This window comes from Ictidomys tridecemlineatus, chromosome 3 (genome assembly GCF_052094955.1).
Source record: "Ictidomys tridecemlineatus isolate mIctTri1 chromosome 3, mIctTri1.hap1, whole genome shotgun sequence".
Lineage (NCBI taxonomy): Eukaryota > Metazoa > Chordata > Mammalia > Rodentia > Sciuridae > Ictidomys > Ictidomys tridecemlineatus.
Genome location: NC_135479.1, coordinates 110,766,165 through 110,910,343, shown reverse-complemented (window position 1 = coordinate 110,910,343; position 144,179 = coordinate 110,766,165). Strand labels below are relative to the sequence as shown.

General features: G+C 32.0%; 1 protein-coding gene across 1 annotated transcript; it reads left to right on the top strand.

Annotated features, from left to right (window-relative positions):
* Positions 1–45,019: 45,019 nt before the first annotated feature.
* On the top strand, positions 45,020–113,750 carry Bche (butyrylcholinesterase). The gene is made up of 4 exons (XM_078043601.1): positions 45,020–45,172; positions 50,526–52,050; positions 103,827–103,993; positions 113,237–113,750. Exons 1-4 carry the CDS (start codon positions 45,055–45,057, stop codon positions 113,359–113,361), a joined length of 1,935 nt encoding a protein of 644 aa, XP_077899727.1. The 5' UTR covers positions 45,020–45,054; the 3' UTR covers positions 113,362–113,750.
* Positions 113,751–144,179: the final 30,429 nt, after the last annotated feature.

Genomic DNA, 144,179 nt, shown 5'->3' with positions numbered 1-144,179 from the left:
ATATTACATACAATCAATGGAAAGATATTATATAAAAAGATGGGGAGACATTCAGAGAATAATTTTCTCTGTGGCAGGTATGTTGTATCATTTAATTCTCATAAAACTACATTCTAATGTGAGAACACTAAAAGTTAGAGATAGTTAATGTCTCAGCCACAGAACTAAAATTTGCTGGTAGGGGCAGTAAGGTTCAAACACAGTATTTTTATACTTGCTACCCTGTTGCTTTAACTCTCTCTATTTTTTTTAAAGAGAGAGTGAGAGAGGAGAGAGAGAGAGAAAAAATTTTTAATATTTATTTTTTTAGTTCTCGGCGGACACAACATCTTTGTTGGTATATGGTGCTGAGGATCGAACCCAGGCCGCACGCATACCAGGCGAGCGCGCTACCACTTGAGCCACATCCCCAGCCCAACTCTCTATATTTGATAGTGTTGACTCTTTGAAAATTAGATATGCTTTCCAAGAAAATGTACTTTCTAGTATTCACATTCTATAAACATTAGTTTATCTTGGAAGAGAACATGAATCCTAGTTCTTTTATACTAAACTTTTAATAAAAATAAATTATTGTTTATGATCTAATTCAAAAACTGAGAAGTATGAGCCACAAAGCAAAACATAATTCTTAGTAACTAAATTGTTTGAATAGTTGAATTGGTGCATAGTCATTAAAATTTTTGATCTAAAAGTTATATTTTAAATTTGAATATCCAAAGGAGGAATTGTGGCAATTAAATTTGTTATGAATCTAGCAGGAACTAATGATTCTCTGAACACTTATCAAAGTGAAAAATGTTAAAAAGAAAAAACAAAACAGCAATAAACATAAACTAGTACATATATCAATAGATTGTAGATTTTTGTCAGTGTTTTTCAAACTTCACTCTATATTTGAATCATCTAAGGGACTTTTTAAGAAGACCAATATCTTGACGTCTCCACCATGAAAGTTTGATTTAATTGGTATGTCATGAAATCAATTTATCTATATTTTAAAATATCAATTTTATTTATAAGGTTTTTGTGATAAGAACCTCATTAAAAATACTGAGGGACTATGGTCCTCCAGTCATACCAATGCAACAATATTTATCTCTTTTACAGTGAGTTTTTATAGAACAATAAATTACTAAATAGATGGTAGCTACTCTAGGTATTTCAGAACACTAAAGGTTCTTACTGCATGCCAAAAGAAAACTCTGGAGCCATAAGATGAAAACACAAACATTAATTATTTTTTGAAGGTGATATAAACCAATGCTGTTTAAATAGTATATGTTTTCATTACACATGCATATATATGAATAAATGTATAATATAAAAATGTATATGTACATTTTCTTGTTTTTTTTTTTAGTATTGGCCATGGATGAAGTATTTTCAGAATATAAATTTCAAAATAAACAATGATGAAATATTGTATCTGGTAGGCAATTTGTGGAAAGAAGAGATGCTGAGGGAGAGTCAGGACTATGCTATGTGTCCTAATATGGCCTTATATTTTTATGTTTTCTATAAGTGTCACAGAATGTTGATATTCATCCTGTTAAAATGTCTCAAATAGACAAAGAGAAAATCTAAAAATACACAACTGTTCTTGAGCTGGTTTCTTCTAAAGTGTTTAATGGTACTTGAGGGTTTATTTTAAATATTAACATTACTAATTTTAAGAAATCTCTGTGAAGAGAATGATATAGAAATCCTTAAGGCATAATAGTACAGGTATGGTCCCTCATAGGCCAGTGTTTGCACATCGTTGGTTTGTATTTGGAAATTCGTTGGCTCTCTCACTGTGAACAAGCTGTGAGGGATGGTGCATGACTAAGCCTATTGTTGTTCCAAATTCAGGATTTCAACCTACTATCTCAGAAAATGAAGCAGGATGATTTCCTTAAGTAAAAGTGAAAGTTGAACTGCAAATATTTTTACTGTTAATGCTGGGTAAATAGTATATCTTGTGAGTCACATATGATGGAAATAGGGATCCATCTGTACATGTTTGGTTTTGAATTTTTTTTCAAATAAAATGCTGGCAAAAGAAAAAGAAAGCATGCTCTTCTGCATAATGGAAACTATTCTGAAACATACTTGAGATCAAACATCTTAAGAATGTCATCTTGGGAGGAAAACTCTGGAACAATATCGTAAAGTCCGGAGGTGAGTATGCTTGCCCTTCCTTTATCCATCATAGAAAAAATTAGTATTTAGAAGGAATTATTTTAATGACAAAATAGTCATCTAATCTTCAAAATTCCTCCGAATTTACTCTCTTCTGTGATGACTTATGTGGCAGGCCAAATTGAAAGTTTTTTCCTCATAATAAACTCCTGTGACATGCTCTCTGTAAAACATTTTTTGACTGCTTCCTTGAAGCTTCATTTTGTGAAGTGTAGTGGGCACAATAATGGGCCTGCAAAGGTGACCTCCTCCTAATCCTTGAAGCCTGTGGATATTGTACCTTACCTGGCAAATGGACTCTGAAAATGCAATAGACTTGAGACAGGAGACACTGGGTGATCCATGTGCATCTGATGTAATCACAAGGGTCCTCGTAGAAGGGAAACTGATGGGTCAGTGTCAAAAAAGGATGTGAGGAGTGGAAAAATGGAAACTGGAAAAGGCAAGGAAATGTATTTTCCCCAGTATTTCTTTTAGAAGAAATGCAGCCTGGGCCACACCTTGATTTTAAAACACTAAAAATTGTGTAATGTGTTGAAATTGACAAATATTGATATCAATTTTTTTGCTCATATTTTATACTCTTCTCATGTTCAAAAAGTTCCCATTACATAATACCTTCAATTTCACTTATGAATAAATGATGGTCTCATTTATTAATGATAGTGAAATGTTATCCAGGTCTAGTTTATTTAAATTTTAAAATATAAACTTTAGTAAGCAAAAAGAAACACATTCAAAGATAAAAATTTATACATTCTCATAGTAAATTTTATGAAACATAATAAAAAAAATAGTATGCCATACAATAGACATATTTTGTATGCATGTGAGATAAAACTTAGATTTTGTCTACTGAGTTACATTTTTTTTTCAGAAAAAAAAGACATTAATTCACATAAAATGCCTGAGATTACATTTTTTTATCTAAAGTTTTTCATGATATTGTATTTACATTATTAGTTAACAAGAATGTACCTTTTCTCTTATTGAACTCAAAGAGCTATATAGAAATGCATATTTGATAATGTTACACATATAGCTCAGCTGTTTCTTCCCAGATTGTACCTTAAAGGAGTTGCACTGCATTTCCATGCATATTGCCATGCACTCTTTTCAATCGTTATGATGCATTCATAAATGATTAATTAGAATATAAAGTACAAGATGAGATATTTCATTTTTAAGCACATAGAGATAGTTTCACCAGGTTTAAAATTATCCAGCTGAGAAAATAATTCCTACAGTTTTTCTTTCAAGTTAGCAAGTAGTACAGAAAGTGAAATGTGTCCTTACTATTGTACACACATTGTTTTTTTTTTTAAATTCATCCTTTACCATGAACTGTCTTCTAACTACTGATTAGTAGGGCTTTAGTCAGTTTTTTGCGCTGTGACCAAATGACCTGACAAGTACAATTTTAGAGGAGAAACTTTGGCACTCATGGTTTCAGAGGTCTCAGTCCACAGACCATCACTCAATAAGTCTGGTCCCATGGTGAGGGAGAATATTGTGGAAGAATAGTGGAGGAAAGCAGCTCAGCATATGGCCACCAGGAGGCAGACAGAGCTCCCCTCATGAGGAACAAAATACATACCACAAATGAACATCCTAAGGGACCCACCTCCTTCAGCTGCACCCTACCTGTCCAAAGTCACCGCCCAGTTAATCCCCACCAGGGGATCAATGCACTGATTATGTTGACTCATAACCCAATCACTTCACCTGAATTTTTTGTCTCACATGTGAACTTAGGGGGAACATCTCACATCTAAAGCATAACAAATCTCATCCAAAAATTCACCAAAAAAAAAAGAAAACTAGAAACCAAGAAATTGAAAGAAAAATAGGGAGAGTCCCTTTGGAGCAGGTTATTTTATCTAATCATTTTTTACTGCCTTTTAGATATGGAATAAAGGACCCAAGGGGTAAAAAATGCAAGTATTAAAATAAGATTTGTTGCATTGTCCTGTTGATGATGCTTTTCAGCTTCAGTCTTTGTGGAAGTCAAGAGATTCCTGTCATTGTATACTAATTCCATAAACCCATAATGGTCACATAGTATATCAAATCCTGAGCAAACATAGTCCATTGTCTATCATTTCTTAAAGACTGCTATTTTTGTTGCTTTATAGTCACTTAAAGTCCAAATCTTGAGGCTCAAAAAATATTGTTTATCTATTTTATTGATAATTTATAGCCAAATTAATACAACATTAGTAATATTTTTTAACTTGGTTCTTTGCAAAAGACAGTACAATCTGTAACTACTAATGGGGTTGTATTATTTTATGGTGACAACTAGAAATGGAATAGGAATAGTAAAGTCTACATGAATGGTATGTTTTGTGACTATGGAAAAGCCAGATTTATAATTGGAAATAACATTAATAGCTGACAATGTTTAATCATAAATTATTAGAAATCATAATAGGAAACATAAATGGATATTTTCATTTAATTTTTAAATAATTTCATGGGTTAGATCCAATAAAACAAAGTTTAGAAAATTTGTGTAACCATTGTGGCTTTTTAATGAAACTGTGTGAACAAAGAGAAAGGCCAGTAGATGTGAAGTCAGAGAAGTGGCTTTGAATTAAAAATAGACTGAGGCAGATAAGTGTATAGAGACAGCTGAGAAAGCTGTAGTAATAATGCAAGTGAAAGACAATGGTAGCTAGGATGCATGATAAAGGTGGGCAGGTACTGCAAGTATTTTCTGTATGTCTCCTGCAAGGATCACTGTTAGCTTATATTTACTCTTATATTTACTCTCAAAAAGGAAGAATAGAATTCTCTTTAATTTTATATAGGAAAAACTTGAAAGGAGCAGGTTACTGAAGACAGGCTTTGCCTCTGTGCTCTAAAGTCTAGAGGTGACAAACTGCTGATCTGTGGAGAAAACTGCCTGAAAATGAAACCAACACAGAGGAGAGCAGATGCATGAGATGGGCAGAGAAAAGCTCCCATTTACTTTCACAAAAATCACAAGCTGGCTTTCATTCATCTCATCCTTACTTGCTGGTTTCCAGCCACAGTGACATGCTTTTCATTTCTCATACAGGTAAATCTCTTTCTCATTTCATTTTTTTTCCGCTCACTGTTCTATTTGCCTAAAATATTTCCTTAGTTCCTTGGACTGCCTTTTGCATACCTTTCAGTTATTAACATGAGTATACACTTCCAAGAGCTATATTCTGCGTTCTTTAATTGCCCAAAATAAAGTAGAACAATCTATTGTTACCTGTTACTTTCACCCACTATGTCTTTTATTATATACATGCAGTAATGTATATACTTCAGTGTCTATATGAACATATATACTTCATATATATATATATATATATATGAATATACTTCATGTGTTCATATATATGCTTATTTCATTAATATGCTGGCTCATTATATATCCGTTTAATCAACTTAGTTTATTAATTAAATTTAAAAGCATGAGGCTATTATTTACTGCTCTATTCTCAGAATTTATCACAACCCTTAGAATATACAATATGTGAATGAATTAATAAATTTTCTTTGCTGATTTTCTGTTGTCTTTGTATTATCCACCCTCCTCCTCCTCCTCCTCCTCCTCCTCCTCCTCCTCCTCCTTCTTCTTCTCCTTCATCTCTTTAAGCCAGGGATCTTAATCTGATCAAACAGACTTTGATATCACCTTTCCTTTTACCATAACTCAGCATAACTCTGCTTTGATTTAGTATATTTAGAGTCTCCTATTTTACTGCAGAAAATAATTTTCTTCTCAACATGCAGATTCATGAAAACACCCATATCAATATTTGAACACATTTACCTAAACATAGTCTGATTTCATCATCGGAATTTTAAATCAGCTTTCTTCATTGTAACAAGAAATGTGACACATTTTCATCACCCTGGAATATTGACTATATATTGGTTAAATATTGGAGTTAATGAGTATATCTATTATGTTAAAATTTAGAATAGTCCAAAGCATGACCAAACCTTTATTGGTAGAATTGTCTAATTCACCAGAAGAGTCACAGTGACTTTTTTCTAATGTAACCCTGCTGATTAACCAAAGATTAATATAGAAGGCTGTGTTTATTTCTAAGATTCTATCAATGAATAAGTATAAAATTATACTCAATTTACTTTTATTTTTAGCCATTTTATTCTTAATTATCTGAAACTTGAGGATTCTATCAGATATCAGTAAATTAAATTTACAAACCAGAAGTGGTAACATGAGCTTGTAATCCCACCAAGTTAAAGGTCAGTCTCAGCAATTTGGTGAGACCCTGTATCAAAATTAAAAATTAGCTTAGTAGTAATGTTCCCATGGGTTTAGTCTTCAATCTAAAATAAGTAAGTAAATAAATAAATAAAAGTAAATTCATAAGAGTATAATTTCTTTTACCATTTACTTCTGTGTCCAGGCTTCCAAATATTGAGAATCTTTTCAACTAATTCTATTTAATACCATTTTCAACTAATTCTAATTATGTCATCTCTTATAAATTCAAAACAAGTCATCCGAAAATAGAAGGAGTAGAGCAATCTCTAAATTGGACATCTGGATACTAAAAATATTTAAAGGAAGAGAAACTATTTTAATAAAACTAGAAAATATCAAAGCTTTGAATGAGTTAAATGGAGCATGAGAACGCAAATATATATTTTATTAAAAGACTGTAAATTATTTATTTATTTGTTTGTTTGTTTCTTTAATTATTGGTAATAAGGATTGGATCCAGGGGCACTTATCACTGAGTCACATCCACAAACCTTTTCTCCTCCTCCTCCTCCTCCTCCTCCTCCTTCTTCTTTTTGAGACAGGGTCTAAGTTGCTGAGGCTGACTTTAAAATTGCAATCCTCCTGCCTCAGCCTCTGCAGCCACTGTGATTATAGGCATCCACTACCACATCCAGCTTAAAATTTAAAATTTTAGAAAATTGTACTTAGAAATTCCACAGTATGTATCTACTTTGTATTCACATATAACATTCATGCTAACTATAGAGAAAACTCCTAGTATAAATGTCCTGAGCTCTTGCCCAGAGACTAGCATTAGTAAGCTCTCACTTTTGTTTCTCTAAATGAAATAACCCCTACTCCTTTTTTTCTCTGGAAGTATTTACATTTGCATTTATTTACTATAGTTTTTTTTCAGAACTCAATGAATATATTTCTAAATTATATGAAATCACATTTTCATCTTTATAGTAAAATAGTGTGGATAAAATGTACTTATTTCTTACAATTTAGGTTATATAGGTATCTTATGCTCATTTTTTATGGTTGGTAAGTATCATATTCTGTATGATTTTTAGTAAACTGACAATGTCACATTATTTTATAATATGACATTAAAATAAATTTCATTATATATGAAATTTTGAGAACTCTCTCTTTTTTATGACAAATGTTTAATATTCTTCTGTGTATTAAGTTATATTTCAGTTTAAATACATAAATATAGGAAATTATAAAAGTCTTATAAGAAAATCTCCATAAATATAAATCAAGGTAGAAATGATCTTAGATTATGAAAAGAGAAACATTGATAAATTTTACTACTGCTGAATTTAAAGCACATATCAAAATCAGTGAAAATTGCCAGGCATTGTGGCACACACTTGAAATCCCAGAGGCTGGGTAGGCTGAGGCAGGAAAGTTATGAATTCAAACCTAGCCTCAGCAAAAAACAGGTGCTAAGCAGTTCAGTGAAACACTGTCTCTAAATAAAACCCAAAATAGGGCTGGGGATGTACCTCAGTGAGGAAGTGACCCTCAGTTCAATCTCTGGTAACTCCCCCAGCCAAAAAAAAAAAAAAAAATCCCTGAAGCTAAATTAAAAATGTATCTAGAAAAATGGTTACAACAAAGTGGACAAGCAAAACTAATGTCTATATTCATAAAGATTAAAGATGTATGGGATGGCCATCTTCAATAAAGAAAGCCTGTCAAAGTAAAAATAAAAAAGATTAAAGGAGAGACAATTCCACTAGAATAATATACATAAAATATGAATGAACAGATGAAAAGCAAAAAATGAAATACAAAAAGCCAATTAATATAGAAGGAAATTTATTATCCTGAACTATCAAAATTATCCACACCAGCTCTGTTAGGAGCAGAGGTGAATTAAGATTCACAAATTGTGTTCACAAAGAGAGATGGCATTTAGAGTTGCTCACCAGGGGACTTTAGGGTAGCAAATCCCTAGCTGCCATTTCTAGCACGTTGCCTAAGTCAAAGAAGAACAGTTTTATTTAACTGAAAGACTGAAGCATTGGAGTTTAATAATTCCAAGCACCATTGTTAATGGGAATGTTAGATCATGTAATTTTTTAAATATTTATTTTTTCAGTTATAATTGGATACAATACCTTTATTCAATTTATTTATGTATTTATTCTTTCATGTGGTGCTGAGGATTCAGGGTCTCACATGTGCTGAGGGAGTGCTCTACAGCTGAGCCACCATCCCAGTTCAAGATCATGTAACTTGATTTCTAATTTTTATTCAATATAAGAAGACACAAATTGTTTGCATGTTAAAAACTATTTCCACAGAATGAAGTATAATTTAAGCCCACTAGTATACAAAATTTTAGCGTAATTTGGATTTGGTAAATGAAATAATAAAACTAAGTTACTGATATTTGAAAGTACTTACATAATGTAGTCTATTTGTTGAGGCTATCTTTAAGCTTCCATATCTATTATATTTTAAATAGTTTTAAAGATACGAAATCTTCTCAAGACTTCCAGACTGTGGCCTGATAACCTGATTCTAGACCTTCAGAAGCATCATCAGATATCAAAATGCTTACTACTTTAAGGTCTTCTCACTTCTCATTCCACATACACCACCCCTCTCCAAATCAATGCTTGAAATTTAATTATTATATCTCCACTACAAAATCCTCAAGGAAACAATGAAAGCCATTACGGGTCTGTTTGAAAATGTTTAGGAAGGAGAACTTGTTTCTCATTAAAATGCACTTTCATAAATCTGTGAAAAAAATACTTTCAAAGGATGCACCTAGAAATCTACTTGATAACAGAATCCTAACAGGGTCTAGTGGGGCACATAGAGCGATGGTTAGTATTCTTGCCTGATCTCTGTGTCTGTCCTAAATTACAATTTTCCCTTCCTAAGCGGTAACTTAATGCTGAATCTTGACTCCTTCAGTTCTGGGATGTTGATTGAATAAGGTCTCTGTGTACTGATGGCTCTTGCTGATATTTCCTTCTGTTCCTTCTTTGCCTTGCATGTAGTAAGTGATAAATAAATATATTTAATTCTCAAAATGTGTTAGAATAGACTTGAAAAATCTTAATGCAGTCATATCCACATGAGAATTTTTTCTTTTGTTGAAACAAATGTTTATAATAACTACAAATAGCCTAGTTGTGTGTTAACAGCTTCTAAAAACCACAGGTAGTGGATCTCCCATGGAAATGGAATGCCTTTTATAACTTCTATGCTCAGGTCATCTACAGGAACAGCAAAATTGGAAAAGTACAATTTTTTTTAAAACTGAAAAATCTACCACTGTTAAGTCTGTGTTATAAAAAAAAAGCTGAACACCACGAATCTACCTTCAAAGAGCTTATCATTCAGTAAGGATGATAAAAGATGCACACAGAGAACTGCAAAACAGACAAGATTTTGAGAGGTTGGGTGCTATATAAAAGTTACAAAGAAATTGAAGTTTTCAAACACTCCATTGTGACAATATGCATGCCTGTGGAGAAGTAGAGCCAAGATTTTGGGGGAGATGTGTATAGGTTATCAATTTGCAGAAAGATTTTTTTATTTAAAATAAACTTGACATTTTGAAAAAAATATATTTTTGCTTTTCTTATTTATATTATTGCATTATATAGATCCAGAAAAAGGAAATTCTCAAGCATAGAAAACTCAAATCTTGACATAGTGACTCAGGCTTCACAATTTTGACTTTTTAACATATGGATCATTACTGATTTCATCTTAATTGATATGACAATTCCCTTTACACTCTGTAGCAACATTTGGTGTTGTGGTTTTACTCAGAATGAATAACTCAAATATCTGACATCTTAATTGAAGGACATCTGTCAGTCTCAACTAAACTGATCATTGATTTTTCAGCATCAAAATATTTAGGATGTAAGGTGATAGAATATAAACTAATCTCCAAAATAATTTGATCATTTTCTATAAGTGTGCATTTAAGTCTAAAAGAATATGCTTGTACAATATATATTTTAAATCTTTTTCTTATAAATAGCGACATATCAGCAAAATATATCACCCACAGTTTTGTGTTAAAATAAAGTTTTTCCTACGGAATTGCAAGAAATTATTAAATTTCCTTTTAGTGAGATAGGATAAAATGGATTCTCCTTTTGGATGATTTCTGAAAGATTTTTTTTTTATTTCTGTTACAATGTCTGACTCACAAAAGAAAAAAAATTAAAAATATCACCAGTAGTATATCTTGTGATTTTTTCCCCAAAGTTTTAAAATAGCAATACATTGTTGAAATTGGTAAAATAGTGGCTGACAAAAAATGACATAAAAGATTCTCAACTGAAACAGATTTTAAAAGTCTTTAAGTTAATTACCCCCACTGTGTTCTCTTTCACACAATCCCTTCTCCTTCCCTTTACTGATCACTGCTTTGGTCTGCTGTTGGTACTGACAGTGCTTTCTATTCATTATTTGTGTGGATTAACAGGCAAATGGGAATTACTTCCCAAGTGATTTGAGAGAGGGACGGCTTTTGAGAATCTTTACATTATAATGTTAAAAAGATTTCATACTTAGTAAAAATAAATTTTTTGATACTATAATATTTAGACAATTTTCCTGAACAATGAGGATAAACACAAATTAATTCTATTCCTTTCCCAAAACTGATCATAGAAAGAATCATTCTTTCTGTTCAGTCTTTGCCTTTTTTGATATGCTCCCATGAATGTTAGAAAAATACATATTGGAATTTTGTTTTAAGAATTACCTAGAGCTTTGCCATTTGTAATTATTAGCATTGAACATGGAAGGATGGTATCAGAGCCAAAGCCTGAATTTTCACTGATGCTGATGTAAATGTTTCATGGCTCATGTTTGGAGAAATATGAGTCTGAAACTGTTTGAATTTTAATCCTGGGTCTGCTTTCTTTCTTTTCTTTTCTTTTTTTTTTTAAGTTGAGACATCTCAGGCATTACTTATTTAATGTAACTAATTCTCAGTTAACTCAACTGCATGCCAGAAATAATATGTTTCTATTTTCTAGAGTTGTGGAGAGGATGCAGTGATGTTATGCATCCAAAGTATTTTGCCCAGAGGCTGGTCCTAAGAGAGAGCTATCAAGTTCTAACAACAACAACATCATCATCATCATCATCATCATCATCATCATCATCATCATGAAATAGACATCCTGTAGAACTCCAAACTGAAGATATTTAAAAGAATCTTCCCTTAATGCTTATTGCTTCCTTTGATAATATACTAGTTTATGTTTCATTAAAGTTTGGTAAGATATTATCTAGAATTCAATTTGCTTCTATGTTTTGAGCTTTTTTGATAGGGAGTCCAGGCAGAGATTTTTTTCCCTAAATATAAAAATATTTAGAGCTAGTTTACTAAAGCAATTTTTCATTTTTGTAAATGTTGCAGATTTCTAAGCTATTTTAGGTGAAAAAATAAAATATTAAATTATACCTAGCTGGGAAAAGGGAATAATTTGTTTGTCTTCAGGAATAAATTTGTTTCTTTTCTCATGATAAAAGCAAACATTCCAGGGCTGGTAGCTGCTCTCCTACAGAGAATAACACACAAATAGTTCTTTATTCTCCTGTTATGCCACACAGCCACACATGAGGCAATTAAGAATTGAAGAAAAGATCCTGATCACTTTACTCAAATATATATATATATATATATATATATCTCCTGCAGTTTGGTATACCAGCAAGGCAAAAACAAAACAAAACAAAACAAAATATCTGAAACACAGAATTTCTGCCTTCCAATCAACAGGAGTGAGAGGGTGCTTAAGACTGGTGCTCAACAAGGTTATATTGAATGAGAAAATCTGACAGGACTACCATATTGTTTCTAGTGACTTCACTGTTTCAAGATTTTTACCCAGTTTTTTTACTCAGAGAATTCATTTTCCCAAAAGGTTTTCATAAGCAGTGAGTCAGAGGTGGGGCATACATCCACTTTCCCAAGTGATTTGTGAGAGGGACATATTTTGAACTCTTCCTAAATCTGAATAAATTGATAGTCTTCTAAATGTTTTCCCACTTGGTCCTCTCTCAATTCCCTTGAAAAATCACATTCTTTAAAGCTTCTTGAAACAACCTGAAATAATGAAAATGTTCTTTATCTTCATAGGGTGTTTTTTTATGCTATTTGCACCAAACTCATTTATTTACACAATTAAAATTATATATTAAAGGACCTATACAGAAATTTTTCTCATTTATAAAGGAAAGACTTCTCTATGTTGATCTATATTTGAACTTTGAGGTGGAGTTTTATACTGGTTTTTATTTATATTTTTTTAATTGTTTAAAGAATCATAAATATGTACTTCTTCTTGTTCAGTCACAAGGCATTAAGCTTGAGTGTCAATTATTTGGTACCCTTGTTATCTACTTGAAGCATGTTACCATTGGAAGAATAGGATTTTAATGGAAAATTCCAGCACAAAGATGAAAAATGGAAAATAATGTTTTTAGAATGATATATTCAGCCCTCATAGTTTTACAGTTCTTGTATGAATTTGAAACCAATGTATGATTTAATCTATGAAGAGTATATAAGGAATGAATATCTGATAAACATTTCTCACAACCTCCAATGTTCCTAACAGATTGTAAGTCAAAACAGCACACAATGTCCACTTTACAAGGCTACTTTGATGGATACAGTTTAACTCAGTGTATTACCTCCTGAACTCTTGTGCAAGTCAAGCAGTGCCCACTTGTGGAAGGCTCTGAGTTTGTAGAACAAACATCCTTATTCTTTTCACTTACACTCTTTTGAGATGGAGATAGAAGAAAGGACAAATCCACATTGTTTATGTATTTTGGTGGATAAGCTCTGTTAAATAGAAAATGTATACGAATTGATTTTGTCCAGCATCCAGGTAAATGCTTTCACCTGTGTAAATGAAAAGCAAAGGTAGACACAGAGGAAAAGAGCATTTAGGGAACATTGAATTTAAAAGGCAAAGAATTAAAAGACACATACTGAAAATATGTGAAATCAGGTTATGATATATGTAGTTACCATTGGCTTCAGTTGTGAACCCGATATAGTACAGATCACTATCACTGGGTTTTAGATGTCAAAACAGTCTTTCTGAGACTTAGATTTTCAGCGTTCCTACATTACTAAAACATTGACACCCAAAGTAAATAAAATTATACAGTTCATTCCTCAGGCACTTTTTGGTTAAAAGGAAATTTGTAAATCCCTGTGTATTATTTGCTAGACCATGTTAAAAGAACACAAGTGGTACTGACTCCTAGGATTAAAGGCAAATGCAATGTCAAGAAATGCATGTAAGTTTAATAGAATTATTATAATAAATTTAAGGTAGGAAAGAGGAGGGACAGGAATCAGTCACAGGAGAGGACACTAAAGGCGGCTCAAAGGTTTAGCATATTACTAGTGAAATCTCCAGGCTTTCTGTTACCTGTCTAAATTTTCCAATGGCTTCTCTTTATCTCAGGGCAAAAGCCAAAGCTCTGGCTAATGATCTAATCTACCCTCACTTATCAGTACATACCCCTATATTCAGTCTTTCTCAGACACAACTCCCTCCTTGCTGTTCCTCAGAGGCAAAAAACATGGCTTCCAACACACAACTGTCTGAAGCTGGTACCCTCACTTCCTTCAAGAATTTGTTTAAATGTCACTCTCTCAGTGAAGAGCACCTAATAATAAAGAACATTTAGAAGCCCTTTCCCCTATTTATTGTTTTCCATGAGACTTAGCACCCATCACTATATGATGTACACGTGTATTATGTTAAAGTCCTATTCCCCCAACTGCATCCCGCAAGGAATTTTTGTCTTTTATTCACTGATGAATGAACGAAGAGCTACATGTGGCATGTTTAAAGCAAAAGGTATTCAGGATTTCCTGATGCTACAGGATACATATCATCTATGTGCCTTAGTCCATTATACTCCTGACACATGGAGACATCAAACAGCAAGGGCCATCCTTGAGCACAATCTCCTTGTTAAGGATTTTCCCAGAAAAATACTCCAAAGACCTTGCTGTTTAGCTATCTCTCTGATCCTTGACTCAAATCTCAGGACTATACCTTAGATTCAGGTTTCTTCGTATTGATGATTAGTTTGAGTTATAGTTGAACTTCTTTTCCTTCCCTCAACATCTATATATTATATTCTTGCTAACCATTCATCCAGAATCAACTCTGTCATCCTTTTTCAAGGAGGAGGAACTGACAGAAGCCTGTTTCATAATTGCTCCCTTAAAATATGCAGCCTTCAGGCAAGCAATTTGCCACCTACAAATTTGTACTTATAGCCATGTCTGCAATTTTTTAAAAAAATCCCTGTTATAACATGTAAAACATGAGGAGGAGAGGCTTTTTCCCCCATTACTTCTATTTCATCATCTATTTCCTTTGTTCTTCAATCGATTTTCCTCCGCTTTCTGCTGAGTGGCTTGCCTTGGGGTTTCTCAGTGTCCTCTGGGCCTGCTTCACGTGCTTTGCCTCTCTATAAGTTAAATTTCAGAAGCAGGTGTGGAGTGTAGGCACCTGAAGCACATCATCTGCCAACAAAGTGCAGTGGCAAACACCGAGTAGAGGCCAGGGATGAAGCAGGGAAGAGGACCAGAGCCAGGGCTGAACTGGCTCATGTTTCTGAACTGTGCAATAGGAGTCAAGGAGCCAAGAAAAAGAGCCAGATATAAACTTTTCATCATATTGAGGTTTTAATTCTGGGAACCAGAAAGATTTATTTTTAAGTCTTGGTGTCATCATTTGCTAGGGGTGTTAAGAGTTGAGAAAAACTTTTACTTCTGCTATTTTCATAAGGGCCTGGCAAAGACAGTCTTTGCTGAATACAACTGACAAACCCTGAGGTCCTCCAGTTCCCCTGCCATGATCCCAGTCTCTTTGGGTTGGTGCCTTTGGGTAAGACTTGTGGAAAGGCGCTGTGACTTGCTTCAACTCGATACAATTTGGCAAAGGGGAGTGATGCGATGTCACTCCTGTACTTGTTATGTTATGTAAGACTCCATCTTGCCAGCCGACTTGCTCTAGAGATGCTCTTTGCTGGCTCAATGAAGTAAACAGACATGCTTGGAAAGTTAATGTGACCAAGAATGCATTAGCCCATTGGGTCTGGGAAACCTCTAGCAGCTGAGGGTGACCTCCTGCTTCTACCCAGCCAGCCAGAAGCTGGGATACTCAGTCTAACAGTTGGAAAAAAATAAATAAATAAACTCTGTCAAAAACCTGAGTGAGTTTCAAAATAGAATGCTTTTCAGTCAGATCTCTAGATGGGAGAATAGCTAGCTCTAGCTGACTTTCTCTGAAGCTTTATAAGGCCCTAACCTAAGCAAATCTATTCAAGAAGGTTCCCTTCCACATTTATAAAATTATTAATTCCTTTTACTCCAATAAACTTTTCTTCTTTTCTTTTATTTCAATAGAGAACTAAAATCAAGTTCTTATTTAAATTGTATAACAAACATAAAATACTCCTGACAAACTCATTTTCTAAAATCAATATAACATCCTAAAACTGTTTTTTTAACACAAATAGTCATCTAGTTCATCAGGATATCATGTACTTACTATGTTTTTAGAAATGCACAGCTATCCCTCTATGTTGATAGGTTCTGTATCTGGTAATTTAACCAATCACAAATGGAAAATATTTGGAAAAAAAGCTTTGCAATTTTACCTACATTTTTCTGGTCTTCATTTCCTAAACAATACAAAAACTAGTTACATGACATTCACATTATTATGTTATTTTAAGAATCTAGAGATGATTTAAAGTAAATGGAAGATTGTGTAGGTTATAGATAATTTTGAAACCATTTTATGCAAAGGACTTGAGCACCTTCAGATGTAGGTGTGCACTAGTAGTCTTTAAGCAATCTCTTGAGGATGAGGAAGGGAGACGGTACTTTGTAAAGGCAATGTTATACTGAATGGCTTATAGGGATAATGATATATAAGAAATACTTTAAAAGAAAATATGCAAACAGCCAGAAATACCTAAGCATTGTGAATTGAACATTGAAGGTACAGCATTAATAGAAGTCTGGTGAGTAATTTTTTGCATCAACATGGCTCAGCCACAATGACTAGATATATGGTAGAATACTATAGAGACTTTTAGAACATTGTTCTGGGTGTTTCTGTGAAGACATTTACAACAACAAAAAACCTCTGAAGTAGAAAAGTTTGGATGATTTGCACTCTATTTCTATTTTTCATCATTTGTATAATTATATTTCATTAGTGCTAAAAGACAATAGTTATAATTGCATACAAATTGGAAAAAGAAAAATTTATGTGCCAATTAACCATGTTCTAAGTTATGGTTCTAAGGAAATAAGTTAATATGCATATGATTCCAGCACAAATGGTTGAAGGTAGAAAAAAAAAATCTAGGTAGTACTTTCACCAAAACATTGAACACTGTTATTCTTTTCATGCATTTTGTTTTTATTCATGAACTGACCAGAACAACTGCTACTTGATTATCATTTGGTTAAGAGATATAAATTTGATATTGTTATTATATTTATTTTCAGTGGTTATTCCATCTTTACAATGCTTTTAAAAGCTAATGGTCTATAAAGAATTTTCATGCATACATCATCAAAAGCATCTACATAGAGACACAAAATAATTTATTTTTCTGATAATCTATCCATGTTGGCAACTATGTTTCTTTAAACAGATGGCACTATGATAAATTATCCAATATGTAGGAATCATGGCATGAATCTGGAAACTTTGCGCAGATGCTTATAATGAGATGCTCATGATCACACACCACTTGTACGTTCAGAGAATGACAGAACCTTCTGTTGTGAAAGACGTTTATATGCTGAGGTTTCTTTTAGTAATGTTTAGTTGTGCTGCTTTGGTTCAAGAATGATATATTCCCTGTTAAATATATTTATTATATATACTGATTTCAGTTCTTAAGATGAAATATTACTAAGATAAAATTTTGGTAAATCAGATCAACTGAGACTTTATTCATTTTAGTAAAAGGAGCTGAAAATACTCTAAGCTTAAAGGTGTTTACAAAACTAGCTTTCCAGAGCTCAATGCAATTTTAATTTTCAACACAGACCTCTCCAGGCTATCAGGAAAAAAAACACTTCATTTTCTAATATGGAAAAAAAATGTTTCAAATGAAAAATAAATGTTGATATCAAGATTTATGAATTGTGGTGCTATATCAATTCTCCTTGAAATACAGGTTACAGAAGAACAGATAAAATGAACCATTCAGAACAAAAAGCTTTTATTCAGAGGCACAAGGCTAATCAAACTTGAGTTGTAAAGAACTTTAAGATAATATAACTAGGGAGCTAGTGATTTGGAATGTTGAGTGATGATTCCTGAGGAAGGCAGATAAATCACTGCACATAACATGAATACAAATAATTGGCAGGAGCCCAGTTATTTGTATTCATAACAATATATTTCCTGGTTCTTTAATACTGAACGATTTAAATCTCTAATATTGGAATGTCCAAATCTCAATTCTGTGACAGTTCCGATGTTTTTCTGACTTATGATGTATGGAGAAAAACCTAGATTCTAGTACATTCTAGGCCCTAGCTTATTTATATTTACTCTCTTTTTTCTGTGTGTGTCTCATACATCAACATCCACACATAAACAGAATTTCTAAAAGTTTAATTAAAGCCGATAAGAGATGATTTGAGATATGTACACAATTATTGAATGTTTTAAATTCATTTTAGACTCAACATAAGAAAGGTTATCTATGTATGTTTATTATATTGTCAATTATTATTAATATTTAAGTGTATAAAACAGTGCTGATGAGTTAGATGTCTAATTGTGTACCACTTATTTTCAGTTTTTTATTTCTAAACTATATCACAAACACTTTTTACCTAAGCACATTTGAGAGTTACTTAAAACTAGGTATAAATTGGACTAATATATATTTTATTTCTCTTATAAACATTATATCATCAGGAATTTTATTGAAGTGAAAAAAAATGAAATGGTGGTATAGAAATTGAATCCCTGATCTCTGAAATCTCTAAGTTTCACATTATTTTGATTCTTCTTATATAGCTCATAAATCATCACTTTCTCATTAAGAAAATAGTAATCTGGTACTGGATCAGTATGAAAATGTGAGAGCTATTTTTTTCCTTCAATTTGTACTATAATGTCAATATACCTTATTTAAGAAAAAATTTTAAAAATATACAAAAGCAATTATGAGAAGATGAATTATGTAGAGGTAGAGAGAAGAAACAGTATTTCCCTGTATTTTTCTCACTTTCTATTTCTTCACTATTTAATTTACTTATATTGTGTTATTGTGCTTAGAGGGTCTAACAAAACAAGCAAACTCCCCTTGAATAAATAGGTCAACAGTTTTCCAAAAAGGATCTAGGGATCCCAAATGTTTCTGGGACGGTCAGGAGCTTTAGGATATCAAATTATTTCCAGAATACTGAGATCCTGTTTTTCTTTCCACATTCTCATGGGGTCCAGTGGAATTTCCAGAGGATGCAGAACATGTGACATCCCAACAGCCTAAAGGCTGAAGTAGACATGAGAATTCAGATGATTTCTGTTAAGGCTGACACTGAAATAATTGTCCATGTGTAAAGCATACTACTCTCTGACAGGAATCTCTGACCAGAAAAACAAAATACATAAAAATGTACATTTTTACGTAAAAAATGTGTAACCTCAAAACATGTTTATTACTGTATTTTAAGTGAATTAATAGATAAAAATATTTTAAATTTCTTTAAGTTATGATACTGTAAATGTGAATAGGGCTAGCTCTCATTCAAAAAGAATTTGGAGGGACTGGGATTGTGGCTCAGTGGTAGAGCACTCACCTAGCACTGGGTTCAATCCTCAGCACCACATAAAGAGTTCAAAGTTCTAAAACTTGAAGACTTCTCAATCCAATCCTACCAATGCCTGAAATAATTGCTATTTTTAGAAATGTAAATACTTAAAGTTATTTGGTTTTTCTGGTACACACACACACACACACACACACACACACACACACACATAATGTTAACCTATTTGATAAAAACATATTAAGAATTTTACTACTCAAATCACCATGCTAAATATTGGAGCTAAAAATTATCAGTAAGACCCCATATCTACCTCACAAGTAAACACTTTTCTGGAGATGTTAATAGTCTTCTAACAACTATGAGGCGGTTATCCTTTTACAACATTGTTTCTGATGCAGCATGTTTACTAAATACTTGGAGAATTTTTGTTGTTGTTTTTTGCATTTTTACATTGATTATTATTCTTCTTTAGGTGGAATTATACCAAAAAATCAAGGTGACTGCGTTTCCATACCTAAGGTTCTGGTCCTGCTCAATGCATGCTGCCTCAAGGAATTTTAACTTTAATATGGAAGAAATAGAAAAATAAAATTAATTTATATTTTTTTCTTATAAAACAGACACTTCAAATGTTTATTTTTAAGTCAAATCCCCGAATTTATAAAATTTGAAGTTTGTTATAAGATTTTTTTTTTTGGTACCAAGAATTGAACTCGAGGGATGCTAAGCCACATTCCATAGTGTTTTGTGTTTTATTTTGTGACAGAGTGTTACTAAATTCTTAAGAGCCTTGCAAAATTGTTGAGGTTGGCTTTGAACTTGTGATACTCCTGCCTTAACCTCCCAAGCTGCTGGGATTAAGGCATGGAACACTGTGCCCAATGAGAATAAAATATTCTTGAAAAAAAAAAAAAAGCAAGTCACTAAACAGTAGCACAAACGTTTAAGTCACAACAATAATTGGAGGGTAATAAAGACGTGACTTATTCCAGAAATATATAGCTCACCTGGCCAGAAAGGAGGTTACCAGAAGAGAATGAAATCTAGAATAAGAGATGAGGTTTAGGAAGATTGCATATGCAGAAGCAAATACAGTATCATAGGCCTGGATAGCAAGGGACACAGAATCCTCTCAGAGTTGCATGGGATCCATGACAAGGCTTAAACACATTAATTCTCACATGAGCACTTGCCTTACACATGCTGAGATCTGGAGGCAAGTACATTATGCTTCTCATCATTACCTGGCAAGGGTGTTGTTTAACAATTTTCTCCAGGATGCCCGTGAATCATCCCACAAAAGTGATTCTCACCTATGCTACAAGACATTTTTTTTCTGAGCTTCATTCAAAAGTACCATTGTGGACATTTAATATTTACCTACAGAACTCTTGCAAGCCCTCTATGTAACATCATAGTATCTACCAGGTAGATTGATACATACAGGAAAGATCATAAATACCAAACAATAAACTCCAAACTCAGATCTTTTACATGTAAGGATCTATATCCATAGCACAGAGTTAGTAGTAATCCCTAGTGGAAAACTCTAGGCATTTGAACACAAGGTCATGACTATTTATGAAAACACACACGTGCATGCACTGCACCCCCTGCACCCCCCAGAAAAAAATTCAAACAACAACAATAACAACAGTCACAAAAAAAAAAAACCTGGCAATTCAGGAAACATAAGAAAGGAAGAAATTTTCTTTCTTTTCTTTCTTCCTTTCTCTCTCTCTCTCTCTCTCTCTCTCTCTCTCTCTCTCTCTCTCTTATTTTGGTACAGAATATAGATTTCCACAGTAACAGTTCAGATGCTTCTTTTCAAATACTGAGATAAAATTTAGAGGTTTGAGCATAACTATTTTCTAAAATAAAATTATAGGGAAGATGTCATATATGAAGTGTTATTTGTGACCTAGAGGATCTTTGAAATCCTAGAATTTCTAGAAGATGCTGGACTCAATATCGAGACTAGAAAAAAAAATGCAGCAGAAAACGTGGATAGTGAGTTACCTGAGTTGTGTTTTTGAAATTTAGAGAAACATATCACAATTAGTCTTGCCATTATTTCAAATGTGAGGGCTTTCGTATCACTCTTGAACCAAATGCATTTGTAACTCACAACTGGATAATGATGCACTACTTCTCAAAGAAGTTCAACTGTGCTGGTGACAAAGTTATTAGGCAAAGAAGTGAAAAATTTTTGGACTATGTCAAACCTACTAAATTAGAGACATTGAGGGAAAAAACACAGAAATCTACTTTAATATGCCTTCAGGTGATTCGGATGCATAATTACTTGGAGAATGATGGTTCTCAGGTAAGACATAGTGCCCTCTAGTGTGCATATATACAAATAACAGCCAACTCCCAGATTTTACCTTGCCAAACTTATGAAAAACAGGTGATAGAAAAATCAAGCTTGAGGATATTTGTCTTGAAACATCTAGGATTAAATGACATCCTTGTGTGAGAGACAGTGTGTTTTCCAGGTAAATATGTTTTTACATGGCTAGGAAGACACTAGTAATATCCTGCAAATTACAATTTGAATTATATTCCAAATAATCTCAGTTGTACCATACTATATACATTTTATTAAAAGAAGGCCAAATACAAATCAAATAAATAGTTTATTGCTTAATTTTTAGTTTAATAGTTGAAACATTGTAGACTATAGAAAAATAATAAGCATTGCTATTTTTTTTGCCTACATTTTAGATGCTTCTTTTCAAATATTGAGATAAAATTTAGAGGTCTGAGCATAATTATTTGATAAAATAAAATTATAGGGAAGATGTCATATATAAATGATTTCAGGACTGCTTCGGTGTGATTTAGGAAATACATGTTTTAGCAATGACATAAATATAAATACACAGAATAGAAGTTTGTTAAGATATAGAGGAGGTCTCTGAGAAGGCACCTGTTCTGAAAATAGGGAGAAGATAAAAATTTTAAAAAGGTAGGGTAGGGAACAAACTGGGAAAGAAGAAAGACCTTGCCCCTAGGTGGACAGTAATCACAGAAGACTAGAAGTAGCAGCTTGCCATGCACAGGCAGAAAGAGAGGCAGAAGTGGGCAAAGGAATCACAGCACTTGCTTGAAGCATAAAGGAACTGCAGAGGTTCTTTGTTCTTATCTGAAGTGGTGGCAATGTCAAGAAGGCCTACAAAGTTCCCTTGGGTAGAAAAATGAACCAACAGAATCTGAAAGCTTTTGATCCAACACGATAGGAGGCATAGAATCAACATCATGGAATGCCAACCTGAGGGGTCTAAAACCAAAAGGAATGAGGGGCACACCAGCAGACATCAGTTTAGGATGGACTGTCAGGAAAAAGCCCAATGAGGACAAGACGACGAATGGACAATACCTTTTAAGACAATTAAAAAGACTTACCTTGAACCAAAGTAGGTTAGTCTAGTATCAATGACTATATGCAAAATACCTGAGAAAACTGAAAAGGGAGAAGGAGAAATTTTGGCTTACACTTTTATAAGTTTTAGTCTAGAGTCACTTGGCTCTGTTGCACTTAGGCCTTTAGTAAGGCAGTACATTATGGCAGAAGCCCGTGGCAGAGGAAAGCTGCTCACTTCATGGTAACCAGGAAGTTAAAAAAATAGGGAGAGCTTTCATAACAAAGGCCTTCCCCTAAGAATCAATTAAGCAATGAATTAATGCATTCCTGAGGTCAGAGGCCTCATGATGAATCACCTCACAATTATCCCAACTGAACACTGCTTCATCAAGGACCAAGCCTTTAACACAAAGCTTTTGAGGAACATTTAAGAAAAAAAAAAAAAAACATAATAAAGGGTACTGAAATCTGAAAGTTACGTCAGGAAGAGACCATTTGAAGTAGAGAATAGTCCTGATAGTATGTCTTAACTTTATATTTACAGAATATTCAAGTGAAAGTAACTATACCATATAAAAAATATTATACTTAATAAACAAATTTAAGACCCCCTCCTATGTTCCACCATAAACGGGAATGTGTGCTCCAAGAGACAGTGATGTCAGTTATAGACGATAAAGTTATATTGTCAGGGTTAAAATATGTAACCCAACACAGAAAAGGATTTGGGGTCCATGCACCTATGTTTTTCAGTGATCTCAAGCATTCAAAGTAAAGCCTTTCTTGCAGCAAACGAAGAACTTTGGTAACACCTCAGGTGAGTAGAACAATTTTCTGTCCAAGACGATTTTATATTTGCACTTAAGTAAATGCATACTCCTTATCAGAAACAATAGTTATGGGCAATTCATGTACTGCATAAAGGAAGAAATAAGCTATATTTTGTTAAAATAGAGTTTTAGCTATCATACTGGAATCTCTTCAAATAAACTTGAAAATAAGCTACAACAAACAAGTTTCACAGGAATATTTTTTAAAAAACCTTAGGACTTCTTTACAAAGCTAAGCTGAGTAACATGGCATGTGTGTTTTTCAAATGCTGGCATCCATTCCAAGCCATCAGATATAGCATATAGCCAAAGTTTGAGTGCAAACAATCCAAGATATGCTACCTAAAATGATGCCAAATGTGATAATAAATGCCTTCTATAAAAGCAAGACTTACTCATAAAAGGCATTCTTTGTGGACAAATAACTCATGCTGACAGCTTGTGAATTCCAGTATTCTTCAGGCAGTTTTCTACTGGCTTTCTTTCTGGCCCAAGTTTATAATGTTAACTGATCATCAAAAAAAGGCAGCTAAGAATGCATTTTAAAAGCAGACTTTAGATAGCTTTGGATTTGCAATGGCATGCAACAAAGAATACATTTTATTGTCCTTCTAGCCTTGTAGGCAAGTAAAGGAATCTGATGTTAAAAGATTCTAGCAAAACGTGCATAGTTATATAATTAAATTTGTGGCTTTATCCTGAAGGTTTCTAAATGGTCCACATTTTAAAAATGCAGCTATAAATCTATTTAAAGGGCTTCTTATATTCATGCCTGCAAACCTTGCATTGTCTTTGTCAATTTGTCTGCAGTCCGTCCTGGCAGGTGACATTGTACCTGAGTGGTAATCAATTGATGTCTTGGTGCCATCTGGCATTCTGCTGCAGAGCACAGCTGCAACACTGTAAGGTGAGATGTGAGTGACAAGAAGCAGAGTTCATGTTCATCAATATGTAGCAGTTCAGACTACATGGTCAATAAATCCTTCACATGCCAGGCCAGTGCCATGAGTTGCTTCATCTTAAGAGGTGATGAAATGTCTTGGCAACTCTTTAAAAAAAAATAGAGAGAAAAGTAACCATTCTAATGAGATTTTGAAGACCTTGCCTTGTTTACAGAGTGATCCCTTGAGGAACAATACTCTTCATTGTTAGGATAGAATATGAACAGATCACTAACAGGTGCATCCTCATATTCAAAAGATGTTAATGAAAACTGATTTCATACGTGTTTTTCATCACTTATAAATGTCTCTCTCATGGACTCCTTTTCACCATGTAGTAAGGGCCTATGTAATCTGTCACTACATTTCTAGAAAAAAAGCCAACATTATTTATAATTATGCAGAAAATAAGCATACAAAAGGAGTGTCCTAGACAAATAGAGTTTAAGTCTGTAATCTAGAAACTGAGGCCCATTAAGTATTGTAAATTCTGACTAAAATAGCTCTCAAATATTACTAATTTTGAAAACATCATAAATAATCTGTGGTGGAACTTTAGGCAAACCTTCCTCAAACCAAGTATTATAAGATATTGATTGCAGCTGCAAATACTAATGCCTAAGCAAACCCATCCATTCCTTTAAGTGGCTCTCTGCCATTGCACCTCATGGTTACCACCATCAGGAAAACCCACCTCGGGAATATATGTGACTAATTCAAGAACACCTTCCTGATTTGATATTCCACTTCTTCCATTGTTTCTCTTAGACAAAAGAGAAATGTATTGGCTTCAAATAAATTGCTTCTCTGTGTGTCTCCAGCTGGAATAAAACTGGCTCAGAAAACACCTTGGGGAAAGGTACTGACACATCCCCATAGTAGACAACCATCTCTAACAGATGAATGACTTCAAAAGAAGTCCCGAATGATAATAGACATCTTTTAAAAATATGTGTGTTCTCTTCCTAAGGAGGGAACTTAGAGAAAGAGGAACACTGTACATTTAAACTAGTTCAGAGAAAAATGATCCACACATTTTACACCTTCATTAATATATTCAAGCAACCACCCAAATTTTCTACTCTGTTATCTGCTCTGTGTCAGGGCACTTACAAAGTGCTGTGAATACAAAGTTAAATGAAACGAAGTCCATTCTGTAAACTCAAATATGAGATGGTGGCCCTTACGAAGTGGTATGGTATTGACTCAAAAATGTTCCTCCTCATTTTCTCCTCTTGCCCCACCCTATACAATATTTTACTTGAAGTAAGCACAGAGTACAATTTTCACTTAAGAATGCCTATTATTTTTTGAGCAATACAGATGAAAAGGAGGAAAAATAGAATAAAATCAATCATCCGTATCCTTGCTTTGAAAGCAATGAGCTCTTGTGATATGACCATTCTTTCTCAACTTCACTGTGACTGGCCTTCAGTAGCTGTTGCTCACTCCATCTCCCCCACCCCACACCCTGCTTGAAGGTTGCTGTTTCAGAAGACCTGCTATATGCTTTCACAACAGAAGCAGAGATACTTCTCATTAATGCACTTATCTTAAAACTAGGTGAGAAGGGGAATCTAATCATCATTGACACTAGAATTTGTGTTTTAGGAATAAGAATGTGATTGACAAAAACAGCCTAAATATTTTTCATTTATATTTTTAAACTGTTACTAATAAGTGAGAAATTAACTAATGACACAGAACATGTACATCATCCAAGATACAACTTTAGATATACATAATATTTTATGTTATCTCTTACTAATGTACATTAATAAACAAATGGAAAAAATATCTCATTTACTCATATAAAAACTCATGCTGTGAAAAAGCAAATTTTACTGAATTAATGGAATTATTTGATGGAATTTAAAAAATGGCCATGCTGTGGGCAGACATTAGTTAGACTCAAAGAGAAGAATATCATGTTTATAGAAGGGCACAGGAGAGCATGCCTGTAATCCCAGTGGCTTGGGAAGCTGAGGCAAGAGGATCATAAGCTCAAAACCAGCCTCAGCAAAAGACTGGGGTGTTAAGCAACTCAGTGAGACCCTGTCTCTAAATAAAATACAAAATAGAGCTGGGGATGGGGTACTGAGTTCAATCCCTGGTACTAAAAAAATAAAAATAAAATAAAAATTATGTTTCTTCCATATAGAGAAGCTAAAAGTAAATTAAAAGTGGGTGGAGGTTCATAAAAATAGAAAAGAGTAGTAGGATAGAGAAAGGGGGTTAGGAAAGGAGGAGGGCAGATGAGGTATTGGGACGTGAAATTTATCAAATTATGTTTTATGTATTCATGAAGATGCCACAACAAAAACCATCACTTTGTATAATTAATATGCATCAATAAAAATGGTTTCCTCTTCTAGTGTTTTTCTTACTAAAAATATTCTAATTTTGTTTAGGGTGGCAATATGGCATGTTAAAACACTTTCTCTTCCATGGATGTGTACCTCCATATTTTTTATGTTTATTATGTAAAAAATAATAAAACACATATTGACTTAAGCTATGATTAGGTTTTATGTTGCTCTCAAAAAGCATCAATTCTAGTGGATAGCTAGATCATTCGATTATTTTTTAAACTTGAAAACTAATTTTGAAATTTCACTGCTAATAACAAACAGAAGATCATATTATTTTATTAAAAATGTATCACAAGATACATTTTGAAGATCCAGAGAGTAAAATACTGTGATAGATACAAGAGAAAATATAGAACAATAAAACAGAAAAAGGAATCAATAGGCAAATTTACATTTTGTATGATGAGTGTGCATACTAAAAAAAAGGAAATGATGATTAAATTAAGCTTAGAAAGTTATTTATGACAATTATATTAGCTCTGAACTTCATAACAACAGAAGGAGAAAGTAGTGATATACAAATGTTTAAACACTACATGATAATGGAAGAAAATATAGAGTGTGATTTAATTGGAATGAAATAGGGAAAGCCTATTTAGAATATCTAAAGCATAAATGTGTTTATAGTTAAATAAGTGAAAATTTTAAAAAGAGACATTTTAAGTAATCAAGTACACAATGATTGGACAAATAAAATAAGTGTAGTTAAGGTGGATACAGGCATTTACTCAATTCAATACATATGTAATGAACATTGGCCGCGTGCTGTTAGCTCTGAATGCAAAAAGCCAATTAAACAGACTTAGTCCTGTTCTCAATGCTTAAAGTCTTTGAGAGGAAAATACAGTAAAAAATAAGTAAATAAATAACTCTACAAATATGTTTATAGTTTAAAAATTTAAAAGGGCTATGGTGGAATCAAGAACAAATTCAATATAGATATAATACAATTATATTGTTTTCCTCTCCAGAGAGAGCAATTATCCAAATATTATATTTATATCACAAAAAATGTTAGTAAACCAGATATAAGATTAGTATGTACTTAAAATTTATTAAAATAGTATCATGTATTAAAAATGTCTTTTTTTCACTCAATTTTACAGCACTGAATTATGTGTATAGGGCCAAGCTACATTTTTCTAATCTCAGTAAGAAAAATCTTCTATGTGTACCCTTAATAAAATAAAAAATCTTTATTATACAAATTTCAATATATACCTAATTATTCCCAGATATGTGTTATATATATTTTTTTTCAAAGAAATTCATTCTGTTTTTCTTGTTGCTCTATTTATTCCCACTGACTTCTATTTAATTCATTTAGATTCTAATGTATGCAATTTCTAATGTTCTAGTTAACTTTTTTCCCTTTTATATTTAGTTGTAAAATAAAAATTGTGTATATTAATAGGTTACCATTTGATGATTTGATACATGTATATATTGTTTAAATCAGGACAAATATATCACTTTCCACCAACATTTATCATACTTTTTTGGTCAAAACATTCAAAATTCTTCCCTCTAGCTTTTTGGTATGAATAGTATATTATTGTTATCAAGTGTCTACCCTATGTTATGGTTTGGATCTTAAATATTCCCTGATACTTCATGTGTTCATAAATTAGAAGCCAAATTCTGGTTGGTGTAACCTTTAGGAGATGGGACATAGTGAAAAAAAGTGAGGTCCCTAGAGGCATGCCTTGAAAGGGGATATTTGGTTCTGACACCATGCTCTCTTTCTTTTGCTTCTTGGAAACCATGAGGTGAGCAATTTTCCTCCACCACATGCTTCTGCCATGACATATAGACTCACCATGGGCCCTAAAACAACAACAGGGCTACATGGACTGAAATAATGAGCAAAAATAAATTTTCCTCCTTGTAAGTTGTTTATCTGAGGTAATTTTTCAAGGGGATTGAAATATGACTAACACACCATGCTGAACATAACAAAGCAGAATTTCTTAATCCTATTTAACTGTAACTTAGCACCCATTATCAACTCTTCTCTATCCATTCATCCCTACTACTCTCCTTAGACTCTGGTAGCAGCCATTCTACTTTAAGCTACCACAAGATCCAATTTTTCATAATGCATATATGAATGCGATAATGCCATACTTATTTTTCTTTGCTTGGATTACATCACTTAATATAATGACCTCCAGTTCTTCCATGTTGACATGAAGAGAAGGATTTAATTCTTTTTATGGTTGAATAATGTGTGTGCGTCAGGGAGGCAGTATATAATACCATGTGAGATTTTGAGATTTGTGTGTGTCTGTGTGTATGTATATGTGTGTGTATGTGTGTGTGTGTGTGTGTATTGCACAGATGTGAATCTATGTAAAAATATGGTATATATAATATATACATATATTTGAATATATAGGATATGTTTTTTATCCACTCATTTTTTTATGAACAAGCATTTAAGTTGTTTCTATGTCTTGGCAAAATTGTGACTGCTACTACCATTAATGTAGAAATTCTAATATGTCTTGATGTACTGATTTCATTTCCTTTGGATATATATTCAGAGGTGGGATTGCTGGATCATATGGTAGTTCTATTTTTAATATTTTGAAGTCCTTCCATAATGGCTTTACTAATTTACATTCTCTCCAGCATTTTACAGGGATTCTGCTTTCCTTATATCTTTACCAGTATTTGTGATATTTTTTGATAATTGCCACATTTTCTGTAGTGAAGTAATATCTTATTGTGATTTTGATTTGCATTTCCCTGAATACATTTGGATGCTCCAATTTTAGGTGCATATATATTTCAAATTGTTAAAAGGTCTTGCTGAAATAAGTATCTAATGACCTACCATTTGGTTTCTTTTATCTGATATAATAGGGCTACTCTTATTTTGGGGGGGGGGTTCCATTTGCATTTACTCCATGCCTTCAGTTTTCATTCAATGACTACCCTTTAAGGCACAGTGAAGTTTTGGCAAGAGTCACATATTTGGCTTTTGTTTTGTTTTGTTTTTCAATTATTTATGTCTTTAAATTGAAGAATTTAATCTATCCATATTTAAAGTAATTGTTAATATACTATAGCCATTTGCATCATATTTTCTATTTTCTTTGTAATTCCTTTGTTTCACACTGTCTTACATAGTGATTAAGTGATTCACTCTGCTAGGGTGTTCTGATTTTTTATTATTTTGGGCTGGTCTATTATATATTTTTTCTTTGTGGTTACTGTAAGACTTACAAAAAGCTATTTTGATTACAATAAGCCATTTTTAAATGATAGAAATATAAAATAATTTTAAAACCTTAGTCATCAAGGAAACAAAAAAACAAAAGAGAAAAAACATACTAATAAAAAAGTATATAGCCTATGTACTCCTCACCATATTTGTTCTTCCTCGTATTTTAATTTTTTGATATCCCATGTTACACCTTTCTAAATTACTTAATATACAAATAGTTTATCATAATTTAATTGTTTTGTTTTATAGTCTTCATACTAAAAATGTAAATATTTGCTTGCTATGCTTCACAGAATTAGAATAACTTGAGTTTCTTTGTCATTACTCTTACCCATGAGTTTTATACCTTCCTATGTTTTCCTCTTACTCATTAATGTTTCTTTCATTCTTTTGAAGACTGTCCTTTAACGTTTCTTGTATAACAGTTCTGATGGAGATACATTCTGTACTCTTTTGTTTGCCTTGGAATGTCTTTATATTTCCTCTGCATTTCTAGACATTGCTAGACACAATGTTTGCAGTCACGGGATTTTTCTTTTCGTACTGTGAAAAATGTCATCTCACTCTCTGCTATGCTTCTCTGTTAGCATATTGAAATGTTTCTCTGTTTTCTTCAAGTTAATTGACTTTTCTTAAACAACTGGTTTAATTTTCTTCTTAAGAATTCCCCATGCTAATTATCACCTGGCCATTTTTTTTCTCTCCTTGTTTTGTGTGCTAGAAAAGGTCATGTTTTCCTGAAAGTTCTTGATACTTTTTGGTATGCATATTGTCTAGAAGTTGAAGGATCTTTTACTTATTCCAGTCTTCATAATCTGAATGTTTTGTGTCTATCTTTCTAAAAATTCTAAACAAGTTGTTTATTTTCTCTTAGCCTATAATCGCTTCCACAATTTCAGCATTAGATGGCATCTAAATCCGTATTTGTCAGGATTCCACTATTTGTGACTTGTCAGGTGGTATCAGAGGCAATCCAAGTCCACATTTGTCCCAGTTACTACAGGGGTGTTATTGTAAAAGAACCAGGTGAGTACCCAGAAAAAGTAATCTGCTGTCAGAAATCTCTCCCTTAATCTAGAGTAGCTCACATTCCTTGTTGATAGTTACTAACCTGTGATCAGATACTGCAGGACTTTGTCCATCTCTGAACAGTCACTATGGATGGATTAACTTCAGGCTAATGACATCACACCTATATCCAGTGATGCTACCAGTTGTGTTACACCCTGAACCAACAGCCCACCAAGAATGGTACAACATTTAGGACCAAGGTCTCTGGTGCTATGTCCTGCCTATTGCTGAGATAGAGTCATGACATAAGAGGCTAATTGGAATAGAAGTCTGATAGATTATTGCTGCAGCTTTTCCCCTGGCACTGGAACTGTTTCAGAAGCTCCATCCATAGACAGGCTGGTGAATGGGGTCCAGAGCATCTGACAAAGTATTAATCTTTGCCATCTTAGAACTAAGTTCCAGGACAAAACCTTGTGCTCACAACCTATCTTATCCCCAGAATATTGTTCTTGCACAACACTATGCTACTTAAGTTCTGGGTTATTTTAGTGAAAAAAGTTCCTTGGCCACCTAGGCAGATGCTCATATGGGTAGTGACAGTAGTGACAGTCTCATAGCTGCAAGGATCTGCATAGACTCAGTGGTGTACTCTGACCCAGAATATAGCTGGGGGTGAATTAGGTAAAAACATGATTCCATCCTGTCATGGCACGTCTCTGTCTAGTGCCAGAGCATTTCTCAGGCTCATCTCTGAGATCTGCTCTGATTATAGCTCTACTGCCTGAGATTGTGGGAGGGTGATAGAAGCAATCTCTTAGCCACCAAGTCTTATGCTTTGAACTTCAGTCTCACAACCATAGCAATAATCATGGTCATGCGAGCAGAGCAGGTGTGTCCCAGTACTATTCTAGGGCTGGAAATGACAAAGACCCATTTGTGAGTCTGTCCCCTTGTACAAATGTCTCTGCATGATGTTGAACCAGTCTAGAAGCTCTGTCTGAGAGATTTGACCAGGCTACAGGACCTTCATTTTCTACAGGGCGCTTGATCTCACTATGGCAGGCCTGGTGAGCCTCAAGGTAACACCCTATAATAGCTTTTTTGCCCTATTCCTGAAAAGGTAAAGTCTTGTTCCTCATTGTAATGCCCATGATTAGAAAAGTGGTGGAGTGAGTCAGTCACCTGGCCAAAAGGAATTTCATGAACTCAGTCTATAAGCATTGTCTTGAGAGTAGGGTCCATGAATCTTTGCCCAGCCTTGGATTTCACTGTGGTGGCTCTCGCTCTGTGTTTCAAATCCAAGGTCTGAACTTTATTCTCTCTTCCTCCCCGAAGCAGAATATTTTATCACTCATCTGGGTTGCTTGGAATTGGTAGGGGAGTCATGAGACATATCTTTTCTTTCTGCCTTCTTTATTATGTCTTTGGACTTTTTTCTTTTTTAAATACTAAAAGCAGACATTATGTTCTCTCAGTTGATTTCCTTAGCTCTTGTGAAGGTCATGTGGAGCATTAATAGATGTTTAATTTGATATGTCTACTGAGAGACTATCACAGGAGTCTCTCACTCAGCCCTCATCTTCTGCTACCTCTCTGAATTTCCTTTTAATAACAATTCACTTGCCATGGCTTAATCTGTGGTGTTATTATCACACACTAAATGCTAAATGTTAATTTGACTTTTTTTTTAAATCCAGGAATAGTTTACTCATTGGTTTAAATCCCCATCCTATGAGGTAATAAAGACCAAACTGTTATCTATTTCTAATTATATTGAACTGCCATTAGAAAACTTGGTCTGTAGTAGAAATTATTTGGTATTTGATGTATCATTTTTTGTGATGTAGTAGTAACTGAATTGTGGAAGAGATCCCAGCATTTCACTATTTTGGAAACACAGACTATATGTGTGTGTGTGTGTGTGTATGTGTGTGTGTGTGTGTGTGTGTGTGTGTATTTATATTTATATTAGATTAGCTTTTTTGTTTTTGCTTTTTTTAAACCAGGGATCTAACCCAGAGGCATTTAACACCTGATCCACGTCACCAACCATCATTTATTTTTATTTTTTTATTTTGAGATGGGGGTCTCAAAACTCCCCTGGGATTACAGGCATATTCCATTTCACTTAGCTTAGATCAGCTTTTTTATTATAATGTTTCTAATATTCAAGATTCCTGTATTTTAATCTGATTAATAGAATAATTTCTCAGATAAATGTGTAAAATTATTTGTCTAATATTCCACCTTGTACCAGTATAGCTTTTTATTTTTAGAACATACATTTGTCAAACCTGTGTTTTTCAAATTATTATATATTATGATGAATTTAATGATTCTATTATTATATAACAATTCTCTGAATCTATAGTTTTAATTTTGTTCCTTGTATTTAGTGTTCTATAGCTGTACCATAATTAATATTTGTTTAGTATAAATTTTTCCATTCCATACTTCCAAAAGTTTTTAATATATTTAGGCATGTTCCTTGTAATAGAATACAACTTTCTTCTTAAAAATCCAATTTATAGCCAGGCTCAATGACACATGCCTTGAATCCCAGTTATTAAGGAAGTAGAGGCATGAGGATACCATGTTCAAACCCAACCTAGGCAACTTAGTGGGATTCTTTCTCAAAATTAAAAAATAATAATAATAACAAAAAAGACTGGAGACATAGCTCAGTTGAGAAGTACCTGTATTCAATCTTCAGTAGTGCAAAAATAAATGAATAAATGTAAAATAGAATAAATAAAAATTCAATTTATATATTTTAATTTTAATCTTATTTGATTCAGTTTTTTTAAATATCTAGTTTGATTTTTTTCTTAGGTTTGAATTAGGTTGGATCTATTTTGAAAACAAATTTTGTGTAATTTTTACTATACTTCTCTGCTTTTTGTTCTTTCCAACTTTTAATATGATTTATTGAATGTTATCTGCTTTTTAAAAAGTTTCCTGACTGTATGTTTTCTATCCTATTAATTTATAATTCTGCATTTAAATTTTTCTAGAACCAGTAAATTGATATCTCTACTTTTTACAGAATAATATATAGAATTTGCATTACTTTAGTTTGATAGATCTTTGGAATTTATTAATTTCTGTCTAGACGTTAAACTCTGTATTGTTTTAATCTCATAAAATTAGTCTATGTTAATATTCATGTATGATGTTTTATAGTCAGTTAATCTTCTAATATGCAAGTTGCTTTAGACATCATAGATACTACTTAAAATTTCAAATATAATTAAAAATAAACATACAATAAACTAAAAACAAATCAGTAAGAAATGATTGATGTCTTAATTATTTTTATGAGTAGCAGATCTAATCATATTGTTCTCCAACAATATAAATATTTCACAGAAACTCAGTGTTTACAATGGCTAATTTTCATTTTCAGTCTCTTTGAGCAATTGCTTATAACTTTGAAAAAAATAAAGTTATTTGTACTGAAGATACAATGGGGAATTTTTACCTAACATTAGTCCAAGATCACTTTCTTAAATACAACTTCAGATGGGCATACAAATCTATACTGCCATTCTCAATGATAGGTATATAGGATTGTATTGTCTTTTTTTTCTGGGAAGTACACTAATTATTTTGTAATTGTTAATAATTGCATTTGTATTTTCGTTCTGGACTTACAATCATTTTTCCTCCAAATCAGAGTCATTTCATTTTATTCATCAATTGTGGAAAATTCACTTGGAATTATTATTTTTCTCTTCAGTTGTTTCCTTCTGATATTCGTCTGGGATTTATGTCATAAATTTGATCTACTATTCAATATGTTCAATCATGTTCAAATACCAAAACTTCCCCTTGCTTAATGTGTTTATATCTATCTTTTGTTTTTATTTTTATTGCTTATTTCCATCTTTCTTTTAACCAAGTCTCTCTTGATATTTGATTTGATGTTTTCCTTTCCATTTAGTGTTTTTATTCAACTAATATAAATTTTCTTTTTTTATGGATACCTTCTCATTTTTTCTTTGTTCTAATTAGTTGTACATGACAATAGAATGCATTTTCACACAGCATACATAAATGGAGTACAACTTCTCATTCTTCTGGTGTACATGACGTAAAATTACACTGGTCATGTAAACATATATGCACATAATGAAATAATGTTCAATTTATTCTAATATCCTTCCTACTCCCACACCATCTCCCCTCCCTTTACTCCTCTTTCTCTAATCCAAAGTACCTGTATTCTTCCATTGCACAACCCCCCTTTATTATGAATTAACATCCTCATATCAAGGAAAACATTCAGCTTTGGTCCTTTGGAGTTGGTTTATTTCATTAAGTATGATTCTTCGGCTCCATCCATTTACCTGTGAATGCCATAATTTCATTCTTCATGGCTGAGTAGTAGTGTATACACCACATTTTCTTTATCCATTTATCTGTTAATCGGCACCTAGGGTGGTTCCATAGTTTAGTTATTGTATGTTGAGCTGCTATAAACATTGTTATTGATGCATCACTGTAGTATGCTGATTTTAAGTCCTTTTGGTATAACTGAGGAGTGGTATAACTTGGTCAAATGGTGGTTCCATTCCAAGTTTTTTGAGGAATTTCCATACTGCTTTCCAAGTTTCACCAACTTGCAGTCCCACCAGCAATGTATGAGTGTACCTTTTTCCCCACATCCCTAACAACATTTACGGTTGCTTGCATTCTTCATAATTGCCATTCTGACTTTCTTGAGTCTTAAATATCCACAGCTGTATTTTCTGTTTCTGTAGTGGTGTATTTCCTTACAAATATCTCTCATTCATTTAGGATTATTTATTTTGTATTTCTTCGGAATCTTTTATTATCTCTATTGGTTCCTTAGAATTTTAGTCTTGAACGCCTGGGTTTGCTGAGTCTCCATTATAGTGTTTTTGCAACAAATATGCTTCTGCATTTTTAACAACTCTTATTTCTATTGTTGGTATTTTCCTTCATGTTTAATTCCTTTGTGCTCTGGATGAGGTGATTGTCTCTTCAGAGACATGTTGAGCTTTTCATTTACTTCTTTTGGGACTCTCCAGAATTTCATTGGTTAGGAACTAATTCTATGTTTCTTAGCTTTTAGATTCCACCATCAAATAAAAAAAATATATATAAATTCAAATTTCTTGTGCACTTGTAGCACAAGCTTGCCTTGTGTTTTATGATAAATATATTACTCTATTTGTTATTGTTCAAATACACCTACTCACTGCTTTTTCAGTGTGACTATTTTATGCTGGCGGCAATTCTCTACCGAAGGCAAATTCATTTCACTTTCCAGCTTTACTTTAGAGTCTCACTTTTAGCTTCTGAAGGTATGTGTACCAAAGATAAATATTCTTCTAGAGCATAGTATTTAAAATATCAGGACTCCACTGTAATGATCCCAAATTGACATAATTCAATCTTCCCATGCATATAAAGCATTGCAGGAAAGAACCTTAAGGAGCCCAGTGTATTAATGCATGAATACCAGGGTGGATATGCCTCAAAAGACTAGATTTTTAAGTCCTCATTTTACCATTCGTAAGCAAGTTATAACAGTTTCTTGACAATATAAGAATATTTATAAGAAACAAAGCTAGTATATATATGAATAGTGACACATATTTAACTGAGAAAATATGATAACATCATAATTGATAACAGCTTTTCCTTGCATTACTTCATATAACTTTTCCCAGGATGAAATAAAATTGGCAAGACAGAAATTCATATTATCTCTTTGGGTTTTGTATTAGGGTTCTCCAGAGAAACAGAGTAGAGTATATATAGATATGTAAGAATAAATTAATTATGGAAATTGGCTCATATGGGTATGAAAGCAAAGGACTCCTGCCATATGCCATCTGCAAGCTGAAGAGCAAGGAGAGATGGGGCTGTAATTCACACTGAGTCTGAATGCTCAGATCCAGGTGACCTGAACAATGGTGTAATTTCCAGTCCAAGGTCAAAGGCCTAAGAATCAGATGGAGAATGATGTAAGTCTTCGGATCAAGAATCAGGAGCTTTCGTGCCCCAGGGCAGAGGATGATAAAGTCCTACCTCAAAAAGAAAGTGAATGTGTTCTTCCCCTGGCCTTTTTGTTCTATTTGAACATGTTTTCAAGGTATAGAAAACACTTGCCCACATTAGTGTGGCCAGATCTTCCTTAATCAACCTACTGCTTCATATCCTATTTTTTTTTTCTGGAAACTTCCTCACAGACATACCTAAAATAATATTTTGTCAGCATTTAGGGCATACTTTAGCACAGTCAGGATGATTCAAAAAATTAACCGGTCATGTTTTTTTTCTATGTCCACTAATGTATATTTAAAAATGCTGATACAACCATAATTTTAACAACTTATACATGAAAATCAGTGTGTGTGTGTGTGTATCAGCGTGCGCGTGTGTATATATACATTTCTCTAAAGATTACTATATATATATAGTAATCTTTAGAGAAATGTTTTATATATATATATATACAGTAATTTGTAGAGAAATGCTTTGAAAGGTCTACAAATAGGTTCACTCTTCAAGTTGTGTTTCTTGAGACTTGTAAATCTAATCTCTATTTTATGTCATGTTGATCATTTAAGCATATCCAAAAATAAGACTTTGGAAGAATAACCATGCAGATTAAGTGCTGAAGTGCCATGTGATGTGTTTAAGGAAGAGCTCAGAGTTAAAACCTTTATTAGGAGGAAGCAAGGTGTCATGTCATTTTCTCATGTTTGGGGAAATAAGCTTCTACGAATTTAGGAATATGCTCTAGTTAAATCTGCTTTGAATAATAAAATCGTCCTGTGAATGCAATTACACAATGTGAACAGACTGAAAAACAATGTTAAGTCACAGATTGTGCTAAGATAGAGCAAGATTAATTATTATTTGCCTGATTATATTTAGTAACTGCAGTAATACACTAGCAATCCAGAGCTCAGCTAAATGTCAGACTACTTGGCATTACCTTAGTAATCCAGTTCCAAAACAGAGGTGGATCTCAGCAATTCACTTTTTTTTTTTCATTGTGACTTTTGACTCTTTTACTCTCTATTCCTACAGAAAATATGATTTAAAATTTGGCATTTGCAATGCCATTCTGAGGTGTTAAAATAAATTTTAGAGAAGCAAAAGAATGGCATACATCTGGAAATATTGCAAGAGGATAAAAAGAAATAAGATACAGAAGAGAGAAAGATTGTTAGAGGAAAAGAACAAATCCAAGAAGACAGGGTCACATTACTGTGGTTTTGAAGGTTTAGATCCTGCTGTGGAAGGCTACATTGGTTGCCCTACTTAAAAACTTATCTCAGAAATTACTGCAAATATGCTCTTATGGTGATCAAGTGTACTTAGTGAGAAGCTTATGTTTGATTTGAGAATATTTTATGAAAATTGAGAATATTTTCAAATTAAAAGTGGAGAAATATCACAAAATATTTACAATTTCTCACTTCACAAATATAGTAGCATAACATTCCTTTTAATACTAAGCAAAATTCTGCCATCTCCTCTGTGTTAGGGTCAGTTCTTTGTAGTTTTGCAACCAGTGTTTTTCCAGAATTTTGGCACACAGACTCAGAGATATAAACAGGCACTCACACATGCACCCATGAGCATCTGTCATGACCTAATGAAAAGCAACCTTAGTCGCTACTGACAAATTTGAGTAATATGAAGAGGAATTTACACCTCACCACGAATTTATTCTTAGAAATCTTTATTATGCATCTGTCTCCCTATCAAACCATCTTCTCTTCAACTTTCACCTGCCTCTCACTTTATTTATCTCTCATATCTTAAAAAATTTTTGCACCACTTTCTTCAACTGAAAATGTTTCTTTCTTTCTGTCTTTCTTTCCAAACTGTCCTTAACGTGTTTTCCCATGGAGGTTATATCATTCCAATGACATGAATTGGGCAACTTTGCCTTCTCTCGAGTCTCTGAAGTATTAAAAGTTAATTTATTTTTCATAATTTTAGGTGAAAATCTTAAGCTGGATCATCTCAACATAAAGTTCAGGACAGAAATTTAACTCTTATTTTTTTTTAAATGTGATTTGCTATTTACACATATATTTATATAAACAATATTTATGTAAACAGTTCATTCGAATTATAGAACATTGTTAAATAGAAACAAATACTTAGAAATGGTTATAGTATATACTCACTATACAGCAATAACTACTATTGACATCTGAATGTATATATTTCCAAATATTTCTGTGTGCATATTTACATATATAAAAACGGGGTCATATTTTTCATAATGTTCTATAATATATATGTAGTAATCAAGAATTTTCAACTCAGTTATTCTTTTCAGAGCTAATATTCAGAAATTATTCAAATTTCCAAAATTGGCCCAAAATAATCTTTCTGATAACCAAATGCATTTTCTTTATGAGCCAATGTGCTACTTCTGACATTTTGTTCAACCTACACACGTTTCTTTTTTTTTTAAATTTCATTTCTCTGTATTTTTTTTTCTCTTTCTACATTTTTATTGGTGCATTGCACTTGTACATAATGGTGGACTTTTTGTTAGATATTTGTACATGCACACAATATAACAATATAATTTTTCTTATATCACTCCCCAGCACTTTGTACACAAATTTGTCATTGTTTTGTTGACAAGACCATTTCAGGAAGCCCCACATCCAGAATTTCTCTGTTTGCTTCATTGTGCTTTAGTTTGGTTCTTTCATTATTTTCTTTGTTTCCTATAAAATACAAGTCATATATTTAAAAAATAATAAAAATTCAAATAAAAATAATAAACTAGATGATGTATATGCTTAATATCCTATATATTCTACCATTCGTTATACTAAAATTGAATTTTACTTAAGTTATGAAATTCCAAATGCAATCTGTGTGGTTTCATATGAATTTCACAAATATTGTTCATCATCAGTCATACACATAGTGACTTTAAAAACAATGGTTAGCTCTTCTCTGATATAATAGTTTCATAAATATTTGTGCAATCTTCTTCCTAACATATTGTCTCATCTACAAACATTAGTTTTTGTCTGTTTAACATTAGAAATATTATAAAATATTTACAATTTGTCTCTCAAAGGGAACTATTATATTTATTTATTGTCTCTCAAAGAGAACTATTATATTTATTTATTATTTATAGACAGATGGAATTTCATAGATCTTTTTGAGCATCTAGAGTTAAAGGAGCACAGTATTACAAATAACTGAAATATATCAGAAAAAATAATATGCATATGCATACAAATACACACACACTACACAGACATAGAGACAGATTCCAAGTTCTTCATCTGCTGATTCAGCCAACAGCAGATAAAATACTCCTTTTAAAAAAATTGCATTTTTACTGAATATTTACAGTTTTTCATTGTTATTATCCCTTTAACAATAGTTTAACAATTATTTTCTATAACATATGTAACTTAAGACTGATTAAAAGTATATTGGAGGTTATACCTAAGATATATGTAAATACTTTGGCATTTTACATATAAGACTAGAACATCTGCAGATTTGGGTGTCCAGGGAACCTACCTGGAACCAATCACCTGTTAATACGAAATGACAACAATGTGTGGGTATGTATATGTAAATATATAATGTAGATATATATGTGTATATATATACATATTCTTTGTAAATGTATTCTTCACATATATGTTTGAAGAGAATAATATTGAAAATAGATCAAAATATTAATGGGTAGTAATATGGGTAAAAATTATATGTGAGTTCTTTATACTGATCTGAAATTATATCTGAATAAAGCTTAAATTTCAGAAACCCCAAACACATGAAAATATATTTGATTTTAACAAAAGAATTCATCATAAATTGTCATACCTTTACAAATTTAACTGTAAAAAAATGAAAAAAATGTGTAATGCATTGTCTTTTGAGCAAAAGACATTCATTTTCCTAGACAGCTGATATGCATATAAGTTGCTAATATTTCATGGATGTAGTTGGTCACATAGGTCTTATTTATAATAGTAAAAAAAAACTTTTGAACAATTCTGGTTTAAGTGATTATTCCATGAAAAATAAGACGTGTTCAAAATATTTAATCATATTCATTTTCATATTATTTTTTCCAGGAAAATTCAATCTACCTTTCCAATGAAAATAGACTAGGCAATTTGTTATGCTATATCCATTAAAAGTGTTAATATAGATAATATGACAAAGTTGAAAAAAAATTGATAGCATTATTTTGAAGTAACTTAAAATTGGTTACATGAATATAGCACAAAAAATATATGTGACACATCCCCAAATTACGGAAAATTGCTTAATTATACATGAGCAAAATAAAGAAAAAAGATAAAGAATAAATTTTGTAGGACAATTTCATCAAGGTATAGGGTCAAGGATTTGCCTCTTTCTGGTATAGAACTTCCCCAAACAATCTCAAAAAAATTTCATGTAAATTACATGCATCCTCGTATAAAAAGCATCACAACTTCCTGTTACTCACTCTCCCTTAATTCCAAAAGGACAACTTGCTTTACTGATGCCCTGCCCACAGGCATTTCCATATTAGTTGTTATCTTATTCTCAAAGTGTTTTATTATTTGCGTAATTGGGCCCACTTTGAATGTCTGCTGAGAAATCCATCTTCAAACACCTGTCACATCTGGGAATGAATGTCTAGTTCTTTGGCTCCAGAGACTTGTTGAGATTTATTCTGATTAAGAACATTTCCCTTGCCAAGACTGTTGGATACATTCCTATTAAATAGTCTGTGGAGGATCTCAGAAGATGAAAATCTACTTTGTTGTAGTGATAGTCATTTATTACATTTCTGGATAAATAAAGAAAATAGGAAAAAGATATTCAAATATCCATATATAAAATGCCTGTTATAGTTACTGATCTCACAAATATTAGAAAATAACTTCAATACCTTCATAATTTGAGGAATAATTACTTAAAACTCTTTGTGGCTGAATTTCTTCAACCAAAATTAAGGATAAAAGACTACTTACTTTTAAAGATGATTATAATTTTTAAAAGAATTAATCTATTCAAAGTGTATATAACAGTGTTTATAAATAATATTTATTATCTAAAATTATTATCATAATATAACAAAAGATAAAATAATTATACGTGTATGATAATATACCAATAATACAATGATTTAACAGGTAATTAGTACCATGCAATAAAGGAAAAATTATATCAAAACATGCAACCAATGCTATATATAGCCATGTAACCATAACCACTACAAGATTTTTCAAAAGTAAACAAAATAACCCAAAGTGATCTTTCCTGCTTTGTGACATATAAATTGTAGAAATATATTTTTTATAACTGTTAAATTATTTTTTGTAGTTGTAGATATATAGCATGCCTTTATTTTATTTGTCTCATTTTTATGTGGTGCTAAGGGTCGAACACAAGTTCTCACTCATGCCAGGCAAGCACTTTGATACTGAACTACAGCCCTAGCCCAGAAATGTACTTTAATTTGAAAACCACACTTTTTTTTCAGAAAATGCATTTATCTTGTTAAAGAAAGTATTAATAAAGAAAATATTAGAACACTTTTATGGCATCATCAGACCTAAGAATAGGCACTTTTGTTGAGGCTGGCTTTGAAATCATGATTCTCCTGTCTCAGCCTCCCAAGCTACTAGGATCACAGGCGTGCACTACCGCACCCGGCCTCTCCTAGGAGTAATGTTAGACTCACGGTTTAAAATCTTTCTTGAATCAAGAAAACATCCAGCCCCTGATAACAGAGTCACAATTAAACCTTAAGAACTCAAGGCATCGAGGCTGGGTAACTGGAAGCCACTGTAAAGACAAGACCATAATCCTTGCCAAGACCAAGTTTTAGCATATGTAGCTGCAAAACCTGAGCAGTATTAATGTTATGTCAAGAGTCTGTGGCATTTCATCAGTGTCACTTTTCAGCATACTTAACATTTAACAGCAGGATCGCTAACCATCGAGGATGTGAATAATCCTTGCCTACTAACCCTGAAACACACTCACTATGTGTGACCTACATCCTCCTGCTAGTAGTGTCAGAAAAGAATGACGCCACCAAAGCAGATCAGCTGCTGTATGTTGAGCCACAGAGGAAACCACTCAAGTATGACAGGAAGAAGAAACGCTTTAAGGACGAAGTAAAGTAATGCATCTGACAACAGGGCATAGCTTAGAAACCATGAGAGTGGTGAACTAAACGGGCAAGAGCTAAAGATGACTCACTCGAGTAAAAACAGTGAGCAGGAAAAAAAAAAAAATGTCAGGTTTTGTAATCAGTTTAAACATCTGCTTGTAACTGATTTTGGTTTTAGCATCATTTTTTCATAACAAAAATTAAATTATGTGTAAAAATGTGATATGTTTTGTATAGCATTGAGTGGGTATTAGGAGCATGCAAAATACTCTGCTGAATTCACGGAAATTAAAAATCCTCAATAATTGCAGGGTTTGAAAATAAGATTAACTATATACTAGCTTAGAAAACAATGCAATGGAGTTGTGTGGGAAGAAGAATTTTGACATTTGGATAAGTAAATCACTACATTGAACTAATGGCTTCTCTTGTAAGCCATCAAAATTAATGCATTTTAAAGCAAAATGCCATTACTCTGAAACCCATAGCAAAACTGTCAGCGTACTTCCTCTTAAAAAGACTTTTTCTGCATTTAGATACACCATGAATTCTGTTACTTTTCTTTATCTAGGTTATTAGAAAAACTATATTCTAAATACATTATAAATCATTATTGTGAAGTTTATTAGCTAGTCTATACTGCCTAAGTAGTAATTTTCATTAAAAAAAAAAAGACAAGCTGAAAACAAAATGACTTTCACCTGGGAATTACTTGACTTGAAATGATGTCAGACAAATCCATGTTAAAATTCTGATTCCCACAGCTACTATGGTAGGATATATAGCAAATTTCTGATTTTTTCCAAGCCTTAGCTTCATCATCTGAAAGTTTAGTTAATAGTATTAACTAAATTTTTAAAAATATATTTCATGTAAATTGTTAGTTTAAATGCTTGATACACGATAGAATAACAACAGAAATTGCCAGGTTTTATGTTTGCTTGTTAATATTTAAAATATTGAATACCGAAAATCAGCCTTTCTACAAATACATGCCTTCTGATTAGTCCTCAGTGAGACCAAAGATAAGAGATTTAAAAGTGAAAGATCTCATTTACAAAAGATGAAAAATGAAACAGCACTGAGAATTCAGGTATTAAAGAGTTCATTAGAAGTATTTCTTTTAAAAATTTTACCTAATATGTCTTTCAGGGAAGATGAGCATGAAAGATAAAAATACATCCTCCTCTGCATATGCACTGCCAGCTACCAGCTACAAAAAGCCTTTTTTACAGAGTTTGTTGAAGATCTTTCATGGTATTTCCTTGACTTGGCCAGAAAATTGCAGCTTTTCATTGCGTACACCTGCATGCAGGGCTCCCTGAAAAGTAAATTACTATGAACAGTGAAATTTGTATGACTTAAATAAGTGTTGAGACATGGGGAATGAAAAGGGACACATATCAGAGATGTTCATTTAGTTAATAAAACTAGGCATTTGATTTGAATAGCTTTATATCTACAGAGTGATTGTCTCTCACTTTCTTTTTTATGATGCTTTAAAACTACATAATTTTCACAGATTGAATAGCAAATTTCAATAACATCATTTCTTTACAACAAAGTGTGCATCTTTAAATCTTAAGCATAGGAAAAAGCTATAAAAGAAAAAAAAAGTTCTGATAGTGTTAAGAAATCGTGTATTTTCTGTTTAAAAAAGCTTCCATATCTTTTTTTTTTTTCAGTCTTAGAAGACTGCCTGTGATTATAAAGCATGATCCAGTAATACTTTTGTAAATGAATCACTACTGCATTCATACCATTAGCCTCTGAACAGATGTCAGAAAGTAAAGATTGGCTGCCTCTAGATCAAGTTGCTGCTGCCAATTCTCGCGAGCTTTGTCAGTAACAGTTGATTGTAATGTCAGTGCAGTCCAATTTACAGGCTGGAGCAGCAGCTGCATCCTGCATTTCCCTGAAGTATTGCATGATTTCTACTCCTTGCAAACTTTATCATCTTTATTTTTGCAGAAAGTCGGGTAAGTTGATCTGAATTTACACTTTTTTTTGCAGAGATGTAAGTTACTGTGAGGCTCATTCTGTGGGAGGAGTGTGGTTTCTTCACATGTTTGTTTGCCCTTTGGTGCTCTGTGGGGAATAGTCACTGAAGCTTGCAAATGGGACAGATGAAGCAAGTGAGCCGGCACATGCATCAGATCTCTCTATTTTCCTGGGAATGCAGATCTAGTCCCCATAACTGTTGAGGGAATAGGAGTTTATTCTCCACATAAAGGGCCATATCACTTGTGGAATCAAATATCACTGTGATATTTATTCTTTCTGAGCTCCTTAAGGAAATATATTTTACACTACTTTATTCTTATATGCACTGATTAATGACTCTTGCCTTGAAAGAGTAATAAAAGTGATCTTTGGCCAGGTTTGATCTATTTTCTCCCCTTTTTGAAGTGGCATAACATTAATAGTTCTCTTACTGATTACTTTGCAAAGTAATTTCTCAATCAATATCTTGTCGTCTGAAACTTTCACATTATCAACAGACAGAAGCTCAACTTTTCTTTTATGTAAAACAAAAATCTGTTTCCTAAGTTGATTTACAAATGTTTTCCCTTTGCCTGGTTAAACTTCTTTTTTTTTTTTTTTTTACAGGCATTTTTAAATAGTAGCAAAATATCTTATATTTACTGTTATTTTATTATTTAGAAATATTAAGCAAATATAGACTTTCTGCTGATGTTTTAATCTTCTAAACTTAATGTTATTTTTTTGACATCAATAACTATCAATAATCACAAGGGCATTAAGCTTTAAAAGTATAAAATGTGTTAAATTGAAAAAAGACTGAAATGTGATCACAATTGTTACATTTTTAAAAATTTCTGTTTTTTATATACATTTTTATTTTTGGAGTAGGTCTTCTACCTTTTTATTAATATATGTCAGTTAAGAATGTTATGTGTAATGTATCCCTAATATAAACTATTACTAGTGATAAATGAAACTTTCTCATTTATAAATTCTTTATTTGAGGATAAGATTAAGCATTTGAAGTGTGGCATATTGCTTGGAAGGGTATTCCTTAGAGTTCTCTGTAGGTGTAAAATAACGTGGTCTTTAGATCAAAAAAAAAAAATTCTAACTGGATTTTCAAAGTTATATTTTATTTTCCTAGCTGTGTTATTTTTGTTTATTTGCAATGTCCCACTTTTTTAGTTGTAAAAAGCATCCAAGACCTATTCCACATTATATTTTATAAAATATAAGCAAGTATTAGTTTAACAAGTTATATCTTCTGTACAAATGTAGTACCTTCTTTGATTTATTTATAGGCAATAATAATACATATTTAAAATATACAGCATGTTTGTTTTGATGTTTTTGTTAAAATTTGCTCACTCTTACGAAAACTGGACTGTCAAAGAGAAATAGAATAGATGACAACCTCAGAGAAAATTCAACTTCTGGAGAAGACCTAGAGATCTAAATATTAAGGGTTCAAATTATTTCTACAGTGAAAGTGTGTGAGCACTTTTCTTGATTGAGGACAGACACAGATCTTGTGCTTCTCATACCTAAAATATTGTCTTCTATCTGTATACAGCCTCTCAGTGCCTACCAGATAACTGAAAGAGCCCTAAGAGACAGTGGCATAGTGAAAAATAGTCTTTCTCAATTTCCCACTTTTTAAAATATGATATGAAACAAGGTTTGGGGATTTGATATAAGAATTTATTTGTTTTAAAATGACCAAATCATTTTAGTGGTTCCTGTTCTAGATCATATAAATATTATCTAGATTGCTATTACTTCAACATTTTAATAGAACTTGTTTTCAAATAAAAAGATACATTTTATTGTGACTTTTTAAACATTGGAAAACTAATATGCAGAGAAGACTATTAGGAATATTTTTGACATTTCTTTATGTAGGCACTGGCTGGCCCATTATTTTAAATACTTAGTTGATATCCAATTATGCCGAATAAGTGGTAAATATATAATTCTTTATTTAAGTCACATCCAGTATAGTATAACACAGCATATTTACTCTTATAACTGACTGGAGAATTTTGATAATTTTTAAATTAAAATGCAAAAAGAAGAAAGTTATTGAGTTTCATTTTTTAAATTATATTTTTGAAAGTTCAGAATTTCAAAAAAAATCACCACGTTAATTTGTATGTCCTGGAGCATTTGATAAAATTGGAGTTTATTAATTTACTTTTGCCTCATCTTTCTTTCAAATATTATCTACTACTTCAATAGGTTAATTGATCTAAATTCCTTTTATTGTTGTACTTGTTGTGCAAATTTGCCCCATTTTTTATGATAAACTTGGTATGAATATATGTAATCAGTGGCAGTTGCCAATTATAACAGAATTTATGAAAAAATAAACAACGAATTTTTATTGAATATTTTAATCATTTTTAACAATTTAGACATGTAGACTAGTAACATTTTGTTAGTCTTCTTTTATTTATTTCTATTTTAAAACATAAATTGGAAGACTGTATAACCAATGTGTTAAAATGCAGAATATCATATTATAACAACAAACTGATGTTTATTTAAACAAAACAATGAAGGTGAATATAAAATTCTCAAACTACACGAAGTATGTGATCATTTGCAAATTTTCTTATGAAGATATAGATTTACTTTTATATTATATAACAATCTTCAACAAGTAGCATTTGGGTCAAAACTACATAGTTATCTTTGCAGTAATTGTATGCTTAAAACACTTGATTTAATGATAAAAATCAGATTATTTATGAGGTAAAATCTCATAATTATTGAAAAAATTCTCTAATTTATATGAATAGTATTGCATAAAATTGAGATATACTTGAAATGTAGATAAAAATATTTATGTAAATTAATGTAAGTGACATGAAAATGATATTGCAACCTTTTAGATGAAATAACACCTATTGTAAATGTAATAAAGTTACCATATTTATTAATTATATATGAAATAATGCACTTGTTAGTAATCGTATCTGCGTTGCAATAAAATTAGTAAAATGTTTGTAGAGAAAAAGTTTTTAAACAATCAGTGGCCAGAAAAGAGTTAACATTTTGTTTGATTCTTAAAGATAAACCAATATTTAAGTAAGATCAAGGAAACCATAGAGAATCTTTTCATTGGTCAGGGGGACACTGACTCAGCCAGCCAAGAAGGACAAGTGATAATCAAGATCCTGTAATTAATTTGTTGAAAGGGTGTAAAGACTAAACCTGCTTTGTATCTTATTCCTTTTGCTTTGACAATGTAGGTTTTTAAAGAGGGAACCATCCTGCACAGTACTTAATCTCATCCATTTATTTATGTAAAAGGACTTACTAATTATTAGGAAAAAAGAATAAAAAGGACTATACTATCAGTGCCTCTAAAACTCCTGTTAAAAGTCTGTAACTCCCATAGTAAATGTTAGGCTACCAGAAACTGTACATTATTATTACATATTACTTGCCTGTTGTTATTATAATGCAACAAGTTACATTTACTATAATAATAATAAGTTTTAAATATCATGAGCACAGAAAATGTTAAAATATTTCTGCTTCATTAATATATTTTATTGATGTTAGTACACATTCAGTAGTATTAAAGCAAAGGACATAAAAATAATCTGTGATGATTTAAAGACAGAACTTATTATAACTTATTTTATATAGAGATATTTTTGTACTTACATATGAATAGTGATAGTATTATATTTTGATGTGGATAAGGTTATAACTAGTAAGCTCTAAACTAAGTAAAATAAACCATGGTTTAATTTATTCAGATATATATTTGAATCAAAAGGTTTTTTTTTTTTTTCCCTTAGCTATCCTATGAACAGTGGTGAAATAAGCTGATTTTAAACATGAGTATTCAAGGTCTGGAAGAATTGAGAGTTATTCTACATACCAGGAGAGCTCCTTATTCTTTACCTTCTAAAACAATCTAAATTAACAAAAAAAGTAAAAACTAATACAGATGTTCAAGGCTGACAGGATTAGTTTCTTGGTCATGCAAGTTGGATTTATAATTACAGCATCAGAAAAAAATAAAGATTTTATATATATAAAATATATTTTATATATTTATATAGATGAAAACCACTACTTACAAATGAATATTCTAATTGTATTTCTTGTAGTTATATAAAGATGTTAGTTCTTTTAAAAATATTTGCATTACGTTTTTCAATCCCTCTTTAGGACATAGTCTTTGATGTGTTATTTAATATTTTTATGTAAAAGAAACTTAGATATCCATTAAAAATTTTTGATAAAACTTAGATCTATCCAAATGACATCTTTATATCATCAAAAATAGTATTTAACAAAATTTTAAATATTTATTATTTTGTACTTTGCAAAAATTATTTTGCTTGTTTCAATTATCCCCTTAACCTCTCAGCTATGGTCTTCTGATTTCAGTCATTTTGTCCACCATCAAAACAGAAATAACTCTGACTATGCTAACACATTTAACCAATTACATATTCTTCAAGAAATTAACAATTTAGCAGAAGTGCATTGTGTACAATTACTTCTAAGCCAGTATCTTCTTCCATACAATTATAATATCAGTCATTGTTCTCACCACCAGATTTGTAATTCAGACAGAAGCTCCTCATCCTTATTAAATTTCAGAAAAGTTTCCCTGGGATGCATCCCTGGCCCTCCTCATTTTTTTTTTTTTGCTTTAATAATGGAGCAGATTTGTTATTTTTTATGATTTATAAAATAAGCTGCAACTGTTAGATTTTTGTTACTTAACAATTCTATGAATACATTGTCTAAGTCATTTCTAGACAATAGACTAATATTGTATAGAAAGAGAAATTAGTAAGTAAAAGGACCATAAAAGGGACCATGTTGCAAAAAAGGGCAATAGTAGAAGTCTATGGAACCTAAAAAGTTCTTTATGTACTCACAGTTTTGTCATGAGCCAACAAGCCAATATTTCAAAAAATACATGAGCTTGTATTTTGTCCCCTAAGGCAGAAATTATACCTGACATACCCCTTAATGCCATATTTAATGTGGCTGTACATAGTGCAGAATTGATATTATATATGCTTGGGACAAACTTCCTCTTTAAAATATAAAATCTTTACAGATCATGAATATTTCAAAAGCAAAGTTACTTCTACTTTCCATTCTACTTATTTTTCTTCTAAATTGAAAACTAAAATAGCCTCATTTTCTTGTCCCCCTCCCAAATTTATGCCTTTGTAGTGACAGCAGACTTTGTAGTGTTCATATTTTTTAGGATAAAAAGAAGCAATATGTTTTAGTAAATTATCATCAATAAAGCATAACACTTTATACAAGACTAATCAAAATCTCTGCTTACCTCTCTTTCAGAAATCAACATGCAGAGCAAGCACTCATTCGTAGGTATTCAGTTTCTCTTGTGGTTTCTTCTCCTCTGCATGCTTATGAGGAAGTCACACACTGAAGAAGATATGATAATTACAACCAAGACCGGGAAAGTGAGAGGGATGAGCTTATCAGTACTTGGTGGCACTGTCACTGCCTTTCTTGGAATCCCTTATGCACAGCCACCCCTTGGTACCCTTCGATTCAAAAAGCCACAACCCCTAAATAAGTGGTCTGACATTTGGAATGCCACAAAATATGCAAATTCTTGCTATCAGAACATTGATGAAAGCTTCCCAGGCTTTCCGGGATCAGAGATGTGGAATCCAAACACCGACCTCAGTGAAGACTGCTTATATCTGAATGTGTGGGTTCCGGCACCTAAACCAAAGAATGCTACTGTAATGATCTGGATCTACGGTGGTGGCTTTCAGACTGGGACATCCTCTTTACATGTCTATGATGGCAAGTTCCTGGCTCGGGTTGAAAGAGTTATTGTAGTTTCAATGAACTATAGGGTGGGTGCCCTAGGATTCTTAGCCTTACCAGGAAACCAAGAGGCTCCAGGGAACATGGGCTTATTTGATCAACAACTGGCTCTTCAATGGGTCCATAAAAATATAGCAGCCTTTGGCGGAAATCCTAAAAGTGTTACTCTCTTTGGGGAAAGTGCAGGAGCAGCTTCAGTGAGCCTTCATTTGCTTTCTCCTAGAAGCCACCCTTTGTTCACCAGAGCCATTCTTCAAAGTGGATCCTCCAATGCCCCTTGGGCAGTAATTTCTCCTTATGAAGCCAGGAATAGAACCTTGACCTTAGCTAAATTCATTGGTTGCTCCAGTGAGAATGAGACGGAGATAATAAAATGCTTTCAAAATAAAGATCCCCAGGAAATTCTTCTGAATGAAGTCTTTGTTCTCCCTTATGACACTCCTTTGTCAATAAAATTTGGTCCCACTGTGGATGGTGATTTCCTCGCTGACATGCCAGACACCCTACTCCAACTTGGACAATTCAAAAAGACTCAGATATTGGTGGGTGTTAATAAAGATGAAGGGACAGCTTTTCTAGTATATGGTGTTCCTGGTTTCAGCAAAGATAACAATAGTGTCATAACAAGGAGGGAATTTCAAGAAGGTCTAAAAATGTTTTTCGAAGGAGTAAGTGAATTTGGGAAGGAATCAATTCTTTTCCATTATGCTGATTGGTTAGATGATCAGAGACCTGAAAACTACCGTGAGGCCTTGGATGATGTTGTTGGTGATTATAATATCATATGTCCTGCTTTGGAGTTTACCAAGAAGTTCTCAGATTTGGGAAACAATGCCTTTTTCTACTATTTTGAACACCGATCTTCCAAACTTCCTTGGCCAGAATGGATGGGAGTGATGCATGGCTATGAAATTGAATTTGTCTTTGGTTTACCTCTGGAAAGAAGAGTTAACTACACAAGAGCCGAGGAAATTTTGAGTAGATTCATAATGAAATGTTGGGCAAATTTTGCAAAGTATGGGTAAGTGATGATTTTTGTTGCTTTCTGCTTTAGTTGGTTTTGTTTTGCTTGGTCTCTTGATCTTTTGTGTAGACTTTCTTAAAGGCATAGAAAAGTTTGGATGATTTATTCTCTTTGTATCAAAGATAATAAATATTTTTATCATGTAGTAAATTTCAATTCTTTGTATCAGAGTGCTTTGCAGAAATCATCATAGAATTTTCATGAAAGTATTTCTTGATTTCATTTCCAAACTATTGCAGAGTACTTTAACAATGCTAGTCAAAATTTGTATGGAAATAGCTGCTTGCCTGAACAATTGAATTTTTTGTTATAGTGCTTTCTAAGCCTCAAGTTTACAATGTTCACAGATTTAGGCAAGAGTAGAAAAATATATCTTTTTTATGTTTCTAAGCCTTGTAGAGTGGTTTCTGCTACATGAAGTGATAATCTTTGCTCAGGAAAATGAAGGGACAAGGTGCTGATGGAATTTGCACTCAGATTATCCAAAATACACAGTATTGTTCATTCTATAAATTCATTTTCCCTAACAGATTTGTTAGAGCTCTCAGAGAGTCTGTGTTTGACAGGACCTATGAGAATCTTCATGTTTAGCTAAGCTGTTCTCCAAAGAGGTCTTATGGTTGATGTTAGATAATCAGAGACTTTGCCCTAGAATATATTTTTCTTATGTATTATAAATATTGCAATATTATGTCTTCAAAAGTCAGAAGAAAATACATGTACTTAGTGAGTTATAGATGGTTCCAATTATGCTTTGTCTATTTTTTTTAACCTACAGTTTTGCAAATGTGATACCATTCAATAGAAACGGTACTTTGAATTTTGAATTTTGATGTCTTCTTGGGCCAGCAGAATTAGGCAGGGTACTCTTTAGGATGCTGGACAGCGGCAGCAAGTCTCAGCTCCCAGGAAGAAAAAAAAGAAAGCAAGAGTAAACAGGGGATAAACTATAGGCTACTGTGTTGCTAAACCATAGCTTGCTCAGTAGCTTAGGTGCATTCAATGTGTTCTTTGATTTATGATATTTTCAATTTACAATGGCTTTATCAGGATATAACCCCATCATAAATCAAGGTGCTAAGAGGACATACCCCATTCATAAATCAAGGAGCAACTGTAATCGGTAGGAATATATTTTTGAATTGGGGTGCATTCATGTAAAATTAGAATCTTTTCTTTTTCACTACATGTATATTCTCAAAAGAATTTTAGACATTAAAGTAGTTTATATTATTGTGAATAATAAAAAATAGAAATTTATAGAACCTGTTTTAAAGGGAGTGTATGTCCATGTATCAATCATAAAAGTTGATTGCTTGTTTAATTAATCTGTGACAATTTCTTTAATAATTAAACATAATGTTGATAATGATATAATTGCTTTCTGGTGTTCTTAATTTACCTTCCATTTGGAATTCTTCATTTCCATGTTATTATATGGATCATTCTGCACTATCAGTTACATCATATTATTCTCAAAACTGCATGGTACGTATTCACTGTGTGTAAAGTTATAAATTTTCCATGTAGTTTTTAAGGGCTTCTATAATCTCTCTGCAACACACATTATCTAACAACATCTGGATATGTGGTAGACCAGTTCTCTCAGGAATGCAGACTCCAAGCAGAACTGTGCCCTGCAGCTGTGCTCTTGCTGTGTGTCTCCATTAAAACACCTACACTTTTCACTTTCAATGACTGAATCCTTCTCTTTGTAAGATGCTGATCAACTACACATGTCATTCAGTGTTTCTTTACTACCTAGTACAATTTCTTTTAACATCTTTTTTTTCATGGAGATTAATTATAAATTATCTATATCCTTGCCTTCAATATAAGCCAATTCTTCTAAACTATATTAAATTACAACTTCTTGAAATAGAAAGTATGATTTTGATGAAGACTCATTAAAGAACTGAGATGGGTATATCATATTTAAAGATTTGGTTAATGATTGAATGATAGTGAAAAATAGTTTAAATTTTTAAAAAATTCTTTCAAGATATGTGGGTTATTATATTTTCTGTAACTGTGAAGTAGTTTATGTCTTCTCAACATTCATCTGAATGTCTACTCAAGACAAGAAGCATCATATTATTTTTGAGCTACATTAGAATTACTTATGTCTCATTCTGTTCTCTGCCTAAAACCTATATCCACATGGGATAATTTCAATGTTTTGAATTTTTCTTACAATAGAATTTGCAAATTATTTAAAGAAAAATATTTTTTGAACATGCACGTTCATAATTTGTAAAGGATTTAATATTTTACTTGTTGAAATTATGAAGGAATCTATATTTTGTCATAGTGGAGAACAGTAAGAATGTGATATGTTAAACACATTTTTATATAAACATAACAGCAAATGAATAAGAGAATCTTTGGCATAATAGAAAAAATATAACCCTTCTGAAAGGCAGGTATGATTAATATTTTAAATGGAAATAAAAGGTTTACTTTTGAATTACAATGATAAATTCATAAAACAGGTATTATAAAATACTGAAGTTTAAAATCAACATAGTATATTATTATAACCATAACAAGATGTTACTTTAGAAAAGGAAGTTCCTTTCTGGTTTATATTTGCATGATCGAACAGAGAAAATGATAATTTGTCATATATGTTGAGAGTTGACTTTATGGCAAGCAACATGATAATAATAAATGGACTTCAGTGGAAATAAAGTTTGTAAATGTTAAGTTTGGAAATCTGACCACAGTCATGATGTTCCAACTCTTTAGCTCTCAAGAGGGGAAATTATCATCCATCCATCCCATGTCTGATCTCATTTTGAATGTTTCACTTGGGGGTGAGGTAGTACTAGCAAGGTATAATCTTGTATCTGACATCTTTTGTTAGCATGATATATTTTCAACTCATCTCTGTCCTATGAATCAGAAGTTTATTTCTTACTCTCCTGGTGATTGCTATTCCTCATGGAAGATTATGCCATAGTATGGTCATTCATCTACAATTTGTTTTCTGCTTGGGAATATTATGAATAAAGTGTCCATAAATATTCTGCATAAGATGTTTGTAGATAAATATTCTTTTCTCTTTTTGAGTGGTGAAGAACTAGGAAAGATATTTCTGGGAAGTCAGTAAGTACATACTTATCTATTCTAGAAATTGTCTTTATTTAGTTTTCTTTAGTTGAGAATACCATATTTCCAGAAAAAAAAAATGTGCCAGAGCTCCAATAGGTTCACAACTTTAGCAACATTTGCAATTGTCAGTCTTCCCTGTTAGCTCTTCTGCTGGCTTTGTACTGTGATACCACAGTGGTTTTACTATTAACTGATAACTAATGAAATAGAACCTGTATTCACATGTTTAGTGGTCACTTGTATTTTATATATATATTGAACTCAATGTATTTCCTATTTTTAATTAGGTTTTACTTATCAGTGAATTGTAAGGGTCTTATATATTTAGTATAAAAATTCTATTGATTTTGAACACTTTCTCCTAGTCGGCATCATGACTATGAATTTTTAAATGACTTTCTTAATAATATATAGAGCAGAATTTTTAATTTAATTATTTTTCATAGAAATACTTACATATTTCATTATTATTTATTGGAAAAGATACTTCTTTAGCTATGTAATTATGTTGGAAATTTTTTTCAAAATCAGTTGACCATATGTGTGTGGATATAACTGAGGACAATTTATTTGTTCTACTAGGTAACCAATATCTATTTTTATGCCAGTATGTCTTCAGTAATATGTCTACATAGTATGGTTTTAAATTGAATCATTTAAAAACATAAAATTTAATTTAAAAATAAAATTTTTCTTGAAAAGCATGTCAGTCCTAGGTTTGAATTTCTTTCTTTTTTTTTTTTTTATTGGTTGTTCACAACATTACAAAGCTCTTGACATATCATACTTCGAACAATAGTTTCAAGTGAGTTATGAACTCCCATTTTTACCCCAAATACAGATTGCAGAATCACATAGGTTACACATTCACATTTTTACATAATGCCATACTAGTGACTGATGTATTCTGCTACCTTTCCTATCCTCTACTATCCCCCTCCCCCCCATCTTTTCTTTCTATCCCATCTACTGTAATTCATTTCTCTCCTTATTTTTCTTCCAATTCCCCTCACAACCTCTTTTATGTAGTTTTTTATAACAATGAGGGTCTCTTTCCATTTCCATGTAATTCCACTTTTCTCTCTCTTTCCCTCCCATCTCGTGCCTCTGTTTAATGTCAATCTTTTCTTCCTGCTCTTCCTCCCTACTCTATTCTTAGTTGCTCTCATTATATCAAAGAAGACATTTGGTATTTGTTTTTTAGGGATTGGCTAGCTTCACTGAGCATAATCTGCTCTAATGCCATCCATTTCCCTGCAAATTCCATGATTTTGTCATTTTTTAGTGCTGTGTAATACTCCATAGTGTATAAATGCCACATTTTTTAATCCATTCATCCATTGAAGGGCATCTGGGTTGGTTCCACAGTCTAGCTATTGTGAATTGTGCTGCTATGAACATCGATGTGGCCGTATCCCTGTAGTACGCTCTTTTAAGGTCTTCAGGGAATAGCCCAAGAAGGGCAATAACTGGGTCAAATGGTGGTTCCATTCCTAGCTTTCCCAGGAATCTCCATACTGCTTTCCAAATTGGCCGAACCAATTTGCAGTCCCACCAGCAATGTATAAGAGTACCCTTTTCTCCACATCCTCGCCAGCACTTGTTATTATTTGACTTCATAATGGCTGCCAATCTTACTGGAGTGAGATGGTATCTTAGGGTAGTTTTGATTTGCATTTCTCTGACTGCTAGAGATGGTGAGCATTTTTTCATGTATCTGTTGATTGATTGTATGTCCTCCTCTGAGAAGTGTCTGTTCAGGTCCTTGGCCCATTTGTTGATTGGGTTATTTGTTGTCTTATTGTCCAATTTTTTGAGTTCTTTGTAAACTCTGGATATTAAGGCTCTATCTGAAGTGTGGGGGGTAAAAATTTGTTCCCATGATGTAGGCTCCCGATTTACTTCTCTTATTGTTTCTCTTGCTGTGAAAAAACTTTTTAGTTTAAGTAAGTCCCATTTGTTGATTCTTGCTATTAACTCTTGTGCTATGGGTGTCCTGTTAAGGAATTTGGAGCCTGATCCCACAATATGTAGATCGTAGCCAACTTTTTCTTCTATCATACGCAGAGTCTCTGATTTGATATCAAGGTCCTTGATCCATTTTGAGCTAATTTTTGTGCATGGTGAGAGGAGGGGATTCAGTTTCATTTTGTTACATATGGATTTCCAGTTTTCCCAACACCATTTGTTGAAAATGCTATCCTTCCTCCATTGCATGCTTTTAGCCCCTTTATCGAATATAAGATAGTTGTAACTTTGTGGATTGAATTTCTTAATTAACTTCACATTCTTATTAAAAATTTAGTTAGTATGTTACAGTTATTGATAAAATTGAAGAAAGTGTTGATCTTAACATTATGGCTTTCCAAATCCATGAATATGATGTTTGTAATGTTATTTTGTTTTTTTGCTTCAAATAGAATTTAAAAGATTTCTGTATAAAGGTCTTGTATATGTTTCAATTTATCAACAAAGATTACACATATTTTTAAATTTTATTTTTCAATTTAGGTTTTGCTGATACATGGAAATTATAATTAATTTTTATATTGACATTACAGAATGAACCTCACAATGTCAATACTAATTTTAGTTGTTTTTGCTGCTGCTGCTGTTGTGGTTATTATTGTTATAGTTTTGGAAATGGGATTGAACTGTGGACCTACACTTAACATAAGTGAGGACTGAGCTCTGCCTCCAGTCCTTTTCAATTTATTTTGAGACAGGATCTCACTTAGGGATATCAGCTATCCTAGAACTTGTGATTCTGTTACTTTAGCCCTCTGGTTTATATTTGTATAACTGAATAGAGAAAATGATAATTTGTAATATGTGTTGAGAGTTGGCTTTATGAAAAGCAAAATGATAATAATAAGTGAACTTTAGTGGAAATAAAGTTAACTTAGATTATAGGCATATGCCTCCAAGTCTAGAAATTTCAGTCATTTTATAGAGTTATTAAGGATCACTTCATTGGTGATAAAAAAACCATTTTTAAAAAATTTTGGTAGACATTTTGCCTTTTTCCTATCAATATTTGTGTTTTTATTTTCCTTGTTGCTGATTTGTTATTTCATTATGATTTTAAAGCAATAGTAATAATAGAGGTGCAGTATATAGTATTTCTTTAAATCTTAGAAGATGTGTTTATTGTTTCCCTACAGTAGTACAACTTTATACAGTTTTACTTTCCAAGGTTTCATTTATCTGCAATAACCCATATAATTAAAATATTATTAGAAAGTTCAGAAATAGCAACTCCTAAGCTTTAAATTATCCTTCTGACTAACATGACGACATGCCCAACCTGGAACATGAATCATTCCTTTGTAACCACATGGTATCTTTTCCATCCTTTGGCAGTTGAGAAAATGGGAGACCACATCCACATAACATTTATATAGTACATTGTTATAATTGTTCTATTTTATTATTAGTTATTAATCTCCGTATATAATTAATAAATTATAGTTTATCATATAAATGTGTACATAGAAAAATATTATATATCATATATATTATAACATATCAATATAAATATATTATATTATAATATATTATATTATGTCCCAGGTGGGACAGAGGAGAAAAAAGTGAGATTTCATCATAATGCTCAGAATGAAAATTTAAAATTTAGGAGTTGTCATTCAGACATCCATTGGCATTCTTGGAATGTATCCTCAGTGGATAACAGGGCTGACTCTATTTTCAGTAATAACAAGTTTTTCTTTTCATCAAATTGAAGATATTCCCCCTATAATTCCAGTTTCTTAAAAGACTTTAAGGATGTTAAATGATAATGAATGCTCTGTCTGCTTCTATTTAGAAGGCTACACATTTTTGTTGTTATTTTGTTTTTCTTATTAATTCTGTTAAGGTGGTGAGTTACATTGATCCAACTTTTGAATACTGAAACAGTCTTGCATTCCAAGGATACAAACAACTTGTCATAATATACTGTCTTCTTAATGTATTTCTGGATTGTTTTGACAATAATAAATATAATTTGTTGAGAAGTTTTCCTCTTATTCATGAGGATGATCAATATACATTTTTATTTTCTTTAATTATTAAGAGTGAAGTATCAGAATATTCTTCCTTCTGCTTCAAAGTTTGGACATTGCACATCATAGGCATTATTCCTTTGATATTTAATATGCTTTATTAGTGAAGCCATTTAAATCTAATGCCTTTTTGGTAATTAAATTTTTGTATTATAAATCTAGCACTTTGATTGAGACAGTGCTATCTAGATATTCCAGCTCTTCTAGATTCATTATTGGTAGTTTACATTTTTATGATATTTTTGCAATTAATCAAAGTTATCAAATCTCTTGGCATTAAATTGTGCATAATATTCCCTTATTGGTAATATTTTATTGTATATTGTGTTTTCCTTCTTGAAATTCTTAATTTTCTCATTTCAATCCCTTGATTATTCTTGCTTAAATATTTTTAGTCTTTTCAAAGAATTATTTTAGTCTAATTTTATCCTTTTCAATTTCATTGCCTTTTGTTGAATAATTTTCTTCTTTATGTCTACTAGGGTTAATTTTAATCCTCTTTTTTAGCTTCTTCATAAGTAGGTAAATTTTTAGGCACTTTTTTCTTTTGTAATACAGATGTTTAAATTATGCTTCCTTCTAAGCATTACTTCAGTTTCTTCCAGCAATTATGATACATTATATTTTTCATTATGATTAATATAATTTTGAATGTTCCTTTAGTATTTGTTTTACCTATGGGTTCATCAGTAGTCTGATAATTAATTTCCAATATTTTGGGAATTTTTAGGACCCTTATTCTTATGCTCTTCTGATTTAAATCAATTCTTACAAGATAATATATTCTATAAAATTTCTCCCTTTTGAAAATTATTTATACTTTCATTGTTTCTTAGGATTAATCCTGAAATTTAAATATATTATGATTGTTCAGATCTTCTAATATGTGTACTGATATTTTCTGTGTGTTTCAAGTACTCTGAGAAAAGTGGTAAGATCCCCAGTTATAATTGTGGTTTTATTTATTTGCCTAAAATTTTTCTTTTAGTGTTTTAAATCTAGGTTATCTTGTGTGTGAACATTTTATTATTATGGATTCATGATTAATTGACTGCTTCATCAATGTATAATATCCCCCTTTGTCTAGCTAATTCTAATATAGAGATATGCCACATTTTCCATGTTTATGTTTGCATAACAGATGTTGTTTCATCCTTTTAAGTTAAACTTATCTATATATTCTAAAATAAGTTTTTTTTTATATTATTTGTTTTTAATGTTTTTGATATCTAATGTAATTATTGATATAGTTTGTTAAAGTCTATCACTGTGCTCTTATTAATCTTTTATATTCTTTCTTTGCAGGTTTTTAAAAATTTAGTGAGCATTTTTAATATTGAATTTATTTTATATAGACTTTTTAATTTTACTTTTAACATTTCTTCATGATGAATTTAGAGCCAACAACTGTTAAGAGTTAACTTTGAACACCTTAAAACTTGACCTCAACACATCCCACTTTTTCACTACCTATTTTCTATTTTATAAATCATTTTTTCTTTTTTCTTTTTCTGACTCACCACTTTACATATGTAAAAAATTTTCAAGATCATTTAATGTATTCTCTTCCATGTTTTCCTTATTCTTGCTGTGTTTTATAACAATATGTAAAGTAAGCCTATATTTATAATACTTTTTACTTCATTAATCCGTTATATCTAAGTAAATTGGCAAACACACAAAAAATCTTTTATATTTCTACATATACTTGCTATTTCCAAAGTTCTTTACTTTTTCCTACAGTTTCTAGTGTTGTGGGTTATAGGAATTATACTATGGTGAATTTCACTGTGGCTTATTAATACATACACATACTATAATTTGATCAATTTTATTCCCAGTATCTCCACTTGGCCTCTCCTTCGTCCTCCTCCAACCCCCTTTTTCTACCCTTGGGTCTCTCTTCTACTTCCTGTCTTTCTTTTCTTTTATGCACCTAAATGTTTATGCATATGAGAGAACATCTATGGTACTTTTCTTTCTGTGTCTGGCTTATTCACTTAACAGAATGCTCTCCAGTTCCATCTAATTTTCTGCCAATAACATAATTTTCATTGTTCTTTATTACTGAATAAAATGCCAGTGTGTAAATACACCACATTTTCTTTATAAAATTCACTTGTTCACAGTCACCTAGGCTGGTTCTATAACTTTACTACTGTGAACCATGTCATAATGAACATAGTTATACATCTATTGAGACTTTAACTCTTTTGGCTAAATACCCAGGAGTGGGTTAGCTGCAAAATATAGTAGTTCTACTTTTAGTTTTGAGGAAGCTCCAAAGTAACTTCCTTAGTGTCTTCACTAATTTACATTCCAATTAGCAGTATATAAGGGTTTCTTTTTCCCTACCTCTTCACCAGCATTTATTATAATTTGATAATAGCCATTTTGAATGGAGTGAAATGGAATCTCATTGTAGAATTGATTTGTACTTCCATGATAGCTAAAGATGTTGAAATTTTTTTTCATGTAATTGTTGCCCTTTTGCATGTCTTCTTTTGAGAAGTGTATGGTCAATTCAGTTGAATATATTATTTGGGGTATTTTTTGATATTGAATATTTGAATTTTTTATATTGGGAAAACTAATCCTCAGAAGAGTGACTGGCAAAGAATTTTGTAGGCAGTCTCTTCATGCTGTTGCTTCCTTTGCTGACAAAAAGTTTTTAGTTTGTCCTTATCCCATTTATTGATCCTTGCTAATTATTTCCTGAGCTGTAGATTTTGTATTCAGGAAATTCCTGCTTGTGCCTCTGTGTTAAAAGGGTTGCCTCTGTATTTTCTTCTAAGCAGTTGAAAAGTTTCTGTCTTTTGAGTTTATTTTTGTACAGATTGAAAAATATGGACATACTTTTATTCTCCTATACCTGGATATCCAGTCTTCCCAAAACAATTTGTTAAAGAGATTGTCTTTTCTCTAGCATATCTTTTTGGCAACTTTGTCAAAAATAAGGTAACTATACTGTGTGGGTTTGCCTCTGTGTCTTCAATTCTGTTCCATTGGTCTAATGTGTCTGTACTTATGAAAGGAGCATGCTGGTTTTGATACTAAGGCTCTGCAGTATAGTTTAAAATTAGGTGTGAAGATGCTTCCACCAATGTATGCCTCTTTTGTGGGGGTTGGGGATTGAACTCAGAGGCATTCTACCATTAAGCCACATCCCCAGCCCTATTTTGTATTTTATTTAGAGACAGGGTCTCATTGAGTTGACTATTGCCTCGTCTTTGCTGAGGCTGGATTTGAATTCACAGTCCTCCTACCTCAGCCTCCCAAGCCACTGGGAATACAGGCATGCACCACTGCATCCAGCAGCAATCCTCTTTTACCTCAAGATTAAACTTTTTCAATTCTGCATCTTTTGCCTTTCCATATGGATCTTTTAACTGTTTCTTCTTGTTCTGTGAATAATGTCATGGCTAATTTGATGAGGATTATATTGATCTATATAGATGCCTTTGAGTAATATGGCCATTTGATAATATTTTTAGAATCTTTTTATTAACTTTTTATTTAATTTTATGTATGACAGCAGGATGCATTACAATTCATATTACACATAAAAAGCACAATTTTTCAGATCTCTGGTTGTATACAAAGTATATTCACACCAATTTGTGTCTTTATAGATGTACTTTGGATAATAATGTCCATGACATTCCACCATCATTTCTAACCCCATGCCTCCTCCTTTCCCCTCCCACCCCTCCGCCGTATCTAGAGTGTCTATTTCTCCCATATTCACCTCATTACCCCACTATGAATCAGCCTCCTTATATCAGAGAAAACATTTGGCATTTGTTTTTTGGGGATTGGCTAATTTCACTTAGAATTATCTCCTCAAGGCCATTTGGTAATATTAATTTTGCCAATCCATGAGTTTGTGAGGTGTTTCCTCTCATAGTGTCTTCTAAAATTTCTCTCTTCAGCATTTTATAATTTTACTTTTAGAGATTTTTCACCTCCTTGAATAGATTTATGCCTATGTAGTTAATTTTTTAAACCTATTATGATTGGATTTTATTTTGCTGATTTCTTTCACAGTGGATTAATTGTTGGTGTTTTTATAAAGTAATTGATTTCTGTGTGTGGATTTCTCATCCTGCCATTTTGCTGAATTTATTTATCCTTAGATCTAGAAGTTTTCTGGTGGAACATTTATGGTCCATCAATATAGGATCATATCATCTATGTATATTTTATTTCTTATTTTCTTATTTGTAAACCTCTTACGTATCTTTCTTGCCCAATTTCACTGGCTAACATCTCAAGTACTGCATTTAATAAGAGTGCTGAGAGTGAACATCCTTAAAGTTTTCCTGATTTTAGAGGAAATACTTTTGTTTTTTTCTCCATTCAATATGGTATTGACTTTGGGATTGTCCTCAATAGCTTTATGATGTCTTAAATAGCTTCTCTTCCTATGTCCTTCCAGGTTTTTAACATGAAGCTGTCTTGAATTTTCTTGAATGACATTTCTGCATCCATTGAGATGATCACTTTTGTTGTTGGTTCTCTCTATGACACATTGTGTCTATTGATGTGAACATGTTGAGTCATTTTTGCATCTTTGGAATGAAGCCAATTTGATCATGCTATACTGTCTTTTTCAAGTGTTGTTGAATCTTATTTCCTTATTTTTGAAGGATTTTTACATCTATATTCATCAGTGGTACTAGTCTATACTTTTGTTTTCTTGAAATGTCCTTATCCAGTTGATATCAGGGTGGTAATGGCTACATAAAATGGATTTCGTTTTTTTTTTTTTTTTTAGATATTCTCTCTCTCTCTCTCTCTCTCTCTCTAAATGTGGGTGTTCACAGCAGTAAACTTGTCTCTGTATCCTGTAGCTTGTGCTTGTATTTTGTTTGATTCTAAGAATTTTAAAATTTCCCCTTAACTTCTTTAATGATCCACTCATAATTCAAAAGTACATTGCTCCATTTCCTTATATTTGTATAATTTCTGTAGATTTTCTTGCTGTAGATTTATAAATTTATTTCATTGAATTGTTTTGTTTGCTAAGGCTTACTTTATGGCCTAATATGTGATCAATTTTGGAGAAAGTTTCATGAGTCTCTGAAAAGAAAGTATATTCAGCTATTGTAGATAAACTAGTGTGTAGGTGTCTGTTGAGAGCATTTGTCTATAATATAGTTTAAATCAGGTGTTTCTTTGCTGATTTTCTGTTTGGATATCCTGTCATTGGGAGTATGTATTGAAGTCCCCTGCTTCAATACATACTGGGGTCTTTCAATCCTTGTATATTGAGTAACATTTGTTTAGTGAAGTTTCATGAGTTAATATTCTTGGCATAAATATTTACAATAATAAAGTCAAATGCTACTGCAGTTTTAAAATTCCATATTAATGAAAGCCCAACATCCTATGTCTCCATTTGTAATTTCAGATAATTTTAACCCTTATATATTTCAGTTAGTTTTTGAAAACTCATTTTCTATTACATTAAAAGATTTCATGAGGGTTGGAAGTGAAGCTAAGTGGTAGAGTATATGCTTAGTATACATGAGGACCTTAGTTCAACTTCTAGCACCAAAAACACCCCCAAAAAATATGAAAATGTTTAAATTTGATTTATTGGCAGAAATTATTAAATTATTCTGTGATAATATTAAATAGTATTCAAAGTTTGCATCTTTAGTTACAATGTTTTAGATTTCTTACAAATAGAAGATAGAACATAATTTTGGCCTTTCCTAAATGTGATTGCTACCTATTTGTATTTTGCTTGCTCCTGTTCTTCTTCTAATCCCATCTGTAAAAATGAACTTAAAACCTTATCCAAATAGCACATGTTCCATATGTGTATTACAGAGAATAGCTTATAATAATATATGTTATAATAGCAAGACAACATATTTTTTTCCCACCAACAAATTATCAAAGCAATGACTTGGTGGCCACAAAAATAAAATAAAATTTGTTAGCTTCACTTAGTGATATACTGTGAGCACTATCCAAGTGATAAAAGAAATTGGTAAAATCAAATTTGGTTTGTTACAGAGAACAGAAGGCTAAAGAAGAAATATAAGCCAAAATATAATTTGTACCATAAAATAGAGAAAATTCTTATTCCAGTAGGCCTCTAGTTCCTTCCTACTCTTGCAGAGAATTTTTTTTTTTGTTTCCTATGTCCTCACTGAGTTACATCCAGAGCTTCTTCAATGTATAACCTTTCAGGAAGCCATTTACAATGCCTTTACAGAGTCTTCCAGATTGATGTGTTGACTACCTTGCTGTGCCCAATGTTAATCTTTCTACAGATCCTTTGCATATTCAACCTTTGGCGAGTTACTTAAAATTCCCTGATATTTTTCTTATCTGTTAACTGTGAATATAAATATACCTGCACCATTGACATATTGAAATATACTTTATCATTGGCAGGGAATTGCATTCATCCTCTCTATTTACAAAACAATTTCCACCTTACCAGGCATAAAATGCTTAGTCATATCTAAGATTGAACACAGTTTTCCCCTCAAAATGTACAAATGTTTACTTTTCCAGTTTAGAACTATTTAACTAAACAATTACGTTTTCAAACAAATAACAATAAACATCAAAATTAAGGCCATTATCTCCTTCTATATTTCAGTAATAAAACATTTATTCAGAACCCCTCTATAATTGTTAGTGTTTTCTAATGCTTTTTGTCTGATAAATGTTATGACACATAATCTTTATTTTTTTCTTATTTTCATAACTTGAAACCAAAATTTATTTAGCAAAGGGATTTGGAAGTAACATTCAAGCATCCTACTGCTGTTCCCACAGAAGAGCATTTTCTTATTTATTGTGTATCACTTTGCATTTTAAGGAATTTATCACAGAGGAACAATTTATTAAATATAAATAAAATGAATTATTAAACTTTTTGATGCCATGATTAACTGACCTAGTAAAAAATATAAGAAGTAATATTAACTTTTGCAATGTGGAGTAGGTTAGATTAAATTAAATTCTAAGCCATAATTTGTTAAAGCACTTTTAAAAAATAATTAGGACAATTTAAAAATAGGCATAATTCTATGTACTAAACTGACAAAGTCATAATAAATTACACATTTAACAGATTTCTAAAGCAAAAAGTATTGTCTTTTGTTTATAATTCAGACACACACACACACAAACACACACAAATAAGAAGAATGCTTCACATTGATGATCAAAAATTCATTGTATTTTTAGGAATAACAATGAATTTCCTAATACTTATAATGTAAAAATAGTTTAATAATATTTGTCATTAAAATTGAAATATTTCTATTAAATAAAATACTTCTATTTTATTTACTTGTATGTCACAGGAAGTAAAATAATTAAAATATTTGAATTCCACTTATTTTCTAAATGAATAATTTTCTTGGCATGCCCTTTGGTTTTTCTCTTGGAATCATTTTGTATTTTCAACAAGCAACAGAAAAAAAATGGGAAAGTCAATAAAATTATGAATGGAGAGCCAGTGCTTCTTCATTATAAATCATCATATAGTAATTTAGCATGTATCTATGTTCATAACATAGCATTCATGTAAATTACTTTATCAATAAGTACATTTAAAAATTACACATGAATGTACTTTTTATTATATTTTTCAATTAAAAATAAATATTCTGTTACTTCACTACAGCACACCTTTTAATAGGAGGTATTTTAAATATACTAGAGGAATATCAGTTAAAGTTACTTTTAACATGAATAATACCATCACACTAAAAAGGTATTAAACATATGGATTCTATTATTAAGATAAAAATGATAAAACTATCTCACAACTTTTCAGAAGAGAAAATTATGGGCCATAGAAGAAAAGTGAATTGCAGCCAATCAGTGACAGAACAAAGATCAACTATGACTTATAACTATTAACATCTATTTTCTTATGTTATATATTCACAAGCCTATCTTCATTATGAATTATTATAACCTGTTATTAAGTGTGCTTTGAAAATTCATTTATCTGAAAACTTATAATATTAACATGTTAGCATGCTGATATCTGTCTGGTTAATGCTTCATAGATAAGGGATGAAAGCAGACTAAAAATCAGACAACATGAACTACAGAGACAAGTTTAAGTATTCAAAAAACTGCCATTTGACCATCTACTCAATTATTACCAGACTTATAATTAGATTTTTTGACAGATAATGGTTCATGTGATTTCCAGAGTGAAGAAGAAAAAATTCTTATCTTCGTATTCTATAATTATTTGTGGTACATTACCATAATTAAACCAACTGGAACATTTTGATGATTTTGCAGAATGATCAAGACTTAAATCTTCATGGATTTATTTTATTGCTATCATGACAGCATCAAAGTTCTATCACTTCAAATTCCTTTCCTCCCCTTAGGGATTAGAGAAGTAATTACTCAAAAATGAATAAAACAATAAATGCTAACTGCAGCATTCCTGTAACTTGCTTCAACAGATAGAATATAAATGTAGGTGAAAAAACCTGATGCATTAGTACAACTTATTTGAAAAGGAAGAATTACATTATAAGACAATTTAAAGCATACTTAATAAGATCACTTGAAAAACTACTTTAGAACACAGCAGTATTTTACCATCAATGACAGGGGAATGAGATGGAAAAATCAGATGCCCCCAAAGGGACAAATTTATAAAATAAAGTATGTTCGACCAAATAATTCAGAATACGCTTTCATGGCATAGTAGGGGAAAACTAATGCTTTCTTAGCATAAGAGGGTACATTAAAACATTATATATATATATATATATATATATATATATATATATATATATATATATATATATTGCATCCATTTACTTCCCCAAATGTCTTCTGTATTTGGAAAAATTATAACATTCAAACCACTTGGACATCTTTTCAGCCTAATATTAGAATCAATATTTTTATATAAATCAAAGTAATAATCTTAGAAATATGTTTCCAAATACCTGTCAGACACAAAGTAATATTTTCAAATATTACAAAGTAACAAAATACAGTAATCAAATATGACTTTAAATTTTTGACTGCATATGTTTTTCTGAATTTTACAGTCAGATATAACTAAAATGTGGTCAAATTGATGAGTTCCAATAAATTATTCTTTCTCCAATGCTTCCCTAGTTGATAGCATTCAAGATCATAGACAAAAAGCATAGCATCCCTTTTATGTTAATATTTTGCTTCTACTCCTTTACAACAACAGTAAAGGTACTATTAACCAATTGGTTTATCAATTGGCTTATTACAAATGAATTATTAATATTAACTAGTCTATGGACCTTGATTAGGTGAAAACAAGAGAGTCTTTATACAAATTAAGCTCAATTATTTATATCAGTCTCTAAGAACTGATAAAAGATTTCTATGTTTTATGAATAGAGTTAAAATATTGGAAACTATTTTTTAATCAACCTTTCAAAAATCATGGTAATAATTCATCTTTACCACGAATATTATGTCGCAGTCTGGCTGCAGCAAAATAACCGAGGGGTGACGAGCAACTTGTGTACATTGATACAGCAGGAGTGGGAGCCGTTTATTGTAGGACAGGAGGGGTATATATACATTCCACACAGCTTAGCTCAATTAAATAAACTAGATACAGCAGTCAACCAATAAGGAATCTCCACACTTAATAGCTTGCTGGCGTTACTTTACAAACCACTCCCTCTGCAAAATGCCAGGCGCCATCTTGACTTGTTTACAGACTCTAACATTATTAGAATTTCAGAGTTTGCTTAAAAGCTATAACATCAGTCACAATTTTTGATTTGATAATTTTTTTGAAAGCACAAAAGCTGTGAATTTTATAAAACTCCTTTAAATAAAAGCATGCCTTATTTTAGAGTGCTACTTAATCACAAGTTAAAGTTGTTTACATGATTAGGTCCCATATTACCATAATTTGTATTTCTAACTTTTCATTTATTCCTCCAAAAACTATTTTTGTAAGCCTATATGTATCAAATATTACTAAGATGATAGTGTTATATAAATAAACAAAACATAAACAGGAAAAGAGGAATAAGCAAATGAAAAACAGTAGAAGAGAGGTAATAGAAAATCTTCACCTTGAAGAAACTTAGAATCTAGTAGAAGAAGGAAAAAAAAATCAGATACTGTAGTTCCCCCTCATCTGTGGTTTACACTTTCTGCAATTCAATTACCAAATCACCTGACACCCAAAAATATTAGGTGAAAAATTCCATTAAAAAATGTCTTAGTTTCAAGTTGTGTACCATTCTGCATAGCAAGATGTAATCCTGTGCTATCCAACTCTGTCCCTCGATGATGTCCATCATATCATTGTCCACTGTTTCCATACTCTATATACTACCCCCCTTACTAGTCATTTTGTAACCCTATTGGTTGTTAGATCCACTATCACAATAGCACACTCCTTGTGTTCAAGTCTCCCTTATGTAGTAGCCTAATTCAATATCAAAGTGCTGATGCTACTTATATCCCTTCTTCCTATCTTGTAGGCACTATATCACCTCATTTATCATGAGAGGAAGAGTAAGTAGAGCACAAAAACATTCTTTCAGAGACAGAGAGAGAGAGAGAGAGAGAGAGAGAGAGAGAGAGAGATCATAAACACATTATTTTTCTATAGTATATCATTTTACCAATGCTATTTATTATTAGTTGCTATTACTCTGTAACAGTGATTTACTTGTTTATTGTTTATTTATTGTGGTGTTAGGGAGTGAAGTAAGGGCCTCACAAATTCTAGGTAAGCATTCTAATAAGGAGGTGTATCTCCAGGCCTGCTATGCCTAATTTATAAATTAAACTATATTATAGGGATTCAGTTGTAAGAAAGAGGACAACAAATAGGGTTCAGTGTTATCTTTAATTCCAGACCTCAACTGAGGGTGTTAGAATGTATTCCCTAGGGAAAAAAAAAAGAGGAAGATACTGAAATATGTACTAACACGATGAAATCTGTGAAAAAATATATTAAACATAGGCAGGGTCATAGACTATGATGGTAATTAAATATCTAATATTTTGAAAAGAGTCACAAAGAGCCTATGACAAAGTTATATAGAGTGAAGAGAAAGTAAATTATGTGGATATCTGGGGGGAAAGTTTACTTAGTAAAGAGCAGACCTCTGAGGTATTTAAATGTTTGAGGAACAATGCTGTGATGTGATTGGAATAGATACGTGAAAGAAAAGTGATACATAGTAAAGTCAGAGATGTATAGAGGTCCAAGTTATATAGGATTTCAAACTTAGGGAAATCATTGCAACCCAGTCTGAGTGAAAAGTTAATCCTGGTCCATAGAGTGGCATAATTTGACTTACACTTTAAAAGTAGTCCTCTGACTGGTAAGTGCACAGTAATGAAATGGACAGAAGAGCTAGAAGGCTGTTCAACATTTTAGCTGATAAATGATGATGTATATGGGATAACTGAAATGAGATGGTCGCATTCAGGATACATTTCAAAGGAAGATCTAACATGATTTTCTGGTAGACTGGATATAGAATTCAAGAAAACAAATGAAGAGCAGAAAGGTTTTTGACCTGAACCACTGTAGGAGCAGAGGTGTCCCTTTATTAGATAAAGACCATTATGAGAGGATGTGGTTGAGACACTGTAATTAGAAGAGCTATTTTAGACATTTTAAGATGCCACTTTTGCAGACACATCAAACATTAAAAATCACTATTATGACAAAGAAGTCTGGAATTCCAAAGTAAAGTATGGGCTAGAGATAAAAACTTGTCCATGAAGATGACCTTTAAAGCCATGAAACAGGATTATATCACTTGGGAAAGTGGTAGAAAGAACAATTGTATGAGCACTCCAAGGGTAGAGGGCAGCAGCACAGGAAGAAACCCAGCATGGAAAATCAATTGACTAAGTAAGTTAGAAGGCAAACTAGGAGAACAAGGTGTATTCCTGACATGGTTTCATATGGTTGCCATATGATTGCTTGAGCCTCACTATGGCAATGTAAGAGAAATGGAATCTTTAAGAGGTACAGCCTAGTAGGAAGTCCTTGTGTCACTTCCTTGCCTTCAGAAGAAAGTAAAACATTTCTCTTGAAGGCAAATTGTTAAATGAGCAAGACTTACCACTGAATCACTCTCTGGCTACCTGGTATATCCTCCTGGTCATACTTCAGCCATCTATGAGATTCTCATCAAACCCAAATTGATGCAAGCTCCATCCCTTTGAACCTCCAGAACTATTGAGCTAAATAAACTTCTTATATTGCTCAACTGGTTTCCAGTATTTTGTTATAGTATTAAAAATGGACTTAAAAATCCCTCAAGAACAAATGAAGAAAGTTTTTCAAGAAAGAAATAATTTCTGCATCATAGATAGAAGGATCATAATGAAAACTATATGAAAATATGTACTTGTGGATTTAGAAATGTGATTATTGGTAGCAAAGGCCTGTGAAGTTTGGATGACATGATAGAACCTAAAACCTTAATGGAGATTCAAAAAAGCATAAGAGGAGAAGAATCATAAATTACAATTTTTAGTAAGTCTTTCAAATACTTTTATTCTGACATGAGCAAGGAACTCATTTGGAGGATGTGGACACCAGCAAGTGGGAGGCTTTTGATTGTTTTTGAGAGATATTGTTTATGAGAGATATTGCAACAATTATATGTGCTGATGGGAATTTGCACAGTGATGATTGTGAGTAATTTGGTTTAGAGCCAGCACCATAACTATCCTCCTTATCCATTTATTTATTTATTTATTTTAGAAATCAATGCTTGTAAAAAAAATGCAAAGCATTTGATTAGAACTTAGATTGTCAGTAACTTAGGCCGTCAGGACTGTGTAAAATAAGAGATATCAGGAGATAAGAAATGTAGAGCTCTGTAGAGGAACAGAACAAAAAGAGGGAAAAAAGAGGGGGGGGTCAGAGGAATTTGAGTGTTTGAATATTTATTGATCTAGTATTTATAGATCAAAAAATAGATAGTCCCACATGGATGTTTGCAGGCGGAGAACTATAAGAATCATAGCTGCTCTCATGAAGAAGACTCAACCTCAGAAGAAACAGGACCAATGAAGTTCTAAAGGGCCAATGAAGATGCCCCCGTCTGAGACTGAAGTCCAGGAAGCTCTCAACAGAATCACTGGTCAGAGTTGGATGCAGTTTGGATTAGTGAAGAAGCTGGTGTGTGATGTCTTCTGGCAATCACAGAAGCAAAGGAAGCTCTCACTCAAGAAAAGTGGACTTTGCATCTGTGTTGGTTTCCTCTTTATTTCCCACCTTTATTGCAAAAGAATCCACAGCCTATTGGACTGTGTCATCCACATTCAGGACAGTCAACTCCTCAATTTGCTATCCCACCTGCCTATCATCTCTGGAAACACCCTAAATAACACAGAAGTCTCTTAATCTTAGGCATCTCTTCATACAATCAGGTTGACATTCAGATTAACTATCACAAGAAGCAAAGGGCAAATAAACAGCTACCTACACATTCTAAACATCAGAAAGAGTTATCCCAGAAAGAGCTCATTGATATTTATTCCACAAAGAAAATTGTATTGGAAACTATTGGCTTAAAATATGTGCCCTATATTCCACAATAATTACTCTTTTATTTATGAACTTTCTTTTGAGATGGGATCTCTTGTGTTGCTCAGGCTTATATCTAGCTAATGATCTCAAGTGATCCTCCTGCCTCAGCCACCCAAACTGTTGAGACTACAGGCACATTCCACTATAACCCGATATTCCTTTACTTTTTAAGATGCACGAAAAATAAGTAAGAGCTTTGTAAGAAGGTTTATACAGGAGACAAGAAACTTTACAACAGAACTGTAAGGACTCAAACTAACTGGAAGATAAAAAATTGGGAAAGGTTTAGAAATGATCTCTCTTCCTTCTCCTTGGACTATACCCAAAGGACTTAAAAACAGCATACTATAGGGACACAGCCACATCAATGTTTATAGCAGAACAATTCACAATAGCTAGACTGTGGAGCAAACCTAGATGCCCTTCAGTGGATGAATGGATAAAAATAATATGGCATATATACACAATGGAATTTTACTCAACAATAAAAGAAAATAAAATCATGGCAGTTGCAGGTATATGGATTGCGTTGGAGAAGATAAAGCTAAGTGAAGTTAGTCAATCCCCAAAAACAAATGCCGAATATTTTCTCTGATATAAGGAAGCTGACTCATATTGGGGTTGGGAGTGGGAGCATGGGAGGAAAAGATGAATTCTATATAGGGAAGAGGGGTGGGAGGGAAAATGAGGAGGCAGGGGATTAGCAAGGATGGTGGAATGTGATGGACATCATTATTCCAAAGTACATGTAGGAAGACATGAATTGGGCTTCAACCTACTTTATATGCAGATATATGAAAAATTGTGGTATATATGTGTAATAAGAATTATAATGCAAAAAAGAAAGTACATGTATAAAGACATGAATTGGCATGAACATACTTTATATAAAAGATGAAAAACTGTACTCTATGTGTGAATAAGAATTGTAATGCATTCTGCTGTCGTGTATAAATAAAATCAATTAAAAAAAAAGAAATGACCTCTCTTAGGTATGCTGGTATAAGCAGTGACAGAATATTGACCTGAGAACACAAAATATGTAATATTTTCTTTGTTTTATTGAATATTCATTGAAGCATTATATGATATGTGAAAAATCCAATTTTTAAATTAAGTATGGTTATAATAAAAATAACACAGCTCTGAAAGAATATACTTTTCATGTAAAATACAAAAAAAATTAATCTAGCTTATTGAATGGTAAAATGTACTCAGATACTAAATAGCCTTTAGTAATTTTAAACCTATGGTCGTGTTGGTATTAATAACAATAATTAAAATTTTTGAACAGTTAACATGCTAGCTCCCTGCTCAGGAGTTCATTTTCATTATCACAGCAGCACTTTAAGAAAGTATAATCAACATCCACAGGTGGAAGAAGATAGTGAGTGTTACATTAGCTCAAATATCCACAGCTAATTTTATAAAGCAGAGTTCCAAACTGCACTGGAGGATCCCAGTTACATGGTTATTAAATTTTACTCTTTCTGTGTTGATTGACTTTGCATCTCTGTGACCAAAATACCTGATAAGAACAATTTAGAGGAGAAAAATAGCAGAGGAAAGCTTTTCAGTGTATGGCTGGGAAGAAGAGGCGGGGGAGGGAAGAAATGGGAGGGGAGGAGAGGGGAGGGAGTTCTGAGAAGAATATAGACCCTTTTAGGACATGTCCCCAGTGATTTACTTTCTCCAAATTGGTGTCACTTCTAAGTAGTATATTTAGCTATTAATCCACTGATGTAGTCAGATTCCTCATAATGAAAGACTTCATAATACAATGATTACCCACCTCTGAACCTTGCTGCCCTGGGGACTGTGCTTAAAGCACATGAGATTTTGGGGGACATTCCACTGACAAACCATAATGCTCTTCTTTAGAATTTTTGTGTACTAGTAGCAAAAGGAAAGAATAAATTATTGCATACCTCTTTCCCTTAGTTTCCTTTTCTCTGAAATGGATGATTTAATTACCTATATCTTGAGAGATGTAAATTTGAGAAATGATATATACTTGTGTGTGTGTGTGAGTGTGTGTGTGTGTGTGTGTGTGTGTGTGTGTGTGTGTGTGAGAGAGAGAGAGAGAGAGAGAGAGAGAGAGAAGCAAAGTCAGAACTGTAAGTGAAATTGCCAGATAAAATTAGAATATCAGGTTCAATGTGAAGGTCAGCCTGAAAAGGAATAATTGTTTAGTACAATGTTTCCAATAAATCTTCACAGTGCATCTTTATAATTAAATATATTTATTGAGCTGACCTAATTTTTTTTCTTTCTTTTTCTTTTCTTTTCTTTTTTTTTTTCTATTTTTTTTTTGATAGTGCTAGGATTGTATCCAGTGCCTTGTACACCCTTAGGAAGCACACAACCACTGAGCTACATTCCCAAATTTGACCTTCAAATTTATCTGAGCTGTTTTGTTTTGTTTTTGCTGGGTGTAATAATTCTAACTGCAAGTTAATGGCCTTGGGAGAAAAAAAAAATCTAGCCCTAGCATGAGGGGTTTGATGAAAGCCAAGAAAGATGTCTGTGGGAAGATCAACAAAGGGTATGCAGGTTGGTAAGAAGAAAAAAAGTAAGGATCAGAACATCAAAATTAGTTGTTTTGACGACCTGCTCAGGTCAGCAAGGATGGAAGTTCTCAAGGGACACACTGAATTTCAGAGTTATTTATTTTATTCCAGAGCACTGCCTCGGGGCTAGGCTATGTTCAGCTTGTAGGTTCCTGGTTTCCCTTAATGGTCAATGAGTTGAGGAACATAAGAATAAACATCACAGGGGTGAAGGTTAGTAAAAACTGTTAACATTTTATGAGAGCAATAGAGTTTTCTTCCCCTTAGCTTGAGTCTATAAAACTCTAAATATATGTTTACATAGATCTCATTATTTGTTTGCATTTTTTTTTTGATTCAGAAATGATAACCTCTGGATATGAGTGTTTTTTAACCTGTACTAAATATACATTGAATCATTTTAGTGAAACTCAAAAATAATAAAAATGAAAAATAAATCAAAAAGCGTGTTATTTGTAGACTTTTGAAACTAATTCTGCATTACTCTTTGCATCCTTGGATTTAATTTAAATGATCTATTACTAAATTATTTCCTTATAATTACTCTGTACTTATCAAATATGAATTCTTAGAAAACAAATGATTCAGACCTGGTACTATAAGGAAACCACCTACATTTATTATAAACAAACCATTGTGAAAGCAAAAAAAATTTAACATTCTTAAAAATGTCTAAAATTCCAGTATATTCATGTTTTAATTCATCTATCTAATCTGTCAAATTTGGATTCAAATATTAGTTACATAGGCCTATAATAGACTATGTGTAAACTAAAAACAGTTTTTTTCTCAGCCTTAAATTTTAGCAAAGAGCCCCATCAATTGTTTTCCTTCTCTATTTAATCACAGTCATTTTTTTACTTTTCATATAGTGAAAATCATGTATGTAAAATGAATATGTAGTATTAAAGTAAGACAATTATTAACTTTTAAATATGAAATTAAATTTCATCTTTTATATCCCCTTTTCTTATGCTCTCAACATTTGTAGATATTTCATTTAAACTCATAAATTTCTTTTAATTGTATTTATTTCTTTCATTTACAACTAGGAAGGATTTTGGTATAAATAAGAGAGTTCGGATGTAGAATGAATTATAGTACAAATAATATGCTCCCAATCAACTTTTCAATGTGACTAACTAAGAGTCTCCATGATTACTATTTGTTAAAGTAGTACTTTATAAAACATTGGAATGCCACATAAAAGCTTTCCTATATAAAATGTGCTCTATATGTGTAATATGAGTTGTAATGCATTCTGCTGTCATATATAACAAATTAAAATAAAAATATTAAAAAGTTTTCATATAATGTATAAATATATACCATATATATACAAATATATGCTATAGATATAAATATGTAATCAGGTATATATGTATGTATGTAAAAATGAAAGATAATGAAATGAGGAAAAATCACAATTTGTCTTCATTCTTTATTTAAAAATTAGAAGTTATTTACTTATTAATGGAAAAAGATACAATTATGTTAAAATCAACATAATTATTCTATCATTTGATATCTAAAAAATTAAAAATTAATTTAAAAATAGAAAAATTCCATCTATAAATTATCTTTTAAATTTTTTGATTGTTTCCTTTAGCAGCATGTCATCAAGAGCTGATTTATTATAATTATGCAAATCTTATGGTTGAATTCTGTGTAGCTTCTCTTTTTACCATATTTGACTTTCTGGTAAACGTTTCAAACTGTTATCTTGATGAAGAAATATGTTGTAAATATTCATAGAATATCTGAGAATGAAAGATCAAGCAGTTAGAGAATTATGGAACTCCTGTTATATTATAAAGGGTGTCATCAACATTTCTAGTAGCTTGAAATAATAGACAACAGAGAAAGGAGTCTCAAAAAGATCTGGAAGAACTAAAGCCAATGAAAAGGGTACTGGAGCACAGTCCCTGAATGACTAGCTTGGATTTATGTACCAAGAAGTAGTATTTCAGAAAGTACTTAACACTCACATACTATTAAAGTTTGTGACCACTCACAACATTATGCTTTCTTCATTTATGGTTGAACATTTTTTCACTAAACAGTAAATAACACTTTAGAAAATATAACAAATACATAAGAAGTATAAATGTTAGAAACTCGCAAAAAATGTGGGAAGTTTTTAGACAAAATATTTAATTTATCTTAATTTTCTGATAATCTGAATGAATTGAGTTCTAAATCCAAACAAGAGATGATTTTAAAATAAAATATTTTGGTCCATGCAGTCAAAAAAATCAATCTAAAACCCCCTGTAAGACTTGGATTGTACATTTACTTGAAAGTACAATGTAATTTTTGTATGGTTTCCTTATGCCTAACACATGAAATAAATAGATTGTTATACAAAATGAGATAATTTCTTAAACTTTAACACAGAATTTTAATAGTATTAAATATTTTATCTTTTCTGTCTTATAAGAGTGGAACATGAAATTTCAGAAAAAAATTATCTGGATCCCAATTTTTATCCAATTATGAATTCATTTCTAAGAAATCATTGTGTAAGAATATTATAGTATTTACTTGTTTTTCAACACTTTTAAACTATTGATAAAATTGTATATCTCAGACTTGATACCAAAGTGTTGAGACTAGAAAAAAGACCCTAAACAAATTCTCTTAACAAATTTATATTTGTTTTTAATAGAATTGAGGTAGTTATTTATTCTTTAAAGTCAGTATTCACAGTATTTAGGGTCCAGCTTGTAAATATTCTGAAAATTTAGAATGATCTACGCTAAAATAAATCTCTAGAAGTTTAATGATGAGAAAAACAGAAAGGAAAGAAAGGGGAAAATGAGGCAATATAAATTTACTGACGTTCTAATATTGGATAATATTTTGAGTGACATATTAACTCATTTAAATTTGAGAAGGAATTCCTCAGAAAATATCTGTAAGGTGAAGAGAATCAGTTAAATTGAGCAAGTCCCAAATTTCTAGACACAGCTTGAAAGAGGCTTCTGACCTAACTATTTCCACAAGATCACTGAGGCACGTTGATATACTCAATTCTAATACTTTTACTACTTTTTAACCACTACTGTGTTTAGCATTTATTCACTTTTTCTTGGCTAGGTTGGAACTCCACTCAATAGAATGTTAAAACAATGGTTATTCATGTAACTTACCACCTTGCAGTGTAAATATCAAGTTAAATTATCATATTGACTTCACTTTAACTCAAATACATTTAATATTTTAAAGCTGAAAACCAACATCCCACAGTAGAATTTTCAAATGCAAATGAAGCGAATATTCTTTTTGTCACCTGAGCTTTGTGTTCCTTTGTAGATTCGAGTAGTTCCCTTACTCCTATGACATTGCTAGCATCTATTGATGCACACCCTCCCATGTGTTTAAATTTTTAATTATTTTGTTATTTTTCTCCTGTCCCACATTCTTGTAGTTTATATACACACTTATACTCCTCCATTAGATATAGATATTAATAGATATAAATTCATGAATATATATGTATGCATGTTTTTACTTTTACTTCTGATTGGCATACTTTAGAATTAAATGGAAGTTTAATTTGAAGAAGCCTTTTAACTTTCACCTGCACATGCAGAATCACTTCCAGTTTTGCCCCTTCTGTTGGGTTATGACTGCTTATTAATTATAAGGTCCAAATGCCATAATTTCAGACTTACTTGCAATTTACATTTTCACTTTTGAGCAACATTGTTCAATTCCTGGGCTGTTATAGTCTAAAATTTAAATTGATTCTATTTTCATAGCTAAATTTAAAAATAAAATATTTATTATATTTCAAATCCCAAATAGTACTTGCAGTTTCATTTTTGTCATCATTTTTTTAATTGGTACTGGGGATTGAACCCAGATGCACTTAACTACTAAGCCACATCCTCAGCCTTTTTTATTTTTTATTTTGAGACAAGGTCTTTCTAAGTTGCTTAGGGCCTCACTAAATTGCTGAGGCTGGCTTTGAACTTGCAATCCTCCTGCTTTAAGTTCCCTAGTCCTTGGGATTATAGGAATGCACCACTGTACCTGGCTTGTACCACATTTTCTTGATCCATTCATCTATTGAGGAGCATCTGGGATAATTCTATAATTTGACTATTATGAATTGTGCTGATTTAAACACTTAGGTGGCTGTGTCACTATAGTATACTGATTTTACTTTTTTTGGAATAATACCATGATTCTATACCTAGAAGATCCTAAAAGTTCCACCAGAAAACTTCTATAACTAGTAAATGAATTCAGCAATGTAGCAGGATATAAAATCAACACCCATAAATCAGATGCATTTCTGTATAATCAGTGACAAATCCTCAGAAAGGGAAACAAGGAAAACTACCTCATTTACAGTAGCCTCAAAAAACAAACAAACAAAAACCTTAGGAAACAACTTAATGAAAGAAGTGAAAGCTCTATATAATGAAAATTACAGAACCCTAAAGAAAATCAAATAAGACCTTAGAAGATGGAAAGAATTACCTTGCTCTTGGATAGACAGAATTAATATTATCAAAATGACCATACTACCAAAAGAACTATACAGATTTAATGAAATTCTGATCAAAATCACAATGGCATTCCTCATAGAAATAGAAAAAGCAGTCATGAAATTCATCTGGATAAGTAAGAGACCCAGAATAGCTGAAGCAATCCTTAGCAGGAAGAGTGAAGCAGGTAACATCACTATACCAGACCTTAAACTATACTACAGAGCAATTGTAACAAAAGCAGCATGGTATTGGCACCAAAACAGTTCGGTTTAGACCAATGGTACAGAATAGAGGACACAAAGACTAACCCACTAAATTTCAATTATCTTATATTAGACAAAGGCACCAAAAAATACATTGGAGAAAAGATAGCCTCTTCAACCAATGGAGCTGGGAAAACTGAAAATCTATATGCAACAAAATTAAATTAAACCCCTATCTTATCACTTTTAATAAATTTTATTAATTTTCATATAAATAAAATTCCAATGAGAACATGTCACTCAACATGTTTTAGTCAAAGTTTTAATGTATTAATCTTCAGCTAAAATCTTCTGTTCTTTCAAGTTTCTCTTCCATCTAATCTGCTGTTCTTACTCAGTGTACCCTTTGAGATGAAAGCATCACACAAGTTCTTCATTTACAGGTAGACTAAAAAAAAAGTTAAACTTATTTATTCACTTCAAATACTGGTAAGAAAATTGAGTCTAACAACATAGCATTTATTCAGGTGGGGAACATGATTCTACAGATGGCCACCACAGCATAGCTAATGAGCAAGTTACTCCCTTACTCCCAGTGATAATCTAACTAGTACCATTTGCTTTTCTAATTTCCCTGTTCCCTGCTTTGTCCACTATGCTTTTAGTAGATGGTCTGAATGACTCAATTTCTTAACCTAATCTCAGATGGAAGGCTGGCAACAATATAACACTCCAATAACAAGGGACAAAATTATAAAGTAATAAAACTATACAAAATATTCACTGAATATAAAAGATAGCCATCAGTCCATAAATGAATAATTAATTCCCGCAACCCGGCTGGGCACAGAATCACAAGCCACTCAAGTAGGAACAAAATTTTATTTTTAAAAAGGCCGCCAATGTCCCGTGTGCGCCTGGCTAGCAAGCTGGTCCACACACGTGTGTGTGTCTACCGGAACCGGGGGCCCGGACTTCCCCCCCCCCCAATTCCCGCCTACTATCCTTCCCCAAGCAATGGGAACTCTCTGGGGGTCCCTTAACATGAGTCCCATAGCAGGCCAAGGTGAACAGCAGGAGTCCAATTTCCATATGAATGTAAATCTTAACATAATCATATCATCTCAATGGCTAGCTGGCAGTCACCTTAACCAAAGGGCAATGAATGAAATGCTCATTCTGAGAATTTTCTTTCTTGTCAAATATATATCATATATTATATATACATATATATGTATATATAATCTGTTGACATATTTTGAGTGAGCACAGTCTTTGCAATAGAGACAATATAGGTAACTTTCATAGATGTTTTCTCTGCCTTGGAATCTGCTGCTGCAGAATCACATTATGAACATAAATATAATTTACCACACCCTGATTACAACTATAGATAACACAACTAATTCAGTGGTCAGTTATCTATTTTTAAGCATTCATGAGCAAAAATGCATCCTATTTGAAACTTGCTTTTTTTGTTTTTATAATAAACTTCAACTTCTTAGACCAATTTAGAAATAGAGAAAGTGTTTAATTGCATTTTAAATACCATGGTATCATAATAAGCATGGTAAGTATGTATGAATGATAATTTTTAAATGATAACCTATTGTTATAGTCATAAAAATAAAAGCTCTTAAGATTATGTCAATTCTTGTGAATGCTGTAAAATACCAAAGAAATTGGGACATTTTTCAATAAACCATAACAAAATAATTTAGCTTGATAACACCTTATTTTAAAGTTTGACAGTTAAAAACTAAAAAACAATAGTGTTTTGAAAATACTTCTCCTCAGCTTCTTAAATGGCAGCAAGTTCAATTATCATAAAAACCATGGCATTTCTCTTAAGGAACTTGGCTACATTATCATATCATGCACTTTTTCTTAGAAAATACTATAATGAAAAAGCATGTTTCTTTTGTATTACAAAAGTACATAGTCATATGGGTGAGGGGAATATATCTAACAAACATCTGCCTTAGCATGTTTTGATATACTTTTGCTAAGTGGAACAGTTTTGTAGATAAGATTATTCAGACATACATAAAGTGGAAAATAATGTATTTTAGAGTATTTTAGGTGTTAAAACATCAATCAAATCTATTCATTTATCCAAAAATGAGTAATAAAAATTATCTTGTATTTAATTTTTATTTAGGATGCCATGCAAGAGACCCAGGAACACTCAAATTTGGAATTATATGATGTTGTGACATAAAAACAAGAAACTTATATGAGGTTTAATGATTAAAATTGGGTTTGTCTATCATTTTTGTCTAAATTTCAATATTTTTGTTATATTGGCTTAATATTATCCATCCAATCCTACAAAACGTGCAACAAAATTAAAACTAAACATTTTCAAAATATGGAATTATGAAAGTTCTTAAAAATTCTGTCTTTCATGAACTGAATGCCAAAAATATTTTGAGCACTCATTAAAATAAATCATAACCATTTTTAATAAATCTTAAAATTATATGGATTATTTGATTTTTAAATATATAAAATAGTCTTTGTATTTTTAAATATTTATACAATATAACATATAAAATCAAAAGGAACAAGTAACTGTAAATATATCACCATATATTAGTGCTAACTTTTTTATTATCTCACAAGTAATTTTTTAGAACTTTTTAATTATATTATACTTTTGAAATTAATTCAGAAATAATATTTTATTCTGTACTTTAGGTCTCTATTTTGGTGATATGAAAGGCATTTTAGAATTATGTATATAGCAGTCTAAATGCTATTCAAATATTGATCTTTTGAGTTATAAAAGAAAGTTACTAGAGTATATTCATAGTTATTAAGATCAAATATTTAATATTTTATGAAAGAAGACTAAATTGATATTAATTTAAATAGAAGATATTTTCTGAGGGCAATATTATTACATATTGGATTAGATAGCATTCGTTCCTAAACATTTAAAAGTGATATACAACTTTTCTTGTTGTATATGTAATTGTTACAGAAAGTTGAGGTTTGTATTTTTTTTAAATTTTTTTTACTTGTAGATGGACACAATACATTTATTTTATTTACTTATTTTTATGTGATGCTGAGAATCAAACCCAGTGCCTCACACATGCCAGGCGAGTGCTCTACTACTGAGCCACAGCCCCAATTCCTTGAGGTATGTATTTGATGATTTAAAAAAAATTTTGAAATCTGTTTCTCATAGTCATTTATGAATTCATAAATGGCAGCTGGCATATATACCACTCCTTTTTCAATAGCTTCAGCTGAAATATTTACCATTTTTTAAAGTGGGCAAGATTATACTAGGTTATTAGTTTGTCTTAAAGAAATTCAACTCAACAAAATATTAAGCATTAAATATTCACTATGAGTTATATTAAGAAATTAATAATTTTTTATTTGATCTCAATTATTTTTAAATGAATATTTCATTATACTTACTGTACTGATGATAGCTGTTTTTAAAACAGCTATAAGTGTTTTAAATGTATTAAAATATTATTGTCCTCCAGAGAAAGAAAACTTCAGCTATATTTCTTAAGGAAATTTATTGGAAAATAGAATTTGGGAAAATATTACTTTTCTTTTAAAAATGTCTTATTGTGAAATATTTCATAAAAATTGCATCTTGTACAATACACAAAAGTTGGACAAACATTATAGTTCAAATATAACTTACACAATATTCAGGGAATTTCTTTTGAACTTACGAAAAATGGTAGATGTTGGAAATTTCTAATTAATGTGAGGAACACATTTAAACATTTTCATTTGGTTCTGTAAACTTTTAACTCAATTAAGAAAGAAATGAAAATTATGAAGTATGTAAGTGTTATTCTTCACCAAAGAAATAAAACAAAGGAATAATCTCTGAAAGATAATATGTAGTTATTTATTTTATTTTATTTTAATTTTTTTAAATAACCTGGTGTGGGAGGAAATTCATTCAATAAATATTTTTTAATATTCATTTTTTAGTTGTAGTTGGGCATAATATCTTTATTTTACTTATTTATTTTTATGTGGTGCTGAGGATCGAACCCAGGGTCCCACACTTGCAAGGAAAGTGCTCTACCGCTGAGCCACAACCCCAGCCCCATGTATAGTCATTTAAGGTTTAGAAATTAACTCAGCAATGGCATGCTTGCCTACCATGTGTGATTCCCTGGGTTCCATCCCTAGACTGCAAAAAAAAAAAAAAAAAAAAAGAAAGAAAAAAGACATTTTTGATTCTATTTATTTAACATAAACCCACAAAGAAACATAAACCCACAAAGAGAGACCAACATTATTTATAGTTGTATAAAATCAAAGTGTTCTGCCATATTATTTTTTTCCTCTCTAAACTAACACTGCATTGTACACAATCAATACTGCCACAAAAAGACCCAATTTGGTAATTAAAATAATAAGAACAGTATTTCATCTATTTTGTCCATTATTCAAGCAGATTAAAATAAACTACATAATTATGATCATAAAGATATAATTATACCATTATGTCGGCATCTGGTTCTAGTCACTTTTTGTCTTATTCAACATTATGAACTTAAATGATGATTTAAAAAATTGAGTTTTATATCAAATTTACCTCATATCTGTATAGTATGTTAAAAATTTCATTAATTTAACCAATGTTCATAGAGTACTAATAACAAGCCAGGTACTGGGATAAATGCTGTTGCAGTCAGCATAAAAATATTGCAGAATGAAGGAAAGCCCAGTATCACAGAGCCTACCATTTACTGCTAGAAAGTAGCAGCAAATAAATAACTTACCACTACAATGAGGATCATACCACGGTTAATTACAGACTGGGGAACACAATCTTAAACAACCTCAATTCAGTCCAGAATCATAAAAAAAAAAAAAAAAATCTTTTCTCAGGCAGATAAAAATTTCTTTGGGAAGATTAAAAGTATATTCAAAGACCTAGAGGTGATAAAACAAGCAAGAAAAATAATAAGGCTTGTGTGGGGAGACATGAATCTGGAGAGCTGTGAAAACATCAAGTTACACATTTATAAACCATGCTAGTTTGGGATTACTTGCCAAAAATGCCTGGTGAAACCCTTTTTTTATTATTAATTTCAAGGGAGCATGCTATCATATTTTGATTTTACAAAGATAATTCTGTCTAAAGAGAAAATGCCCTATAAGGGAGCAAGAAAGGTGAGAGGAAGAACAATGTGGAAACAGGTCACATGGTCCAGGAAAGCAATAATAATGGTCTATATTAGGGGATAATGTTCAGAACTTAATAAAGAAAAATAGACAAAGGATGTATTTGAGCAGATTAGTAGATAACCCATGGGCTTTGGTGATTGCTTGGATGGATACGGACAGTCTAAAAAAGAAGGACAATAAATGTTATCAGTTTTTTTCTTTCTTTCTTTTTTTTTTTTTTAAGCCTCAGTAAGAATCAGGGCCTTTACTGAGTTTAGAGTATGTGGAGTCACCATAAGTAAAATTAAAAGATGTGTTATTTCTGAAGGCAATGAAAGTAAGTTTCTCAAAAAGAAATAGAAAACCTTGGCAAAGCAACGACTGAAAGTATGACGTTTATAAGTAATGATTGAGGTCATTGCTGTCATCCACCCTGCTATATCTCAAATCTTACAGCACTATGGCAGAAGAAATCTCTCTCCATCTGTCTATACCCATATGAGTGTACAAACATCATGTGCCATATGCAAACTATGTAATAAAACAGCTTATGCCATTAGGAGACATTAAAAGATTATTTTGGAAATGTATTTGTGTTCCTTTAATAACCTAAACTGAAATCTGCATTAATCAAATTTCCATATTTTCCAAACTTCCAAAACATGGGTGCTTCTGAGATTCCCAGCCTGGGGGGAAAAAATCTTGGCAGTTTGAACTTTTAAACATTTCCTAACTGCTTGGCTTTAAAGGTTCCATTTCACTATCAACCTTCACAAGTACTAGCTGTTTTTATTCTACTTCTCATGTACCACTGAGTCATATATGTTGGCCTGAGGGCTGTTTAGCATTTCTAAAGCATTACTCCTTCCTTCTCAAAAGAAACTCTGTTGGAGCAGATTCTATCAAATGATACCCATCATACCCCTTTCTTCCTGCTGTCCTCTGCTTAAATCCTGCTGAATCTTTTTCATTCATTGGTGATTTTCAGTATCCTGCTTACTTTCCTTCTCTCTGCTATAAATTCTGTAACATTTAATATCATTTCAGTGTTCATGCCAAAATTTTGTTCAATGCTTTAGCCTCTTTCAATATTTCTCACCAGTGAAAATCACAACCTTACTTAAATCTAAATATGTGTTTACCACCAGACAGCTTAATTTACACGGAAACATACACAACACACACAATGTGCTAATAAATTCAAGACCTTAAACCTAAGAGTGTTTAATGTGCCAAGCATTATAGGTTCTTAGCTAGTTCATTCTTCACATCTTTTCTAAAGAATATCTTTTCTGTTCTTACAGCTCAAAAATTTCTTCTTCTATCACACTTTCATTTATAAACTTGCTTCCTACACTGAAACAGCAATACAAACAACAACAAAATTTAGGATCAATTAGTCTACCACATCAACAAAGTTAACAAATCCATATACAAGCCCCTCTCTACCCCCCTCTTGTAATGTCTGTGCTATCCTTGTTACCCATTTTCATCCTGGAGAGTCCATGAACTCACAACAGTAAGCTCTTTGCTGAAATTATTTTTCGTTTCTTCTTCATTTTGAAATCTCTTTTGAAATGTTTTTAAATCTCTACTGCTTCATTCTTGTATGTTTGTTAATGAAAATAATATTTCTTATTCATTTTGAAAAAGAATAGTTTCACATTGTTCTATAGCTGTTTTCCTAGTTTTCTATTTTACTTGAGAGGAAAAATTGCTAAATAAAATACCTCTTTCAGTTATCTACTTTTCTCCTCTGATTCTATGTTTTAACTATTTTATTATCCCAATCACCTCCTATAAACTACTTCCATGATGCCAATCAAAAGATCATGTCTCAAGCATCTTTGTTAACCTGTATTAGTGTTTGATATCTCTATTTTTCTCCTCCTTGAAACCTCTTTTTCAAATGAGTCATGGGAAACCTGAACTCACCAGCTTTACTCTAACTTTTCTAGCCTTGTTCTTTAGTTTTTTTTTTTGTGTGTGTGTTTTTCCTTTCACATCACTGAATATTGTATAATGCCCATGTTCATTGCTCAGACATCTCTTTTATGTATTTATTCCATAGGAAATATAATGCAGTAACACTGCTTTAACTACCATCTATCTACTGATGCCTTCCAAAGTTATATACAGATACAATTTTTCTATGAAGCCCTGGGCCTTATGTACATATTTGCTTACATATTTAATTGAATATCTCAATTTTTATATATCTATGACTTAAGCTTAATATTCTCCTTACAGGCTTTTCTATCTCAGATAAAAAAAAAAAATCCCATTCTCAGGGCTGGGGTTGTGGCTTAGCAGTAGAGCACTCACCTTGAACGTGCAGGATCCTGGGTTCAGTCCTCAGCACCATATAAAAATAAATAAGTGAAATGAGGGTATTGTGTCCAACTAAAAAATAAATATTAAAAAAATTTCACTTTTCCACTTGCTATGTGGAAAGATTCAGAATCAACATTGCTGCTTCTATTTTTATCATTCTCCACAGCCAGTTTATCAATAAATTCTGTCACTTCAACCTTTCAAACATAACCAAGCCATAATTCTCTTCAAGAAAATATACCTTGCTTAAAATCGTTATGTGCATTACATATTTTTAATTATAACCTGGGCATTAGGTAACATAAAAATATTAATATTAAATATATTAGATGTGACAGTGTTGTAGTTGTAGCTAAGTAGAAGCATATTCTCTGTTCTTGGAAGTGCATGCTGATTGCTTAGTATTATAATGCTTTGATTTTGTACTGCAGAATAAAACAAATATCTGCAAAGAGTTAAAAGCTTTCTACAGATTCTCACACATGTAACATTTCCCTCTTCTACTGCTTTTAGTCCCCTTAGCTTTTATTATTTGTCTGATTGATCTTCTTCATCATCAAGTCTGTTTTTCTCCAAAATATCAGCTCCAGAAAGATATATTTTGTTTGTTGCTTTTATCCAAACTTTATTCTCAGTACCTAAACATTATGTGGTATATAATCAGTATTCAAAAATAATTGTTGAATAAATGTGTAAATAAAACATTGAAAATATCCTTCTCCTCTTTCCTACCTCTAAATCTCCCCCAGAGCTTCATTCTTAGATCTCCTTTTCTGTATTTGTTCCTAAGTCAGCTCATCTATTGCCATGGCATTAAATATCATATGTACACTTGTGAATTCTGTTTGTAGTTCTGTAAATGACTCTTTGATTTAGTTACCAAAAAGCCAAAATCTTTGCAATTTTTTTAATCCTTTCTCCACCTCACACCAGCAAGTTCAATCAGTGCAGCCTCAAAACACATATGAAAAAAATTTAGATCGCACCATCTTCAGCTGCAAGGGTAATCTAAGCCACCAAGGAGTCTTTTCTGTTTTGTTGCAATAGCCATTCTCCCTGGTCCCACTCTTCCTCTCTCTAGTTCATTCTCCTCATTGTTGTTGGAGTGATGTTTTCAAAATATAAACCTTATCTTATCTCTTCCTACATAACATCTATTTTGATATACAATAAAATTCAATTTTTTTATTATTTTCTATAGGGCCTATAAGACATATTCTTTGTCAACCTCTGTTGCGATTCTCTCCATGTTTGAGTACATTTCTGCCCATTTGGCTTTTTGATACCACTTGTTAAAAATTAATGAGTAAAATGGCTCTAAAAGGTGAATAACTTCATGTAGGAGCAATTACTTTTAAGTAGCAGTCTCTAGATGCAAAGCCTGTGACTTTGAAACATGTATCATGCAGTTCCCCACTTCAGGGTTTAATATGGTAACAAGAAAAAGTCAGGAACCTTAGCTAAACTGAAAGAGATAGGTAGTGTGCTTTTGAGAGGACTGTGTGGTGTTGAGGATTAAAACAGCTTCTTCCTTCTACTACTCCTTTGTTCTCATTCTTATTTACCTTCCCATTGAGAATCACTGAGAGAACAAAGAGAATTTAAGAGTTTATTTGAAGCGAGAACAGTTCATGAATTGGGCAACAATCAAAACTAGAAGGAGGTCCAGAAAGATCAAAAAGCATTGAAAACAACAAGCTTTTATAAGCTAAACATGGAAACAAATCAGAGAAAACACTTGATTCTCTATAGCTAGATATCTGTCTTATTAAAACATGATATGATGAAGCATTTGTCTTATTTGGGCATAGTCTGATCAGTTGGTTACCTGTGCTTCTCTGAAGTAGAGCTCTGTGTGTGTGTGTGTGTGTGTGTGTGTGTGTGTGTGTGTATATATATATATATATATATTTCATGTTTGATGTTTTTACATGCTAAATAAAGTAGATCGTGTTTTGTTCCCTGGCAATATAAAGTACAGACATAACCTCAGGCTAATGTCCCTCTGTTCATTTAATTTAACAATAGTATAAGAAGCTGACACTCGCCTAAAAATATATTTTAAACTATACACTTAAAAGAGAAAGTTATAGCATAAGTTAAAATAATGGTAGTAGTAAAACAAGATCCAGTATGAAAATAAATAAATATTTTAATTAAAATCTACCTTGCAGAGAACACTGTCATCACTGTACATTTGAATAATAATATGAGTTACTGGTAGATACATGTGTGAAGGAAGGTACTTCCTAAAATATTATTGGGATGATAATGTTTTTAAATTATAAATATTCTTAGCAGATGCAATAATTGCATTTTTATTACTTTTGAACACTTAAAATATTGCAATAATTCACGTTAGAAGCTGAAAATCTAAACATACACTGGAGTAGGATTTTTTATTTTTATTTCTCAAATCCACAGGAAACAAAACCTTTTTTTTAAAAATTGATCTTCCAGAATATTAGAATGCAATATTAGAGAGAGACACACTTGATTTTGGAGCTTATGTTTACCACAGAGTTGTCAAGCTAATTAATCCCTCTGTGTGTCTATTTTCCTAATAAAAAGCCATCTGACAAGTTTATTGCAAAAATTTGTGCAGTGGGTAATATATATACCCACTATGGATACATAACATTATGGATATAGTACGGGGAAGTCTGCAAGCAACCTCTGGATTGGCTCTGGTGGTCAAAGGAATGTTTTTACTGTCATCAGAATTGCCATTGTCTCTCCTTCTATCCATTCATCCATTTATTGAGTTTATTATTAAGATCAAGAACAAGTTTTATACATTTTACATGAAAATTATACATATTCTTTACAATCAGTCTGTACAAACATTAATATTTCTTTTTGTAAATAAAATCACTGATGATTGGAGAATTAAGTAAATTTCCCAAAGCTGACATAACTAAAAAATGTTCTACCGTTTTATTGGTTTTATAATCGCTTTTAAACTATGGAGTCCAAAATAACAGTTCAGAATTCTTTATATTACTAATAAACTTAAAAACTTTGATAAATATTCCTACCAGAAAAATATTTATCTTTTTTCTTTACAAGGCTTCCAACCTCAATGCTGTACATGAGCTCTTATTCCTTCCTTAGATTGAAGATATTTTACGATTTTCAATTTCAAAAAGTCTTTATTACATTTACTAATTTTTATGTATTATTTATGCCATGTTAATGTAAAATTTATTTGATTCTTACCTGTTCATATAAAATGTTAATACCTGATCATAACAATATTTCTATAGCTCTAAACATAAAACATGCTTTTGCTTCTTAATCATTTCCTCCTATAAGATTTTACATAATATTCATGAGACAATTTCCAAGGTACATTTCCTTTAGATTTGTAATTGTTTTAATTATGAAAATAAATAAAGAATTACCTTTGCAGTTCTTACTATGACTCATCTGCTTTAGACATAAGAAATAAAATCCCCTAGGGCTTTAGCTGTAATTAGCAAGTCATTCAGAATTCACATTCATCACTGTCAGTGAAAGAGTCTGGGAGGAATTGCCTGAGCTGTATTTAGCGTCAGTGAATACTGCAAAGTCCAGGCTGTTCATCCTTCTCATGTTTCTGTTTTCAAGTAAAAGCCGCCTGACTGTAGCCAAGAAGGGAAGGAAGGAAGCTTTGCTTCCAATACTCTTCTTTAGTTGATCTCATAGCTCCTATGACTAAGAAACCAGTTCCAAATTACTATATGATCTTTCAAGTTAGTTACTTGGTTATCCTGCTTACCTTGCTGACCATATTTATGATATATATTAACTTGTGTGTTTATTCTCCACTGCTTCAATAGGTAAATCTCTAGTGTCAGATATTCTGTATTGTCCACTATTATATTCATTACCTACAGACAAGTTCCTGGTACAGTGAAGACAATAATATCCAATAAATAACAAAGAACTTTCTTTAAAAAAAAAAAACTCAGCATTTTATTTTGGATTATTTAAAAAAAAACAACAACAATTACTGACAAGCATATTATACAATGCCAGGTAAGAGTAACCTCATTTTCTCACACATCAAAAGAAACAGCAGAAGGAAATTAACAAAATTCTACTTCATACATACCCAGTGAATTCCACCTTTATGTATATCTACAAACCACCAATTTTAAAAAATCTAGTAATTATTTTAAGTCTTAATATAGATCTATTTTTCCAACTACATTTAGTAATGAATTCATTTTCCAGGGATTGGAATCTCTTTGTCTAGCAACTGACACACATCCCATTGTAGAAAGTAAACTGAAGTTAGACTAGTTTTATGCCACTATTGTAGAGAAAACAAAAGCTAAGTGGGAGATTAGGCTGTATTACTTCAAGGAAGCCACTGCTCTTTAATTCAAAAGGCATAATATTTATTTTTGACCAAAAAGTAAAGTTATTTAAGTAGTAGACATACTATGAAACAGTTAACTGAAATGACTTGAAAATAAAAAATCTTTTATCTCAACATAGTTTTAGATTACCTGGTGACAAGATAGGATTTTTTTTTTTTTTTTTTTGTACTGTGGATTGAACTCAGGGACACTCAACCACTGAGCCATATTTCCAGCCCTATTTTGTATTTTTATTAGAGACAGGGTCTCACTGAGTTTCTTAGCGCCTCGCTTTTTGCTGAGGCTGGCTTTGTTCTTGGGATCCTCATGACTCAGCCAGATTAGCACCCAGCTAAGATTAGGATACTTTAGTCATAAAAAACTGAATGCTAAAATGGGACATCAGAAAAGTTTAAATTATGGAAAATGTAGATAATTTTTAGTTGGCTAATTAGTTGTCAATTAATTAATATAAGAATTATTGGAAAAACAAATGAGATTTTATATTTTATATTATTAATATTGATTTAATCTTATTTTCATCAAAGGTTTTCACCAGTTAGTGAAGTATCTTAAATTGATCATTAAAAGAAAATAAGGCTATTTCATAAGCAGCACCATTTTAAGGATTAGAAATTCTATTTGCTTAGATGCTCAGCTTTAAACTTCACTATGAAGGACTTGCCTTCCATTCTGTTCACAGATGTATGGCATTGAAACTTCAAGCATTTTCTATGCTGAATGTTTCCTCCCAAAAAATAGTGTCATTGCTATCTGTGCACCTTAACATAGCACATTTGATTGTGTCACATTTCTTTTCCTAGAAACAATGTCTTATATGGAGCTATATGGAAAAAATCAAATATGCATAATGTATTTAAAATTTTAGTTTGCACTATATTCATTATGTTACCTAAAAGTTTTCTTTGCACATTAGATATTGTGCATATTTACACATAAAGTAACACTTGGTTTAACATTTTAATGTTTTCCCTAAATTCCTTCACAATATACCACTTGTATCAGAAGCATAGGTTTAAGAAAGTTCAGATTGAAAATTTGACTGAAATAGTAATATCTTTTCCAAAAGCATGAAGAAATGTAGGGTAATAATATTCTCATGAGTCCAAGGTGAGATTTGTGCCACTTGGAAGATACAACACTAAATAGAGAACAAATTTTGAAAAGTGGATTGAATTTTTCTAAAGAACAAAAAAAAAGCAAAAATAAATATGATATTTCAACTTGAAAGCTTAAAATGTTTCATTTATCAAATTTTACCCAACATTCTCTGAGATATTATGGGTATGCCTTCTGAATATGTAATAAAGAAATAAGAAGATGAAATAGTCACCTACAGCCATGACTATTATAGTAAACACTTTAATATTTCAGGTTCTGTCATTGATTATTGAATGCTTTCATATCTTGCTTTTGAAAACTGCATAAAACTACATTTCATTAGAAAACAGCAATATAAAAATTCTAATGTTCATTTGAGGCATATAAGTGAACCATGAAACAGCAGATTTGCCTTTTTGTAATTGTGGACTTTGGGATCATGGAATAGAACCTTCTGAGTTTGAAGTCTTAACCATTACAGTTGTGTGAACTGGGACAAGTTTCTTTATGTACCTCAGCTTCCTTTTCTATGAAATCTGAATAATAATGTTACCTCCTTCAAAGAACAGTTGTGAGGATTGAGTTATTGTATAAAAAGTGCATACAGCAATGTCTAAAAGATAATAAAAAAGAATTTCAAAACAGGTTTGCTGAAGTATATCATTCTTATTTATTTACACACCTCTGAAACAGGTCTCATATGATGTCAAAATATCTTACCATGCACACTAGTATTTTTTATGAGAAGAAAAAAAAACAACTTGGTTGTTTCATTTAGACAGGCAGAATATAATTTATTATTTCATGCAGTATCATTCTGAACACTTTAAATTTTCATTCAAAAACAATCGGTCAATGGCTTTCACAATGAAACAAGTGCTAAGGTAGGTAAAATCTTTATGAAACTGATTTTTCTTGGAGCATTGACCATCCTAAGCTGTGGAAGTGAACAAAACAGACATTATCTGTTCCCATGGACCTTTACAATCTAATGGAGGTGATTACTGAAATATGAGTACCACCCATGAATCGTGATATAATGAAAATAACTGTGAATTCAAGAATTATTTGATATGCTTAAAATAGACATTAAAACATACTAATTAAGGCTTTTCCCTAATAATAATTTTCTGGAGCATCTGAAATCCCAAGTCCTTCTAATGTTAAAGTATTTATTTAAAATCAATCTATTTTAAGATTTGTAAATGCTACTCCAGAACTAAGATTCCAGGACTTTTTCTTGGCATTTTCTCTGCCCATTCCTGAAACTTTTGGCTTGCTGCCATTAACTTATGGCACAGACTAGAGCAAACAGACATGAATTGAGCAAAACTGATAGAACTTGGAAGGCTCAAAAAAAAAGTCAATTTGTTTCAAGTTTGGAATTATTTTCTTATCCACATTTAATCATATTTAATGCAAAACTTATTCCCTTATTAAAGTAAATGCTCTAATGCCATTGTATGAAAGTACATTTCAAGTTTCTGCAGATCATTGGGCTATAACTCCTCTGGGATTCATGATTGCTTCCAATGGGCAGTATTTGTTTTGCTCTCATGAGAACACAAAAATAGGTACAAATACAGTGCATTTTCACATTTTAAAATTATGCAAGACATCTGGATATACTTGCCAAACTGATGCAAAGAAAGGAAAGAAGAATTGAAGAAAGAAAGAAGGAAGGGAGAGAGGGAGGGAGGGAAGAAGATAACACAGGAGTCAGGAAAGAAAGAAAAAAAGGGAGGGAGGAGGAAGGTTTTCTGCTTCTCTTTAAATTGATCTAGTATTCAGCCTAGTTCATTTTCTGGAGAGCTGGAGGAGGATAAACATCGCCTGGTATTTCTCTTTAACTCTCCAACAAATTACACAAACAATGCATAGGAAAGAAGAAAGAATGATCTTCCAGACTATGAAAGCTTTGTTCATCCATCACACCAACAGTATACTACAACCCTTTGCCCTTTCAGCTGATGAACAAGTGAAGATGTGCAATGCAACCTAATTACTGAGAACTGAGCAGCATCAGGAATGAATTTGTTTTCATGATGCTCTCCAGCTACTTTAGTGAGGTATTTAGGACAGTGTGTTAAGTACACCACCCTCTTCAAATATGAATTAAGATTTAAAAGTTTTCATAAGATATAGATACATGCTTTAACATGAGAACTTGATTTTCAGGTATAAGCTTAGAATTCAACCAGAGTATGTATTTCTTTTAAGGAGTGTAACCTTTCTTTTAACAAATTTATCCCAGTAGTTGTTGGGAAATGACCTAAAAAGTATAAAATCATAAAAATTAAATAACTTTTAAACAATAAATAATAGCATATCATATGAAATAAACAAAATAATATGTAAACATTTTTCTTGGTATCCACATGAAAGTACAATAATTAGGTTACTATAAAAAATAAAATAAAATAAATAAATTTATTTATATATTTTTAAATTAAAATTAATTTTTTTCAAAAGAGTAAAAATGTATTGAAACATTTTTAGATTAAAAAGAGAAGTATGGTTGTGTCTACTGAAGGCATTTTTTAATTTCATTATTTTCTTAAATCTAATTGAGTTACACAACACTGATTAATAATCTGTGCAAGCTACTTGGTAAGATTTTCTGGTTTAAAAAAAAAGAAAAAAGAAAAAAGATTATGTTAAGATAAGATGCCTCACACCAGAGATCACTCAAGAACTCTCACCTTATACATAGGGTTCAACATCATGGATATCTTTTTATCCTTCAGACTCAACATTTTCATAGCACATATCTAGCTATATTATATCATAATTGGGCTTTTCTTATTGGTAGTGTTAAAACTTCACCTCATGTTATGCATGCTTCTTGTTCCTGTGGCTATTATTATTCTTAAGTTAGAAGATGATATGCAGCTAAATATATCTCATCTTTCTAATGTTCATTTAACTGAAATGTAATTTGTTATTTTTTAATAGAGTTTAAAAATGGAATTTTTTTCTTGGAAAGTTTAGTACATTACCATGTGTTGCCTTTTGATTAAATTTGTTAATAGGATCAATAATACAAATTATTTTTCTCTCCCTCATTCTTTCCCTTCTCGTCCCATTTCTCTCTTACAAAAGGCTATATTCCTATTGCTCAATAAAGGTCAGATATTTAGCAATCCAGTAATTAGGATGACAAAAATAAATAAATAAAAATAAAATTTTGATAAACAACTTGGCCATGAACTCAGTTGACATGGTATATTTGGATCCAAGAAGTCATCCTTAGTGAATTATTATGAGTTAGTATAAATTACTAAGGTATGCCATAACAATCTTGTCCTTATGGGTACTTACATTCTTATCTATCAAAATAAAACTTAATGCATAGTTAAGGAATAATTTACCAAACTAATGAATCTAGGAAATTCTTTTCACGAATTAGTTCTCTCATTTCTACAGTTTGTAATAGAAATATTAGGAGATGTCAGGAATCAAGTAACCAAAGGGAACTAGATTTTGATCTTGATTTTAAATATAATTCACATTGCAAATAATACATCTATAAAACTTCTCTGTGTACAACTGCACTATTTTATAGTTCATATTGCTTTGGTAATTAATCCAGTTGCCCTTATTGCATCCAGAAGGAAAAATGTGCACTCATTAAAAACCTCCCTTGTAAACTGTAAACTATACTGAGCCATGATGGAGAACATGGGCCCTGGTAAAACTGAGTTAAATTTCAATGTTAAATTTCAAGCTTCAGAGAAAATCCTACGTATGAAGATTCCGTGTGAGCTGATGTAGTACACTGAAGTCAAATGCATTACTACATTAGGACACACATGCATAAGGTAATTCTATTCAATTGTAAAAAAGAATGAAATCTTTTTATTTGTGGCAACATAGATGGAAATGAAGACCATTCTGTTAAGTAAAATAAGCCAGGCATAGTGCTAAACAATTTTACTCACATATGGAAAGTGAGAAATTTGATCTTATAGCAGTTAAGAATAGATTGGTGGTTCATAGAGACCAGGAAATGTGGGGAGCATAGTGGGATGGGGAAAGGTTGATTAACAAGTACTAAATTATAGATAGGAGCTAGAATTCCTGTTGAGCTACTTCATAGTAGGGTGATTATAGGTAATAATGTACTGTACAGTGAAAAAAAATGATAGAAGGTATTTTTTAATGTTTCATCATAAAAAATAATAAATGTTAAAGAAAATAGATGTTTTTCAACCTGATTTAAAATTACACAATGTTCTAATATATCAGAACATTTCATTAACTGATTAATAATTAACAATTTTACATTTCGGTCTCAGTTAAAAATAACTTTAAAAAATAAAACATAAAATAGATCTACCACATGTGAGCTATTGGTATTGTCCTCCAGACATGTTCTTCTTGTAGTCTTACCTCTTACAGTATAGTAGCTCCACTCATTCTTCCAGTTTCTCGGCAAGGATGCTTGGAATCATTAAAATTGACACCTCTCTTTACCACAATATCTACCTATTGGTCTATCGTAAGTACTCCATCTTTAAAATATATTCAAGGCCTCATTACTTCTCTTGATTTACTACCTCCCTGTTCCAAACAATCATCATCTCTTACCTAAATTATTTCAGTAATCTCTTAATGGTCTTTCTTTTTCTAGCCTTGAGCCATCTATAATTTTTTTTTTACGAACACTGCAGCCAAATGATCTTATAAATAATGCAAGTCTGATCTTATACTTTCTTTGTTCAAACCCTCTAATTCTTTCTCCTCTACGACTAGACACAAAGAATTATAGGGTATGAAAAAATGTAATAGCTTTCCTTTCACTTATCTCCCAGTATTTCTTTTCTATCCTCCTGAAATACTTTCCCCCAGAATAACTGTACTTCCTACTCCTTCTTCAAGTTCCTATTTAAAAGTTTTTTTTTGCTATTAAATGTTGCAAATCTTCTCAAACTAAGTTAGTCAAAGCTTAATCATCCATACTGTCAGGAGCATAGTTAGCCATACTGCCAAGTCAACCCAACCCAAGATTTCTGACATCATTCACAAGCTCAGGATCCCTACAGCTTCTCTCACTTCAGACGAGCCTGCTACAAATCTGGAATCACATGGACTCCCTCAGGTTTGATAATCCCCTAAACTACTCACAGAACTCTGAAAAGCTCAATAATTATAATTGTAGTTACATTATAGCTTGAGGATACAAATCAGAATAGGCAAGGAAAGAAACAAATAAAGCAGGATCTTGCATAGAAGACTTGAAATGCAAAGTTTTTCTGTTCTTGGAGATTCATTACCCATATGTCACACCATTCCAGGAAGCTGATCAGAAATTTGTGTGTATAATATTTATTGGCATATTATTATACAGTCATGATTGATTGCATTATTGGTCACATTGTTGATTTTGATCTTCACCCCCCTTCCTTCCTTCTACATCATAGTAAGATTACATGGCTAGAAGTCTCAACTCTCTAATCATATGATTGAACTTTCTGACAGGGTCAGTTCCCAACCTAAGATTATCAGTGTAACCAGCTCCATCCTCAGTTATCTTATTAGCCAAATTATCAGGTACTCACCAGGAGGTTCTTTGTTAGTATAACCTATCAGATTGATGTGATACTTCAAAGACTTAGAGGTTATATCAAAGAAACCTGGAAAAAAACAAACATGCAAAATATAACAAAGGTGATCTCATAGTAGTTCACTATGGAATGGTAATTACCAAAGAATGGGGTGAGAAGGGGAAAGCCAGGGATAGAGAAGAGTTGATCTAAGTACTAAAGTACTTAGTTACTATTAGAACTAATAGTACTATTAGTTCTATTAGTACTAATAGTACTGTAGTAACTTAGTACTATTAGTGCTATTAATAGTGACTTAGTACTATTAGTACTAATAATAGTAACTTAGTATAACTTAGTACTATTAGTACAAATAGTACTAAGTTACTATTAGAATTAAGAAGTTCTGATGTGATATTTTGCAGTAAGGTGACAATAGATAATAATAATATGCTCTGTGTCTCAAAAATCTAGAGAAAAAAAAGACTTTCATCATTATTAGTCAGTTTTTCACTTCTGTGACAAAATACCTGAGAAAAACAACTTAAAAGTGGAAATATTTATTTTGGTTCATGGTTTCAGAGACATCAGTAATGGCCACTTGGCTCTGTTTTTTCTGGTCTTGTGGTGAAGCAGAATATCATTTCAGGGAGTGGATGGCAGAACAAAACTGCTCACCTCCTGGCATCCAGGAAGCAGAGAGAGGGGACAGGATAGCAAGATATAATCTTCAAGAGCATGCTTTAAGGACCCACTTCTTTCAAGTAACTCTCACATTCTACAGTTCCCTCACTTCCCTGTAGATCAGACTTCTATGAATTCATCATTGGATTAATTCAATCATGATGTTAGCGCTCTCATGATTCAATCACCTTCCAAAAGTTCCACTACTGGGTATTGCTGCTTTGGAGACCAAGCCTTCAACAAATGAGCCTTTGAGGGATGTTAGAGATTCATATCATAAAAACCATGAAGCAAGCCAGAATCCATGGCACACACCTATAATCTCAGCACCTTTGGAGGTTGAGGAAGCAGGATCATGAGTTCAAAACGGATCTCAGCAAGAGCAAGGTGCTGAACAACTCAGTGAGACCCTGTCTGTAAATAAAATACAAAGTAGGGCTGGGGATGTGACTCAGTGGTTGAGTGCCCCTGAGTTTAATCCCCAGTACAAAAACAGAAACAAACAAAAAGCATGAAGCAATAATAGATGTTTCAGAACATGTTTAATTTAATATAAACATTATATAATGTACACGTGTATCAAAATATCAAATGATAACTCATTAATATGTATAACAATTATTTAAGTATCAGCTTCAAAAAACTAAAATGGACAGTATTTATTTATTTTGTGATACTTAAGATTGAGCCCCAGTCCTAAAGTGTGTTAGGCAAATGTTCCATCAACATTTGAAATGCATATATTTCAATATGAACTTATATCCCAGACCTTTTTTTTTTTCCAAGATAAGTTCTTGCTAAGTTACCAGTTGCAAGGCTGTCCTTGGATCTGTGATCTTCCTACCTCATGAGCAGCTGGGATTAAAGTTGTGTACCATTGCAACTGGCTCCAAAGTCTATATTATGTACTCCACTAACAAGTTCTTCCAACTGAACTTATTTGCCATTTCCTATTATACCCATTCCCCATTTTATCATCTCTAGAACCTATTACTATCATATATATATCTTATTATATACATACATATATTATTGCTTGTTTTCTATCTTTCTCATAGATTTAAAACTGAAATATGTAGTCGTTTTATTTTATCTGTTAAATCTCCTGTTATTCAAATTATTTTATGTCATATATACTCCATAAATATTGGTTGAATTAATTAATGAATTTATTTTCTAAATTCCAATTCTCTTACAGCCATTATTATATTCCTTAAGGTATATTTTTATTTAAATGTTTTCATATGTCATATGAATACAAGAATATTTGCATTTTCAAGCTATTATTCAATGTAAACTGTCTCCAGTCAACCCTCTTATGAAAAAAAAAAATATTTCAAGTGTTGTTTTTCAATTTAAAACTACAAAACATGAATTCATTGTACTAGATTTTAAATCATATTGAAATATACGCATTTCAAAATTACTGTGTGTAATTAGAATTAAGTATGTTAAGCAAGTTATAAATGATAAGCCTTTATATTCTTCATCGAGGAAAATCATAATTCCTGTGTTAGAATTGGGTAGAAAGATTCAGATAACTATCATCCCAAGAAAATTTATACATAAAACTAAGTTCATACATCTCCACAGGGTCATCCTATATCAATTCATTTTTTTCAATTCATTTCTATGTCTTTTTAAAATATGTGCTCAAATATCAAAGACATGCATGTAATTTCTATAGCACAGACATTGGATGGCAATGTCTGATTATTTTACAGTCTTAGGTTATGTCTTCCAAACTTTTAAACCTACATAAGAGACAAATTGTAATAGAGTATCTTCAGATCATTTTGGTGTAACAAAAAAAGGTAGAAAAAGAACTTGAGAGTAAAAATACAGTATGATCTTCAGTATTTCTTCAAAATTTTCAGGTATAGTCATTTTGACTTCTTACTTTGTGGCAAAAGCAGAAAATATATTTGAGAAATAGCCAACTCAAGATGTTTTAAAATTATCATGTAGTTTTGAAATCAAAATTATATATTGTTTCAGAATTGTTTTACCTGGGAAAAATGCTACATTTTACAACATTTTAATTGATGCAGACAGGAAGAGAGATGTATCTCTTGTTCAGTTTTCAATTCTTAGGAGATTTCTTCAAATTATAGAGTAAAATGCTCTATCGATTCAATAGCTACTTCAATCATTTTTTTTTAAAACTATATCTGCATCCATAGGAAAAGGGATTTTATTATCTTTGAATTACAATTTGGAATGTCATGAGTTATATCATAGAACAAAGTTTGTTAAATGAACACTGGCAGTGCCATTAGTGCTTTGCTCTTGAACTCAAGTACAAGTCAGCTCCGTTTAAGTCACATTTGTAGAAGCCAGAAATGAATGTGCAGTTAAAACGGTGCCATAAGTTAATTAGAGTGGAATTAGAAGGAAAGTGGGCAATTTAGGAACATTAGAATTGCTGTACCGAATCAGACCAATGGTTCTCCTGGTTTAATATCCTGCCTCAAGCAGCTGTACTTGTTAGTTTCTACAGCTTTAAAAGAAAAGAAAAAGACTACATAATTCTCCTAGACAAGTGTGCCATCTGTGATCTGGAGAAATTTTCTTCTTGACCTCTCTCAAATAACACCCTAAAGCAGGAGGTTTCAATCCTACTATGATTTTGGTTTAGCTTGAATAGCTATGGTTATTAATAATCCTTATTAAATCATCCAATTGCTACATAAAATCAACTAGTCCATCAGGAAGCTATTTATCTCTAAAGCTCCTGAATTCACGGTTGAGTATGCCTGCTTCTATGATAAAATATGAATTTATGGTGCTTATTCAATACAAGTTCTTGATGGCAAAACCTGCCACTTGAGAACTATGCTGGATGAATGCTTTTCTTTCCATAACTCTGCTGAGTTTAGAGGCTTTTGCTTAACACCTTTCCCCAAGTCCCCCCAAATCATGTATCTACTAACACTTCCAAATTTATATTAATGATCTACAGATCTATTTGAATGATGAAGAATTTGAGGTACTAAGAAAATTTCAAATGGAGTTTGCATGCATTTTTGCTTAAGGTAAAAATAAACCTAAGAGAAAGGATTGCATTCATTGATTATCTTTATTAATTTAGTGTTCTGTGTCTGGGGTAGAAGGAACTATAACTATTTCATAGACTTTTTAAAAATTACTATGAAGACCACCTTTAGATTAATATTTATAAAATAGTGCATTTGTGACAGACTTTTCATCAAAAATCCCTCAAGAGTAGTAAATCCCTATAAGCTAAAGATATTAATTTGATAACAAAAGTATCCTAAATTTTTAGTTCTTCTTCTACCTTAGAATTTGAAATAATATTTTTATCATTATTTGAACCAAGAAGCAAATTTTTTACTTATGTCTCTCTTTATTCTTTTCCTTTTCCCTAATCTTCCCCACTTGCCTTTCTGATTCAGTTTCTTATTACTTCAACTAGAATCCCTTTCTTCCAGGTAATTTTCTTTCAAGCATGTAGTGAATGCTCCTTCTTCTGACAAATAGTGTCCTTTGTTTAGACATGGTTCAGGATATTTTGTACTGTTGGTTCTTTGTATCCATTAATGTCTTTGCTTATGAATTCCCTGAGGAAAACTGTATGTCCCATATTTATTTGTATCTTTATAACCTCGATTAGTATCTATCTAATAATAAAAACATAAAGATGCATTAATGAGAAACCTATACACTAGCCAATAACCACTTAGAGCCATTTTTATGATATCATGGTAATCATGTTTATGGAGTGCTAGAACGGTATAAATGAACCTAAAAATAAAAATGGAGTCAACTTTTTATTGAAATCACAATTAAAGCTTTGGAAATATAAACAAAAATATATTATGAAGTTTTTGAATAAATGTATATCCATGAGATTGGTAAATAAAGAAATTCCAAATAGAATTAGAAGCTGGAATAAAGGCAAAGAAGTAAAATAGAACTGAGAGTTACAGAGAATTGTCCCTAGTTCCTATTGGCTACTTTATGAAAACAAAATATGTGAAAATAAGGTCAGCAATGTGGCTTACACCATATTTTTAGCCTTACTCTGAACCCAAGAGGGAATAATTGAAGATTTTTTTAATCAATTGGATGTATGAGAACATAAGAAGATCTTAAAAGTAAGATGAAGCAGTTTCGTAGATTAATGAGGTCACTACATAATGAGGAGATATATCTCAAACACTGAGTAGATGGTATTCATATTCATGGTGAAAAGTTTGGGTCTGGGAAGAGAATGGAACAAAAATTACATGTTCTTTTGAGCATGTTTAGGTATAAATCAATAAATATTGAATTTGAAAATATTTTCCCTGGTATATTACATATAAATGCATGCAATAAACTCATCTTTACATTTTAATTTATGTAATTTTTACTAATACACTGCTTCAAGATACTAAAAATGATCAACCCCGTTCATTTATGTTTGGGATCACCAAAATATATCACCATTTTTGACTGATTCAAAGTGCTTGTTGACTGTTTTACAGAAGAATATTCTTATTTTATTTAAAAATTATCTTAAAAGAAATAAAATGTCTATATTTAGGCATCCAAATGGGACCCAGAACAATAGCACAAGATGGCCAGTCTTCAAAAGCACTGAACAAAAGTACTTAAGCTTGAACACAGGATCTCCAAGTGTGCATACTAAACTACGTGCTCAACAATGCCGATTCTGGACACTGTTTTTTCCCAAAGTCTTGGAAATGACAGGTATTTGTGTGTTTGTTATCGTTTGGTTAAATAATAGATTGCAACTGTATAAATGAGAAGAGGTCTACTATTCAAGGCATTATTCATGTAATAATGTTAATATTCAATATTATGACTTTACAGCTACTTGATTCCAATGAGTCCATAATTTTAATAACATTTTTCCAGCAACTTTAGACATATGTTTTGAGCACTAACTATATGAGTAGTATTTTAGTAGTATTTTAGTTGTTAAATAAATAAATCAAAAATAACTTTCCTCCTGGAGAAGTATAAAATTTAAATTGAGCCCTACTTACTCAGCCATCATCATGGAATGAATTAATGAATATATGAATAAATACATAAAATAAACAATGTATAGAATTAAAAGTATGTACTAAAAATAGGTAAAATTAATTTGTTAAATAGAATCTGTGGGATGAAAGAGCTCCAAAATTTACATATTTAAAAACATAATCAAAATGTTTTAAGGAATCTAAGATTGAAAGTATTTAAGAACATACACACATGTGTAAATTACATAATATTATAAACAAATGTGGTTAACTAATCTTCGGGGTGTAATTGCTTAAAACTATATAAGGAAATACTATAAAAATAAGTTCTGATTATCATTAATTCAATATTCATTCCTGAGAAAATATTTTAATTAGCTTGAGTGATCAGACATATATCATCCTACTATGTCTCTGAGAAGAATGAAATTCATATTCAATTCATTGCCAAGTTTTAAAATACCCAGTCATTAATGATTCATGTTGTTCCTCAAATCTATTTTTAAATTTTACTTTTCAAATAATTGACTTTCAATCAGCTGACCTATTGCTGCTGAGTTCCACCATTCTGATTGTCATGGTTGTCTGTAATTTTCAGCCTATACAAATAGGATGTTGCAACATAATATGCTTTCATTTTCTTGTTTAGAGATTTTAGGGGTTAGTTTCAGACAAATATGAACATCTTAGAGATGCACTGGATTGTTTAATATGCCTTTTGATTATCAGACATTACTCATCAACATTATGATTGTGTACTCCATCTGTTTAGGATATGTTTCTTACATACCAGTGCTCTGTGTATTGCCAAATGTTGTGTGACATAATATATACCCAGAGATGGGTCTCTGCCTCCCTTGGCAAAGCAACAGTGCAGTCCTTGTGTCCTCCACATGTGAATAACAATGAGGTAACCCATTTAATCTGCCAAAAGACCCAAACAGATACTATTTAACATATCACAGACTACATATTCATCTTTATTTAAAATATTTTGAATGAGTGCATCCTAATTTGAAGGAAAATAAGTGAGGGGAGAGGGCAATGGTGATTTTAAATGACTCATTTATTATATGAAAAACTGAATCCTTTTCGTCACAAGTTGTCTATGGTAATTTATTTGTTGATAAAATAAAACTCAAATACTAGAAAACATTGAAAACAGGCTTCTAAAATCTCTCTGTCAATATACTAATCTGCTACAAAACAGGTTGAATAAACACATTCCAATATTTTGGACCAGCTGCTGCTGTTTGCAATAATGCTGGACAATGTCAGAGCTTGAGCCTCACTGAGCTCTATAGAAATACCTGACTTGCTCTGGGCTAGTACCACACTAAGGTTAGATCCAAGGTGGCTTAAAAAGATAATTTTGTATTTAAGCACCATTTTTCTTCTAAAAAATTCCTCCCCCAAAACACTTTTCATATTAAATACATGAATTTGTAAGTTGTAAACTAAATATATGCCATGATTATAGTAACATCAACAATAGATTCATTAATTAAAAGTCATTACATTTAAACAAACAAAACCAATTTGAAGTTACATGCTTTAGGTTTCATAAATAAACAATGTATGGGGATTAAAAAGTTTAAGAACACATGTTCTTGCCATCTCTTATTTTTTCCAGCCACAAAACTTCAAATATTTTCATATTTAACTTTTTGAAAATTAGTGTCAATAAGATAGCTGAAGGACTTAGCTATTTTTTTAAGGTAGCCCTACAAATAAATGAAAATTTCAAAGATAACTACTGACTGGTTTTCTTAAAAGCAGAAATGTTTACTTCACGTAATACCAGAAGCTCACTAAACATTATAAGTACTACTTCAGTGATAGTTTACATTTGAGCAATAAACGTTCTCAAATAGACTGATTCTTAGAACTTGTTTAAACACATGAATTCTAGCACTTCCAGGCTATACTTCAGTCCATGCCTTGGAGCTATTGCATGCACCTGTAAAAAATAAAGTTACAGTATTTGTTTCCAATTCTATCAAATTCTGCTTTTCACTATATCTCATGCTTATCTGAATAAAGAAAGGTAAGTAGAGAAATTACCCATTATTTGTCCTCAATGATATTTTCTTTTCCATTAAAAATGAAAGAGTAAATTTATTTAAAGTAAGAAGTTATTTGACCTTTATATCATCCCAATAAAGAAAAATATTAGATACAATGGTTTTTCCATTGGCCTTTGAATAAATCATGGGATACTGTTGCTTGCTAAAATTAAAGAACACCAAATAAAAAATTGAAGAGGTCAGATATCTTTTGGGTTGGTTACTTTGTAGTTATTTACTTCTGTTTGCAAATCAATAAGTAAGACTGACAACCAAAAATGAGAGCAGACAGGTGATTTGGAGATAAAAAATCAAATTGATTTTTTTTGTATTAATATGTCTGAATTCTCCACTCATCATTAACAGTAAATCAAAACAAAGACAAAGGTGTTGAATAACTTATAATGAAATCAACTTAATTGTACAAGTCTTCACAATGCCCAACCTGAATTTAAAGTAGTTCATTCTATCATCTCATCCCACATTAAAACTAAAATAGGAAATCTAATACATTTGTGAGCTACTACATAAAAATATGAATTCCCTGATAATTTTTATAACTAGTCCATGATAGGGAAATAAATATAAGATGGGGGATGAAATAAATTTTAATGAACTCCCGAATACATAAATTATGGTGTTTTAATTATCATACTTGGCACAATTCAATGCCAATTTCGTGTCTTCTTCTAATTTACCTCCAGTAAAAATTTAGATCAATTGATCAAACTGTATTTTAATTCTCTCCTTCTGTGATCTGAATGTCTGTGTCCTTCTAAAAATCAAATGCTGAAATCTTAACCCACAAAGTGGTGGTATTACAAGGTTCAACCTTTGGTAGGTGATGAGGTTATGAGAGTACAGATTTCATCATAGGATTAATGCCCTTATAAGTAAGGTCTGAGAGAACTTCTTTGTTGCTACACAGTGGGGACACATGATTAAGACAGCTATCTATGAAAGACAAAACAGGACTACACCAGACTTCAAATCTGTGGGTGCCTTAATCATGTTCTTAGAACTGTGAAAAGTACCTTTCTGCTGTGCACAGGCCACCCAAAGTGTGTCATTTCATAATAGAAGAACAAATGAGCTAAAACATCTTCTAATTTCTCTGATTTAAATAAATAGACTAAGTTCTGCTGACAGGTTACTCAATGACTTTTATTAACAATACAAAAAACATCTTATCATTATTATTCTTCTCATAGGAAAAAATAACATTTTTCTCAAATAATACAAAATATGGGCAAAATAAAGGTTACAAAAATGTGAATTAAAAAAATTATTTTCATATGTTTATGAAATTACTTTTTCTTATTTATTATTATTCTCCCATTGCTATTCCTTTCTCTTTCTCTTGTATCTTGTCAAACAAAAAAAAATTGATCCTTTTCTTTTGTAGTCCCCAAAACCCACACACATAGAACAGGTTGTCTCTGTTTTATATTTTAGAAAATATTTTGTGCCATTTGAAATAATTTTAGTTAAATTACTCATCTAAATGAAATTGTAAAAAAATAAAACAATCTCATTTAATACTAGGCATAATAAGAAAGTTAAAAATAATAACAAATTAATAGAATGTATTTATCAAGACATATACATGAATATATTAAAAAACTTTAAAATACATTTATATTTATGTATATGAAGTCATTACACTTGTGATGTAATATTATGCCTTATATATTCATATTAAAATTGCTATCAGAAATATAAAGGATTACTCTTTTTCTAAGGAATCTTCAGGTAAAATCATAAATTTATTTATGCACTTATTATCATAAATATTCAGATTCTCTGTGTTTATTTTTCACTTTATCATTCAACAGTTATATTTCAGGAAACAAAAACTGCATTATCTATTATTTTTTATAGTACATAAAAACAATCCATAATCTTGCAGAATTTAGTTTTATTAATGCAAGCCTAGTCATTGACTCTTTTTTTTTTTTTTTTTGGTACTAGGGATTGAACTCAGGAGCACTTGACCACTGAGCCATATCCCCAGCCCTATGGTTTATTTTTATTTACAGACAGTGTCTCACTGAGTTGCTTAGTGCCTCAGCATCACTGAGGCTGGCTTTGAACTTGGGATCCTCCTGCCTCAGCCTTGTGAGCTGCTGGGAGTACAGGTGTGTGCCACCGTGCCCAGCCCATTGACTCTTCTCTGGATTTTTGAAGAGGAGCTTTGCTTTGAGAGTATAAAATGTACTTCTATCTATATTAGGAGATCAGTGTGTTGTCAAATTACACATTGGTATGAGTAATGCTTATATAGTCCCCTCCTCAAAATATTACTAAATTAGCATTTTTGTTAAGATAGATGTTTTTTTGGGGGTGGTAGGTGCACTGTGAGTGGACGATATTACTTTTGAAATTGACATTAAAAATAGAAAATAATTTCTAAACAATTAAACAGGTGTACCGAGTTTGATTGGAGTATCTTTCCTAGGTAGTTAAAACTTCACTACTTACTGAGCATTTCTAGAGCATGTAATGACACGTATAACAAAATATCTGGTAGAAATATGATTTCTCTTTTTTTCTATTTTTTATCAGTTAATTTGATAAATTTTTACAGAGCTTATTGTCTGCTGCTGTGTCCTAAGAACTGCACTATCAGCTAGAGCTACACAAATAAAAATGATAGAGTTTGCTCACTCACAGTGAAGTGGTGGAGTCAGGGTGCATGATCATGGAAAGCTTTTAAGAGAAGATACCTGCACTGAATCTTAATCCCGAGGATAAGTGGAGAGAAGCCAGATAAGCAGGGACCAGAGATGAAGTGTCTCGTGTGTCATGCAAAGGAATTTAAATTCTATCTTAAGCAAAGCCATTTAGTAATTTTAAATGGAATTCTGACATGTTCTGGTTATTAATTCCTGAAAGTATTAGATTTCATGGCATGCAAGTTTTCTACCTAGTCTACTTAGAGTTTCTGGAAGTATTATATGGCATCAACATAATAATTTCACTTCTGAGACAATACTGTATATCCAAATAGCTGCTTTTCTTTGCTTGATTGTATCAAGAATATATTAGCTTCTCTTATATTCATTTATACTTTATATTTTATTTATATTTGTTTTATTCTTTAAAACTTATCATGAAAGTGCTTTTTCCTGTTTTAGTATGACAAATTAAATTTACCTCTAAATGGAAATTTGTATTCAAGGAACAATGGAGATGAGTTAAATTCTACAATTTAATTTTACAATTTATTGTTCTTAACATGTATTTAATATTTCAATAGTGCTTTTAGTTCCTATGTTTCACTGTGATACTCCTTTGTTTAAAAATCATTGGAATATTTACTTTCATTAGTAGTGAAGATTGTTAATCTTATTTCTGAATGATCATTTACTTATTTAAGATTTTGAACTTGATTAATTTCTTATGTTATTCATATTGCCCTTATTTTTTCTTTTATTTATATTTTGCCATATATTTGTTCTTTTTTTTAAATTTTTTTTATTGTTGGTCGTTCAAAACATTACATAGTTCTTAATACATCATATTTCACAGTTTGATTCAAGCGGGTTATGAACTCCCAACTTTACTCCGTATACAGATGCTGTATCACATCAGTTACCCTTCCATTGATTGACATATTGCCTTTCTAGTGTCTGATGTATTCTGCTGTCAGTCCTATTCTCTACTATCCCCCCTCGCCTCACCTCCCCTCCCCTTTTCTCTCTCTACCCCTTCTACTGTAAATCATTTCTTCCATTTGTATTATCTTGTCTTACCCCTCCTTTCCTCTTATATATCATTTTGTATAACCCTGAGGCTCGCCTTCCATTTCCATGCGATTTCCCTTCTCACTCCCTTTCCCTCCCACCTCTCATTCCTGTTTAATGTAAATCTTCTTTGTTCTTAATCTTTTACTTTTTACTTTTCTATATTACTTTATTTTGCATATGTCATTTAAATGACATAAGTTGAAGATAATTAGTAAATAGTATTGCTCTGTTTTTTATATTACAAATGAGAAGATATTTGTCCATACTTACATTATATCAAAATTGTATGGAATGAATAAAGAGGACATCACATTCTGCATAAAAACTGAGGAAGGCCTATCAACTGATCTGTACTTCTTCATAAAAGTTAATTAAGTTTAATATATCTTGGTGATCAGTCCGTTGTTTCTAGTGCCCAAAATATACAATATTACCACTAGAGAGACAAAATAATAATAATAATAATGATAATAAAACACTTCAAGTTAGAATTCTTTCTAAAGAAGTTGAAAGAGGATTCTAAGAATTAATTTATTTGAAGACAATTTCATTTCAATATTAAATGGTATGAATAATGCTTATATAGCCCTCTCCTCAAAATATTACTAACTTAGCATTTTTGTTAAGACAACATAAGTTTTTATTGGGGCAGGCGGGTTTCATGGTGACTGGTGAGTAGACAGTATTACTTTTGAAATTGACATTAAAAAAATAGAAAATAATTTCTAAACAATTAAACAGGTGTAGGGATATTAATCAATATTAATACGGTGTTAAACAATATTTTACTTTTAATTTGATTGCTAACCATTCACTTGTTTTCTATTTTCTATATTTCCTTTCATTTCTTAGTCATTCTAAATTTTATTAACTTTTTTCTTTTTAACAAAGAATATTTGTACACATATAACATATTACTATAATTAGCACACTTATGGACTTTCAGATATGACTGTTTATGATGAGAAATATTATAAAACAAGATTAATTTTCTACGATCACTATATTCAGACAAAATTTATTTTGATGGCTTTCAGTTATACTTCTAGTTTAAACCCTGTATTTTGATCAATATAGGAAACCCATTTTCTTAAGCAGTGTCACTCTGTTCTGAGATATAATTTGATTATATCATTAATTAAGATTAACTTTAGATCAAATACAATTTACTGTAATGGTCTTTCCTGTCTTAAATTTTAAATAAATGAATAATTTCGAAAAAATTATAATCCTTAACTGTGACATTTCTCTGTACTCAAGTTAAGTGGTTTTGTCACTGGTTATCACTGATATTGAAAATAATGGAGACATTGTCCCATGACTAGATTTGTATTTTCTTAGGAATAAGCAAGCTAGTATAAATTGAGAAGAAATAAGATAAAGAACAAGAGGAGGAGAAGATGGGAACGGAGAAAAAACTTCTAATTTTGGTTTGGGATATAGTCCTCAAACCTTCATTTTCTTATTATTATAATGGTATCTTAACTTCTTTTGGATTTTATTTTATTGTTTCAGTCAACACTATTTTTAAAGTCAAAACAAAAATTCCTAAGTTTACACAGCATTTGTGCACTAAAAAGTTTTTCAAAACACTAAAATGTATAGATATTTGATTATGAACATAATGATTATGAAATAACTTTACATTTACATGTACATAATCACTAGATTTGGGACCATTCCACAAATAAGAAAAGGAAGTCAGATCCAGGATCTTTTCTGTAATTATTAAAATTCATGCTCTAAATGCTAAATTACCAAAAACTTATTTTTTATATAAAAAATTATTATTTTTTTTAACTTTATAGAGTCCTCATTTTGTCAGTAACATTTAAAATAGCATTTAATTATCATTAAAGGAAAATAAAAGGGGATTATTTGGTATGATATTTAAAATACTTTTTTTCACATTTAATGTGTTTTTGACCCTTTAGGAAAGTTCTATTATTAACAAAAAAAATTATAGTGTTTGATCTTTGAAAGGCTATTTTTATATAACAGTGGGACATTTTATATAAATTCTCAAATATTTGTCCAATGTCCAAGCATTATAAATACTCCAAACCTAAATATATCTTAAAATACAAAGGATATTTAGTGGATATTCAAATGTTTTATACATTTTTATTTTCATGCAGACTGAAAGTGGATCATTGAATTGTCTTCTCCAAATTAATTTCTTACAAAATTACCATTAATTTCAAAGTTTTAAACTGAAAATATATATTAAAATAAATTGTCAGTTTCTATCATCAGCATTCTTGAAATTACTTAAATTTTTTTTCAGTTTAATGATATGACTCAGAATTTTAAAGATTTAAGAATGAAGATAATCACAACTGTATAAAATGCTTATAGATTTATATAACTTAAACGACATTACAGTTCTGTCTACTTATATCAGAAACACTTAGAGTTTTTAATTTTCACATATATTAATATACTTTCAAATAAATCAGGATTTTGAGGTTCTTGATATTCATAAAACTTTTTGGTCTATTGCCTCATTTTATTTCTGGCCAAACACTCCTTTCTCCAGACACATATGAATACTTTGTGAACTGCTTGAAAAGAGATTTGTGTTATCTTTCTATTTTACAAAGAATTTAATAAACTGCTTTCACACAGTAAGCAGCTAGAACAACAGCTAAACATTGTTTGGAATTTAAATGAAATGTAATATGTGTAAATGATAACCTCACAGTTCTCTTTATGCATTGATAAACACTCATGTGTAAGCATTTTACCAACAATACTGTTCTGCTATATAATTACATATTTTAAAAATGCTTTACATGATATTTTTGTTATTTTGAAAAGGATTAATGAAAGTGAATCTACATATCTTCTCGAAGGCTAAAGAAACATGTTTGGTAATTTGAGATAGTATTATATATGAACCCATTTCTTCATTTTATTTATTTTTACATTTTATAGAAATTTTACACACATGTTATTCATATTTTCACATATGCATTAAAATTGTATTAAAAATTTATCAGGTAGAGACAGAAGCTGATATTAAATAATGAATAAAGAATTGCTATGTGGTGGTACTTGGAGAAAATGGCATCTATAATCAAAATTATTTTTCAATTAATGTAAGCAGATTAAAATTTAGATTAATGCAACTTATTCCATGTTCTACAGGAAATATTGATGAAGCAGAACAAGAGTGGAAAGCAGGATTCCATCGCTGGAACAATTACATGATGGACTGGAAAAATCAATTTAACGATTACACAAGCAAGAAAGAGAGCTGTATGGGTCTCTAATTAATAGATTTACCCTTTAGAGAATGTGCATTTTCCTCTAGATGAAGGTAAAATATCAGTAGCTCTGTACACACCTTCGAAGAAAGCTATTATATAGCTGAAACAAAACTGCCAGAAGGGTAATATTGATCCCTCACATCCTTCACTTAGTATTTTACCTAGCATTTCAAATCCCAAATGGTTAGACCACGTTTAATTAAATTTCACAATATGAAGTTTGACAATTAATTATATGCATATTAAATGATGTGCTGCTTTAATCTTTATTTTCTGAATAACTAAGTGTTTTTCCCCAAAATGTATTTTGTTTTTAGTGGCATATATATTTTCATTATTATTCTTAAAAAAAAACAATCTTTTTAAAATGAATAAAATCTTGAAACACTGGATGCTATAATTTACAGTGTTATTTCTTCTAATCAGTTGGCAAGATTAATGCCAATGTGAGATATTAAAACAAGCACAGACAATAATTCCCCTCTTTTTTGTTTTACAAAGGCAAGAGAGAATCCTAAAATGAGAGGCTGAGCATATTGGAAGTAATGATCATAAAATCAAAATGTTGCCATCAAGAGACATAATCAAGGAGTCTCTTTATAAAGCAAGGACAAACTCACTTATATCCAAGGTGGGAGGAAGGGTGGTTCATGGGATCATTCCATGTGTGTAGGACTTATCATATGAGGCATGTTACATGTGTCCTGCACATATTAATGATGGGTCCCTAATTACCCTTCTCACAGATGTTCTCTTAAAGTGCCTTTAATGCTGATGATCAAACATAATCCTGTTTCATCAATCAGAGGATTTTACATCAAAAGACTTAAGTGATTAAAAAAATACTAGAATCTGGAAAAATGACCTCCCAAACCATGATTTTGGTGTGTAAGAGAAACCCTGATAATTCAACTACCTTTTGTGTGATTGTTCCTTAGGAGAATGAGGAAGGAAATATAAAACAAAAATGTCCACTTACTGTGTAACATATATGATACCAAATCCAACCTGGGTTTTGTCACAACTATCTTTAATGTAACATGAACTGTGAGTGATTCTTTGAGTGATAGCCATTAAAAGGGCAATTTAGATGCAGATTCTAAATCAAGAACTCTAAAGACAAAGTGGGTGCATGAAGATATAGAAATTCTTGTCTCTGATTTCTCGTTGGAGGTTTATATTTCAGCTGGCTCATGATGAAAAATTTTGGTAAGTTGAAATATCAACATTTTGTAAAGTCCTTTTTCTAGCATATACACAGACTCATGGGAACTATCACTTAATCTTGGTACATGTCTTAAAAACTGATAATTATACATAAATCTGTAACAGAGCAAATATAGTAAATCCAATTAGTGTTAGGACATTAGCTTGATCAATTATTTACATAATGGAAAACATTTTATGGTTTAGTATTCAAAATACTTATAAGGACTAAGGTAACAAGTCTTATACCTTAAAAGAAACAAAATTATAACTAGTTTTCATTTTCTAAAAATTGGTTATGGAATATTTTCTGCAAAAAGAGTATAATTGCAAAAGTAAACTAATTAATTTCTGGCCAATTTGAAAATTAATTCCATGAATAAATCTTAACATAATTTTAGCTGTGACATGTTTTGCCAAGTATTCTAATAAATGTAACCTTCTGCATATTGCTGAATAGGGTAATAAACTCAACAGTGAGTGAAATTTCTCTTTCATAGAGAGTTTGGTTTGAAATGAAGGTGTTCAGGAAGAAAAAGAAACTTAGCTTTTGTTGGATCTTCCTAATGTAAAACAAACTGGAAGCACTATCAACCTTCAGACTATGAAAAAGTAAAGCAAAAACGTCAGATTTAAACACACACAAACACACACACACACACACTTACATACATTTCTACAAACAGGAGTTTATTGGTATTCAGCACATGATGATATTAAAGAAATTCACTAAGTGATCTCATGCAGGAGAAAATCAGAGTATGAGACAGTGTTTGATGGTCATATGATAGTTATCTAATTAAGCATGAAAATCAAACATAAAATATATTTTACAAATATAATATGTATAATTTATGCACATGTAATAATAAAAATAGTTAACACATATAACATATTAGAGGTGGTTGTGATAAAACACAAGAATTTTTTCTATTTCCAAGTAATTCTATAATTGGCATTACTTTTTTTACAAATTGAAAGATGGAGACATTAAATCAATCATATTGTTAGTAATTGAGTGAAAAAATACTCTTAAGCAAATATGGAGAAGCATTAGAGGATTTTAGGGCAAAGAATGATAAAAACTCTATATGCCATTCCTCAAATCTACCACTAACATCCAAATGTGATCATCTACAAATCATAATTTTTTGGAAATAAAGAGAGAAATCTCCTTTTACAATAAGCCCCAGCTTCTCTAAATTAGCTTACCTTGTTTTTTCTTATCTTTAGTTGAAATTTCACCATGACTGAGAGGTGAGATATAAAGACAAGAGAACTGGTATACTAGTTTTACCAGCTGACCCTAATAAAAATAGCCATGCATAGACAACACAGAAACTCATATACCTAATCAAAAGAAGGCTGATTTTTCCTCTAAACATTGCCTGTTTTCTTAGGTTAATTTAATTTCTTACGGTTACCCTACTGGTGAACAAAACTGAATTTTCAAGGCAATTAGCTGCCAGTGCTTCGCACCACATACAAACGAAGATGTTGTGTCTGCTGAGAACTAAGAAAAAAATAAATAAATAAATGTTAAAATTTTCTCTCTCTCTCTCTCTCTCTCTCTCTCTCTCTCTCTCTCTCTCTCTCTCTCTCTGTCCCCCTCTCTCTCTCACTCTCTTTTTTTTAAAAAAAAAAAAAAGAGAGTCATTTCGGGATGCTCACTTAATGATTACTTGTACAGTGCTTCCACAGTGTACTCCATGCTTGTTGATTGAGTAGATGATTCAGGATAAGAGGCAACAGAGTTGAATTCTTCTATATGAGAAGACAATAGCACTGTGAATCTTTGGGGAAACAGAAGGAAACATGAAAAACAAAGGACTAGGAGGGGACAGGGGGAAGACCCAACATTGTAGCCACCTCGAACTGAATTTATCAAAATGTGCCATTCAGACTTGAGGATCTCAATGTAGAAGAGTAGATTAGTTAGGGAATTGTAGATATATTCAATGAATCAGAATTTCATATAGACATGTGGAGCATTTAGCTCAATGATTCCCAAACTTCAACCTTAACCATGCATTAGAAACCTTTGTATAACTTTGGTCTAAAACACACTAGTCCAATTGAATTAGAATCTCTAGGAATGAAGTCTAGAAATTGGTACTTTCAAAATTTTCCCTGGTGGTTCTGACTTATTTCTCTATGATGACACTAGTTATCTTGACTTACTTGAGGTCAGTGCTTTTTCTAAGAAAGAAGTACTAGATGAATAGTTTCAAAACTTTGTTATATATTTGAATTAGCTGAATGGAAATTAAAAATTCCAAGAGACATGCCACTCCCCATACTAATTAAATTATAATGGGAAAGTGGGTGACAAGTATCTGAATTTCTTAGAGATCCCTGAATAGTTTAAATTTGTGACAAAGTTTGGAAACCCATGCCCATCCTAGATGGTTAATTTAAAGTTCTGGAGGAATTTTCATATTGTAGTACTCACAAGATTGTAAAATCTGCAATTTTGGGTGAGAAAGAAATATACTTATTACAAGTAATTATAACAGCAATTGCTGAAAGTGCACACTCTTGTCCTAAGACCTAGACATTAGCAAGTTATCTTTTCAGGATATCATTTTTTCCAATAATTATATGCTTTGGAGAAAGGTGTATTTAAAAATTAAGAAATATTAAATTTTAAGTGCATATACAATATTTTATGGTGGGATTATATAATAACAATCATTGTAAGCAATCATGGTTTACTTTGAGCTAATCTGGAATTTGCTCACTTGATTATAATTAATGACATTAATTCAGATTTAAGATAAATAATTATAATTTTAATATTATGTTCCAGTGTATTTCTAATGTAAAAAGTGTTAACTATCCTATAAACACTCACGATTATAGGTAAACCTTCTTTCTGGTCTCATAAAAAGATGTTGTTTATATTAATTACCTAATGATTATTGAACTAAGTAGGTGAATATTAAGAATTATTTTTCATTATGAAGTACTGGACCAAGTTTTTTTTCCTGAGGCAATTATTGTGTTATCTTGTTTTCTTGAAAAGAGACCTTCTATTCTCCTTCAGTTGTTTTGGTATCTTTCAACGCATCAAGAAGTCCAGGAAAAAAAAAAGGTATCAAAGAAATATAGTAAGGCTAAAGATGCATTTAAGAATGTCAAGCATTCTAAAACAATTTTTAAAGTACATGCAAAGAAACTCTACCCATATATCATCTATCCATCTCTCTATCCTTTGACCAATTAATCAACTATTCAGGATAGCCATTCCCAATTTTAGCCAAAGGTGTGAAAAATAGAGGAATGTACTGATTGACCTAACCCAATCTGGAATAGAAATTTAAAGGAGAAAATATGAAATTGAAGTTAACAAAATCATCCTATGTGAACATATAAATATACCTCAGGAAATTCCACCTTTATGTATATGGAGAAAGCCCCAATTAAAATAAATAAATAAATGATAGAAAGGAAGATCAGTAAAGGAAGAAGAATAAGGGGAAGGAAGAGGGAAGGGAAAGGGACCAACAGGGGCTGAAATGGTATAAATCAAATTCCATGTGTGTATGATTTTATCAAAATGAGCTCAACTATTCTGCATAAAAAAAAGAAACAGAGGTACTCTTGAAAATCTGAATATGTAGCAGAACTTGAATTGTAAGAAGCGTTGAATATTTAATATTTTAATGGTCTTTAGACTTCAGATAACTTGCATACCTCTATTAATACTCATGTTGTTGCCATTTTTCAATTAAGTATTTCTTTATGTTCTCAGAATTTTTTTCCTTCTTTTTTTCTACACAAAGTGAAATTTTCATGAATAAGCATTTTTTTCTATTAGAATGTCTCCAAACAAATTGATTGTTTTATTTTGCACATACAATTGTGTTTTTGTTTTGTTTTGTTTTCTGTCATGTCTTTTGTATCTTCTTTTTTCCCCCTTAATGACAAAGAATTGCTATAGATCATTGGGTGGTAGTGTAGAAACCACTGTTGATTTAAATTTACATATGAAGGCAAATTTTTAATATACTGTTAGGCATTTGGGAACAGATCCTAGGAAATATGATTATCCCAAAGAAAGATATAACAGGAAGCTAGGATAACTTAACCTGAAGCATACTCATTTACAAGGACCATTTTAAAGACACTGCATATAATTTTGTTTTCGTAATTTTACATTATTTATCTTAAAGAGATTTCTCAAAGGATATGTTTCAAGATGTATAAAACATAGTTTATTTAGCTGTTTTTCATCACATATATGTTAATCTGCCATTAGTCTTTAGCCCCAGGCACAAAATAATATTTTTTGTTTAAAAGGATAATTCCTCTCCCTCTTTTCTTAAAGACAATTTCCTAATTTTCTTTATTTATAATATGTTTTTTGGTTTACATCATTGTAGTATAATTTGGAAGTTACTATATTTGCACAAGGAAATAAGTGAATGAAAACTCACATGCTAATATCCACAATGACATTTTTATTTTAAATCAAATTTGTGCATAACAGTCTCTTTGGTTAAGAGAATTATCATTTCTTCACATAATCATGAAAGATAAAATTTAAATAGTCTCCCTTGGAGTTGTCTCTTTGAAGTCATATGCAAAATATTAAGTGAGAATTCCAACAGAACACTATTCCTTCTCTCCTTCCTTTCAAAGGTTTTAAGAACTTTCAGAGACAATAAGTGAATACAGTGCCCTCCCTCTCAGTTTATCTGGTGCAACAGCCAGTTAGGGAGGTTCCATTTACTTATCTTACTGTGGACTGAATGGAAGCTAAGAAGGAGTCTCAAGTTCCAAAGTACCTAAGGTTCTTGATCACTGATGGCACAGATGTATGGAATTCACATGAAGTTTTCAATGTCTGGAAAACTTTGTCTAAACCTCTTTTAGCTATTTTTTTCCAACCCCTTTTTAACAGTCACTATCCCTTAGGAGAAGCAGCTAAGGTCCTAAGGAGCAGCATTCGATTTATCACATTACTATTATCATTCCAATGCAGAGGGTTCTAATTCTAGTGAAGTGAACTCGGTACACCTGCCCTCTAAATAAATTCAGTGGTAGAGTCTTTTGGTATATTTTTCCCACTTTAGATACTCCTACTAAACAGATTTTAAAAGCTGCCTCAGAGGACAAATCTTACACTATATAAGAAAACAAGGACATGAGACCATCTATCTTCAAAACAATTTGATAGCTGTGTAACCATAGCCCAAATAATTAATATCTTTTTCTGCTTATCTGGGGGAAAAAAGTGTTAATAGTGGTACTGGTCTTGGAGATCAGTAACAGGTCCTTGTTCCCTGGTGGAATTTCTAAGGTATTTAATCTTCAACACCTGGGAACAAAGTCCTATTCCTGTTCTCCAAGATTGGTATCAATAATATAGGCCTTCATTAATTATTTAAAAACACTAAATAGTAAATATAAAAATATTAAAAATAGTACAAATATGAAAAAAAACTGTAATTATACTGACCCCTATTTTGGGATCATATTTTATATTTTATATATGGAATATGTATGTATGTATATAAAATTATGATTTGTATATAAGGCATTCTCCAAAAGCTCCCGTATTAATACAGTAATATTCAGAAGTAAAATGACTTCAATTTGAGAGCTGTAACCTAACTATTCCATCCTACTTTGAATGGACTGGATAGTAACTGTAGGCAGATGGGGCACGACTGGAGGTGGGCCACTGGGGCATTCGATAGAAGGGTGCATCTTCTCTGTTGCCCTTTCGCTCCTCCCTCTTTCAGCTTCCTGACCCCACCATGAGCTGAGCAGTTCACACACACATATATATAAAACACATAATCATATAAAATTATATACCTTTATAAAATATATAGTTCAAAATATTAAATTGTAACACAGGACATACCAAGACACATTTTTCTTTTGCCATTTAGCAGCTATTATTAATTTTCATGTATACTTTTAGATTCTGGGCATATAGCAGTGTTCAAAACAGAACATTTTACTGTTCTCATTGATATCATATTCCAGTGGTATGGGATTCACAGAGAAACAATACACAGCTATAAAATTGCATAATGTCAAAGTCATGAATAAAACATTGTAAAACAAACAAGTGGGGATTTACAATGGGGTAGGGCAAATCTGAGGAGATGACAAATGACATGTCATACCTGAGGAAAGTGAGGCAGCATATTATGCAAGTTTTCAGAGGAAGGTCAGGTTCAGCAGAAGGAAGGAAACAGCAGGCTGTGGGGAATTCTGCTGAATGAGGAAAGGGAGACCGGTGGGAGTTGAGGTGCTCAGGAATTCAGGGGAAGAGTAGATTGGAAGCCCTGGTGATGGTTTGAGCAGACAAGTAATAACACCATGCCCATAATTTATTTTGAAAGAATCATGTTGGCTTTTTGAGGCTAGTTATAGATATTGAAGAAGCACTTTAACTCTTTCAGACAAGAAAGGACAAAGTCTTGAGCTAAGTGGTGACTGTGGAAGGTATATTTCTAAGCAACAGCTAACAGGATTTTGCCAAGATAGGAGTAAAAAACATTCATGCAAGACTTTCTGCCTAAATCCTAGTTGAACTGAGTTATTTTCTGAAACAGAAATGTTTTGGTTCAACAGGTGTAAATAGAGAAACAAGCATTTTGTTTAGAGAATATTAACTAAGAAAGAGAGAAAAACATTATGTTAGTTGAGAGTGGAGTTAAGGAACGACTTCTAAATAGGAGTGTCCAGCATAAGATGATATATACAGCTGTAGAAATGAAGGAGATTAGCTAGAGATTGAGTGTAAATCTGGATCATGCAAAGCCAGCACTCCAGCACTGAGACTCAATTTGCTGTTTAAGTCTCTGTTAAGCCTTTTGTGTTTATTGTCAGACCTTTATAAAGCAAGTTTTTAACCTTGACACATCTCCAATTCATTAGCAATTTAAGAACTTTTTTTTTAAACTAATGGTAAACAAAGTCTTTTTATAGTTGAAAAAATATTTTGATTGCTATCACAAATACATGAATATACTTGGTTGAATTTATAATCACTATTAAAATACATTTTCATAAATTCTATAGAATTCTCTACAGAATTTTAGAAAAGTAAGAGCAACTAGATTTTTTTCTTTTTCATATACTCTTTAACTTCTGCTCAGATACTTGCATTATTCATGCATACATATATAGATATGTGCAGGTTGAATAGGTTGCAAAAAGGGATCCACTTCTTAAAAGGTGGAACTTTTGAATAGTCTATTGTAAAAAGAATATTACAAGTTAAAAATAAGGGTGGGAATCCTATTCTGAGTTACTCACTTGGGTACCAAATGTCATCACATGAAAAGGGAGGCTTGACCAAAAGAGGAGGAGAAGGCAATGTGCTATAGGCAGAGATTAAAGGGATACTGTCACAAACTAAGGAATTCTAGTAGCCACCAGAGGATGCACAAGGCTAGGAACTGATTTTTCTTTTGAGATTCTATGGAGAGAGAATAGCCTTGCTAGTACCTTTGTTTCAATTGTGTGTGTGTGTGTGTGTGTGTGTGTATAATTTCATCAAGATATATCTAAATAAAGATTTCTAAATATTATTTGTCATTTATCTAGCATAATTTTGCCTATATTTTCAAAGGGTTTTCAAACTGTGTGTTTGAATGTATCTCCCTCTGGTGAAAATTTTCAGATATATGTCTTTGTTACTTTTGCTCTGTCTTCTCATCTCCATCCTATTTTAAATGATAATATTCCCCAAATCTGATCCAACTTAACCATGCTTTATTTTTTATTTATTCCTTTCCTTATAAATATACTCTGGGAAAATTTTTCTCTATAGTTTGCTCTTTCTCTCAGATTTGTCTTTTATACCAGAACTATCATTATCATCATGATTATTACAATTACTATGTTTTTAATTTTATAATTTTTATTTCATACTCCTAACTTATGTGATATGAATATGTAAATTATAGGAAAACTTGGTGAAAATTTCTGGCTGAATCTCTCAGACATTGACCTATGTATGTATGCATATACTCGTATATAAAGATATATGTAGATATATATGTGTATGTATATCTATATATTTATTGATTGATTTAAATATAATTTTTTTTAAAGAAAGAGTGAGTGAGAGAGAGAGAGAGATAGAGAGAGAGAGAATTTTAATATTTTTATTTTTTAGTTCTCGGCGGACACAACATCTTTGTTTGTATGTGGTACAGGGGATCGAACCCGGGCCACACACATGCCAGAGGAGCGCGCTACCACTTGAGCCACATCCCCATCCCTAAATATAAATTTTATTATCAGTGTGGAAATCTAACATTTTGTAGGGATTGAGAGGAACTTATAGTGGATGGCCTTGCCACAGAAGGGGTGTTTATCTGGGGTGTAGAAATTTATTTTCCAAGATAGATGTAACAGAAATCTATCACAGAAATTTGCCTAAACAACAGCCCATTTCAGTATGGTTTTCATTGGGCTGTTTATTCCATTCCGTTTTATATCAGCTTGCAGGTTCGTGGTCACTGCATGCACCTTCAGAGGTCTGTTTGCCTTTTTCCTGATTTAGTTTTCAGTATGAGAGATATGATTAGTCCAAATGGTAGAGTCATACAGTCATGCACTATCATACAGTGCTATAGAATTTTAAAACTTAAAATCACGAAAGGTGTAGATTGTGATTATATGTAATTGCAGTGAAAATCTTTAAAAAATTCAAATAATTTAATGTATTTCAAGAATAAGGGAAGAATGTTCTAATTTAATAATATTCTTAGAAAAATCCCTCCCGCACAGTATTTCTGACAGCTATTTTATTCTAGACTCAATTCAAGTCAGCACTGGTTTACAGAAAAATGTGAGTTTATAAAGGAAGAAAACTGGATAATAAAGGAGGAAGACAAAATACTCACTAAAAAAGAAAAATGATTCCATCGAGTAGATAAAAATTGTGACCAAATATATTGCCATTAAATATGGAATTCTTGGGCTGGGGTTGTGGCTCAGTTGTAGAACGCTTGCCTAGCATGTGTGAAGCACTGGGTTTGTTCCTCAGCACTACATAATAAAGGTATTGTGTTCACCTACAATTAAAAAATATTTTTAAAAATATGGAATTCTTAATAATAAAGCAAGAAATTATGTAAGTCAGAGGCTTACAGCAGAGATATGAAAATTTAGAAAAGATGCTATAGATAAAAGAGTCAGTAGAGCCCAAAAAAGTGGAAGGCAAAAAAATTAAATCAGTTATGAAGTCCACATTTGGATCAACATGAATGAGAACAATCAAGAATTAAAACAATGAAGATATGACAAGATTAAAAATAAATGAATAAAGTGAAATCAAAGAAATATTTTTAAAAGATATAATAAGTAGAGAAATATTTAAAAGGAAATCAAACCAAATCATTTTATTAAAACCTGAAAATTGCAAAAAGGAGGACAAAATAAAGAATTAAAGATATAATTCAACAAAAAAATATTATTCTCTTGTCTGAAAATTGAAAAAAAAACATATTTCTCAGAGGGGAAAAAATACTGTTAAAATATGTTCTAAGATGTTACCAAACCCTACAATTTTTTTATTAGAAAGAGTAGATAATAACCTGAATATCAACCAATAGGAAAAAAATTGAGATTAATCTTGGTAATTTAAAATAGAATATCATGTAGTAGTTAGATGAAGTAATTCTATGTGCTGATAAGTTTTATATGCTTGAATATGCATTGATTATCTATGTAGAGACATATTTAAAATCATAACAGTGAACACCTCTGGGGAGAAAACTGGATAACTGTGATACAGATGTAGAATTGAAAATCAAAGCTTTTATTCTAGTGTTCAGTTCCTTTTATACTTTGTAGCATATGCATGTATTAACTATTCAAACAAATAATAAAATTAAATTATATAATGGCAGTCAAAATCGTTATTTCATTCTTCTCAGGATGAGAAAAAAATGTATCAACAATTTAATACCAAAAAAAAAATTTAATAACAGTGTTGCTTGGGGCAGAGATTTTTCAACATTATAATAGATAATGCTAAATAATACCATCCAGTATGTTACCATCTTCAAGAACTCAGAGAAGCCTTTTGCTGCTAATTGAACCTGGAGGCAGGTCTCTGAGATTTCAACCAAAAAATTATAGCCTGTTATTGGAAAGAAAAATAGACAATAGGACTCCTTTAATGAGAATTCAATTAATTTTATTTTACTTTTATAAATATATATTAAAAGGTCCACTTATAGTTTACTTCAGTCAGTAATTGAATGTTTTTATACCCTAATGGATGTGAGGACCTTCCTAAAACTCATGATATTTTTTCTTCTCATATGATAGAGAAAGAGAAGAACCAGAATTTTAGAATCATTAACATGTTCAGACAGAATGCCTTTAAACTTCATTTAACCTGTTCGTACTCCCACTTTTCCCTGCTAAAAGATGGAAGAAAAAGAAACAAAATAGGGGAAAAATTGAAATGGCATGCCAAAATAGATTCTTCATCAGGTTATCAGATCTGCTTTCCAAATGATAGACCTGTCTCTCTGGAGAATTTTCACCATACTGGATTCTGTAGTTTCTGAATAAACCAATAAACTCTAGGATATAAGATATTACAACTGATGGTTTTTGTTACACAGCAAGATGTTCTTAGTAAAGAGAGCAGTACCTTATTTTATGTTCTGGCTAACATTCCTTATTTCCATTTCCAAACACTCAGAGAGAACTTACTTAGAAGACACTTATTAGAGTATATTCCTAGCAGGTGACGGTAGGGGTTGAGGGCGATTTTAGATTCCTCCCAAGTCAGTGATAATTAAATCTGAGATGAAAATGCAATAATAAGATGGCCATGCAAAAATCTGAAGAATATTCTAGGCTAGTGTAAAAACTCTAAGGCAAATATAAACATAATATTTGAGAAAATAAATATAGTTTAGAAAAGATGGAAAGAGTCACAATGGATAACATTGAATGATATAGGGTCTCATAAGAACATAAGGTCTTTGTATTTTGTTCTAAGCTCAATGGAGAACTGTTGAGAGAATAACACAAATGGGAAATGGTATAATTAGATAGTAAAAGAGCACAGTGACTGCTATGTGGCAAATAGATTCCTGGGAAAGTTAGTCCTAGCAGAAGCAGAGATACAAATAAAGAGGTCATTTAAATAATCAAGACTGAACATTCATGTTTGATATAATGATTGTGACTTAAAAGAAAATAGTAATGTTAAAAGTACAGATAGGAATATGGAATAAGCTTTGGTGTTAAAATCAGCAGATACTTTTAATATGTTGAATATGATTTATGAATAAAATATGTATCTGAAAATGACTAAAATTTTTTGCTTGTTCAACTCAGCATATTGTGGTACACTGAGATGAGCTAGAAAAATTGAGATGTAGTAGCTCAGGATATAAAGTAAATTTGATACCTGAGGTCATAATTCAAATATTCTGTTCTCAACATGCTTATAGTTTACATTAGTTATATTAATATAGACTCTATACTTCTTTTTTATTATTGATTTAAAAAATAAATGACAACAGAATGCACTACAATCCTTATTACGCATATAGAGCACAATTTTTCGTATCTCTGGTTACATATAAAATATGTTCACACCAATTCATGTCTGCATACATGTACTTTGGATAATGATGTCTATCACATGTCATCATCCTTGCTGAACCCCTGTCACCTCCCACCCCTCTGCCCTATCTAGAATTCTTCTATTCCTCCCATGCTCCCCCTCCCTACCTCACTATGAGTCAGTCACTTTATATCAGAGAAAACATTTGGCATTTATTTGGGGGGATTGGTAAATTTCTCTTAGCATTATCTTCTCCAACGACATCCATTTACCTGCAAATGCCATGATTTTTTTCTCTTTTATTGCTGAGTAAAATTCCATTGTGTAAATATGTTATATATTTTTATTCATTCATCTACTGAAGGGCATCTAGGTTAGTTCTACAATTTAGCTATTATGAATTGTGCTGCTATAAACATTGATGTGGCTGTGTCCTGGTAGTATGATGTTTTAAGTCCTTTGGGTATAGTCCTAGGACAGGGATAGCTTGGTAAAATGGTGGTTCCATTCCCAGTTTTCCAAGGGATCTCCATACTGCTTTCCAAATTGGCTGGACCAATTTGCAGACCCTCCAGCAATGTATGAGTGAACCTTTTTCCCCATGGCCTCACCAACACTTATTGTCGTTTGTTTGCATAATAGCTGCCATTCTGACTAGAGTGAGATGAAATCTTAGAGTAGTTTTGATTTCCATTTCTCTAATTGCTAGCAATGATGAACATTTTTCATGTATTTATTGATATATTTTACATCATTTTCTGAGAAGTGTCTCTTCAGGTCCTTGGCCCATTTGTTGATTGGGTTATTTGTTTTTGGGTGCTTAGCTTTTTGAGTTTTTTTATATACTCTAGAGATTAGTGCTGTATTTGATGTGTGAGGGGTAAAGATTGGCTCCCAAGACGTAGGCTCTCTATTCACTTCACAGATGGTTTATTTTGCTGAGAAGAAAGGTTTTAGTTTGATTCCATCCCGTTTATTGATTCTTGGTTTTAATTCTTGCACTATAGGAGTCTTATTTAGGAAGTCAAGGTCTATCCCACAAGATGAAGATCAGAACCTTCTTTTTCAACTATTTGATGCAGAGTCTCTAGTTTAATTCCTAGGTCCTTCATCCACTTTGAGTTGTGTGCATGGTGAGAGATAGGGGTTTAATTTCATTTTGTTACATATGGATTTCCAGTTTTCCCAGCACCATTTGTTGAAGAGGCTATCTTTTCTCCAATGCGTTTTTGGCAACTTTGTCTAATATAAAATAATTGTAATTTTGTGGGTTAGTCTATGCATCCTCTATTCTGTACCATTGGTCTACCAGTCTATTTTGGTGCCAATACTATGATGTTTTTGTTACTATTGCTCTGTAGTATAGTTTATAGGTCTAGTATAGTGATGCTACCTGCTTCACTCTTCCTGCTAAGTATTACTTTAGCTATTCTGGGTCTTTTATTTTTTCAGATGAATTTCATGATTGCTTTTTCTATTTCTATGAGGAATGCCATTGGGATTTTGATCAGAAATTCATTAAATATGTATAGTGCTTTGTGTAGTATGATCATTTTGATAATGTTAATTCTGCCTATCTAAGAGCAAGGTAGATCTTTCCATATTCTAAGGTCTTCTTTGATTTCTTTCTTTAGGGTTCTGTAGTTTTTATTGTATAGATCTTTCACCACTTTCATTAATTTGATTTCCAAGTATTTTATTTCTTTTTGAGGCTACTGTAAATGGGTAGTTTTCCTCATTTCCCTCTCAGGAAGGAGATTTGTCACTGATATTCAGATATGCCTTTGATTTATGGGTGTTGATCTTATATCCTGCTACTTTGCTGAATTCATTTACTAGTTGTATAAGTTTTCTCGTGGAGCTTTTTGGATATTCTAGGTATAGAATCAACAAAGATTGCTAATTTAAATTCTTAAATATTAAATTTAAATATTGTCAGCAAAGATTGCTGATTTAAATTCTTCTTTTCCTATATTTCCCTTTATTTTTTTTGTCTGTCTAATTGCTCTGGCCAGTGTTTCAAGAACTAAGTGGTGAAAGAGAGCATCCCTGTCTTCTTCCAGTTTTTAGAGGGAATGCCTTCAATTTTCCTCCACTTAGAATGATGTTGGCCTGGGGCTTAGCAAAATAGCCTTTATTATGTTGATATATGTTCCTGTTATCTCTAGTTTTTCTAGTTTTTTGAACATAAAGTGGTGCTATATTTTGTCAAATGTTTTTTTTCTGTGTCTATTGAGATGATCATATTATTCTTATCTTAAGTCTATTGATTGATGAATTACATTTATTGTTTTCCGTATGTTGAACCAACCTTGCATCTCTGGGATGAATCCTACTTGATCATGGTGCACAATCTTTTTGATATGTTTTTGTATTTTATTTGCCAGAATTTTATTGAGAATTTTTGCTTCGATGTTCATAAAAGATATTAGTTTGAAGTTTTCTTTTTTTTTTTTTTGGTGTGTCTTTGCCTGGTTTTAGAATCAGGGTGATATTGGCCTCTATTTCCTGAAATAAACTGAATACTATTGGTATTAGTTCTTTTTTAAAGGTCTTGTAGAACTTAGCTGTGTATCCATCTGGTCCTGGGCTTTTCATGGTTTGTAGGCTTCTGATGGTATTTTATATTTTATCACTTGATATTGGTCTGTTTAAATTGTGCTTATCTTCCTGATTCAATCTGGCAAATTGTATGACTTAAGAAATTTGTCAATATCTTCAATATCTTCTATTTTATTGGATTATAGGTTTTCAAAATAATTTCTAATTATCCTCTGTATTTCTATAGTGACTGTTGTGTTATTACCTTTTTCATCACATATGCTATTAATTTAAGTTTTCTGTCTTCTTCCCTTTCTTAGTGTAGCTAAGGATCTGTCAATTTTATTTATTTTTTCAAAGAACGAACTTTTTGTTTTGCCAATTTTTTCAATTGTTTCTTTTGTTTCGATTTCATTGATTTCAGCTCTAATTTTAATTATTTCTTGCCTCAACTGACTTTGCTATTGATCTGATCTTCTTTTTCTAGGGCTTTGAGATTATAATGTTAAGCAATTTATTTGTTGACTTTTTCTTCTTTTAAGGAATGAACTCCATGTAATAAACTTTCTTCTTAGTATTACTTTCATAGTTTCCAAGAGATTTTGATATATTGTGTATATGTTCTCATTTAACTCTAAGAATTTTTTACCCTCTTCCTTGATGTTTTCTGCAACCTATTGTTTATTCAGTAGCATATTGTTTAGTCACCAGGTCTTGGAGTAATTTTTATTTTTTATTTTGTCATTGATTTCCAATTTCATTCAATTATTATCTGATAAAATACATGGTTGTACCCTACTTTTTTGTATTTGCTAAGAGTTGCTTTGTGGCATACTATATGGTCTATTTTAGAGAAGGATCTATGTGCTTCTGCGAAGAAAGTGATCTGCTTGATGCAAGTTGAAATATTCTATATATGTCAGTTAAGTAAAAGTTATTAATTGTATTATTGAGATTTATAGTCTCTTTATTCAACTTTTGTTTGGAAGATCTATCCACTAGTGAGAGAAGTATGTTAAGTTGACCCAAGATTATTGTGTTGTGGTCAATTTCACTCTTGAACTTGAGAAGAATTTGCTTGATGAACGTATAGCTGCACCATTGTTTGGGGCATATATATTTTTTATTGTTATGTCTTCTTGTTTTATGCATTCCTTGAGCAGTATGTAATATCCATCTTTATCACTTTTGGTTAACTTTGGCTTGAAGTCTACTTCATTTAATATGACAATGAAAACCCTTGCTTGCTTCCACATTCCATGTGAATAGTGTGATTTTTACCCTACCTTTCACCTTCAATCTGTGGATTCTTTTCCTATCAGATGAGTCTCCTGGAGGCAGCATATTGTTGGGTTCTTTTTTTTTTTTTTAATCCAATCTGCTAGCCTATGTCTTTGATTTGTGAGTTTAAGCCACTAACATTCAGGGTTATTATTGAGACATGATTTGTATCCCAGCCATATTTGTTTATTTTTGTTATTTAACTTGGCTTATTTTCTTCTTTGACTCTTTTTTTCCTTTAGCGTACTATCTCTCTGTGCTGATTTTCATTGTTGTTTTTTTGTCTCTGCTTCATGGAATATTTTTCCAAGGATGTTTTGTAGTGCTGGTTTTCTAGCTATAAATTCTTTTAACTTTTGTTTTTAATGGAAAGTTTTTTTTTCATTTTCAAACCTAAAGCTTAATTTTGCTGGATACAATATTCTTGATTGGCATCCATTTTCATTCAGAGGTGGAGCGTAGAATGATATGTTGAGGAGGTAGGATGTGAGGATATAGAGTTAATATATCTTAGTAAAGAGAAATCTAATGAATAGTGTCAGTAGCAAGAGAATAGACAGAAAGTCATTTAGGGTAGACAGTACATGGGAAGATAGTAGAGTACATTAAACAAATGCACATGTGTGTTTAGAAAAATACTGGATGTTAAAATAGTTTGGAGTGGAAAAGAAAAGTGAAAAAAGAAAAAAGAAAAGAAGAAAAAGGGCAGAAACTGAGTCATCTGAATAATATATGCCCTTTTTTTTCTTTTCTTTAATATCCTATTTTGTGCAAAGTTCTTGGTTTCACGTATGTTCGGGATATGAGGGATGGAGGATAGAGGGGTAGAAAGAAAAGAAAAAAAATACTAGAAAAAAGAAATCATGATTCTTGCTAGTTCATTCCTGCTTCTCTTCTCATTCAATAGGTGGGGTTATCTGTTGCAAGCTGGTGTCTCTGCCTTCAGGATGGTGGAACTAACCAGGGTGGGAAGGTTGGTCCTGATGCAGGGTGCCTGGAAGTAGGGAGTGTCACGTACCAGTTCCTGCAGGGAGATTGTACCTCATGGATCTCTTTTTGGGACCCTTCTTATGACTTGAGCTCCCGGTACTATCTCCCTATCTTGCCTGGAGATTTCCCAGTTCCTGGTCTCACTGTTAGGCTCCAAAATTTAGCCCCATCTCCCCCTCCCTCAGCAGTTCCAATTGAGGGACCTCTCACACCAGGACTCCCATGGGCGGCTCCCTGGTTGCACTGAACACCTGCTCAACTGAAAGTTGTTTTGTGTTGGGCAGTTACTGTGTTGGGTTACCATCACTGAGGAGTGGGGGGAGTTGGAAATTTGGTACCTGGTCAGCTGGAGGTCCAATCTGATAGCTGCTCCTACCAAATACGGTGAGGAATTTGAGACAAGATGAAGGCAGTCTGCTTCCAGAGCTCGGGTGTCTGGTGAGGTAGGGGAAGCCTGGCGATGGCGTTGTGCCAAGGGTAGGTAGCAGCTGAGTGACCTGGGTGGGAGCAGAGTCTGGGAGTTCTGCAGAGGTGCGGATAGGTGATTCTGCTAAGGCGAGAATCTGTGTTTGTTAGAACTTTGGGCTTTGGGAGTCAGGAATCCAGAGTCCTACTCAAATGCTGAGGTTCAGAGTCCTGCGTGGGGTCACATTGCTGGTGATTTCTGTAGAAAGCAGTGGTATAGGGGTCCTCTAACACTCTCAGAGATGCAGTATTCTGACTAGAAGAGATCTGGATTATGGAGCAACACACAATGCTGCCTCCCTCTGACCCACCATCTTCATTCTCTCTAGACTCTATATTACTTAAAAAAAATTTTTACATGTTTAATTCTGGCCTAAGACTGTGACTCTAAGAACCTCTCATTGGTTAATCCACATAATCAACCAAATGAAAATATGTGAATTAAAATCCAAACATATGAACCCCATCCTAGGGGGGAAAAAACTGCTATTCTATTTTTATCTGTCCAAATACTTAATCTCTATGCTTTTCTTTCTTCCTTGTTTTCTTTTCTTCCTTCCTCCTTTCTTTCTTTCTTTATTTTTCTTTCCTTCTCTTTCTTTTCTCCTTTCTTCCTTTCTTCTTTTCTTTCTTCCTTTCTCTTTTTCCCCATGCTAGTGATTGAATGCAGAGACTTTCACACGAGACAAGCTCTCTATTACTAAACTACATCCCCAACTTCTATCTGCATACTTTAATGAAATATCACTCACCCTATGAAGTTTAAGACTATGTCAGTTTCTTTTTATAGCTACCCTAACCCCCATCAGGCAATTATTTTCCCTCTGAAGTATTATTACACTAATTCTTATTTTTAAATAGAAGTCATCACATTGACATTCTTGCTGTCTCTATCATGAGTTCTTCAAGTAAGAGTATGCATTAGTTCACACTAGAGTTTCTGGAAACTAGCTCTAGGAAAGTCTTCTCACTAAAGAGAAGCTCATATGCACTAATACTGAAACACAGCCCACAGTAGTATTTGCAGAAATGTTTTAGTTAGCTTTTGTGTTTCTGTGACCAAAGTGCCCAAAAGAACAACTTAGAGGAGGGAGTTTATTTAGGAACTCACAGGTTTTACAGAATTCAGTCCATGAAGACTCCACTGTTCTGGGCTCAAGATGAGACTGTACATTTAATGGAGGAAAGTTGCTCAGCTCAATGGCAGGGTCAAAGAAAAGGAGCAAAGAAAGGAGGAGAGAAGGGCCACAATCCCAGTGAAACCTACTCCATCCACACCCACCTACGTATAGTCACCACTCAGTCATTCAAAGTTGGATGGACTGATTAGTTACACTTCTCACAATCCAAATTTATCGATGAACATTTCCGCATTGATATAGGAACTTTGGAGGGACACTTCATATTTCAATCATAACAAGATTCACTCCCATATAAGAGTAAATATCACTCTCTGACAGATGTATCTTCAAGGAAGGAAAAACGTATAGTTGAAAGACCAAAGGTACAATTTAACTAATAACAAGATGTGGCTATTTATCTTTTTTAATGTGGCTTATTTTTTATGAAGAAAAAGTACTATCTTCAAGTTTTCTCAGTTTCCCTTCTTTTGGTGGTAGAAGACACTACAGAAAGGGATGAATTATTTTCATGTTAAATTTACACATTTGTTATTAAACTAAATGGCTTCCTCTCAAATTGCAGGCATGGGACGAGTGTCTGATAGTTATTCAGGGACTAAAAAGTAATAAAGGTAGTGGGTGTGGCTCAACTCTATAGGCCTTTAAAACAAAGATAAGTATCTGCAATGTACTCCTGAAAGAGTACATGCTCTCTCTGCTTCTTTTCACAACCACGGGTCTGCCAAAATTCTGCTTATTGTTGGCAGGAAGCACAGCCAGTCCAAGCACCTGTGTTGCAAAACAGCAACTGTGTGATTGCCATTATGGATCCATTTGTGAGGCTGATACTTTCCCATGTCAATGGACTCTAAAGTAAATTGGAAGGAAAATTCCATTAAAAAAAGAGGACAGAAAATTAATGTATAATTTTTTTTAATGGCATAAGAGTGTAGCAAGCATTGGTGGAAAGCAAGATGTTCACAAATGAATAAAAACAGATTAATAACTGCTGTATGATAAAAAGAAACCTTTAATTCAAAAAGAAAAAAAACTAAATGATATTGTCTAATTGAAGAACAAAGTCTTTACTTTCTTTAATGACTTTTTATACTCAGAGTATGAGAGTCTCTAGTACAGTACATTAGCTTTCAGTTGCTGTGGCAAAATACCTGAGATCAACAACTTAAAAGAAGGAAAGGTTGATTTTGGCTAACAGTTTCATAGATTTCAGTCCATGGTTGACCCTATTACTTTAGGGTTTATGATGAGGCAGAGCATCATTGTGGTGGAATGTAGTAGAAGAGGCAGTTCACCTCATGACAGGCAGAAAAGTAACTACTGAAGAGAAAGAGGGAGCTTCTACAACAAAGCCCCTTCCTCCTGGCACATTGAGCTATGAAACCATAAATGGGCTACTCCATTCATGAAATCAGAGCCTGCATGATCCACTCCCCTCCCCAAGGCTGCTGAACGCTGAATGATGCTGTACTGGGGACTAAGCATGTGAACTTCCGGCGAACAATTAAGACCTAAACCATAGTATCTAGTAAAGAGGTAGGAGAGTATTGTTTTACCAAATAATACAAAACATTAGGTGAGGCTTATTGTCTTAGATACTTAAGTAATAAAAATATCATTAAGTGAAACTCAGAAAAATTCCTCCATGATGTGAGAACTTAGCTGAAGATATAACTACATTATCAACAAGACAGACCTTAATAAAAATATCTGTAATATGAAAAATATTTATGGAAAAATGTTGAACTTTCTTGACTAAAAATATTTTCTGCATATAATGACCGTTAACTCTTCTGAAACTGTGCAAGTCAAAAATAATATATCGTAAATATTATCAGTTAGATTTTTTGAGTGTGTGCCATGTGTTGATGAGATGTTAGAAGCATTTTATTTTAATCCTTTTAAAGTTGTTAAGGTAAGAAAGCTGAGGCTCAGAGAAGTGACCTATGATTTTGACTTGAATGACTGTGGCCTGAAAAATAATCATTAAATATTAAAGTTAAATATTGAAAGTTAAAATATTAAAAGATAACATTAAAAATTCAGATAAGAGCCAGATGTGGTGGTGCAGGCCTATAATTCCAGCAACTTGGGAGGTTGAGGTGGAAGGATTACAAGTTTAAGGCCAGTCTGATCAACTTAGTGAAACCATGTCTCGAAATTAAATAAAAAAGATCTGGGGACATAGCTTAGTGATAGAGCAGTGCAGGCCTTAGGTTCAATGCCTACTACTGCAAAAACAAACAGATGGAAAAAATAAAAGTTAAGGTTAGAAAATGGAATATGCTTTGGAGATGAAATCATGAGAGCTTTTAAAAGTACAGAATATGAGGTAGAAAGGGGAGAAAGCCTATTTAAAATTTCTTAAGAGAAGTTTTGTTTTTCTCATATTATTTTTTGTGGCACTATTCATGGTGATTCCTATTAAGCAGTACCTGATAAACATCTCAGTCCCCAAGCTATTGAGATAGTACAATCCAATAATATTGTATTATGAAGCACATGTACAATACTGAACTAGCTGAGAAAATCAATAGAACATAAAGTACCCATGGAATAGGTCAATGAAAAATCTAAAGAATAAAAACAAATATTTATCATGATAAAGCTCAGGTGGGAAATGACAAATCTGGATTTCAAGAGGCAGAGTTTCTGGCCAGATCAATTAAATGATGAAGATAATAGATGTTTTATTTATTTGCTTTTGTCTCTTAAACCTTTAAAAGAACATTAATTAAATTGGAAAGATGTAGAAGAAAGTACATCAAATATCTTGTTCTACTGAGTGTGCAGATAATTTATAGTTCAGAATTTTGTTTTTCTGTATTTTTAGAATGTATATCCATTCTGAACTAAAAGCACGAGGGATGATGACTGTATAAACAGTGAGCAAAGCACATATGGAACCAGACATTCCAAAGTACATGAGTTCAAAGCAATGTGAAATACTATCATGAAAGTAATCAGAACACTACCTCTGCTTTATTATTTTGATAAGATGGCTCAAAGAAGTCAGAAAATGTTTATGTTAATAGTCAACTAATAAGAATGCAGATGAACTGCCAAATAGAAATACACAGGACAATGGTCCCAAATGCAGGAGCTTCTGTCCCCATAGAGTTGAAATGCACCACCCTCCTGCAATATGAAATCTATTTGCATCCCAGAAGCGTTCCAAAACCTACAATTCAGGTATTTTTCTGGAGGCTTCCACATGTATGCACAATCAATTATTAATTCCATTCCCAGCCCCTCTTCTTTCTCTGGACAATAGGGGAAATCCAACCTTTAAAACATGTCAAACTTTCTGGTAAACAGCCTCCATTCCAGAGCCCATCAAGAGTCGCCACTTTACAACAAAAGATACTCTTAACATCCAGAAAATTCCAAGCAATGTTGTAGCTCTGTGGTCAAAGACCAACTATTAGAAAACAAGTTTCTCTCGGCACGTCTGTCTACAAGGTATTATGAGAAATACCTCAGGAGCAGGAAAGATCAAATATTAGCATCCCATCACTCAGGAAATTACTAGGTTTTTGTTTTGTTTCATTTCGTATTTTAAGCTCTGTGCCAAGTCCTGGGGTAGAATATACTCTGAGTTGAAGTGGTTTATACCCAGTAAATTTCATGTTGAAGTTTGATACCCATATGGTTGTGTTGGGAAGTAGTGCTTTTAATATGAGGTGAGAGGCTAAAAATGTTGATGTCATAAAAGTACAGTTACCAAAAGTAGATTTACCAGAGGCTGACGAGAGTAGATATATCAGCAGGTACCAAGGTATAGCTATGAAATGGTATGTTTCTATTTCGTAGGCTAAATATAGATAATAATCTACTGCATACTTCAGAAAGCTAGAAGAAAGATTTTGAAAATTTTTAACATAAATAAGCAAAAATACTTGAGCAGATAGTTATTTTTAGTCCAATTTAAATAACATGCAATATACACATATGTCAAAAGTATCACATAGCACCCCACTAATATGTACAATTTTTATGTTTTTTGTTATCAGTTAAAACTAAATGAAAATATGATTGGGTCATTAGAAGGAATTAATGTTTTTTTTATTGAATGCATGGACTATTATAAAACAAGTGAGGTGTTATGGGTCTTTCTTTCTCCACCTCTGTCTCTGTCTCTCTGCTTCTTTTCTCAACATTCAATTTCTCTTATATATGCTCCTACCATGAGATGCTATCTACCATGAGGCCTGCATCTGAAGCTGATATTAGAACTGTGCTCTTAGACCTTTAAAACTGTGAACAAAAAAACCTCTTTTTTATGAAAGAACCCAGATTCAAATATTTTGTTATAGTTACACACAAAAAACTGAGATAAAACAGATTTTTTTTCTATTACTTCACTCAGGGTTGATAAAGCATTCTTGTCTAATAGATGAGGACTTTTTTTTTAGACATCTAATACTTGTCAACTTGTCCTTCATCATACTTTATGGATTGAAAAGTAAGATCCTATCAGAGTAGACTAATGATAATTTCCCCCTGGATACATTAGATAGGTTACTACTTGGACCCTTGTTGTTAGACTAGGAAAGGTACCCAACTGACACAAATGATCCCAACACATTTCTTTAGAAAGCTTCTGGAGGTTTAGTCCACATTATAGTGCCCTCTAAAGCAGAGTACCCTAACCCTGAATGCCAAAGGCAGCCTTTTTCAGCTGTGAAAGCAAATAGGTCAGAATTACAAGTGAACAAGGAAGCAGGCTAAGGTGGTGACTGAAGAGCAAGCCCTGGAAGCACACAAGTTATTGGTCCTTATTATTTCAGAGAAAAGGCCACAAGAAGCCCTTGGGAATGGTGAATTACCTCATATACTATTCCAGTAATAAATTTTCCTTTTTGATTAAATAATTCCCAATGGATACATCTACCAATAAAAGTTAAAATCATTATATCAATTAGATTTTGATCTTAAGTGTATCTTCACTCTACTTTGAAGCAATATATTAAAACTTATTGTGAATCTCAACATTTTATAATGATAATCTTCCTCCTTAATAAATAGTACCATACAATAAAGGTTTCTCTTAAAGCAAAGAATGAATGTCAGTTTGAACTCTTAAAAGTACAGTTAAGACCAAAAAGGGATCAAGAACTACTGAAGACCATCTAGCCTTCATTTAAATTATTATCCATTTTATCTTCTCCACCCTGTTTCTATAAAACATTAATAAGGCTGTAAGTCTAAGCTCTTATGTCATCATAACTGCTCATAGCTTTTGGACTCTACAAGAAATTGACTCCAAATATGGCATTTTCTTGCTACAAGTAATGTGCACACGAGAGGCAATAATTCATCTCTGCAAACTCTAATTCCGTAATAATTTATTCCAGGGCCTTGGCAGCTAATGCTTCAAGTACTATTAATAGAAAACTGTGCAAGGAATGTAGGTGGTAATTTCAGTTTAGTGATGCTCTGGTTAATTTCTTTAATCTATAAAGTATTTATAAATCTCATCTTTGCAAAGCTGCTGAAACTGTGTAGGCAGAAACCAGTTATCTCCTTATCTCACAGACTTCCAAATTACATCCATTCTAGTTACCTAGACAATCATTTATACTCCTCTTACTAATTCTGTAGTGTGACTCCCATCTACTAATTTGCATAATATAAATTAGTTGATTATTTGGATGGCTTATGATTAGAAATATTTTTTGCTATTTTAATTAATTTATAGCACATTTTGTTACAAAGGGCTTGAACACATTTTACCATCCATTCTTCTGGGCTCTATCTTTCCACTGACAGAAGCACTTTCAACTTTAACCTTTATCAGTTCTCCTTATTTATCTGATATGTACTTAACCATCTTTGCTTTATCATGTTCAGTGTTGGCATTGTATATTTGTTCACATTTTTCTTATTTAAACTATCGTAAATTTTAATGAAACATTTTTTATGAATCTTAAGTTGAAATTTTATGTATCTTTATGCCATAAATTATTTTCTTCTTTGGATTTTCCCATAATTATTTAAAATGAAAGCAAATCAAAACATTCTTAGCTTGTGAGCCATATGAAAACAGATTTCAGCCAAATTTAGCCCATGGGCTATAGTCTGGCAACCCTTGCTCTAAAACATAAAATAAAATTAATCAGATTTCAGATGTTGGATTCAATACTTACGTTATAATTTAGTTGCTCAAGTGATATTTATTGCTTGTTAAATTTGGGTAAGATACTTCATAATTGCAAAGGCAAATAAGTTTAGCAGAACACTAAAATTCCAGCAGGGAAAATAATACATACAAATATATAGATAATCCAGTATTAATATGATGAGTAATGAAAAGGCACTCTTGAAGTGTTGTCAAGATAGAATTTACATGTGGGCTGGGGCTGTAGCTCATTGGTAGAGTGCCTGTCTCTCATGCATGAGGCACTGAGTTAGATCCTCAACACCACATAAAATTAAATAGAAATATTGTGTCCAACTGCAACTTATTTTTAATATATATATATACATATATATTAAAAAGATAGAATTTACATGCAATAAAATGCACAGATTTTGGTATATAGCACAAGGAGTTTGTCAAATCAATATACTTGTGAAATCCCTGTCCTAATCAAGATGAAAGAAATATTTTCATAACCCTGAGAATAAGTTGTTGGTTTTTTTTTTGTTTGCAGTCTCATCTTTACCAAGTGCAAGTACCAAGACTTTCCTCATGTTGATCATATTGATCATAAAGGAGTAAGATCTTCTAGAATACTATTGCAAAGCAGTGTGGTTACAGATAATTAAACTGAATATTTCAAAAAGATAAAACAAAAGATTTTGAATGCTTTTATCACAAAAAAATCAGATATTTGAGGAGGTAATTAATTTACCCTGATATGAACTTAATGTATCTTTGCATCCTAACATCACATGGTAACTCACAAGTATGTATAATTTCTATGTTTTTATATGTCAAAGATGCATTTAAATTAAAAATAGATTTTCCTCTGATGGAATTGGTACTTGATTTTCTAAAAATTAATGCAAATAAAATTGCATAGTAGGCACATTCAACAATAATTGTGGATTTCTATACTTCTTTCTTCAGTTCTGCTAGTTATTAGTTCATATTTCAGTGAATATACAAGCTTTTAGGTATATGCAAGTTCATCTTTTAGATCCCATTGTTTGATTGGTTCATATCATTAAGAAGTTGTCAATACTAGTTTTTGTTTCAATCTTCCTCCTCCCCTCTCTTTTAAATAATAGACTATTTTTTGCATTTCACTTTATCTGCCATATGAAATTTTATTAACTTTAAACAAATTTTGTTGTATTTATTTCAGGGATTACAAAATGCTTTCTTCACTTTTCTTCTATTTTGAATTAATATCACATTATTTCATATAAAATGCAAATTTTTTATCAATCATAATTTCTTTCAGTCTTATTTTCTTCAATATGATTCACTTTCTATAGGAGCTGTTACATCATTGGTCAGCCAGTGACTCATTTTCTTGGTTTTTGTTTAACTGAAAGTTTATTTTTCTTCATATATAAAGAATATTTTCACTCTCTATAAAATTCTAGAAAAATAAGGGTTTTATGATAAGTTTTTGCAGATGCCACTCCATTTCTTTCTGCTTTCCATCTATTGTGCTGAGAAATTACATGGCTTTTTGTTGTTGCCATTGTTGTTGTTTTGTTTGTTTCTCCACTTTATACATTGTCTCTCCCTCCTTTTTATTTTTTATTGACTTCTTTCAGGATGTTCACTTTATATCAGATTTTTAATAGTTTGACAATGCTATCGTCTGGTTGATTTCCGTTAGATATATATATTTTTAATTTGGGTCTTTCTTCTTAAATGTGAGGGTTAAGGATTTTTAAAATTTTTGAAATTTATACTTGTATTACTCTTTGTCTCCATTTTCTATCCTCTTCCTGTGATTGTGACACCATGAATTTTAGGTTTGTTATTTATTATCTCTTTAAGTCATAGTGGTTTTATTCATTTCTTTCAATATTTTTCTATTTGTATATAATAATCAGGTTCTCTAGTGACAGATCCACTAAGATGGATGGATGACTACATAGATAGATAGATAAATAGATAAGAATAATTGACTTTTGTGATGAGGAAGGCTGAGTATTCCCGTACCAGGTCATTTGCAGGCTAGAGTACCTTGGAGACTAATAGTGGCTCAGTCTATATTTAGGGGCTTCAAAGCAAAAAAAAAAAATGCTGATAGGATAATTCTTAATCCAAAACCTAAAGCCCGAGAACCCAAATTCCCATTGGTATAAGTCTAAGTGTCCTAAGGCCAAATAATCTGAAGTTCTGGTATCTAAGGATAGGGGAAAGAAGAATGTCCCAGCTTCAGGAGAGAATGAGTTAATTTTCATTTCTTCTAACTTTTTGTTGGTCCAGATTCTCAGCAGATAGGATGGTGTTCTGTCACATGGTAGGCAGATCTTCCCCATTTGGTTAACTAAGGTATGGGTCAGTCTCTCCAGGATACATCCTCAGAAAACCTAGAAATAATGTCTGACTGCTGTTTAGGTATCCCTAATCCGGTCAATCTATTCCTAAAATTGACCATCATGTTAGGTTTAAAATTAGATAGTTTCAAATTAGATTGTTTCTATTAGTTGATATTTAGTATACTGATTCTTTTCTCTATTGATCTATCCATTCTCAATCTCATCCAATAATTTCATTTCAAATACTACACACATTCTCTTCTAAAAATTTCTGTTATTTTTTAAAGAGATTTCGTGTCTCCTGAACTGTCCTCTCTCTTCACCATTGTATTCAGTATTTCTGGTAAATCATTGAGCATTTTTATTATGGTTATTCTGAAGTCCTTGTCTGCTAATTTAACAAATGTGCCACTCAAATATTTTTCTGTTCATTGTTTTCTCCTGTGATATACATTATTTTTCCTGCTTTCTCAGGAGTAGTGCAATTTAATTACATGCAAAATTGATAGCAGATAGGTTACAAGGAATCTTTATTTTTTTCTATCTTAAATGTGTGGAATTTTTCTACCTGAAAATTAAATTATTAACAGATTTTCTTTATGTGGTGAAAGCTTCTGTTTTAGGCTTTTTTAGTGTAAATTAATAGTGGTTTTATTAATTCTACATTGCATTTCTATATCATGATATAAGCAATTGCTTCTGGCCTGTTTCCTTTTCATTGAAAATCCTGAATTTGCCAAAATGTGCTGTATGCAAAGAACTTAAATTTAAATTTCTAAAATGAGGAAAGTTATTCTTCATCCTGATGCTGCTTTTTAACTGATCCCATGAAGTTTTTGAGGTATAAGCTTGACTAAATACATTGTTTCATCACAACTTACTCCCTAATATTTTATTTTCCTTTCTAATTAATTAATTATCTGTGTATTCAGTTCTTCTGCCCCAGATTTGCAATCAATGATTTTTAGTATCCACTGATAATTTTATCTAGAGAGTTACAATTATTATAAAAGCTATTGCAAAATAGCAAGATTCTAATAATTTGGATCTGTGTATAATTTATCTAGACTTTTTCCTATAGAAAAGAGGTTGCCATTTACCCACAATTTTATAAATTTTATGGTATCAAAGATTATTTTTAACACAATACTTAACTGTAATTTTTATACATATTCAAATTGTTTAAATATTGTTTGTATGAGAGCTGTGTAGGTACCTGTAGCATTTTGATATACTTTCATCAATATTTTAGCATGTTTTTACTTTATGCTGTAACAAGAATTTCAGGGACCATCTTTTATTTTCTCTGTCCTATATCAGAAAGCAGTCTTTACTCTATAAAGAAGTTTGGGGTATTTTAATGTTTAATAGTATTTATTTATATGCAAAGATCTGGTATGAGGTATCATTATGTCTATGAAGTATTACTATTGTGTACCCCCTGTTCAGTGGTAAGTGAAAATAATTTGTTACTTTTTAAATAATTATCAGAGTATTTCATATATATGCAAATAGCATATGAAAATGATCCTGCTACTAGAAACAACTAGAAAACAAATTTAAAATGGAAAAATAGGTTTTAAATATTGGGCAATATCCAATGCAGGACTAGGATCCCTGAGAGAATGAAAGCACATAAGGTGCTCACCAAGGCCTGCATAGAAGGGAAACAAAGTATTTGCTGTGGTCTGAATCTGGTGTCATCCAAGGGTCCTGAACTGCTTCAGGACACTGCCACAAGAGAGATTTGGACACGCAACAGTGGACCTTCAGAAATGTGAGCCAAAATGAAACTCTTTCTCTCTTTCTTTCTTCCTTTCTTTCTTCCTTCCTTCCTTCCTTCCTTCCTTCCTTCCTTCCTTCCTTCCTTCCTTCCTTTCTTTCTTTCTTTCTTTCTTTCTTTCTTTCTTTCTTTCTTTCTTTCTTTCCTTCTCTCTTTCTTTCTTTTTTTAGTATCAAGGATTGAACTCAGGGGTACTTAACACTGAGCCACATCCCCAGCCCTTTTATATTTTTCTTAGAGAAAGAGTCTCATTGAGTTGCTTAGGACCTTGCTAAATTGCTGAGGCTGGCTTTGAACTTGCTATCTTCCTGTCTCAGCCTCCTCAGAGGGAGGCTGAGATAAACCTTTTTCTTAAAAAAAAAAATACACAGTTTAGGGTACTATACACTGGCAAAAGAAGAGGGACTGACAGTGAGTTTTGATTCACATAGGTTATTTTCAGAAGGCTGTTTCCAGGTGTAGTAACAGCAAAAGTAATCAAACAAAGCCAAGAAGTTTCAATGAGTTGAACCACCAGAGTTCAGAGGTGAAGATGGTAAAGAAGCCTCAAAATTTTTTAGGAGGAGTACTGAAGTGAAATGAACAATACAGAGAAATTGAGAGAGCTCCAGAAAAAAATGCAGTTTTCTTTGTATTTTGACCTTATTACAATAAATTAAAACAGGTGAAATCTATGAGGTGTCAAGAATCATATCAATATGAACAAATCCTAAAGCTCAAAAAATGATAGGGCAACAAAAAGAATCCTCTTATGATTATACTTTAGAAGTTGGTCAAATTAGCTATAGACTAAAACCTTCTTTGAACCAACCCTCACAACGCTTATTAATAATACTAAAAGGATAAAATTTAATTCAAGTAATTCACTTACATGCCAGATTAAAGTTGAAAACTCTTCAATCAAATAAAAAGCTCTAACACCAAAAAGTATAAAATTTAAAATATCTAGAATTCAGTGAATTTCTAGTAGGCACACAAATCAGTAAGAAAAACATTAGGGTCAAAAGCTAATACAGTGGTTGCACCAATTTGCAATCCCACCAGAAACGTATGAGTGTACCTTTTCCCTCACTCAGGAAAGCAATATGGAGATTCCTCAGAAGACTTGGAATGGAACCACCATTCAATCCAGTTATCTCACTCCAGCATATACCCAAGGGACTTAAAATCAGCACTCTACAGTGATGTAGCCATATCAATATTTGTAGTAGCTTAATTTAAGCTATGGAACCAATCTTGTAACCTTCAACAGATAAATGGATAAAGAAAATGTAGTATATATGCACAATGGAATATTACTTAGCCATAAGCAAGAACGAAATTATGATATTTGCCAGTAAATGGATGGAACTAGACACTGTCATGCTAAGAGAAATAAGCCAGTCCCAAAAAACCA

Bases quoted from the DNA above. Each gene is read 5' to 3' on its own strand.
- Bche (XM_078043601.1), top strand. From the start codon at position 45,055: ATGTCAGTGCAGTCCAATTTACAGGCTGGAGCAGCAGCTGCATCCTGC. The intron at 45,173-50,525 runs GTAAGTTGATCT...CCTCTCTTTCAG, and splicing joins TTATTTTTGCAGAAAGTCGG to AAATCAACATGCAGAGCAAG. The intron at 103,994-113,236 runs GTATTTGTGTGT...CATGTTCTACAG, and splicing joins CAAAGTCTTGGAAATGACAG to GAAATATTGATGAAGCAGAA.